This window comes from Lithobates pipiens, unplaced genomic scaffold, assembly GCF_037356315.1.
Source record: "Lithobates pipiens isolate NorthernLeopardFrog02 unplaced genomic scaffold, aLitPip1_a1.2 Scaffold_13, whole genome shotgun sequence".
Lineage (NCBI taxonomy): Eukaryota > Metazoa > Chordata > Amphibia > Anura > Ranidae > Lithobates > Lithobates pipiens.
The window spans coordinates 456139398-456255242 of NW_027507718.1; the positions used below are offsets into that span (position 1 = coordinate 456139398).

General features: G+C 44.3%; 1 protein-coding gene across 1 annotated transcript; it reads right to left on the reverse strand.

The window, feature by feature from the left end:
- Window positions 1-430: 430 nt before the first annotated feature.
- LOC143975411 (proton channel OTOP1-like) lies at window positions 431-90096 on the reverse strand. Its single transcript, XM_077477788.1, has 7 exons — window positions 89961-90096; window positions 85164-85626; window positions 68906-69042; window positions 23891-23949; window positions 10699-10829; window positions 5683-6536; window positions 431-1043 (listed from the first exon to the last, which is right to left on the reverse strand). The coding sequence occupies exons 2-7, from the start codon at window positions 85591-85593 to the stop codon at window positions 873-875; spliced, it is 1782 nt and encodes a 593-aa protein (XP_077333914.1). The 5' UTR covers window positions 85594-85626; window positions 89961-90096; the 3' UTR covers window positions 431-872.
- Window positions 90097-115845: the final 25749 nt, after the last annotated feature.

Here is a 115845-nt window from a genome sequence, read left to right on the forward strand (position 1 = left end):
TTCATGAGTAGAGCTGGCTCAATGCTTTAGGCCCCCAAACAAAGATTGGGCTTTGGGCAGGTCCCCCTTTTTCCCTGCGTTAAAGATGGTCCAGACTTTGGGTAACATTTAACACAGAAGAGACCCGACCAACAGCATTGGAGGAGAATGTGGAGGGCAATGCTAGAGCATGAAAAGAGTGAGTATTGCTTTGAACTTTTTTGTTTGTTATAAGCACTATACGTAAAATGCACCTATCAGTAAATAATAAATATAATGTTGGAATGGGAATGTTCCTTTGAATTGTAAGACATGCACTTGCCCAGTTTAAAGTGAATCTTGATTTTTTTTTTAATGGTAAAACCAAAATCCAAATATATTTTTTAAACATTATGCTCCTGCTTGGTTTATAAAGGAACACTCTAGTCAAAAAAGAAAAAAACAAATAAACTGATTTTAAATGCTTGCTATTTCAGCAGCTAATCCTTTATTTCATCAGTGTTTACTGTGTAATATGCTTACTTTAATATAATGTGTGCTATTCTCTTTTCAGGGACTAATTCACATAAATAATTTTTAACAGTTCCAAATTCTGGCTCCATACACATATAGGAATCTGGCCTGAATTTGTTCTTTGAACAAATGTCCCATGTCCCAAGAGCTCCAAAGAAGATATATTGCAGATAGGATTTGTGTCAATAACTCCCACAACCACAACTAGAAAGGTCTGGTAGTATGCATGGGATAATTGTAATTTAAAAGCAGGACGACTATAAGTAATTAAAATAAGTTTTCAAAATAACTTTTGGCAATGGACTGGATGGACATTTTTACATACACATAGAAGTCGCCTAAACTGCTGAAAGAATCCTGAGAATCTTTCTGTAGGGTGTTCATATGTTACAGTACACATCAAATAATGAATAAGCTGAATGCATTCTATAAAAAATGGAAAAGGGAAGAGCAATATCAATGATAATAATCCAGGGAATGATTCCAAACACGGTAGCTTCCAGTCCATTATCATACTGCGGGCGACAACCAAAGGCTGGCAGTATCCAGAGCTGGAAAAGAAAAGCGGTATATTACTGAGTCTTACCAATCCCCAATCTATACAACATCTATTTTAATGACCTCTGTGACAGAATATGTATAAGCTAGGTAGATGAGGAATGTCTGTGAAGACAAGGCCTCAGAGTCAGCCACTGGATTCCATTAGAGTTTGTATGCCCAAGCCAGAAGGTGACTTGGAACATTTTCAAAGTCCTATTAAGGCCCATACACACGATCAGACTTTTTGACAAGAAACATGCAAATTAGCTGTTTTAAGGCAACATCCGACCATGTGTACGATCCATTGGACAAACTTTTTCGGTTTTCATCTGACTTTTGTTGGCTGTGCGAAAGGACAAACTTTCCGGCAACAGAAGTCCGATGGAGCAAAGTCGGATCGTGTGTACAGAAAACCATAGGATTTTTGTACAAAGTACAAACACGCATGCTCAGAACCAATGCAAAAGATCAGACAACAATACAGAAGTTGACCAAAGGTGGCGGTAAAGAGCAGAAAAACCAAGTGATTTGGTGAAAGTTGGCTGAAAAGGTTCTGTCGTGTGTATGCAATACAAGCTCACAGCCGATGCCCTTTGTAAAAAAATCCACGGGAAAGTTTGTACAAAGTCCGATCGTGTGTATGAGGCTTTAGAATGACTTGACGTTAGGCAGTACAGGCCTTGTCACATTGAGTTGGGAATGGAGCTCATCTTCTTTTAGCTGTCAGTTTGTAAAAATAAATTTGGTGCAACCTACATACACTATATTGTCAAACGTATTGGGACACCTACCTTTACATGCACATGAACTTTAATGGCATCCCAGTCTTAGTCCCTAGGGTTCAATATTGAGTTGGCCCACCCACTATAACAGCTTAATTTCTTCTGAGAAGGCTGTCCACAAGGTTTAGGAATGTGTCAATTGGAATGTTTGACTATCCTTCCAGAAGCCCATTTGTGAGGTCAGGCACTGATGTTGAACAAGAAGGCCTGGCTCACAGATTTTGGTCTAATTCCTCCCAAAGGTTTTCTATCGGGTTTAGGTCAGGAGTGTGCAGGCCAGTCAAGTTCCTCCATCCCAAACTCGCTCATCCATGTCTTTAAGGACTGTGCTTTGTGCACTGGTGCACAGTCATGGAAAAAAAGTTGTGCTAAGTATACATTAATGAGTGATCATAGTCCAACAAGTGATCTGAATGACCCAATAAGATCAACAGTGAATGTTGAATTGAAGTTCAAAAACAAGTGTTATCCAACGATATCCTCCACCAAGTGACATCACCAACGTTTTGTCATGATGTACTCTTAACCCACACGATGGACCCTCTCATTATGGAAGGTCAAACTCGCTTAGGATGTATCTACTGATATCTGCACGTTACAGGAGTATGTGAAAAAGAGTGCATAGCTTTCCTGGGATCATCAGCCAAGTGCGTGAGGAACGGCTGGAGAGTTGTGGACTGCCTGCACTACATCTTTTGGAAGCCTTATCAGCAGATACAACCTATGTATAATTAGCGCAACTTTTTCTTTTTTTTCATTTATTTGTTGTGTCATATCTCACATTACATTGTTGCTGCTTATTTTATTTTATTTATTTAATTGATTGAGCGCAGTATTGCTTTTTGTTCCCTTTGGTGCGCAGTCATGTTGGAACAGGAAGGGACCATCCCCAAACTGTCCCCACAATGTTGGGAGCAATTGTCCAAAATTTCATGGTATGCTGATGCCTTAAGGGTCCTTTCACACGGGGCGGATCAGTGATGATCCGCCCCGTAGATATACGCTTCCTCAGCGGGGATCGCTCCGTAGATCCCCGCTGAGCAGGCAGAGGACAGGTCCGTCTCTGCACACTGCGCAGGGGCGGACCTGTCAGAGCGCCGCTCTCCCCTATATGACCGCAGTGTCCGTCGTTACCCGATCTGATCTGATGACGGATGGAAAAGTCGATTTTTCCTCCATCACACTTTTTCGGATCGGAGCGGGTCGGATGTCAGCGGACATGTTACCGCTGACATTCGACGCTCCATAGACCTCTATGGAGCATCCATTCAGGTCCGCCTGAAAAACTGACAGATGGACCTGAATGGAGCGGTAGTGTGAAAGAGCCCTAAGAGTTCCCTTCACTAGAACTAAGGGGTCAAGCCCAATCCCCGAATAACAATCGCACACCTTAATCCCCCCTCCACCAAATGATTTGGACAGTGCACAAGGCAAGGTCCATAAAGACATGAATGAGCGAGTATGGGGTGGAGGAACTTGACTGGCCTGCACAGAGTCCTGACCTCAACTCAATAGAACACCTTTGAGATGAATTAGTGCAGAGCCAGGCCTTATCGGCCACATCAGTGCCTGACAAATGAGCTTCTCAAAGAATGGTCAAACATTTCCACTGACACATTCCTAAACTTTGAGGACAGCCTTCCCAGAAGAATTGTAGCTGCAAAGGGTGGGCCAACTCAATATTGAACCATATGAACTAAGATTGGGATGCCATTAAAGTTCATGTGCATGTAAAGGCAGACGTCCCAATACTCTTGGTAATATAGTGTATATGTAATGTACAGTAGCGATGGTCATCTCTGTCAAGTGGCTGATGTGCACACTACTTAGCTCAATGTTATCCCACTAGAGCGTGTGCACAAGAAACCTCCAGAAACATGTGAGTGGGGCCCCAGGATTTTGAATGCCTAATAGCCTCCAGAGAGTTTAATCTGGCACTGCTAAACCCAACCCATGTTTAATAAGCTTTACCATACTATGAAAGTAAACATTTTGTATCCTCTCAACATTTCCTTAGTGGTCATAACAGCAGGTAGAACTTGAGAGACCACAAGCAAAGGAAGTATCCATGTTCAAAGAAACAATCTAAACAAGGGTTACAACTGTACATGCAGTATGCCAATGCAATGACAGTAACTTGTGGGAAAAATGGTACAGTGCAAAGTTAAATTGATAATGTGGGTCTTTTTTCTTTTTTGCTTGGGCTGTGAGCACACAGCAGTACACTTGAACAAATACACTGCAAAATGTAATTTAAGGTCTTTATAAGACTACCGCTGCAAATATTGTACAGTGCAGTGGGGGACTGGCATAAGGCTGGCTTCACACTGAGGCCTTTTCAGGCGATTTAGCGCTAGAAATAGCCTCTAAATAATGCCTGAAAACCACCTCCCATTCATTCAAGTGTGACTTTTCACACTGGGGCGGTGCGCTTGCGGGACACATCTTTGGGGCACATCTTTGGGGGCAGATTGAGAGCGCTTTACACAGCGCTCCCAAAATGCCCTGCCCATTGAAATGAATGGGCAGGGCTTCCAAAGCAACTGAAAAGCGATTCAGAAGCGATGCAACACAGATGCTTTCAACTCCTTCTTCAGCTGCTAGGGGGTTAAAAGCGCCCCACTAGCGGCTCAAAAATGCTGCTAAAGAGCTGCCCGGCCTCTGCAGTGTGAAAGTAGCCTGTAGCCTGTTTCTTTGCCCTGATCAATGATCATCTTACAGACAGGTTTTTGCTCTTTCTTGGGAACGATCCAAATGATCAAAGTATTGCTCTGGCAGATAGTATTGTACTGGCCTCGGTTTTCATATATAGTAACAAAATATTTGAATGTGGTTGTGGTAGCACCCAGATTTCAGCTCATATTTTACAACTGCAGTTTACAAAATAAGTGTCAGTGAGCCATGTTTGTTTGATTGGAAGCTCTTAAAACTACCAGCATCGCCCTCAGACCCTAAACAAAATTCTAAATAGCCATAATCCTAAAGCCAGTTTTACTTTTCATTTAAATATTTTCTTCACCATGTCAAACCTAATCTATAATATAAAAGCAAAAATGGGAGCACCATCTCATTCATGATCCAATTAGTTTCCTAATGTAATTTTTATTTCAGAAGATGGTTAATTTACTATACTGAAGGCTATTATTATTATGGGGTATTTTTATAAAAGGGGATCTAAACAAATCACCAAAAGCTAATATCAACTTTAACATATAAATGGAATTTAAAAAGTCGATTTCAATCTTTTTAAATCTGTAGTTTTCAATACAATAATAACTGGTGATCCTGCCACAAAGGTCCTTGTTAAGGCAGTTTCTATTATGGAATGACAACAGTCTGTCCCTTTCTCTGAATTGTGTTCCTGCAGTGTCCCGTCACACGTGCTCCTGTTAGCCCTTGTACACACGGCCGGAGAATCCGTCGGAATGTGTCCTATCGGACCGTGTCGTCGGATAATCCGACTGTGTGTGGTATGCATCGGACTGATTCCGTTGGAATATCCGTCGGACCCAATTTTCCAACATGTTGGAAATATTTCCCGACCAACTGGGCCAATCGGACATACTCCGATCATGTGTAGAGAATTTTGATCAGACCAAGTGCCACACATGCTCAGATCAAATTCCTACATCAAAGCTATTGGCTACTAGCCTGAATATAGTCCCATCGTAACAAAATTACGTCATCACGTTCTGAAAGATCGGATTTTTCGCCAACTTTGTCCGACCGTGTGTATGCAACAGTTTCGGCCAAGATCCGACGGACAAAATCCGACGGGCAAAATCAGACGGATTGGGTTGTAGAAATCTCCGATCGTGTGTACAGGGGCTTAGAGATCAAAAATGGGGAATCATTTTTATGTACTTACCGATATGTTACAAAGAAACAAAAAAACGGTTATATTCTTCAGCAGCGATTTCTTAAAGTTCTGAATTTTTAGGTTTGCAGGAGGCTTGTGTGTCTTGTCATTTGTAGATTGTTTATGTTGCAAAGAATCATGCTGTTTGACCTCATGTCCTTTCCAAGTTGTGAATTCTGTGCTTTCGGCAGGCACAGAGATTTGACCCATTCCTATTGGTATCTCAATATGAGTAGCCTTTAAATCGCACTGTCCACAGTGATTTATGTATGTAATTATGAAAAGATTTTGTACATATTTTTCGATTATTACCAGAATAGAATAAGGCAAGTTGTACCATGTGTATGCTGGATGACTTTCTGCAGATATTATGGCCAAGATAGAACCCCATGAGACAATCCAAGATCCAATGGCAGAACCTACAAGCATGTCAGCATCAAGTTTTACAGAAGGACTCTTCTCTTTGACTACAGGTTTTCTTTCAATTTTATATATGACAAGTCCAAGCAGGGACCCTATGCACATGAGGCTCAGAACTGTTATTGAATAAAAATAGTACACGCTTAGAGCCATTTCACTGTTGGTTTTCGAGAGACCGATGTTCAGGAGGTAAGCAACAACTACACCGACTGTTGCAGCCAAAACTATAAGTCCTAAGATGGAACTAGTAAGCACACCATTAAGTTTTAGTTTTGTTTTATGCGGTGAATGATCCGTCTTGTTCCCAATATTTTTCCATAGGACATACAGCATAGCAGATGCCAAAATCTGATATTCGATGTGGAATGGATAGATATAATAAATTCCTTTTTTAAAGTCCTTACACAGATTTGTGGTACAGTTACATTCTAAGTGTTCTATATCTGTAGAATAAAATCAGAATAGGATGAGAATGAAAGAAAAACACACACACAAACTCACATCATAGTTGGCATTAAAAGTAATGATATATAGCAAAGGCAAGCATTCAGCTAGATTTCGGGGGCCTTTAACGTATCCCTCAGTTGTTCCAAAGGGCCACATATTATCATTCTTTTTTTTTTTTTTTTTTTTTTACTAAAAGGAATTTATTGTATGAATTGTTTTATGCCAGCAGTCGCAAAAAGAACTAAAGGTGGAAAAAATGAATAGTACCCAAAGCTAATGCAGTAGCAGCACTTGTACAGCCGTACCCAAAAGTTTTGAGAATGACACAAATATTAATTTTCACAAAGCCTGCTGCCTCAGTTTTTATGATGGCAATTTGCATATACTCCAGATTGTTACCAAGAGTGATTAGATGAATTTCAATTAATTGCAAAGTCTTTCTTTGCCACGAAAATGAACTTAATCCCATAAAATAACATTTCCACTGCATTTATGAAAAAGTCTTCAGGGCGCCCAAGAAAGTCCAGCAAGCGCCAGGACCATCTCCTACAATTGATTCAGCTGTGGGATCGGGCACCACCAGTGCAGAGCTTGCTCAGGAATGGCAGCAGGAAGATGTGGAGTACATCTGCACGCACAGTAATGTGAAGACCTTTGGAGGATGGCCTGGTGTACTTGGATTGGAGTGCTGAGGAGTGAGGTAAAGTCATTTTCTCTGATGAATCCCCTTTCCGATTGTTTGGGGCGGGACTGGCCATAGGGCAGACCGGGCATTTGCCCGGTGAGCCAGGGCCGCCCGCTCCTTGGCATGTTGATGATCAAGATGCACAGCGGGAGGTAAATGGCAACCGCGACCTTGGACAGGGCCAACACAGGCCGCAGCCTCCGCTCGCCTACCGCCATGCGGCCATGCCTGTGTCTTCTCCGGCGGAACTAGTGGCTGCATGGGCTGAGCTGTGTGTCTCTCTCACACACAGGTCAGTTTCAGAGTTGAACTGACAGTTCTGCTCTCCACTCCTACGGACTGCTGCTCCTCCTCCAGCCATGGGCGTCCACACAGTGGGGTAAGGGGGGGAGAGCTGCCGGCCGCTGTCATGATGTTTCCCCCGCTTGCCCCACCAGAGAGAGAGAAGATCAGTGTCACTGGACAGTGTGGGCACAATAGGAGACAGACAGTACTAGCATTGTATGGCCACAATAGGATTGGGACACTGTAATATAAAGGGGACTGCACTGCCAGCCGACCCCGCAAATGTCTACCAACACCCCCCCTCCCCAAGTCACTGGCAAAGTTGGCTGCTTATTCTAAAATGCCCAGGCCTATTTTTTGTCCCAGTCTGGGCCTGGTTTGAGGAATCCGGAAATAACTTTGCCTGGAGACGAAAAGGTGAGCTCTATCAGTCCTGTGTCATGCCAACAGTAAAGCATCCGGAGAGCATTCATGTGTGGGGTTGCTTCTCAGTCAAGGGAGTGGACTAACTCACAATTTTGCCTAAAAACACAGCCATGAAAAAAGGAATGGTAAAAAACCTCATCTGAGAGCAACTTCTCCCAACCATCCAAGAACAGTTTGGTGACGATTAATGCCATTTTCCAGCATGATGGAGCATCTTGCCATAAGGCAAAAGTGACAACTAAGTGGCTTGGGGAACAAAACTTTTTGGGTCCATGGCCAGGAAACTCTGCCAGACATTAATCCCATTGAGAACTTGTGATCAATCCTCAAGAGGCGGGGAAAAAAAAAACACAAATTCTGACAAACTCCAAGCATTGATTATGCAAGAATGTTACCATAGTAACATCTGAAAATAAAGATCTAAAAACACAGAGGCAGCAGGCTTTGTGAAAATTTATATTTGTGTCATTCTCAAAACGTTTGGCGACTGCTGTACTTAACACTGAGAAAGATGATGCCCTATATGTGCATAATGTTATGGTAGGCTATTCTTTTAAATTGGTTGCCTAATGCACCAAAAAACATAAAAAGCTGCATGCACAATTTTTAGCAACTCAGCACACCATAGCATACAATTGCGTTACTGTAGTGCTGCCTTTCAGGTGCTCTTGGGAAGGTCCATTAAAGTGCCATTTAGAATAAATGCAGCATAACTATTTAACTCTTAGCTAATCTAATGTGTACATTTCTAATTTGCCTTATTTATGGTTCAAGTCAGTGGTTTTTCTAGGGTCCTAAAAGACCTGGACCAGTCTCTGGACACTAAGGCCCCTTTCACACGAACGATCCGTTCAGGCCCGCCTGTCAGTTTTTCAGGCGGACCTGAACAGATGCTCCATAGGGGTCTATGGAGCGTCGGATGTCAGCAGTGACAAGTCCGCTGACATCCGACCCCCTCCGATCCGAAAAAGCTATTTTTCCATCCGTCATCGGATCGGGTGACGACGGACACTGCGGTCCGTCGTCATCCGATCTCCCATAGGGGAGAGCAGCGCTGTGACAGGTCTGTCCCTGCGCAGTGTGCAGAGACGGACCCGTCATCTTCTGCTCAGTGGAGATCGCTCCGGCGATCCCCGCTGAGCAAGCGGATATCCACGGGGCGGATCAGCACTGATTCGCCCCGTGTGAAAGGGGCCTAAAACTTGTCCGTCCATTTGTAGAAATTCAGGAAGGATACATTTTTGCATGAAGGATCCAAATGTTTGCTTTAACCTGTTTGTTTAGATTGTTTGAACTGTATACATTACTTCTACATGAAGATATGTATTTGCACCTTGTTATGACTACTTATACAATGCACGCGTATTCTCTTGAAAACAATAAAAATTGAACCATAAAAATGTTGTAGAGTTTTTAGTATAAAATGATAAATGGTGGCTGACTTCCTTCTCACCAATCAGTTTAATGGTATTAAAACAATTCTCTTTTGAATAGATCTGTAATTTTGTAAATATGATGGTGGGACTGAACATAAAATGCAATAAAAAAAAGGAAAAAGAAGCAGTAAATTAACCACTCGCCACACATACATATACTGAGGCAGGGCGGCCCTTAAGTGCAAAATCACGTACCTGTATGTGATTTCTTTTATCGGCTCCGGTGCGCACGCCACCAGAGCTGTGCACCAGCTGTGATTGGACACAGTGGGAGCCAATCAGCAGGTCCGCCAGCCACCCGCGATCTTTCGCTTAAGAGACAGAACTGCGGTCTGCCTAAGTAAGAAAGCACACCCAGGGAACACAGTTAACCCTTTGATTGCCCCTGGTGTTAACCCCTATCCTGCCTGTGTCATTTATACAGTGTCCGTGCATTTTGTTTTAGTACTGATCACTGTATTGATGTCACTGGTCCCCAAAAAGTGTCACTTAGGGGAGGATTTACTAAAAGCAAATAGACTGTGCACTTTGTAAAGTGCAGTTGCTCCTTATCTCAGTAAATGAGCAGAAGCTCTGCTGACTTCCATCATCCAATAATGAGCAAGCAAAAATGCTGTTTTTTTGTTTTTCTTGAACTTGATAGGGTATTTCTTTGCAAAGTGAAGCTTTACTTCATTTACTAAGCTCTGGAGCAACTGCACTTGCAGAATGCAACCACACTTTGCAAAGTGCAAAGTCTACCTTTAGTAAATCAACCCCAAAGTGTCAGGTTTGTCCGCTGCAATGTTGCAGTCCAGCTAAAAGATCACTGATCGCCACCATTACCAGAGAAAAAAATAAAAAATATAAAAAGTCCAGAAATCTATCCCATAGATTGTAACACACTATAACTTTTGCGCAAACCAATCAATATACACTTGTTGCGATTTTTTACCAAAAATATGTAGCAGAATAGATATTGGCCTAAACTGATGAAGAAATTAGATTTTTTTTCATTTATTTATTAGATGCGTTTTAAAGCAGAAAGTAAAAAATATATATATTTTTTTCTAAATTGTTGCCTTTTTTTGGTTTATTGCGCAAAAAATAAATTGGGTACAGCATTGTATGACCGCACAATTGATTAATAACAGAGTTGAAAACAAAATTATATTCAAGAAGGGTAATGTGCATATACTACTGTATATAAAACAATATATTATTATTATTATTATTAATCAATTGCTTAGTAATACCAACACAAGCATTGTGTACAGGTAAACATAGAATCAGACCAATTTGTTCAGACTCATATTTTGATAAAAGTACATTTAACACAAAACCTACTTAAAGTGATGTTCACAAAACCAAGGGACTTCAGTCTTCCCATGTGCTCCTCCAGTTGATGCTCGGATTCTGTTGCTACCGCGCTAGCCCAGAGAAGTAAGTTTGTAAACACAGAATGGATTAAACCAAACCTAAAATAAGGTCATACAGTAGGTAATTAGTAAAATGCCACCAAGATAACGAGAAAACTAGAAGATGTTCCAATGGAGGTTAACAGAAGGCACAGGACCACCTGTCCACACACAGTCCAGTAACTAAACAAAATCTTTGTTATCAAGCTTCCATCCCACAGATGAACCACAGTGTATTAGGACAATTAGCTCTTGGTCAGATGATGGCAAAGTTCCAAATTGCCCGTTGCCCACTACAGTATGGAAGCTTACTAAATGGTACCATTTATTTTTACATTCCAGAAGGAAATGTTTATTTTTTATGTAGATCTTTTGTTTCAGACCACTTTTGTGTACCAATGTCTTTTGGATGTTGGCAATGTTTTTTTTTTGTTGGATAGAGGGAAGAGGGATTCAAACACTTGTCAGTTTTTATTGCCGTCTGTACCTCTGATAGGGAGATTCCCCCTCTCTATTTTTCCTGTGTACCATTATCACTAAAAGTGAAAGTAAAAGAAAATCCCAAATTTCGGGTTTTCCCCAAAAAAGTAGGGGAAATCTTCCAATGGGGCACTAGTTCTTGTGGCCTGGAGGTCCCCAAGGAATTTCCTTATTGCAGTGATTTCCTGTCACTTCCTGTTTGGCTATGGGATAGGAAGTGAAGGGAAATCTTTGCCTTTGTTTACAGATGGTGAAAAACAAATCTGACAGGGGTTATAACCCTTAGGCCGCGTACACACGGGCGGACTGTCTGCCCAACTTAGTGGACTTTTTCAGCGGACAGTCTGACGAACAAAGTCTTACGGAATTTCCGTAAGACAGTCCGTTCAAACTTGGTTTTGTCCGTCCAAACTTGGTTTCAGCGGACAGTCCGCTCGTGTGTAGGCAAGTTGGACGGACTAAGTATGGTGCATGCTCAGAAAGGGTTTACACGGCCGAAGGTTGCATTGCAGTGTATAGGAGGTCGTTTTTCTAGTCCCGTCGTACGTGCTGTACACATCATCACGCACGCTTTCAGCGGACTGTCTGCTCATCGTGTGTGGTCAAGTCCGTTCATGCTAATTTTGAACGGACTGTCTGTCGGATTGTCTGCCGAACTTAGTTGGGCAGACAATCCGCCCGTGTGTACGCGGCCTTACTTTATCCAAAATGAAAAAAATAAATAAAAGTTTTGCCTATAGTTCTACTTTAACCACTTCTGAACCGCGGCACACTGATATACGTCCTAACTTTGACGGGGGATATTGTTGTTATGGCAGCAGCTAGCTGCCATAAACCTGGTATCCTCGTGTTCAGCCGGGGGGTCCAGTTTCTGATTTTATCGGTGGAGGGAGAGGGCCCCTTCCCACCACGCTCCGGTGCTCTCCGCTTCTCATCGGATCCATCAGCAGCGGCGGAGGCAATCGGATCTTCACCCTGGCTGGGCATGGAGACGTTTGAGGGGAAGAGGGCCCCCACCCATCTCCATAACTATGCAGGGCGGATGCGACGTCAAAACGTCACTTCCGCCCACAGCTCTTAAAGGGACATTTTTTTATATTATTTTTATAAATTACTAATTATTTTTTTTTTTTTATTGCACTTTAATGTCTTTTTGACCCCAGATCTCATATTTAAGAGGTTCTGTCATGCTTTTTTTCAATTACAAGGGATGTTTCTTTCCTTGTAATCGCAATAAAAGTGACACATTTTTTACAGTGTAAAAAAAAAAAAAAAAAAAAAAGGTAAAATAAACAAGAATGATTTTTTTTTAAATGCACCCCATCCCGCCAAGCTCACGTGCAGAAGCGAACGCATACGTGAGTAGCGCCCACATATGAAAACGATGTTCAAACCACACATTTGCTGCAATCGGTAGAGCGAGAGCAATAATTCTAGCCATAGACCTCCTATGTACATTAAAACAACCTGTAGAATTTTTTAAACGTCGCCTATGGAGATTTGTAGGGGTAAAAGTTTGTTGCCATTCCATAAGCAGATGCAATTTTGTTTATTTATTGTTAGTATTATTTGTTTATTTTCTAATAGTCTGTGTACAGTATATTGTTTGCATGTTTTTCTTCTCTTTCAGGATTCACCAGGGAGCATCTGTCAAGTAGACATGTGCATTCGTTTTCGTCCGAATGCATTTTCGTCCGAATTTCAGGTATTTTCATTTTTGTTTTGACAAACGATAACGAAAGCACAGAATCCGAAAAACGAAAGATCCGACATAAATAAATGCTTTATTTTCGTTTTCATTGTTACAACAGTTCGATATAGAATAGGAGATTCGATGTGACTCTGACAATAATCTGTGTCTATAGAACCTGTGGTCGAATGTGCCTAACCTTACCTCTATTAGTCCAAGATTATATAGAGAAAATATTAGACAGAGAAAAAAGATTTGACAGAGAGAAAAGATTCTGCAAGTTACTGTCCTAAAAAGTGTCTGGGGACCCGGGTCCTGCCCCAGGGGACATGTATCAATGCAAAAAAAAGTTTTAAAAACGGCCGTTTTTTCGGGAGCAGTGATTTTAATAATGATTAAAGTGAAACAATAAAAGTGTAATATTCCTTTAAATTTCGTAGGGGGGCGGGGGTATGCCTGTGAAGGGGCGCATGTTTCTGGTGCTTAGAACTGTCCCCGCACAAAGTGTCATTTATGCAGGAAAAAAAATCCTTTAAAATCACTCGCAGCTATTATGAATTGTCGGCTCCGTAATACAGAGAACACTCATTGAAAGTCATTGATTAAAAAAAATAAATAAAAAAATAAATATAAAAAAAAGCGTGGGGGTCCCCCAAATTCAATTACCAGGCCCTTCAGGTCTGGTATGGATATTGAGGGGAATCCTGCGTCAAATTTAAAAAAAAATGTGACATGGGGTTCCCTCTAAATATCCATACCAGACCCTTCAGGTCTGGTATGGATATTAAGGGGAACCCCGCGTCAAATTTAAAAAAAATTTGACGTGGGGTCCCCCTAAAAATCCATACCAGACCCTTTATCCGAGCACGCAACCTGGCAGGCCGCAGGAAAAGAGGGGGGACGAGAGACCGGCCCCGCCTCCCTCCTGAACCGTACCAGGCCACATGCCCTCAACATTGGGAGGATGCTTTGGGGGTCTGTGACCCCTCAAAGCACCTTGTCCCCATGTTGATGTGGAGAAGGGTCTCATCCCCACAACCGTGGCCGGTGGTTGTGGGGGTCTGCGGGCGGAGGGCTTATCAGAATCTGGAAGCCCCCTTTAACAAGCGGACCCCCAGATCCCACCACCCCTGTTTGAAATGGTAAGGGGGTATAAAAGTACCCCTACCATTTCACAAAGAAAATGTAAAAAATAGTTAAATAAGACAAACACACTTTATGAAAAATTCCTTTCTTTATAAAAAAAAAAAAAAAAAGATTCCAGCGGTGGTAATCCACTCTTGCTATCCAGCGACGGACGATCATCTCTCCAGGGTCCAGCGATGGCTGATCTGAATCAGCGCAGCTAATCCATCCATCTTCTGTCTCCACTTTCCCCTTCCCCTTGCGTCAGAGGGGGTGGGGTCAGGTGATGGGTGGCCCCGCCCTCCGCATATAACAAACGTCAGGCCGCCGGAATCCCCACAGTGTCTCCTCCGTGGAGACAGAAGATGGATGGATTCGCTGCGCTGATTCAGATCAGCCATCGCTGGACCCCGGAGAGATGATCGTCCGTCGCTGGATAGTAAGAGTGGATTACCACCGCTGGAATCTTTTTTTTTTGTTTTGTTTTTAATAAAGGAATTTTTCAAAATTGTGTTTGTCTTATTTAACTATTTTTTACACTTTCTTTGTGAAATGGTAGGGGTACTTTTGTACCCCCTTACCATTTCAAACAGGGGGTGCGGGATCTGGGGTTCCCCATGTTAAAGGGGGCTTCCAGATTCTGATAAGCCCCCCACCCTCAGACCCCCACAACCACCGGCCACGGTTGTGAGGATGAGGCCCTTCTCCACATCAACATGGGGACAAGGTTCTTTGAGGGGTCACAGACCCCCAAAGCATCCTCCCAATGTTGAGGGCATGTGGCCTGGTACGGTTCAGGAGGGAGGGGGGCCGCTCTCTCGTCCCCCTCTCTTTTCCTGCGGCCTGCCAGGTTGCGTGCTCGGATAAAGGGTCTGGTATGGATTTTTAGGGGGACACCGCGTCAAATTTTTTTTTAATTTGATGCGGGGTTCCCCTTAATAGGTCTGGTATGGATATTTAGGGGGAACCCCACGTCTATTTTTTTTTTTTATTTGACGCAGGGTTCCCCTTAATATCCATACCAGACCTGAAGGGCCTGGTAATTGAATTTGGGGGACCCCCACACTTTTTTTATTTATTTATTTTTTTATCAATGACTTTCAATGAGTGTTCTCTGTATTACGGAGCCGACAATTCATAATAGCTGCGAGTGATTTTAAAGGACTTTTTTTCCTGCATAAATGACACTTTGTGCAGGGACAGTTCTAAGCAGCAGAAACATGCGCCCCTTCACAGGCATACTATAGACACCCCCCCCCCCCCTGTACGAAATTTAAAGGAATATTACACTTTTATTGTTTCACTTTAATCATTATTAAAATCACTGCTCCCGAAAAAACGGCCGTTTTTAAAACTTTTTTTTGCATTGATACATGTCCCCTGGGGCAGGACCCAGGTCCCCAAACACTTTTTAGGACAGTAACTTGCATATTAGCCTTTAAAATTAGTACTTTAGATTTTGAACGTTGGAGTCCCATAGACTTTAATAGGGTTCTAAAGTTCACACGAAGTATGCTGTATACTAGCTCCGTCGAGTCTTCTTTATACATTTGACAGACACCATAAGCCTTCAAAGACAGATTCAACCGTAATTCATGTGGATTTTCGGACAAATTAAATTTTTGAACAAAAAACAAAAGAAATAAAAACGAATTTTGGGAGTAACTAAATAAATTAATTTTTCGGACGAAAACGAAATTTCGAAACGAAATATTTTACTCTGCACATGTCTACTGTCAAGCTGCCGGAGAATGGGTGGTTTGGCTAGACAGGCTTGGGTGTTATTCTTTACTGTATAATAATTTTTGTGTCTAACAATGTCTTCACACAATACTGGAAAGTTTATTGTTTTCCTTTTCCTTTTCCCATTCCTACCCTTAACATTCAGGTACTCTAAGGTTTTTGGTAGAGCTAGTTGTTATCTCTGGCTTTTTTTTTTACTGGCTTTCCCAGATGATGGGGACATCGTCTGGATGGGCAGGGAGTGTGTGGCAGCGGCTCCTGAAGAGCACTCGCTATGCGTTTTTCAAAGTTAAAGTTATGCCTAAACTGCAGTTTGGTTTGGGTACAATTGTTTAAATTTAGACTTCAGCATCAGTCTGACTGGACTGTGAGATGTTCAGTCTGGCCACAGGGGACACTGTCTCTTCTGGCAGGCATGGAACTATGGTCTGGTTAGGTGTTTAAGTTATTCTCTCTCGGAGCCCGCCCAGTGGGAGTGGCACTCTCACTGTGCTTTCTGGGAGAGGGTATTTAAGATGTGAATGGCACGTGGATCGGGGTTCTGGTCCAGAATGATGTGCTGACTTCATGGTCCTCCTGACCAGCCCCCAGGAAGGCTATGGCCTGGGGTGCAGATCCACCCAATTTTGATGTCTCGGGGCTGGCTAGCCTGAGGCAGGGAAACTAAAGAAGGATTCTGAGTTGGGTGCCCTCTCCGGTTTGGGAGAGACCCAGTGACTTCAAGCATTCCAGGGGAGGACTCTTCAGAAGAAGACCATGTACGGGTTGGTTTCTTTGTAAGAGCCTGGAAGGGCTGAAGTACCTGAGAGAATCTGGTCTTGTGGATAATGCCAAGCTGGTTGAAAGATCCAGGTATCCTACGAGTGTTTCAAGCTTAGTTTCCCTACATGTTCTAAAACAACGTCTGTGGCAGAGACATTATTTTGTACGTTCTACAACAACGACTGTGGCAGAGACTTGTTCCTGAGTAAGCACCTTGTTGGCTGCTAGGCCTTGTGAGAGAGGGACTGTCCAACCTGAGTGATCATCCAGTTGCGCATGGCTATTCTCTAGATGCAGTCAAAGTAAGCAAATTCTTCAACATTTTGACTTTGACACTAAGAGTACCTGAATTTCCTTTCCAACCCTCTGATCCCAATTTAAGAGACTGTTCATTGTCTACATTTTGCAAATAAAATCCATTCAAGTGGATCTGTTGTCGGTCTCTCAAGTTACTGGGCTATTTACCACGGGACACCCCTTGACGTGCAGGGAGGAAAACAGAAGGTAACGGAAAGCCCAAATCTAACCAGCAGCTCCTTCGGGGGTTAGTGCTACATTCTCTAGAGTGTTCGGAGTGTTCGAAAAAAAATGTATAATGTTTGGGGGTTCTAAATAATTTTCTAGCAAAAAAAAATGTTTTTAATTTATAAACACCATATCTCAAAAAGAGGCTCTGTCCTTAAGTGGTTTAATGAGCTAAACACATTCTGGGTGCATCAACACAAGACATGTCAGTTTGTTTCCTATACAAAGCAGTCACAGTCAAAATACAAAAAGCCTGTCTTTTGCCAAAAAGTGTCAGAAAAGAATCCTTGCTCTAGCTGTGGAAGAGTGGTCACTGAGTTACTACTGAGTCAGAAGTAAAGCTCTTTAACATAGAGGTGTGAGGTCCATGTGGAAAAGTGTTCCTTTGCTCGGCATCAGTGGAGCTCCCGGGCCTGCCCCCGGACCTCTGTATTCCCCAGCCAGTATAGAGGGGGCGGGGCCGGGAGCTCCACTGACGCTCCCACTCCGATCACTGGCTCTCACTACAGCCGCTCTGTTCCGAGCATACAGGCTGCACGGGGGCGGGGTCAGAGCGTCAGTGGAGCTCCCAGCCCCGCCCCCTCTCAGCTGGCTAGCGCGGGAATACAGCCTCCCGTGTCCTCTGTGCACTCTGCAAAACCTTCATTGGGGCCCCAATTCACGGGTAACGGGGCCCCCTACAAAGCATCAGTGGAGCTCCTGGCTGTTGTAGTGAGATCAGAGAATGGAAGCCCCACCCACATACCTCTAAATGTATGTGGTGTGTTTGGCTGCTCAGGTATGTCCTTGCACCCATAAAATGCCTGACTGCCTAAACCCTGAGCTGTTATTCACCTGTAAAGCTGTGCATTGCTAAAAGTTCTCTGACCATCACCTGTAGCATGTACGCAGTCTCTGATTGTCTCCTGCAGTATATCCGCAGTCTCTGATTGTCTCCTGCAGTATGTCCGCAGTCTCTGATTGTCTCCTGCAGTATGTCCGCAGTCTCTTATTGTCTCCTGCAGTATGTCCGCAGTCTTTGATTGTATCCTGCAGTATGTCCGCAGTCTTTGATTGTCTCCTGTAGTATGTCCGCAGTCTCTGATTGTCTCCTGCAGTATGTCTCCAGTCTCTGATTGTCTCCTGCAGTTTGTCCGCAGTCTCTGATTGTCTCCTGCAGTTTGTCCGCAGTCTCTGATTGTCTCCTGCAGTATGTTCGCAGTCTCTGATTGTCTCCTGCAGTATGTTCGCAGTCTCTGATTGTCTCCTCTAGTATGTCCCCAGTCTCTGTCTCCCGCAGTATGCCGCCAGTCTCTAATTGTCTCCTGCAGTATATCGCCAGTCTCTGATTGTCTCCTGCAGTATGTCCGCAGTCTCTGATTGTCTCCTGCCGTATGTCCGCAGTCTCTGATTGTCTCCTGTAGTATGTCTGCAGTCTCTGATTGTCTCCTGCAGTATGTCCGCAGTCTCTGATTGTCTCCTGCAGTATGTTCGCAGTCTCTGATTGTCTCCTGCAGTATGTTCGCAGTCTCTGATTGTCTCCTGTAATATGTCCCCAGTCTCTGTCTCCTGCAGTATGTCGCCAGTCTCTGATTGCCTCCTGCAGTATGTCACCAGTCTCTGATTGTCTCCTGCCGTATGTCCGCAGTCTCTGATTTTCTCCTGTAGTATGTCCGCACTCTCCGATTGTCTCCTGCAGTATGTCCACAGTCTCTGATTGTCTCCTGCAGTATGTCCGCAGTCTCTGATTGTCTCCTGTAGTATGTCTTCAGTCTCTGAACCTCTCCTGTAGTATGTCTGCACTCTCTGACACTCTCCTGTAGTATGTGTATTAATGTGCCCCTTTACTTGCTCAATTATTTAGGATTGCTCCACTGCTCAGTAAGAGGGAATGATGTGTATTAGCCTGTAGCAACCAATCAGCGAACAGCAGTGATTTGCTTTAATCTCTAGCAGCCAATCAGTAAGTGGTAATGATGTGCATTAACCTTTAGCAACCAATCGGCAAGCAGAAATTATGTGTTGTAACCTCTAGCAACCAGCCAGCGAGCAGTAAGGATAGGCTGTAACCTCTGGCAAACAATTGCAATCACTGCGTGATCTCCTGCAGTAAACAGATTTTTAGTCTACCTGCTATTTTTTGTATGTGTCAGAATGGAGGGGGGGCCCCAAGAAAATGTTTGCCCAGGGCCCAATCAAAATTAAAGACGGCCCTGTAAAGATGAATAATTTCTTTGCTATATGTGTAGGCCATTTACATACTTTATGAAGCCTGACTAGAATACTCCCAGGACATTGCTAAATGAGGCCTTGTTGTCGCTGCTCACCTCCGCCATCACTGGAGGGGAGCAGTAAAGACTAGGCCTCACTTATCAACGTCCTGGGAGTATCCCATGCTTCATAAGGTGTGTAAATGGCCTACACCTATGGCAAGGGCATTATTCAACTTTAGTCAGGGCTGCACAATTTGTTTTTATCTATAAATGCCACCTGCATAGGCAGTTTTGTGGTCAAGGTAAACTATCCCTTTAAAGAATGTGTGTATAATGTGTAAAACAATGCTTTTCACATGTTATCAGTCTTCAGATGAAACACAGATTCTAAAAGCCAACCATACACATATAGATTTCTTTTGTCCAGCCTGCGAACTGAATGAAAATAAGCTAAAAGATTATTCCATCAGCACTAACAGTATGAATGAGCAAACCTCTTTCTGCAGTCTATAGTATTCTGACAGCCGGCTTGCTATGGGAATGCCTCAACAGTATCTGATTGGATGCAGTACAACTTTCGACTTGGCTCATTCAACCTCCTGACTTTTGTTGCCAACAGGGAAATTCCATGGAGCAAATTTCAGGTGATTCTGCACGAATGGACTGAAATTTGACGAGTATATGGCCAGCTTAAAGTGGGTTGTAAACCCACTTTAAAAAACAAACAAAAAGACTAACACCTGCAAGACAAAGGCATAATGAGCTAGTATGCATAGCATAGCATACTAGCTCATTATGTAATGCTCACCTAAGATCAAAGCCCTCGCTGCGATGCCCGTACACAGCACTGGCTGGCGACATCACTCCCAGGGGCTACTTTCAGGTATCGCGGCTCCTGCACTGTGATTGGCTGGAGCCGCAATGACATCACTCCCGCGCATGCGCACGGTAACGACCCACTCACATTAGGAAAAGGCACATACGTGCCATCGCTTCAGTTTGTGTCAGTGCACATGTGACAATTATGTCGGCACATGCAAATACAGGGGATAAGTCCTAATCCGTGCTGGTTTAGGAGATATCCTGGGTAGCTACAGGTAATCCTTATGATAGGCTTACCTGTAGAAAAAAAGTGGTCTGTAAGGGTTTACAACCACTTTAAGTATGTTATTAAGTGATAAATGGAAATGGACGGCTTTCGTATCTTTATTCTCACATATATATCCTGATTATTAAAGCAGGGAGTTAAGCTATTCACATTCCATAACAAAATACAAAAAAGAATGAATTTCTCTGCAGGTTCCTTTAAGCATTCACGTATCCCATGTATCAGTAAACACCATTCCCTTCTTTATACAGTCTTATATCAAGTTGCAATAACATTGCGTGAGTCTTTGAAAAAGTAGTTTGGGATACAAAAGTTCACATTGTGAAAGTTAATGTTCCTTTCGTCATGTTCCATCCTCATCTCTAGCCTGTATACTTTATTGCCAAGCCTTGTTCCTAGTCCCCAAAGATTGCACAAAGCACAGATTTAATTTGAGGAACCTACAATTTCTGACTTATGAGGGCTAACTGTAGGCAATTAATGACACCAAACTGTGTTGACAGAGCAACAGCAAGGAATTGCATTTATTCCCAAAAGAAGAACAGGCTTATTTACTAGCGGCTTAATGAAACAGGAGATTTTATTGTATGTGAGTATGAAATTTAACCCCTTAATGACAAATGCTGCATTTGCTATACACTGATTTTAAACCACTTCTGCACCACCCACTAGCAGATTTACTGCTACATGGCGACCCTCCTGTGCAGGATCACGTATATATAGGTGATTCTGCACTTCTGCCAACAGGGGGTGTGTGCGCTCTGCCGGCGGGCTGCTTCTCCTGTGATTAATTACCGCAGAGGCCGATCTGTGGGGGCCAGGCACGGCACCCGCCGATCGTCAGTAAAACACACACTATGGATATCTGTCTATGTAAACAAGGCAAATCTCCCTTCAGAGAGGAGAGAAGGGATGGATTTTGTGTCTTGGCAAAGCACAGAATAAAATCCATCTCTTTCCCTAGTAAAATCAGCAATCTGTGTAGGTACACAGTTAACCCTTTAATCGCCCTAGATGTTTAACCCGCTTCCCAGCCAGTGTCATTAGTACAGTGACGTGCATGTTTTTAGCATCACTGTATTAGTGTCACTGGTTCCCACAAAGTGTCAAAAGTGTCAGTTATCCACTGCAATATGACAGTCGCTGATGGCCACCATTACTACTATAAAAAAAAAAAAAAAAACATAAATATATACCATAGTTTGTAGATGCTTAATATATGCTTATTGGGATTTTTTTTACTAAAAACATGTAGCAGAATAGGTTGGCCTAAATTTATGAAGAAATTCCATTTTTTTTTTAATTTTGTTATTGGATATATTTTATAGCAGAAAGTAAAAAAATATTGGTTGGAGTCATTTTTTGTTTATAGGGCAAAAATTAAAAATGCAGAGGTGATCAAATACCACCAAAAGAAATCTCTCTTTGTGATAAAAAAGGACATAAATCTTATTTAGGTACAGTATTGCATGACCGCACAATTGTCAGTAGAAGTAACACATGTGTCATATCGCAAAAATGGTCTGGTCATAAAGGGGGGCCAAGTGGTCAATTACAGCAAATAGTTGACAAGAGATTAAATCTCATACTGTATGTGCTTAAATGTGGTTAAAATCTCAAGTGTAGTTCAGCGCTAAGATCCATTTTAACACTGCTATCATGGCCGCATTAGCGGTAAAGTGCTGCTAGTTTTAGCAGCGCTTTACTGGCACTGTGCGGGTGGGAGCGGGTGCTTTTAACCCCAAAAGGGGTTAACAAGGGGTTAAAAGCACCCACAAAGCCCCGCTGCCCACTAATTTCAATGGCAGAGGCGGTTTAGGAGCAGTGTATACACCGCTCCCGCACCACCCCAAAGACGCTGCTTGCGGAACTTTTTTTTTCAGTCCTGCAAGTGCACTCCCCAGTGTGAAAGCACTCAGGCTTTCACACTAGGGAGGCTTGAGAGGCACTTTTCAGGTGCATTACAGGTGAAAAGTGCCTTCAGTGTGAAAGGGGTCTAAAGCCCCATACACACAACCAGAATATTGTACAAAAAACACAATTTTCAAAGCGATGGTACGATAATCTGATTGTTAGTACACAGCTGTCTGAAATTTTCCAAAGGGACAAACACAAAAATCTTTCTCATAAGATACTAGATCATATGATTTTGGTTTAATCAGTACAGTTTTTGACCAAAAATAATATACGAATAAACTGCAGCACATTACATTCCGCATTTTTATTCTGTCGTACAAGAATTTACATACTTTAGTAACCTATTCGTTCTCAATATGGAGATTATCATCCAAAAAAAAAAAAACAGGCAATTATTTAGTCCGATAATCTCATTGTGTGTACCAGGCTTAAAGTGGAAGTAAACCCATCCATAAAACAGTTACCTTTCCGGCACATACCAGAAATATAACATTCCCATTGGATGTGCTCTCAACCAAACTGTCAATCCATCCAATGGCTGATGTCATAACTGATCACATGTGCAGCATCATGACAGTTGTAGATTAAACAGAGGCCAAGGTGGCAGCTTCCTTGGCTGAAAATGATAAGAGGGTTTACTTCCACTTTAAGGGAATGCAGAAAAAGAATGGCATGTGATAATTATTGGTTAGCTTTCATCTTTTAACAATTCAGAGTACTCATATGTTTGAATTGACCATAGCCTTAAAGTGGTTGTAAACTCTCCCCCACAACTTTGTCCCACGTAAATCAGCATAAAAACTCTAATGAACACTGCTTGCAGATATCTCCTTAATTGCTTAGTATTTTTGTAATCATTTTTGTTATTTAGTGATGTCACTGAGCATGCCCAGATCTCCTCTGATTTATGGCACACTCTCTATGTGCTTGTCTATCTATTTTCAGGACTTCCTATGGCACACCACTGATATCCCAGGAGGCTGCAGAATCATTCAGAGCTTCCTCCTACACACCATGGGACCATGTGACTTCACAAGCAGTGCAAATCTGGCCATTACTGCAGTCTTATCAGTTGAAGCTCAGTGTACAAATGCAGCAATTCTTGGTGTTGGAATGAATGACTTCCCATGTGCATGAGTTATGTCAATCAAGATGGCTGAAGATCCTGAACCCAGAATAAAATTGGGTGAAGATATAAACATTGGCGAGGGAGCAAGCTGTTCTGGTAAAAAACTATAACATTTTGGAAGTCTCGTCACTTTCTGTCCCAGTGGCCACCAGGACTTTAGAGAAGAAATATCTCTCCAGCAGAGAGTTTATCCAAAACTAGAAACAAAAGTTTTTGGACAAGATACCACATGACATTATGATTCTGCTCTGTACAGTATGTGTTCATCCAGCAACCAGTCAGATTACACCTATCATGTTTCTAGTGTAGGTTAAAAATGGACAGAAGCCTTCTGACTGCTATGGGCAAGTCCATTTTTTTTTGGGGGGGGGGGGGGTTTCCTCTGCAGAAAAAAGAACAGCATTGCCTTGTTTTTTTAGTACAAGGACATAACTTGATTAACTTGCTCACCTTTCAAGTTTTTTGAAAGATTTGATCACATCCTTTGAATGACACCAGAGAAAATATACCTGCAATATGTAAAACAAATCTTAGTTTTAGGATCTGATAAATATAAAATGAAATTATAAGTTCAAATTTTTACTTGTTAAATAAATCAACAAAAATACACATTAGGAAAATTATCTTTCTTGACTGAGTTAAATGATATGTACGTTTCTTGTATGTACTTGAGAAAACAATGTGTTAAAATGTGTTAAACCTGAGATCTAAAGATTTCTTGATTGTGCCCCACATATAAAAGTAAATTATAATCTTTAAATAATATCACCATTGAATTACAGTATTTAGCCTCCTCCATTACTATTTACCATGTTTTCATATAGTTGACCACCTCGCGCCCGCCCTATAGCCGAATGACGGCCATAGAGCAGGCGCTTTTGTTCGGGAGGCTGTCCCTGGACGTCCTGTTGTTTACTTCCGCAATGCGCGCCGCCGCGGGCGCGCATCGGGAAGTTCTGTGTTTGCCGTGTCCCCCGGAGACAGGCAAACACAGATCGCTGTAAACGGCCAATCACAGTGGCCGTTTACAGCGCGACCGGCGTGTCCAATGTGAGAGGATCTCATATGTAAACATATAAGATCATCTCTCAGCGCCGCTCTCCCTCCTCACACAGACAGCGTGTGAGAGGGGAGAGATGAATGGCTGCAGCAGCCGTAAGTGTAAAAAAAAAAATAAGTTAAAAAAAGTGCCATCCTCCCCCAGTGCCATCCTGCCCCAGTGCCACCCACCCCAGTGCCATCTGCCCCAGTGCCATCTGCCCCAGTGCCATCCTGCCCCAGTGCCATCCACCCCAGTGCCATCTGCCCCAGTGCCATCTGCCCCAGTGCCATCCACCCCAGTGCCATCTGCCCCAGTGCCATCCGCCCCAGTGCCATCTGCCCCAGTGCCATCCACCCCAGTGCTACCTGCCCCCAGTGCTACCTGCCCCCAGTGCCACCTGTTAGTGCTATCTGTCCCCAGTGCCACCTGTTGTCAGTGCCATTTGTCCCCAGTGCCATCTGTCATCAGTGCCGCGTATAAGTGCCATCTGTCATCAGTACCACATGTCATCAGTTCCACATAGTGCCATCTGTCATCAGTGCCGCATATTAGTGCCATCTGTCATCAGTGCCACGTATCAGTGCCATTTGTCATCAGTGCCACCTGTCAGTGTCACGTGCCATCTGTTGTCAGTGTCACGTGTCATCAATGCCACTTATCAGTGCCATCTGTCATCAGTGTCCCGCGTCATCGGTGGCACGTATTAGTGCCATCTGTCATCGGTGGCACGTATTAGTGCCACGTATTAGTGCCACGTGTCATCAGTGCCATGTATTAGTGCCACGTGTCATCAGTGCCACGTATTAGTGCCACGTGTCATCAGTGCCACGTATAAGTGCCACGTGTCATCAGTGCCACGTATAAGTGTCATCATTGCCACGTATCGGTGCAATCTGTCATCAGTGTCACGTGTCATTGTCCTGGTGCTCCAGGGCCTTCAAAAGTGTAATAAGTAGTCAACAAGTTAGATGTGTAATTTATGCTACTAGAACACGTGATGACGCTCCCTGCATGTTGGGCCTCTCTATGTGGCCAGGCTGTGAAAAAGTCCCACACAAGTGGTATGGTAATACTCAGGAGGAGTAGCAGAATTTTTTTGGGGGTGTCATTTGTGGTATACACATGCCATGTGAGAGAAATAACCTATTACAATGACAATTTTGTGGAAAAAAATAAAGAAAAATGAAAAATCTTAATTTTGCAAAGAATTGTGGGAAAAAATTACAACATCAAAAAGCTCACTATGCCTCTTACTAAATATCTTGGAATGTCTACTTACCAAAAAGGGGTGATTTGGGGGGTATTTGTACTTTCCTGACTTGTTCGGGTCACAAGAAATGAGATAGTCCACCAGTACATCAGATGTGATCAATTTTGTGCAATTCGCACCACAGCTTGGAGACTCTCTAACTTTCACAAAGACCAAATAATATCCACTAATTTGGGTTATTTTTACCAAAGACATGTAGCAGTATAAATTGTGGCCAAAATTTATGAAGAAAAATTAATAATTTGCATAATTCTGTCACAGAAACAAAGAAATATGCGTTTTTTTTCAAAATTTTCGGTCTTTTTTCATTTATAGCGCAAAAAATAAAAACCCCAGAGGTGATCAAATACCACCAAAAGAAAGCTCTATTTGTGGGAAAAAAAAGGACAAAAAATTCATATGGGTACAGTGTTGCATGACTGAGTAATTGTCATTCAAATTGTGAGAGCACCGAAAGCTGAAAATTGGTCTGGGCAGGAAGGGTGTTTAAGTGCCCAGTAAGCAAGTGGTTAAAGCAGTTATGGTACAATATAATCAGTGCAATCAAAAAAATATAGATATGTGTGCAAACAATCAACACTCTAGCTCTAGCATAGGCTTGGACTGCTGCTAGCACCTGCATAGAGAATGAGCACATAAACTATCCTTATCAATATAAAGTGAAAAATACACGTGCAGCATAGTCATATAGCGAAAAACATAACTAGAAATGAAATAATCATATGAAGATTCAAAATGCAAAGTATTGTGTATTAAAATTCAACCGCAGTGTGAACATAAAGTGATAGTTCATGTAATTTCATACTTTTTTCTTATTTGTTCAGTGCCCACCACCTTCTTATAAAGTGCCTGCTCATCTTCACTATGTGGCCCCACTACAGAGTCATCATAGCCTTAGTGTATTCCTCACTAGATGGTACTAGGACACTCCTTCCACTATCACCCCTGAATCAGGCTATTTCACTTCTTGGTTCCTGATCATCAATAAAACATGTTGTAAAATACAAATAGAGAAACCATAGTGCTCTCAGCTTTCAAACATTTATTTAAAAGCGATTAATAACACTCACATGAGTACATGTAAAACAAGCATATGATCAGTTCACCAAAAGGCAATGGGCTTCGTCCACCTATACTCGTCATGCCCACTCATGGCTTCTTCAGCAGGTGCTTTTTTTTAACTGTCTATTTTCTCCAGGGGTAGAGGATTGTGAGAGAATAGGTTATCTCCTACTTTTAATTGCCATATAAAAAAAATAGTTTTTCTTATAATTCTCTATGTCTCTTAAAAGCTTTTTTAGTTTTTCTCTTTAACCACTTAAGCCCCATACCATTTGGCTGGCCAAAGACCAGAGCACTTTTTGCGATTTGGTACTGTGTCGCTTTAACTGACACTTGCACGATCGTGCGACTTGGCTCCCAAACAAAATTGACTTCCTTTTTTCCCCACAAATAGAGCTTTCTATTGGTGGTATTTGATCACCTCTGTGGTTTTTATTTTTTGCGCTATAAACAAAAAAAGAGCGGCAATTTTGAAAAAAAAATGCTTCATTTTTTATTTTTTGCTATAATAAATAGCCCCAAAAAATATATATAAAAAAAAAACATTTTTTTCCCTCAGTTTAGACCGACACGTATTCTTCTACATATTTTTGGTTAAAAAAAAAAATCGCAATAAGCATATATTGATTGGTTTGCGCAAAAGTTAGAGAGTCTACAAAATAGGATAGTTTTATGCCATTTTTATTAATATATATTTTTTTACTAGTAATGGTGGTGATCAGCAATTTTTATCCTGACTATGACATTATGGCAGACACATTGGACAATTTTGACACATATTTGGGACCATTGGCATTAATACAGCAAACCACTGATTACTGTAAAAATGTCACTGGCAGTGAAGGGGTTAACACTAGGGGGCAGTGAAGGGGTTAAAGTGATTGTAAACCCTTACAAACCACATTGACCTACAGGTAAGCCTAGATTAAGGCTTACCTGTAGGTTCAAGAAATATCTCCTAAACCTATACGGTTTAGGAGATATTTGCCCGAAGACAGGCACCGCTGTCTACGGCGCATGCACCATAGACAGCGGTGCGCAGGCGCACTGAGCGCGGCATCGTCAATGACGAAGATGCCGCGCGTGTCGGCTCCCGTACCCATGCACGGGAGTGACGTCATCGCGGCTTCGCCGAATGACAGCGGTGGAGCTGCGAGACCCCTCCGAGAAGATGGATGCGCCAAACTACAGGGGACAGCGGTAACTTCGCTAGCTCCTGTGTCAGGTAAGTGACACATAATGGACTACTATGCGATGCATAGTAGTCCATTATGCTTTGCCTTTGCAGGGAACGAAAGAGGAAGTAAACCCATCAGGGTTTACTTCCTCTTTAAAAGTGTGTCTTAGTTTGTGTTCTAACTGAAGGGGGATGGGGACTGTGCAGGAAAGATAACAAATTGTCTGTTCATACTCTGTATTCATTTTTATGATTTTTTTTTTTTTTTTACTAGAAATGGCGGCAATCAGCGATTTTTATTGTGACTGCTACATTATGGCGGACACTACCATGTTTGACACATTTTTGGAACCATTGTCATTAATACAGCAATCAGTGCTATTTAAATGCACTGATTCCTGTGTAAATGACACTGGCAGTGAAGGGGTTAACCATTAGGAGGTGGGGAGGGGTTAAGTGTGACGTGTGTGTGTTTTTTTTTTACTGTTTGGGGGCCTGGCTTAGCATGTGACATCACTGATCGTCTTTCTCTATAACAGGGAACAGACGATCAGTGACAGCCACACTAGGAAGCACGGGAGAGGTTTGTTTACACATACCTCTCCCCGTTCTTCAGCTCTGTGACTCGATTGTGGGACACCAGCAGCGATCGGGTCCACGTATACCGCGGCCACGGTCACGGAGCTCAGGACCGGGTCACGAGCTTGTGCGACCCACAGCTGGGCACTTAAAGAGCAACGTACCTGCACGTTGATGTGCCCAGCTGTGCCATTCTGCCTACGTAAATGTGCAGGAGGCGGCTCTTAAGCGGTTAAATAAATGTTTGGAAGCAGAGAGCACTATGGTTTCTCTATTTGTATTTTACGACATGTCTTATTGATGATCGAGAACCAAGAAGTGAAGTAGCATGATTCAGGGGCAATAGTGGAAGTTACAGTGTTCCAGTACCACCTAGTGAAGAATACACTAAGGCTATTATGATGACTCTGTAGTGGGGTCAGACACTAGAGGTGAGCAGGCACTTTATAAGAAGGTGGTGGGCACTGAACAAATGAGAAGAAAAATTTATGAAATTACATGAACTGTCACTTTATGTTTACACTGCTATATATTCAAAGCAGAAATTTCATGAAAATGCAAAGTTTGCTTATTTCTTAACCCCCCCCCCCAATAAAAATCACTGATTAAAAAAAAAAAAGGAAATAATAAAATAATACAGAAAATACTTAGGCCTCTCTCTGCTCTCTTCCCACATTGACATCACTTTGCCTCGTGGCTACTTCCTATTCTATCTGAGAACTCCAAAACCCATATGAATGTGCCCTGCACTGTGCTGGATTCTACTCCCAATATTCTGACTATGAGAAAGAGGAGGAGACACAAAACAGTGGGGGCATCTACTCTATACATTGAGAGTGCAGAAGAGGTAGATTTACGGGATCTGAGTTGGTCTGCTCAATATTCCTACTCTAAAATCCCCTGTAGCAGCTGGCTAGGGATTCTTTAGTTTACACCTACGGATTTGGTGGCCATCTTTCTAACTTTTTACATACTTTCTTCCTACTGCTATATGTAAATGTCAGGGACATTTAAAAATCACATTCTCCAGCTAATGTACTTTACTGGATTTGTTCCTTTCAATAATTTATATGAATTTTCAGATTTAAATGGTTTCCATTTTATATTTTTAATACTACCTCTCATGTGCAGGAAATGCTGACTCTAAAGTGTCATGCTATAGGGCAGACAGGGAGCACAGGATAGATGTAGATAATGTTTCTTTTTAACCACTTGACCACTGGATTTATCCCCCTTCATGACCAGGGCATTTTTTGTGATACGGCACTTTGTTACTTTAACTGACAATTGTGCGGTCATGCAATGCTGTACCTAAATATAAATATTTTTTGCACTATAAACATTAAAACTATATTTTTTACGTTCTGCTATAAAACATAGCCAATTAAAAAAAATCAAATTTCTTCATAAATTTAGGCCAATATGTATTCTGCTACAAGTATTTGGTAAATAAAAAATCCCAATAAGCATAAATTGATTGGTTTACAAGAACATTATATTGTCTACAAACTATGGTATATATTTATGGATTTTTTTTTTTTACTTGTAATGGCGGCAATCAGCGACTGATAGCAGGACTGTGATATTGCAGCACACAAGTGGATACTAACTGACTTTTTGCCAGAACCAGTGACACCGTGATCAATGCAACAAATATGCACTGTCACTGTACTAATTAAACTGGCTGGGAAGGGGTTAAACATCTAGGGCCATAAAAGGATTAACTGTGTGCCTTGCCAGTGTTTTTGTGTACTGTATGTGCTGCTTTTACTACAGGAAGAGGTGGATTTTTTTCCCTGCTTTGCAGGGACACAAAATCCATCCCTTCCCCACTGTCTCTGGTCTGTGTGTTTTACTAATGATTACCAGCAACATCCAGTGCCTGGCACCTGCAGAACAGCTTCTGCTGTGATTTATCATAGCAGGAGCGGCCCACCGGCACAAGCCAGTGGTCTGAGCCAGAGATTAGGGTCCTCTGTGCTTGGGACCAGAGAAAGAGCAGACCTGTGGGCATAGAAGCTGAAAGCTTTGCTACTGCCATTTAAATTTTACCAACAGGAGGTGTTGTGCATAGCTTAGCATGCAATAGATGAGAAAGTAGGGCCCTGAGACTATAACACTCCAATAAGGGGGTAAATAGATAACTTAGGACTTTGGATCCCCAATTAGGCATGCAAACCATGCTGTAACCACAAGTCATTGTAAAAAAATGTATAGAGTAAGTTACATTGTGGATGTAAATAATCAAAGGAATGTATGATCCCCTTACTATATACATCTAAAAAGGTGGCTAAGGCCCACTGTTTTTTTTAAAAGGTTTTTAACTGAACTACAATGAGGTTTTTCCAAAGAGATAATTCCAGAGGGGTATCAGAGTATAGAGTGTTCTCCTTAGCCTCTCTCCACACTGATTGTGCCAGTGTCAAAATAGACAACTTCACTTATGGCCAACAAGAAGCTGGCCCACATGTATGATTGAGACAAGATGGACCTCTAACCCACATGGTAGATCTGGTGATACTGCTGCTGGAAAACTTTACTATAAATCCTCTCCTTGTTAACAAGATGTATTCAGCAAGACCATATGCAGTCTGGGGATGTTCAGCAGGTTTAATACTCCTTCCAGATCAGGAATTAAATCTTGAACCAAACCAAAGAGAAAAAACACTTAAAATATAAAGAGAATCTTAAAGCTGACAAAGAAGAACTGCTGTTTAATATCAATGACTTATGTTCTAATACTGTTAAGTGCATGTTTGCTCTCTCCCAACAATCTCATGAGCCATTACAACTAGAGGGCGCTATCAAGCAGTTAAATGTTGCTTATGAGAGTTATCAAAGACTGTGTGTTAAATATACTGATCTCTTAAAGTGGTACAACACTCAAGGATCATTGGAAGAATTAAAGGGATTTGAGGAGCTCAATCTTGAAAGAGACAATTTAGTGGTGAAAACAAAGACAAAGGCAGAAGTGACACTAAAACAGCTTAATGAAACCAGATCTTATCGCTCTGCATCTACTAGATGCTCCACAAGATCTTCCACATTCCTACAATCAAGATCTTCTGCACTCAGTCAACAACTCATAAAGGCCCACTACCACTGCTTTGTCCTCCTTTGGAATGAAGGGGATGAGTCACGTACCTTATAGTAGCGAGCCCGGATTGCAGAAAGAGGACTCCCTTTACAACTCCCACTACCGGTTTCCTGGTAATGTAACAGGGAACACAGGGGTAAGGAGGGGTACAGGTGCCTGGCAGGATCAACAGATGAGAGGGATGAATTGGTGAGGTTCAGTTTTGCAGACTGGAGCACAACAGCAGGGGGAAAAGTCCAGTGGAACAAGTAATCACAGCAGATGGATCAGCAGGTAACTTATAGCAAATGACACAGTTCAGTAAAGCAGGAAACTTATAGCAGGTGACACAGTTCAATGAAGCAGGTAACTTGCAGCAGATGAAACACTGCAGTGAAGCAGGGAACTTGCAGCAGATGAATCAGTTCAATAAGACAGGTAACTTGCAGCAGATGAAACAGTTCAATATAAGCAGGTTACTTGCAGCAGATGATACAGTTCAATATAGCAGGGAACTGGCAGCAGATGAAACAGTTCTATATAAGCAGGTAACGTGCAGCAGATTAAACAGTTCAATATAAGCAGGTTCACCTTAGCAGATGGATTGTCAAAGCAAGCCGGGTCAGATATCAGACTGGAAGCAAAGTACAAGGGAACAGGCAGGAGAATCGTCGGGTGCAGGCAGATAGCAGATGGGTCACAGGCAGGCCGGGTCAATCAGAAACGAATGCTACGGATCAGGTTCACAGGTATAACGCTGTAGAGCAGACAGCAGAGACCATTAGCAAGAGACAGGTTTAAATAGTCTGTTTGGCGCATGCGCACCCGTGCACGAATGCATGCGGTGACGCCCGCGATCGTAAACCAGAAGACCTGGGGGTCCGTTTTTTCATGCGATTTTCATGTCATGGTGAGAATCACTGACTGCAGCTCCTATTTGCGTGTCCATTGACATTTTATTGACGAGTCAAAAGTGACCCCGAGACGCTTGGCCTTGGTCTTTGGGGAGATGGTCTGTCCGAAGATGGTGGGTGGTGTCCAAGGGATCTTGGTTCGGGAATTTTGGTTTGCATGTAGGATAAGAAGCTCTGTTTTCGATTTGTTGAGTTTAAGGGAGTTAGTGGTCATCCTGTCGTCTATCAAAGGGAGGCAATTTTCTAGTTGCTGATGATGGTCTTTTTGTCCAGTGATACGAAAGTAGAGTTGCATGTTGTCAGCGTATGAGTGGAAGCAGAGGTCTGATATTCTGATGATTTTGAGGAGTGGACGGATGTATATGTTGAAGAGCACTGGTGACAAGGGTGATCCTTGAGGGACTCCGCAAGAGACTGTTTGAGTTTCAGAGGAGAATGCTCCTAGTTTCACTGTCTGAGAATGATTTCCTAAAAAGGATGCGAACCATTGTAGATCTGAGTCTGAGACTCCTGCTACTTCAGTGAGGCGGATGAGTAGAATATTGTGGTCCACTGTATCAAACGCTGCACTGAGGTCCAACAGTACCAGTAGACATGATTCTCTGTCATCTGCTGCTTCGAGGGCGTCGTCCCATATCTTGAGGAGTGCTGGTTCTTGTTCCATGGCCGGGTGGAAGCCTGATTGCAGCGGGTCCAGGTGTTTGTGTGTGTCCAGGTGGTGTTGTATCTGTTGTACTACTGCTTTCTCTATAATCTTGGAGATGGTGTTAAGGCTTGTTATCGGCCTGCGGTTGTTAGGGTTCTGAGGATCGAGGTTGGGTTTCTTTAGCAGGGGTTTGGCGATGCCTTGATGAAGCTTCTAAAATTCAGGCAGCTTTCACCCAAAAGAAAGCAGAAATGGAAGCTGAAGCTGCACACCAGAAAGCAGAGAAAGAAGCTGAAGCCGCATGCCAAAAAACAGAAAAAGAACCTGAAGCCACACGCCAGAAAGCAGAGAAGGAATCTGAAGCTGCACGACCAAAATAAGAAATGGAAGCTGAATCCACACGCCTGGAAGCTGAAACCGCATGCCAGAAAGCAGAAAATGGATGTTTTGGAAAAACAATGTGAGCATGCTACTGCCATGGCAAGGTTAAAGGTCTTCAAACAAGCCGCTAGTGAAAGTGAAAGAGACAACAGTTCCAGACACTCAGTTGTATCTTATGACTCACATTCTTCACACACCTCTCCAGAACGTCAACTCCATGTCACAACAACCAAAACACTCAATCAAAATCTCTTATCTGCACCTACTGTACCTCAAGACAGTTTGCCTTTATATCTTCCAGTACATCAGACTGCAGCATCTCAGCAAGCAGCAGACACTGGTATGCATATAACAAACTGTCCACCTTACTTTGGGACTAACCAAGTACCTTCTAGCAAGCACACTAATCCACAGCTACAAACCAACATGTCAGCTACAAACCAACATGTCAATGAAATTTAAGCCAGTTCCAGCATTGAATGCCTTCGTATCAACAGATGTTCCCAAGTCACTTAATGTCAATGCACCAGCCATCACAACTAACTCTGTTCCACCTGCAGTTATGCATCTAAAGTCTGAGAACACAGACATGTCACAGTTTGCTAAATATATGCTCCGCAGAGAGCTCACTAAGACAGGCCTCACCAAGTTTGATGACAAGCCTTAAAATTACAGAGGCTGTAAATCTACCTTTAAGGCCACAATAAGTGACCTAGACATCAATGTCACAGAGGAATTAGATCTGCTCATCTGATGGCTAGGTCCCCAGTCTACTGAATGCATCAAGAGGCTCAAAGCAGTTCATATTGACAACCCTGCTGCAGGCCTTAACACTGCTTGGGACAGACTTGAACGTACCTTTGGCAGCCCAGAGGCCATTGAAGATGCCTTATTCAAAAGAATGCAAAGCTTCCCAAAGATTTCTTCTAGAGACAATCTAAAGCAGGGATATAAAATTAGCGGACCTCCAGCTGTTGGCCAAACTACAAGTGCCATCATGCCTCTGCCTCTGGGTGTCATGCTTGTGGCTGTCAGAGTCTTGCTATGCCTCGTGGGACTTGTAGTTCTGCAACAGCTGGAGGGTCACTAATTGCATACCCCTGATCTAAAGTAGCAAGAACTCAGCGATGTTCTATTAGAGTTTCAAATTGCTAAGGCAGACATAAACTTACCTGGTCTCAGTTACCTTGACACCGCTCATAGCATCAACACTTTTGTTCTCAAGCTACCATATGGCATTTAAGAAAAATGGGCAGCTCTTGGCTCAAAGTATAAGAAAAATCATCAAGTTGCCTTTCCTACTTTTTTATACGTCTGTGAGTTCATCAAAAGAATTGCAGACACTAAGAATGACCCAAGTTTCTACTATGGTGACTGTAACCATCTTAATTCACCCTCTCCAGGACCTACGAACACATGTATGACACAGACCATAGAGGTCCAGTGTTAGCGAAAACTACTGATGTTCTACCTGCACTTGCTACAGTTCTCGAAAAGACTGATCAAAACAAGAAAATTAAGAACTCAGAGAACTGTTCTGGATGATCAGAGCAACAGATCTCTTGTGAGAACACAATTTTTTGAAATGTTGAACATAACAGGAGATGCTCTACCTTATACCCAAAGCACTTGTCCCGGCACTACAGAAGTTTTAGGTAGGAGAGCCAGCAGTCTTGTAGTTGCTCCCCTGAATGACAATGTGGAAATATTCTTGCCCACTATCACTGAGTGCAACCAGATTCCAAGCAACAAAGAGGAGATCCCTACTCCTCAAGCTGCCATTCACCATTCTCACTTGAAGGACATAGCGGACCAAATACCAGCCCTCAATGAAAGTGCTGGTATCTTGCTGTTACTTGGCCGAGACATTTTAAAGGGGTTGTAAGCCTCATATTTTTTCACCTTAATGCAGCCTATGCATTAAGGTGAAAAAACTCCTGGCAGTTACCGGCCCCCCAGCCCCCCATTTTACTTACCTGAGCCCCTTCATCTCTTCAGTGGGGATGCGCTCTCTTCATGGGGTCCCAGCTCTTGATTGGATAGATTGATAGCAACGCAGCCATTGGCTCCTGCTGCTGTCAATCAAATCCAATGATTCGGGCGCTGGGGGGCAGGGCCAAGTCCAGCATTTGTGTCCATGGATGCAAATGCTGGGCTCGGGAACGCGCGTAAGGTAACCCCCCCTCAGGAGAGCACTTCTCCTAAGGGTTATCTGATGCGAGGAGGAGCTGCAAGAGCCGCCAAGGGACCCCAGAAGAGGATGTTCGGTGACCACTCTGTGCAAAACGAGCTGCACAGTGGAGGTAAGTATGATATGTTTGTTATTTAAAAAAATAAAAAACGATCCTTTACAATTACTTTGAGGGTGCACAAGGTTCATCAGCAAATCAATGGTCCACGTGAAGAACCATATGCTCAGTGTCTGGATCTAGGCTGGGTCATCATAGGCAATGTCTGTTGAGACAAAGGCAGAAGGTCCTACTCGGTCTCTTCCTTTAAAACACATGTCCTGTCAAACAGACACACTACTTGTTCTGCACAACGACCACATCAATATAATGTGAAAGAAAGACTATTTGAAAAAGGTGCACTATTGCATATCATACAAGACAATATGAAAGCCCTTCATTTCTGGGATGACAACATCAGCAACAGTGTTCGAGCTAACCACTAGAGACAATGAATTGGCAGCTACCATGGCAGACAAAGGATTCTTGAAAACCATGAGTAGTGATGGCCGAACGGTTCGCCCGGCGGTCGTTTCGCGGCGAATTTCCGACTTTCGCCGTCCGCGGGTTCGAACGCCTTTTTCCGTCGTTCGCCCCGGCGGACTTACGTGTTTAATGTATACAAGAACTTTAACCTTTCGTGACACGTTTATCATGTGTTACAGGACAACCAATTGAGACATGACAGCTCATGGACACTTGGACATTCCCCCTAACCTATAAATACACCCGATCCGGTGGCCATTTTACATTCTTTCTTCTGTCACTGTAGGGAAAGGATCCTGTGTGGAGTAGGGACAGAGAAAACGCTAGCTATTTGGTACACAAAAGTTCTTTTCAGGACTGGTATAGGTGTTAGGTCAGCAGCCTGAGTTTCTTTTGTCAGTTTAGATAAAGGGACAGAGCGCTGTATGCTGCTATTTTAGGGACAGCTCAGCCAGATTAGTCTTTCTTCATCATCATCATCATCATCATCATTAGCTGTTACTATCAGGTCCACAAAAGAGCTGTTCCAGCTAATCGTTCCAGCCTACTCTTTTTTGCCAATTTGTATAGGGACAGGCAGGAAGCAGTGTGTCAGGCAGTGAGGATAATTTTAAAGACTTGCTGTTACTATTAGTTCCACAAAGGTTCTTTTCAGGACTGGTATCAGTGGTACGGTAATAGGCTTGTACACGTATAATATTCTTTCTTCCAAATATAGAAAGAATATTATACTTGACTGCTGCCCTTCTGCTGCAGTCTGCTAATCATTCACAACTCACTTGTTCCACAAAGCTCTTTATCAGGACTGGTAACTTGGTCTGTCTAGGGTGCTACGGTACATAGGCTTGGGTGCGGTACAGTCTGCTGTTCTGTAAGGACCGCTATCGGTCCACAATACATAGGGTTGCCGTGCACTACTGCTGACCGCTGCCCTATACTGCAGCAGTCCTTCATTGGTATAGGGACTGACGTACAGTCTGCTAATCACTAACACACAACCTGCTTGGTCCACAAAAGTTCTTATAAGGACTGGTAACTTGGTATAGGGTGCTACGGTACATAGGCCTGAGTGCGTTACAGTCTGCTGTTCTGTAAGGACCGCTATCGGTCCACAATACATAGGGTTGCCGTGCACTACTGCTGACCGCTGCCCTATACTGCAGCAGTCCTTCAGCGGTATAGGGACTGACGCACAGTCTGCTAAACACTAACACACAACCTGCTTGGTCCACAAAAGTTTTTATAAGGACTGGTAACTTGGTATAGGGTGCTACGGTACATAGGCCTGAGTGCAGTACAGTCTGCTGTTCTGTAAGGACCGCTATCGGTCCACAATACATAGGGTTGCCGTGCACTACTGCTGACCGCTGCCCTATACTGCAGCAGTCCTTCATTGGTATAGGGACTGACGTACAGTCTGCTAATCACTAACACACAACCTGCTTGGTCCACAAAAGTTCTTATAAGGACTGGTAACTTGGTATAGGGTGCTACGGTACATAGGCCTGAGTGCGTTACAGTCTGCTGTTCTGTAAGGACCGCTATCGGTCCACAATACATAGGGTTGCCGTGCACTACTGCTGACCGCTGCCCTATACTGCAGCAGTCCTTCATTGGTATAGGGACTGACGTACAGTCTGCTAATCACTAACACACAACCTGCTTGTTCCACAAAAGTTCTTATAAGGACTGGTAACTTGGTATAGGGTGCTACGGTACATAGGCCTGAGTGCGTTACAGTCTGCTGTTCTGTAAGGACCGCTATCGGTCCACAATACATAGGGTTGCCGTGCACTACTGCTGACCGCTGCCCTATACTGCAGCAGTCCTTCATTGGTATAGGGACTGACGTACAGTCTGCTAATCACTAACACACAACCTGCTTGGTCCACAAAAGTTCTTATAAGGACTGGTAACTTGGTATAGGGTGCTACGGTACATAGGCCTGAGTGCGTTACAGTCTGCTGTTCTGTAAGGACCGCTATCGGTCCACAATACATAGGGTTGCCGTGCACTACTGCTGACCGCTGCCCTATACTGCAGCAGTCCTTCAGCGGTATAGGGACTGACGCACAGTCTGCTAAACACTAACACACAACCTGCTTGGTCCACAAAAGTTTTTATAAGGACTGGTAACTTGGTATAGGGTGCTACGGTACATAGGCCTGAGTGCGTTACAGTCTGCTGTTCTGTAAGGACCGCTATCGGTCCACAATACATAGGGTTGCCGTGCACTACTGCTGACCGCTGCCCTATACTGCAGCAGTCCTTCATTGGTATAGGGACTGACGTACAGTCTGCTAATCACTAACACACAACCTGCTTGGTCCACAAAAGTTCTTATAAGGACTGGTAACTTGGTATAGGGTGCTACGGTACATAGGCCTGAGTGCGTTACAGTCTGCTGTTCTGTAAGGACCGCTATCGGTCCACAATACATAGGGTTGCCGTGCACTACTGCTGACCGCTGCCCTATACTGCAGCAGTCCTTCAGCGGTATAGGGACTGACGCACAGTCTGCTAAACACTAACACACAACCTGCTTGGTCCACAAAAGTTTTTATAAGGACTGGTAACTTGGTATAGGGTGCTACGGTACATAGGCCTGAGTGCAGTACAGTCTGCTGTTCTGTAAGGACCGCTATCGGTCCACAATACATAGGGTTGCCGTGCACTACTGCTGACCGCTGCCCTATACTGCAGCAGTCCTTCATTGGTATAGGGACTGACGTACAGTCTGCTAATCACTAACACACAACCTGCTTGGTCCACAAAAGTTCTTATAAGGACTGGTAACTTGGTATAGGGTGCTACGGTACATAGGCCTGAGTGCGTTACAGTCTGCTGTTCTGTAAGGACCGCTATCGGTCCACAATACATAGGGTTGCCGTGCACTACTGCTGACCGCTGCCCTATACTGCAGCAGTCCTTCATTGGTATAGGGACTGACGTACAGTCTGCTAATCACTAACACACAACCTGCTTGTTCCACAAAAGTTCTTATAAGGACTGGTAACTTGGTATAGGGTGCTACGGTACATAGGCCTGAGTGCGTTACAGTCTGCTGTTCTGTAAGGACCGCTATCGGTCCACAATACATAGGGTTGCCGTGCACTACTGCTGACCGCTGCCCTATACTGCAGCAGTCCTTCATTGGTATAGGGACTGACGTACAGTCTGCTAATCACTAACACACAACCTGCTTGGTCCACAAAAGTTCTTATAAGGACTGGTAACTTGGTATAGGGTGCTACGGTACATAGGCCTGAGTGCGTTACAGTCTGCTGTTCTGTAAGGACCGCTATCGGTCCACAATACATAGGGTTGCCGTGCACTACTGCTGACCGCTGCCCTATACTGCAGCAGTCCTTCAGCGGTATAGGGACTGACGCACAGTCTGCTAAACACTAACACACAACCTGCTTGGTCCACAAAAGTTTTTATAAGGACTGGTAACTTGGTATAGGGTGCTACGGTACATAGGCCTGAGTGCGTTACAGTCTGCTGTTCTGTAAGGACCGCTATCGGTCCACAATACATAGGGTTGCCGTGCACTACTGCTGACCGCTGCCCTATACTGCAGCAGTCCTTCATTGGTATAGGGACTGACGTACAGTCTGCTAATCACTAACACACAACCTGCTTGGTCCACAAAAGTTCTTATAAGGACTGGTAACTTGGTATAGGGTGCTACGGTACATAGGCCTGAGTGCAGTACAGTCTGCTGTTCTGTAAGGACCGCTATCGGTCCACAATACATAGGGTTGCCGTGCACTACTGCTGACCGCTGCCCTATACTGCAGCAGTCCTTCAGCGGTATAGGGACTGACGCACAGTCTGCTAAACACTAACACACAACCTGCTTGGTCCACAAAAGTTTTTATAAGGACTGGTAACTTGGTATAGGGTGCTACGGTACATAGGCCTGAGTGCAGTACAGTCTGCTGTTCTGTAAGGACCGCTATCGGTCCACAATACATAGGGTTGCCGTGCACTACTGCTGACCGCTGCCCTATACTGCAGCAGTCCTTCATTGGTATAGGGACTGACGTACAGTCTGCTAATCACTAACACACAACCTGCTTGTTCCACAAAAGTTCTTATAAGGACTGGTAACTTGGTATAGGGTGCTACGGTACATAGGCTTGAGTGCGGTACAGTCTGCTGTTCTGTAAGGACCGCTATCGGTCCACAATACATAGGGTTGCCGTGCACTACTGCTGACCGCTGCCCTATACTGCAGCAGTCCTTCATTGGTATAGGGACTGACGTACAGTCTGCTAATCACTAACACACAACCTGCTTGGTCCACAAAAGTTCTTATAAGGACTGGTAACTTGGTATAGGGTGCTACGGTACATAGGCCTGAGTGCGTTACAGTCTGCTGTTCTGTAAGGACCGCTATCGGTCCACAATACATAGGGTTGCCGTGCACTACTGCTGACCGCTGCCCTATACTGCAGCAGTCCTTCAGCGGTATAGGGACTGACGCACAGTCTGCTAAACACTAACACACAACCTGCTTGGTCCACAAAAGTTTTTATAAGGACTGGTAACTTGGTATAGGGTGCTACGGTACATAGGCCTGAGTGCAGTACAGTCTGCTGTTCTGTAAGGACCGCTATCGGTCCACAATACATAGGGTTGCCGTGCACTACTGCTGACCGCTGCCCTATACTGCAGCAGTCCTTCATTGGTATAGGGACTGACGTACAGTCTGCTAATCACTAACACACAACCTGCTTGGTCCACAAAAGTTCTTATAAGGACTGGTAACTTGGTATAGGGTGCTACGGTACATAGGCCTGAGTGCGTTACAGTCTGCTGTTCTGTAAGGACCGCTATCGGTCCACAATACATAGGGTTGCCGTGCACTACTGCTGACCGCTGCCCTATACTGCAGCAGTCCTTCATTGGTATAGGGACTGACGTACAGTCTGCTAATCACTAACACACAACCTGCTTGTTCCACAAAAGTTCTTATAAGGACTGGTAACTTGGTATAGGGTGCTACGGTACATAGGCCTGAGTGCGTTACAGTCTGCTGTTCTGTAAGGACCGCTATCGGTCCACAATACATAGGGTTGCCGTGCACTACTGCTGACCGCTGCCCTATACTGCAGCAGTCCTTCATTGGTATAGGGACTGACGTACAGTCTGCTAATCACTAACACACAACCTGCTTGGTCCACAAAAGTTCTTATAAGGACTGGTAACTTGGTATAGGGTGCTACGGTACATAGGCCTGAGTGCGTTACAGTCTGCTGTTCTGTAAGGACCGCTATCGGTCCACAATACATAGGGTTGCCGTGCACTACTGCTGACCGCTGCCCTATACTGCAGCAGTCCTTCAGCGGTATAGGGACTGACGCACAGTCTGCTAAACACTAACACACAACCTGCTTGGTCCACAAAAGTTTTTATAAGGACTGGTAACTTGGTATAGGGTGCTACGGTACATAGGCCTGAGTGCGTTACAGTCTGCTGTTCTGTAAGGACCGCTATCGGTCCACAATACATAGGGTTGCCGTGCACTACTGCTGACCGCTGCCCTATACTGCAGCAGTCCTTCATTGGTATAGGGACTGACGTACAGTCTGCTAATCACTAACACACAACCTGCTTGGTCCACAAAAGTTCTTATAAGGACTGGTAACTTGGTATAGGGTGCTACGGTACATAGGCCTGAGTGCGTTACAGTCTGCTGTTCTGTAAGGACCGCTATCGGTCCACAATACATAGGGTTGCCGTGCACTACTGCTGACCGCTGCCCTATACTGCAGCAGTCCTTCAGCGGTATAGGGACTGACGCACAGTCTGCTAAACACTAACACACAACCTGCTTGGTCCACAAAAGTTTTTATAAGGACTGGTAACTTGGTATAGGGTGCTACGGTACATAGGCCTGAGTGCAGTACAGTCTGCTGTTCTGTAAGGACCGCTATCGGTCCACAATACATAGGGTTGCCGTGCACTACTGCTGACCGCTGCCCTATACTGCAGCAGTCCTTCATTGGTATAGGGACTGACGTACAGTCTGCTAATCACTAACACACAACCTGCTTGGTCCACAAAAGTTCTTATAAGGACTGGTAACTTGGTATAGGGTGCTACGGTACATAGGCCTGAGTGCGTTACAGTCTGCTGTTCTGTAAGGACCGCTATCGGTCCACAATACATAGGGTTGCCGTGCACTACTGCTGACCGCTGCCCTATACTGCAGCAGTCCTTCATTGGTATAGGGACTGACGTACAGTCTGCTAATCACTAACACACAACCTGCTTGTTCCACAAAAGTTCTTATAAGGACTGGTAACTTGGTATAGGGTGCTACGGTACATAGGCCTGAGTGCGTTACAGTCTGCTGTTCTGTAAGGACCGCTATCGGTCCACAATACATAGGGTTGCCGTGCACTACTGCTGACCGCTGCCCTATACTGCAGCAGTCCTTCATTGGTATAGGGACTGACGTACAGTCTGCTAATCACTAACACACAACCTGCTTGGTCCACAAAAGTTCTTATAAGGACTGGTAACTTGGTATAGGGTGCTACGGTACATAGGCCTGAGTGCGTTACAGTCTGCTGTTCTGTAAGGACCGCTATCGGTCCACAATACATAGGGTTGCCGTGCACTACTGCTGACCGCTGCCCTATACTGCAGCAGTCCTTCAGCGGTATAGGGACTGACGCACAGTCTGCTAAACACTAACACACAACCTGCTTGGTCCACAAAAGTTTTTATAAGGACTGGTAACTTGGTATAGGGTGCTACGGTACATAGGCCTGAGTGCGTTACAGTCTGCTGTTCTGTAAGGACCGCTATCGGTCCACAATACATAGGGTTGCCGTGCACTACTGCTGACCGCTGCCCTATACTGCAGCAGTCCTTCATTGGTATAGGGACTGACGTACAGTCTGCTAATCACTAACACACAACCTGCTTGGTCCACAAAAGTTCTTATAAGGACTGGTAACTTGGTATAGGGTGCTACGGTACATAGGCCTGAGTGCAGTACAGTCTGCTGTTCTGTAAGGACCGCTATCGGTCCACAATACATAGGGTTGCCGTGCACTACTGCTGACCGCTGCCCTATACTGCAGCAGTCCTTCAGCGGTATAGGGACTGACGCACAGTCTGCTAAACACTAACACACAACCTGCTTGGTCCACAAAAGTTTTTATAAGGACTGGTAACTTGGTATAGGGTGCTACGGTACATAGGCCTGAGTGCGTTACAGTCTGCTGTTCTGTAAGGACCGCTATCGGTCCACAATACATAGGGTTGCCGTGCACTACTGCTGACCGCTGCCCTATACTGCAGCAGTCCTTCATTGGTATAGGGACTGACGTACAGTCTGCTAATCACTAACACACAACCTGCTTGGTCCACAAAAGTTCTTATAAGGACTGGTAACTTGGTATAGGGTGCTACGGTACATAGGCCTGAGTGCAGTACAGTCTGCTGTTCTGTAAGGACCGCTATCGGTCCACAATACATAGGGTTGCCGTGCACTACTGCTGACCGCTGCCCTATACTGCAGCAGTCCTTCAGCGGTATAGGGACTGACGCACAGTCTGCTAAACACTAACACACAACCTGCTTGGTCCACAAAAGTTTTTATAAGGACTGGTAACTTGGTATAGGGTGCTACGGTACATAGGCCTGAGTGCAGTACAGTCTGCTGTTCTGTAAGGACCGCTATCGGTCCACAATACATAGGGTTGCCGTGCACTACTGCTGACCGCTGCCCTATACTGCAGCAGTCCTTCATTGGTATAGGGACTGACGTACAGTCTGCTAATCACTAACACACAACCTGCTTGTTCCACAAAAGTTCTTATAAGGACTGGTAACTTGGTATAGGGTGCTACGGTACATAGGCTTGAGTGCGGTACAGTCTGCTGTTCTGTAAGGACCGCTATCGGTCCACAATAGATAGGGTTGACGTGCACCACTGCTGACCGCTGCCCTATACTGCAGCAGTCCTTCAGCGGTATAGGGACTGACGCACAGTCTGCTAAACACTAACACACAACCTGCTTGGTCCACAAAAGTTTTTATAAGGACTGGTAACTTGGTATAGGGTGCTACGGTACATAGGCCTGAGTGCGTTACAGTCTGCTGTTCTGTAAGGACCGCTATCGGTCCACAATACATAGGGTTGCCGTGCACTACTGCTGACCGCTGCCCTATACTGCAGCAGTCCTTCATTGGTATAGGGACTGACGTACAGTCTGCTAATCACTAACACACAACCTGCTTGGTCCACAAAAGTTCTTATAAGGACTGGTAACTTGGTATAGGGTGCTACGGTACATAGGCCTGAGTGCGTTACAGTCTGCTGTTCTGTAAGGACCGCTATCGGTCCACAATACATAGGGTTGCCGTGCACTACTGCTGACCGCTGCCCTATACTGCAGCAGTCCTTCAGCGGTATAGGGACTGACGCACAGTCTGCTAAACACTAACACACAACCTGCTTGGTCCACAAAAGTTCTTATAAGGACTGGTAACTTGGTATAGGGTGCTACGGTACATAGGCTTGAGTGCGGTACAGTCTGCTGTTCTGTAAGGACCGCTATCGGTCCACAATAGATAGGGTTGACGTGCACCACTGCTGACCGCTGCCCTATACTGCAGCAGTCCTTCAGCGGTATAGGGACTGACGTACAGTCTGCTAAACACTAATACACAACCTGCTTGGTCCACAAAAGTTCTTATAAGGACTGGTAACTTGGTATAGGGTGCTACGGTACATAGGCTTGAGTGCGGTACAGTCTGCTGTTCTGTAAGGACCGCTATAGGTCCACAATAGATAGGGTTGACGTGCACCACTGCTGACCGCTCACCTATACTGCAGCAGTCCTTCAGCGGTATAGGGACTAAGAGTTTTGTCACAGGGTCATTTAAAAAATGACATGCAGAGGAAGAGGCAGGCCCTTCCGCAGGGGTGGTAGGGGTAGGGCAGGAGCAACAGGCTTGAGCCAAAGTGGGAAGTTGCAGAAGGTGCGTTCAATTACTTTAAAGGATGCACCAGACTTGGTTGAGTGGCTCGCTCAGCCTTACTCTTCTGCACCCTCCTCATCCTCTCGATCTGCACCCTCTTCTTCACTCTCTGCTATGTGCACCCCCAAAGACACTACCACCAACAACACGACCACCACCACCACCACCACATACCTTCCGCTTGAGTCACTGGAATTATTTTCCGATCCATATCAAGAGGACATTTCTGATGCGCAGCCACTCTTGGTATTGGATCAGGAAGAGGAGGTAGCAACAAGCGCTACTCAGCAGTCTGACGCCAGTACCCAGATCAGCCCAAGGAGGAGGTTGGTCCCCGGTGTTGCTGCCTACTCTACTTATAGCGGTGGGGAAGGTGACGTTGATGATGACGTGTCTAGTGATGTCACGTGGGTGCCCACAAGAGAGGAAGAGGAGGGGAGTTCAGAGGGAGATATGGACCAGCAGATAGGGAGGAGAAGCAGCAATGACTTACATTGCACAGCAGGGACAAAGCAGACTGCAAATGTATCAGGAGCGAGTCATCGACCATGTACGGTCACATCTGGCGCTCCCAGGACACCGGCACATGGCTCCGCAGTGTGGGCTTTTTTTAACGTGTCCGCTGCTGACAATAGCGTTGCCATCTGCAATCTTTGCAGTCAACGCGTTAGTCGCGGTAAGCCCAATACTCACCTAGGGACGACCGCCTTAAGAAGGCACATGAGCAGCCATCACCGAGCCCAGTGGGAGCAACGGAACACACAAAGCCACACTGCAGGCTCTCACCGTCCAGCCTCGTCTTCTACTTCTCCTTCTCCTCTCTCCTCACAATTGTCCTCCACTCCACCTTCCATCACGCCAAGCTCACATTTTTCTGCAAAAAGGCAGGCTTCCGTGGGCCTAATGTTTGAGCGTAAAAAAATGATGACGCCGGATAACCCTCTTGCCCAACGGTTGGCGGCTGGCTTGTCAGAACTCATAGCCCGCCAACTACTGCCATATAAACTGGTGGACTCGGAGGCCTTTCGCAAATTTGTGGCCATTGGAACACCACAATGGAAGGTCCCAGGAAGGAAGTATTTCTCAGAGAAGGGCATCCCAGAGCTATATGGCCATGTTCAGCGGCAAGTGAATGTATCTCTGGCACACAGTGTCGGTGCCAAGATACATCTGACCACAGACACGTGGTCTAGCAAACACGGGCAGGGAAGGTATATCAGTTTTACTGCCCACTGGGTGAACCTTCTGACGGCCGTCAAGCATGTAACCCGTGGCACCCGTGTAGATTTGGTTTTACCGCCACGGATTGCATGCAGGCCTGACTCTTCTTCTCCTCCTCCTACTCCATCCTCCTCCCTCTCCTCCTCAGCTGCCTCCTCCTTTTCCGCTGCTAGCGTCTCTTCCACTGCACCGCCCAAGCTCCCCAGAACCTATTCCACATGCCAGGTGAGACGTTGCCATGCCGTGCTGCGTCTGTTGTGCCTGGAAGCAAAGAGCCACACTGGCCCGGCACTCCTTTCAGCTTTGCGTTCACAGGCAGATGAGTGGCTAACACCGCTCAATTTGACAGTTGGTAAAGTGGTGTGTGACAACGGTGCCAATCTGCTTAGCGCATTGAAACAGGGCAAAATCACGCACGTGCCGTGCATGGCACACGTCTTAAACTTGGTCGTGCAGCGATTCCTTGTCAAATACCCTGGGGTCCAGGACATCTTGCGGCAGGCAAGGAAAATCTCGGCCCATTTCAGAAGATCTTACACGGCCATGGCTCGCCTTGCTGACATTCAGCGGCGACACCATCTGCCGGTCAGACGTCTTATTTGCGATTGCCCGACGCGATGGAACTCAACCTTCTATATGCTTGATAGGCTGCTCCAGCAGAAACGTGCAGTTAACGTCTACCTGTATGAACTCTGCGAAAGAAACGGTTCTGGGGAGCTGGGTTTTTTTTCACCGCGCCAGTGGCTGCTCATGCGCGACACATGCAGACTTCTGCGGCCATTTGAGGAGATCACCAAACTGGTCAGTCGCAGCCATGGCGCCATCAGTGACATGGTACCTTATGCCTTCTTTCTGGAGCGTGCATTGCGTCGTGTCATTGATCAGGCTGTGGAGGAGCAGGAGCGGGAAGATGAGGAAGTCGCAATGCTGGATGAATTCCCAGGGGGGGCTACTCTATCTGAGACAAGTCAACAACAGGAGTCTGATGAGGAGTCAGAGGAGGATGGTGCCGGGGCGGATGAGCAGGAGCAAGAAGAGCATGCTTTAAACCTTTCTGGGATCCCTGTTGTGCGAGGATGGGGAGAGGAGAATGAAGAGGACGACATTATCCTGGATGATGAGCAGGAGCCAGGCCACCACACCGCTTCCACTTTAGTGCAAATGGGGGCCTTCATGCTCCAGTGTTTTAATAGGGACCCCCGTATAAAAAGCATGAGGGTCAAGGACCAGTACTGGGTGGCAACGTACTTAGACCCCCGGTACAAACACAAAATGGCGGAAATGTTACCGCCGTCGCAGAGGGCTGTCAGAATGCAGCACTTCCAGGCCTTGCTTCGAGAAATGCTGCATTCTGCTTTTGCGTGCGCTGGCAGAGGAGCAATTCCCACTCCCAGAGAAGGATTTGCGGGTACCAATCCAACAGCGCCTGCAAGAAGAGGCCGGTTTGAAGATGTGTTGGTGACTTCGGATATGAGGTCATTCTTTCAGCCGACCCATCGACAGGTGTCATCCGGATCCAGCATCAGGGAACGCCTAGACCGTCAGGTGTCCGACTACATTGGGTTAACGGCCGATGTGGACGCTCTGAGGAGTGATGAACCCCTAGACTACTGGGTGGGCAGGCTTGACCTCTGGCCAGAGCTTGCCCAATTTGCAATCGAACTGTTGGCTTGCCCCTCATCCAGTGTCCTGTCCGAAAGGACGTTCAGCGCAGCAGGGGGGATTGTGACCGATAAGCGTACTCGCCTAGCTCACCACAGTGTTAACTACCTCACATTTCTAAAAATGAATGAGGCATGGATCTCGGAGGAATTCAACACATGTGATCAGTAGACCATGTATATGTCTATAAACAATTTTTGGAATCAAGCACACAGACCTTCTTAATTCATTTGGCTCACTTCCCTGACCCAAAAAAGCACACCGTACTATATGCCCCTACCCTCCTCTTTGAAGAGGTTGAGCGGTGTCATATTTCTACTGGGGCTGCTTATTATGAGGGGTTCCCACCATCCCTGTGCTGTGCTGACTTCCTCCTGGGTGTTCTTATTATGAGGGGCTCCCACCATCCCTGTGCTGTGCTGACTTCCTCCTGGGGGTTCTTATTATGAGGGGATCACACCATCCCTGTGCTGTGCTGACTTCCTCCTGGGGCTGCTTACGGTGCTGCTGTCAGCGCTGTATGTCACGGAGCTGCTGTCAGCGCTGTATGTCACGGAGCTGCTGTCAGCGCTGTATGTCACGGAGCTGCTGTCAGCGCTGTATGTCACGGAGCTGCTGTCAGCGCTGTATGTCACGGAGCTGCTGTCAGCGCTGTATGTCACGGAGCTGCTGTCAGCGCTGTATGTCACGGAGCTGCTGTCAGCGCTGTATGTCACGGAGCTGCTGTCAGCGCTGTATGTCACGGAGCTGCTGTCAGCGCTGTATGTCACGGAGCTGCTGTCAGCGCTGTATGTCACGGTGCTGCTGTCAGCGCTGTATGTCACGGAGCTGCTGTCAGCGCTGTATGTCACGGAGCTGCTGTCAGTGCTGTATGTCACGGAGCTGCTGTCAGCGCTGTATGTCACGGAGCTGCTGTCAGCGCTGTATGTCACGGAGCTGCTGTCAGCGCTGTATGTCACGGTGCTGCTGTCAGCGCTGTATGTCACGGAGCTGCTGTCAGCGCTGTATGTCACGGAGCTGCTGTCAGCGCTGTATGTCACGGAGCTGCTGTCAGCGCTGTATGTCACGGAGCTGCTGTCAGCGCTGTATGTCACGGAGCTGCTGTCAGCGCTGTATGTCACGGTGCTGATGTCAGTGCTCTGTATTACGGTGCTGCTGTCAGTGCTCTGTATCTCCTGCACCCTCTTGTTTGCCTACCCTGGTCCCTGACCTTCCCTCTCCTCCATTGCCTTCATTAGCTCCATAGTCCTGAATTGTCAGAACAATTTCCCAAATAAAAAAAAAATGCTTGTAGTTATCGATCCCAAATTCACCTCATACATGTATTATGCTATTGTCCAGGTGGTGGGACTACGTGCTACCCCCTAATAATTACCCCGTGGCCGCAAATTCGACCTAAAGGTTTGCGAAATTCGCCTCCCATTGAAGTCAATGGAGCCCGCGGCGAACGGTCGTTTTCGCGAACGTTTGTGTCCGTTCGCGTTTCGCGTTCGCGAAACGTCCCGTCGGAAGTTCGTCCATCACTAACCATGAGTAAAGAGTTCTACCAAGATGATTCAGTTGGGTAGCACCTATACCATTTCGTACCACAAGATAGAGACTACCAAATAACAGAGTAGAATGCATTAGGAACTTCTCTACGTGTGAAAAATGGCACTATGTTCCCACTAACCTCTACCCTGCTGATCGCGGCCGTCATGCAGTACCTACTACTGCATTTCTGGACACATCATGGCTACTTCCACCAGTACTCTTGAATGATAAACTAATCTCAAGTTCTACAGATTCTAACTTTGAACTGGTTCATGCAGAATCTGATAAGGACATCAGAGCTGTTACCATTACACTCAAAACCTGTGTGGAACCAAGGATAAGGCTAGGTCATCACCGCTTTGAACGCTTTTCTAAGTGGTCCCCTGTTGTATGAGCCATTGCACATCTTATTCACGTTTCTTATCAATTTGCAAACAGCTTTAGCATTGAAAAAGAGTGTCACAAGTGGCACATCTGTAAAGCCCCCCCACAATTGAGGAAGTCTCTCAAGCAGAAAGGGTTATCATCCAATGTGTCCAACATGAAGTGTACTCACAAAAGATTGCTAACATATCAAAAGGACTCAACCTATCTAAGGATAGCCCTCTGTACAAATTAAATCCAATAATTGATCACAACAAGTTACTTTGAGTTGGTGGTTGCATTGGAAGGCTGAATTCGTTCAGTGAAGAGAAAAAATCCCTTATTATTCCAGGACATCATCGCATTACTGCCCTGGCATTTCCATGAGCAAGTTCAGCACCAAGGGTGTCACTTCACAGAAGGAGCAGTAAGGTCTGCATGTTTCTGGATTGTCGGGATTGAAAAGGTATATGTCGTCCCTATTCCACAAATGTGTCAAGTGTCAAAAACTAAGAGGAAAGCACCTACAAGAACAGATGGCAGAGTTGCCATCTGACCAATTAAGCACTGAACCTCCATTTACTAATGATGACATGGACACATTTGGCTCCTGGACTGTTACACGCAAAACTCGTGGTGGAGTCGTGATGGGCTGCGCTGTCCACTTGCTTGAGCATTCGTGCAGTGCACATCGAAGTGATAGAATCAATGGATTCTTCCTGTTTTATTGATGCTTTCAGAAGATTTGTATCAGTGCGAGTACCTGTAAAAAGTTACTTAGATCTGACTGTGGGACTAATGTTACAGGAGCAGAAAAGATTGTGAACTTCTGGAATGACAACAAGTGGAAATGGGAATTCAACCAACCTCATTCCTCTCACATGGGAGGCTCCTGGGAACGCATTGATTGGAGTAGCAAGGAAAATCCTGGACTCTATACTGCTGGACCAGAAAACTTCCCAGCTTACACATGAAATTTTAGTCACTCTTCTTGCAGAGGTGTCTGCTATAGTTAATGCAAGGCCTCTGGTCCATGTGTCCTCAGATCCAAAGTCCCCAATATTGCTCACTCCAGCCACTCTTCTTATCCCAAAAAATTGGGATAGCCACTGTTCCCACAGAGGAACTTCATTATCCTATTGTTTATAAGCATCAATGGAAACAGGTTCAACTTCTTGCTAACATGTTTTGGAACCGCTGGCAGATGGAGTACCTTTCTAACCTTCAAAGTCGCAGTAAATGACAAACTAGCAAACCCTTCCTACAAGTTATGAAAGAAGGTTCTGCACACTTTTACTTCAGGCTTATAAAGGAACTAGTACTTATTTTGCCCAAAGAAGAAGACAAGTCTCACAAGTCAAGTTTTTGGAATCTTGTGATCTCAATATTCGTAAGCATTGTTGGCTGAATGTCTGTTTCTCTGGTCTAGTTCACAATGGGTGGGTGGTGATTTATCCCCGGTACTGATATGTATATTTATTTGTTATCAGAATAAGGATCCTTTGATTGACTGAGCCATTGGATTATATGCACTTGTTACAGGGATTACCTAACCTCTGATTGAATTGTTAGTGGCTTATGACATCCAGGTGGGTCATATGTGTTTTTTACAACACAGCAGTGAGTTTGATGTGATCTTTTTTAACACATATGCATAGTGCTTTAAATATAATGTGCTCTTCTCCTTTATTCTTCCAAGGTTTGAGGGTAAATAGCATTGTATCCTCTGATGTAGCTGGGTTTCCTTTCCTGTATATTGGTGGCTGACTGGACATTTTTTTTCTTTGGACTCCCTTTAGCTTGGATGCGCCAGACAATTTTGAGGTACACTTATAGACTTTGTTTAGTGTTGTGGTGTTTTTTTGGGGGGCCTTGTTCTTTCCTCCCCCTTTTTTTTCTGTCCCAATATTCTCTTCCCCTCTTTTGTGCGGGATAGGTAGCTATATAGCTTTATGTATAACAATGAATGTTGATAATGTTTATATTTGTCTATATTTGTCTATACACAGCATAGGTGTGGAGTTATACCCTATGGAATGAAGGCCTGAGGAAGCAACCATTGCGCTGGGAAACATGTTGGAAAGCTCCATACAACACCCATTTGACATTATGCTGTGACAAGTTTTTATATTATACCATATGATGTTTTGTTACATTTGTGGTCATTTTATAGATATAGAAGTGTAGCGCCGGTACTCCTGATGAGCACGCACTATGTCTGTAAATTTAGTTTTTGCCCAAAACTATAGTTACGTTTTGGGGTTAATTGTTCTAAATTATGCTTTGGCATCAGTTTGGCTGGGCTGTATTAAGGTTCTGCCTGGCTGTGAGAGGCATTAGAACGCAGTCTGGTTGGACGCATTGGGTACCAATCTCTCTCTCTGAGCCAATCAGTGGGTGTTTGTCTTGCTGTGTATTCTGATAGAGGGTACTTAAGCTGCTGAAGTCACGTGGTTCTGGGTTCCAGTCCAGAAGTTGTTGCTGACTCCGTGGTCCTGGTCCTCCTGACCAGCCCCCAGAGGCCCTCACGGCCTGGGGTGCAGATCCATCCATTTCCGAGCCTCGGAACTGGAAGGAGGATTCTAAGGTGTCCCGGTGCCATCTCGAGTTTGGAGAGGCACAGCAACTCTACATGCAACCAGGGGAGGACTCTTCAGTAAGAGGGCTACGCACGAGGCTGGCTGCTCGGTAAGAGCCTGGAAGCTGAGCTGCCATGGACATTTATTGAATCCACATTTCTTAGCCCCTGTACACACGGTCGGAGATTTCGACAACCAAATCCGTCGGATTTTGTCCATCGGATCTTGTCCGAAACTGTTGCATACACACGGTCGGACTAAGTTGTCGAAAAATCCGATCATTCAGAACGTGATGACGTAATTTCGTTACGATGGGACTACGTTCAGGCTAGTAGCCAATAGCTTTGATGTAGGAATTTTATCTGAGCATGCGTGGCACTTGGTCCGATCGAACCAGTTGGTCGGGAAATATTTCCCGACCAACTGTTGGAAAATTGGGTCAGATGGATATTCAGACGGAATCAGTCCGATGCATAGCACACAAAGTCGGATTATCCGACAATATGGTCCGATAGGACACATTCCGACGCATTCTCCGACCGTTTGTACAAGGGCTTACGGTATTGCCGGACCGGCTGCAAGTTTCTGGTACAGTAAGAAAAGTTCCTACCTCTACCCTTCCGGTTACAAAAAAGTTTTCAACCAAGTCTGTGTGAGAGACTTTGCAAGGCTAGAATTACCTGTTGGCTGCTAGATCCAAGATCAAGGATTTATCCAACAGTTAAAGAATCCAGTTACGAGTGGCTATTCCCTGGATTATGTACAGAGAGAGACTTTATTTGAAGTCAGCAGTTCCATGCACCTGAGCTAAACTTTATCCTGATACCCTCTATTCCCAACTTAGAGACTGAGTTTGTTTGACTGTTTTATGCAAAATAAAAATCCTAACAAGTTATTCAAGTGTCGGTATCTACAGTTATTGGGTCATAAACCCTGGGAACCCCTAGACAAGGACAACGAGTTACGAGCTGGTGGAGGTAATCGGTAAGCCCAGAAAAATTCAGCCACTCCTTCGGGGTTAAGTGCTACAGAAGATTCTTTGTTAGCTCCCTATATATATTTGGATATTTATCTTCTATGTATATTTCAATAAACGTTTGTTTTTATGAATTTATGTGTATGCTATATCATCAGGGAATCACCACTTAAATGCCCACTTTCTTCCACTCTGTACTGTTTCCTTGTCAATTTTTAGGGCTGGGATTCCCTGTTACAAAACAAGCCTGATTTGAGTTTGGGGCTCTGACTATATACAGTATTCCTATAGACTTTGTTGAGTGCTGTGGTGTTTTTTTTTGGGGGCCTTGTTCTTTCCTCCCCCTTTTTTTTCTGTTCCATATTCTCTTCCCCTCTTTTGTGCGGGATAGGTAGCTATAGCACTTTACATAAACAATTTTTATTGTGGTAATATTGACGTTTATTAAGATTTACATACATTACAGGATACAGGATTCCACCATTAGACTTTACATAAACTATTAAAGTGTTATTAAACCCAGCACCCTGCATTCACTATATCTTATCTCCCACAGTACACAGAACATGGAGATGAAATTATTTTAGTAAATGTAAACTGCTAAATACCTTTTCTCATCAGCAGTTAGAGCAGTCTTGTGACTTTTATCAGTGTCCAGCCAAGCACTGGTTAAAGCTTGTCGTTTTCTTACTGACCTAGACTGCAATACCCCTGACCCTCTGGACAGTACTGATTGGCTCTGTGCGGATTACATGTACTCTCCCAAGAAAGAAAAAAACTGTCTAGCAATACACACCAAACTGAGCATGTGCAGCCTGACTCTATAGACTCTGAGTTATCAGGAAATTATCAGGGGCCAGTGGAAGGAGGGGAGGATCCAAGAAGACAGGATCAAACAGCCTTTTTACACAATACAAAGGATTAACCCCTTAGGTTTCACAGTGAGTATAACAAGCATGCTTTACTTCATATACAGACTGATTTTACTGTTGTGGGTTTAGTGACACTTTAACACTTCTATTTCTGAAAGCATTCTTGATTTACAGCATTTTTTACACCTGCCTAAAACCTTTTACACAGTACTGTATATAAATATAAAAATCTATACTTTAAACAAAATACATTCTCCTTAACAAGGGTCATTTTTTTGAAGCTGTAAGCAGGTGCCCTTTAAACATCACTTTGCTAAAGCTAAGCATTGCCCTGAGTACTCTAATTCCTATTCAGACATCTAGAATTACAGCAGTTTTCATTTTTTTCTATTCCTTCTGAAAATCTTGCCTTGAAAAGAATAAAAAAGGCTTAACAATTGTCCTTGTATTGACTCTAATATTAGAACTGGTATTCAAGATAACAAAGGTGTATGCCATCATTGTCCGCATTTTATATGAAACACGATCACTTAAGAAAGATCTGCATTGTCAGGTAAGATAACCCATCCTACACTCCCAGCACAATCTTAAGTGTCTGTATATGTAGGAGAATCACTTGTACTCTTCTACATTGTCATTAAGCTTGTGAACATTGAGCTTTGTCACAAAAGATGGTAAGCCATTTTACTTTGTAACATAAACCTACGATTTTTTATTTATTTTTTTCGTTTGATACCATTTTCAAAAAACATCCATTCATTTCAGGTCATCGTCTGGTGGGTCTACAGCAGAAAATTACTCATCTTCAAAAAGACTTCCAGTACTCGTCATCCAGGACATCAGAGCTTCACCTATCTTATGAATCATCAGTGAATATAAAATAAAAAACAAGAGCTGAACTAGATCTCTTATGTACATTATGTATGTGTCATTTTGTCAAAATAATTCATAAGTTAAAAAGAGAAATGGAAAAAAAAAAGAAAGAATTGATATGAACAGTCTTTTAGGTTTTGCTTCTTATGGACAGAAGACAGCCAAGGAACACAATTGGAGAAGCACTGGTACTAAGGCACTGTACAGATGTCTACATCTAATAATGCCATGATTGCATTTAGTTCCTTTCTTACCTATATCTTTGTACAATGCTAAACATTCTCAGAATGTATCTCCATTTATTTATCTCCCTTTTGCCTGGGTGATCTGATAAGTTCCCCCTGTTTGTTTTTCAGGCGGACCTGATCGGAATGCATTCCTATGGACTGGCGGGTGTAAAAGGACTGCTGCTTATGGGTGTAATGCTTTGCAGGCTCCTAGTAGAAAATAGAAAACACCATTTAAAATTGAGTTACTATGCTATTACGAGGTTTAACCACCCCAATACAGGGCACTTTCACCCCCTTCCTGCCCAGGCCATTTTTCAGCATTTAGCGCTGTCACACTTTTGAATGACAATTGCGTGGTCATACAACACTGTACCCAAATTAATTTTTTATAATTTTCTTCACACAAATAGAGCTTTCTTTTGATGGTATTTAATTATTGCTGGGTTTTTTATTTTTTACCAAAAAAAAGAAAAAAGAACGAAAATTTTGAAGAAAAATTTTTTTTTCTTAGTTTCTGTCAGTAAATTTTGTAAATAAGTAATTTTTCTCCTTCACTGATGTGCACTGATGAGGCTGCACTGATAGACATCGATAGGCTGCACTGATGGGCACTGATGTGGTGGCACTTATGGGCATTTATGGGGCGACATTTTTGGGCACTGATTAGGTGGCACTGATGAGGAGGCACTAATATGCCGCACTGACGGTCACTGATAGGTGGAACTGATATGTGGCACTGATAATCACTCCTGGGTGGCACTGGTGGGCACTGATAGGTGGCACACATGGGCACTGATAGGCAGCACTGGTGGGCACTGATAGGTGGCATGGATAGGCATCGCTGATGGGCATGGATAGACAGCACTGATGGGCAGCATTGATGGGCACTGATGGGAGGCACTGATGGGCAGCACTGATGAGCAGGCACTGATAGGCACTGAAAGGCAGCACTGACTGGCATTACTAATGGGCACTGATTGGTGTCACTGATGGCCACTGATTGGTGTTACTGATTGGTGTCATTTATGAGTACTGATTGGTGGCACTGAGAGGCACTGATTGGTGGCACTGGGGGGCTTTACTGTAATCATTACCTGTCCGGGTTTCCCCTGTGAGGAGATGCCACTGATCGGCTCTCCTCGCCACACATTCTGTCAGTGTGAGGTGATGAGAGCCGATTACTGGAACTCCCGTATCTACATGTGGCCGCCTGTGATTGGACACAGCCGATCACATGGTCAAAGAGCTGCGTTATTGGCTCTTCACAGAGATGGGGGTTGCGTTGTGTCCTAACAACACGGCACGGCCGTGATTGCCACAATGCACGCCCCCGTGTTCTGGAGCACTGTCATATGACGTCCTCCCAGAACAAGAGCCGTTGTCGGTGGGTGGGCGGCAAGTGGTTAATATACTAATATACTTTTTAAAAATGTGTCGAATTATAGTAATAAGTGTCCAAAGTGTGGCCTTCCTGGCACATGTTTGACACACGTTATGTGATTGCGTGAGGAAACTAATATTTTTGATCTAAGATTACTAGATACTTCAGTATAATGTTTAGAATGAATATCCCTAAAGACCCTATGGGTTTTTTCTTGTTGTTTAAAAATGATCCTGTTGGTTTCTGTTCATTATCTATTGCTAGGCCAGTTTTAATTACAGTATTAATTACAGGCAAAAAATTCACACTAACATATTGCATGAAAACCTTTCCTCTATATTGGAAGAGACATCTCATTTAATAGAACTTTTCAATACTGAACTAATATGTTTCCATAATGATTTAGTTTCCTCATGCTGGAAACCTTTCCTGAATCCTTACCTTTCCTGATTCTTTACCTGTTCTAGATTCTATTAGAGCGGTTCTAAAGTCAGAAGGTTTCTTATCTTAATGTGTTCTATGCATTAAGATAAAAAGCCTTCTGTGTACAGCAGCTTCCCTCAGCCCCTCTAATACTTATCTGAGCCCATACTGATCCAGCGATGTTGCACGAGAGTCTCGGCTGCCCGTGACTTTCTCTGTCCATTGGCTGAGACAGCAGTGGGGTGCCATTGGCTCCCATTGCTGTCAATCAAAGTCATGGAGCCAATGAAGAGAGACCGCGGCTCCATGTCTGAATGGACACACACTGAGCAGCAGCTCGGCTTGGGTGCACCCATAGCAATGCGGTTTTTCATGGGCAATTTGTCAATGCAATGGCTGGTGTCAGGATGATTGCAGTGAAATATTTCTAATATTACATTGTAATATTAAAATAAATATTTCAATGCAGAATCAGTGGGAGCCCTGAGCGTGTCACTTGCCACCATCATCTGCCACCAAATGCAGCTCATCTCTTGCCCCATCGCCTGCCACCAGATGCAGCTTGTCACTTGTAACGTCACCTGCCTTTAGATGCAGCTTGTCACTTGCCATGTCGACTCCCACCAGATGTGGATTGTCACTTGCCACGTCGCCTGCCACCAGATGCGGATTGTCATCTGCCATGTGAAATGCCACCAGATGCATCTTGTTACTTTACACGTCGCCTGCCACCAGATGCTGATTGTCACTTGCCATGTCACCTGCCACCAGATGTGGATTGTCACTTGCCACGTCACCTGCCACCAGATGAAGCTTGTCGCTTGTCACTTGTAATGTCACCTGCCTTCAGATGCAGCTTGTCACTTGCCACATCACCTGCCACCAGATGCAGATTTTCACTTGCGACGTCACCTGCCACCAGATGCAGCATGGCATTTGCCACCTTGCCTGCCACCAGATGCAGCTTGTCATTTGTCACGTCACCCACCACCAGATGCGGATTGTCACTTGCCACGTCGCCTGCCACCAGATGCTGATTGTCAATTGTCCCGTCACCTGCCAGCAGATGTAGCTTGTCACTTGCCATGTCACCTGCCCCAAATGCAGATTGTGACTTGCCACATTTCCTGCCACCAGATGTGGATTTTCACTTGCCACGTCACCTGCCACCATATGCAGCTTGTCATTTGTCACGTCACCCACCACCAGATGCGGATTGTCACTTGCCACGTTGCCTGCCACCAGATGCGGATTGTCACATCACCTGCCACCAGATGCAGCTTGTCACTTGCCACGTCGCCTGCCACCAGATGTGGATTGTCAATTGTCCCGTCACCTGCCACCAGATGCAGCTTGTCACTTGCCACGTTTCCTGCCACCAGATGCAGATTTTCACTTGCCACGTCACCTGCCACCATATGCAGCTTGTCATTTGTCACGTCACCCACCACCAGATGCAGATTGTCACTTGCCACCAGATGCGGATTGTCATGTCACCTGCCACCAGATGCAGCTTGTCACTTGCCACGTTGCCTGCCACCAGATGTGGATTGTCAATTGTTCCGTCACCTGCCACCAGATGCAGCTTGTCACTTGCCACGTTTCCTGCCACCAGATGCAGATTTTCACTTGCCATGTCACCTGCCACCATATGCAGCTTGTCATTTGTCACGTCACCCACCACCAGATGCGGATTGTCACTTGCCACGTCGCCTGCCACCAGATGCGGATTGTCACGTCACCTGCCACCAGATGCAGCTTGTCACTTGCCACGTCGCCTGCCACCAGATGTGGATTGTCAATTGTCCCGTCACCTGCCACCAGATGCAGCTTGTCACATGCCATGTCACCTGCCACCAAATGCAGATTGTGACTTGCCACGTCGCCTGCCACCAAATGTGGATTGTCACTTGCCATGTCGCCTGCCACCAGATGCGGATTGTCACTTGCCATGTCACCTGCTACCAGATACAGCTTATCACTTGCCACGTTGCCCGCCATCAGATACAGCTTGTCCCTTGCCATGTCACCTGCCACCAGATGTGGATTGTCAATATCCTGCCACCAGCTGAAGCTTCTCACTGTTGCCTGCCACCAAAAAATACCAGATGTAGCTTGTCACTTTTTAAATGTAAAGGCAATTTGGCGCATCACCTGCCACCAGATGCAGCTTGTCACTTGCCACCTTTCCTGCCACCAGATGCGGATTTTCACTTGCCACGTCACCTGCCACTATATGCAGCTTGTCATTTGTCACATCACCCACCACCAGATGCGGATTGTCATTTGCCACGTCGCCTGCCACCAGATGCGGATTGTCACTTCTCACATCACCTGCCAACAGATGCAGCTTGTTACTTTTCATGTCACCTGCCACCAGATGCAACTTGTCACTTGCCACGTCACCTGCCACCAGATGCGGATTGTCACTATCCTGCCACCAGCTGAAGCTTCCCATTATTGCCTGCCACCAAAAAATACCAGATGCAGCTTGTCACTTTTTAAATGTAAAGGCAATTTGGTAGCAGGCAACAGTGACAGCAGATCTGGCAGTCTCTCCCCAGCTTTTCAGCACATGGCTCCCAGAGTGAGGGCGGGCAGTGAGAGACGATGTAATCTCTCTGCTGCCTGCAGTGATGCAGGGCGGGATGATGTCTGCCCGACGTCTCACCCGCCCGCCGGCTTGCTCGCTAGCCTGCTGCACTTGTGGCCCAAGTGCAGGGAGGCCACGGCCTGGTGGTTGGGGACACCCGACTTACTAGATATGCAGCTTCTTTATATCTTAATCCAATCTATGTTCCTGTTATAGCTGGTGTCATGACTGCTGACCCAAGCTTCCTGTTTCAGGGTGACTCCTTTCTCTTGCAGCATCTTATGGAGCCACCCTTCCATGCAGGGACTAGAGTTGTATCTCCCTACACTGTGTACAATAGAAGCAGCATTGAAAGAAGTAAAATGCAAGTGCTGGAGTGAGAATTTTAACAAATAGTCCACTACTATTTGTATATGTCTGTACATATGTTCAAATTTCTCTTTGCTCTAAATTTAAAGTGTTACTAAGCCCACAACAGTAAAATTGGTCTGTATATGCAGTAAAGCATACTTGTTATACGCGCAATGAAATATAAGCATTGTGTAAAAAGGCTGCTTCCTGTCTTGTGTAAAAAGGCTGTTTCCTGTCTTCTCTGATCCTCCCCTTCTTCCACAGTCCCAAATCCATCTCATGATAGTAAAGAGCCTTGGAATCACTCTGCACATGCTCAGTTTGGTGTGGATTGGTAGAGAGTTTTTTTTTTCTTGGGAGGGTGCATGTGATTAGCACAGGGCCAATCAGCGCTGTCCAGACAGAGAGTCAGGGGTCATGCAGCCTCATAGGTCAATCAGAGGAGAATGAAAACTTCTCCTACAAGCTTTAACCAGACACTGATAGAAGTTATAAGACTGCAATATACTGCTGATGATAAAGGGTATTTAGCTGTTTATATTTACTAAAATAATTGTATTCTGATGTTCTGTGTACTGTGGAAGACCAGATATAGTGAATGCAGGGTCCTGGGTTTAGTAACACTCTAATTTAATTAAGAACAGTAGAATAGAACGCAATATCTGAAAGCAGCCAAGAAACATTTCCTGCTTAGGGAGTCCACAAAGCCTGGGTTTTACAAGCTGTACGCCAGATTAACACATTCATTGTCATAAATGGACCACACTTATGACTGCCCCAAGGGAAGACTTATAGGCACATGTAGCCATCAGAGGTTTTTGACATTGTAATGAGAGATTTTCCAGCTCTTTATAAGATCTCCACGTGAATGTGGAGGATCCTTCACTCTGCTAAGAACAAAAGTACCGTGTGCAGACATCATCATTGGCAAAGGCATATGCTTCCCAAATTCATTTTAACCGCATGCCGACCAGCCGCCGCAGTTGTACTGCGGCAGCATGGTTCTGCTGCGCAAATCGCCATTATGTTACGTCGGTACCAAACGGCCACTAGGGGGCGGGCATGCTGCCGCTCTCTCCCCGAGCCGATGCGAGTGCCCGCGATCGATTGGGGCACGCGGAGAACCGGCAGCTGTGTGTGTAAACAAACAGTTTCCGGTTCTCTGAGCAGTGAATTGACAGATCGTTCATACAGAGTTTGGACAGCAATCTGTTAGTTTCCCTGCACAGTCCCATCCCCCTTTCAATCAGAACACAAATAAGGATACACATTAACCCCTCCCCTGCCCCCTAGTGTTAACCCCTTCACTGCCAGTGACATTTTTACAGTAATCAATGCAATTTTAATCGCACTGATCGCTGCATTAATGCCAATGGTTCCAGAAATGTGTCAAAATTGTCCAACGTGTCCGCCATAATGTCGCGGTCACTAATAATGATCGCCACCATTGCTAGTAAAAAAAAAAATATTAATACAAATGCCCTAAATCTATCCCCTATTTTGTAGACGTTATAACTTTTGCGCAAACCAATCAATAGACGTTTATTGCGATTTTTATTTACCAAAAATATGTAGAAGAATACGTATCGGCCTAAACTGAGGAAAAAAAAAGTTTTTTTTATATATTTTTGGAGGATATTTATTATAGCAAAAAGTTAAAAATAATGCGTTTTTTTCAAAATTGACGCTCTTTTTTTGTTTATAGCGCAAAAAATAAAAACCGCAGAGGTGATCAAATACCACCAAAAAAAGGTCTATTGGTGGGAAAAAAGGACGTCAATTTTGTTTGGGAGCCATGTGGCACGACTGCGCAATTGTCAGTTAAAGCGACGAAGTGCTGAATCGCAAAAAGTGGTCTGGTCTTTGGCCAGCCAAATGGTCCAAAAGGGAATATATATATATATATATATATATATATATATATATATATATATATAAATAATCTTTTAATCTTTGTTTTAACATTAAGCAAAGATTTATTATACTGCAGCTTGCCAATTCTTAGATGTGGTGACTACAATAGTTATCTTTTTTAGGCTTTCTTTTTTTTTTTCACCTATTGATCCTGTTAAGCTGTTGTGGTAGTTAGTGGGTTGAGGCAAACCATTTACCACTGACAGGGGTGCTTACAACGATCAGCTTTATTTAATTGATGTAAATCCTTCATCTAAAGTGTTGGCAGCCTAGGGCAGGAAAGGTGGTACTGACTGGATTACCAGGTGAAAACAGAGATAAAAAAGCCTAAAAAAGTAAACGAATGCAGCCACCACCAATTCTTTGGTTTTGGTTTTAATACCACTATACGCTAAAACTACTGGCTTTTGTTTTTAATTGGAAATTTGGACTGAGCCCTAAGAAATGGAATCACCACTCTGACTCATTCCCCTGTGTATGTCAATTTCAGCTTAGGCTATTTTAAACGTGTAAACTCTGTAAATATTTCCCTTCAAGATATTCTCCGACAAGTGGATCATGCATTTGATTGGTCAGGTTCATATCTCAGTGCGATGTCCTGGTCTATATTAGTAGAGATTCTATCACGTCCTTCTTTTTCCTATAAGAGATGGTAATCACCCACTTTCCCTTAATTTTCCAAAGGCCTAGGCTTGGACTCTTTTGGTTTGTTTGTAGAAAATTGATTTAGCTGGGTCCAGGGCATATGGTCAGCTTTCGGCCTCTTCTTCTTCTAAAATGTATACTCATGGGGGTGGGACCCGTTACATTGTGAAGGGGTATGTAGCAATTATGACCACTGGGGTATAGGAAGTATGGTCATGGGTGTGTAGGAAGTATGACTGGAAATATGAATGGGAGGGTAAAGAAATATGCATGGGGGTGTGTAGGAGGTGCGACCAGGAGTGTATTGATAGTAAAGCCAGGGTGTATAAGAAGAATCAATCCGTGGATTAGAAAGTATAACTAGGGGAGTGTGAGAAGTATGTTAAGGGGAATAGGAAGTTTGACCAGGGGAAGTATGATTGTTGGTATGCAGGACTTATGGCCAGGGATATGGAGGAAGTACAACTGGTATGGGGAGTGTAGAAAGTATGTCTGGAGGGTATAAGAAGCAAGAATGGGTATGACCAGGGGTGCATAGGAAGTATAATTTGGGGTGTATGGAAAGTATTAATGGTGGTGTGTAGGAAGCATGACAGGGGTGTGTAAGACAAATGGCTATAGGTATACAGAAAGTATAAATGTCTGGGGTGTAGGAAGTATGACTAGGGGTGTATAAGGATTAAGCCCATGAACACATAGGAAGAATGAACAGAAGGAGTAGAAAGTAAGTCCTGGTATTTTGAATGTGAGATTGCTAATGTTTTTTGTCCTTTGTCTAATTTCAGAAAATTAGTAGATATAATGTACCCCTTTGTTTGCAGCAAATAAACTTCACCACAGTAGGACTAGCAAAAACAGAATATTGATTGTTGATTGAGGTTGCTACCTTGCTCACTTCTCTGTACCTTATTAAATAAACCTAACCAGCAAGAACTGGGTGGCCTACAGATAAAAGATTAGGCTAACAAAACACTTCTCATTGTCAAGGTCTCTGGGGAAAGAGCCATACAATTTGCTGAAAGGTATTCAACCTTTGTTGTTTTCCTATTTTGGGAACACGGTAACACTATTATTTCCCAAGGTCGCCTTTGACCACTTCAGGGAACTTTTTCAAAGAGTGTATCATGTAGCAAGGATCACACTGAAGACTTCTGTACAAGGGTCATGTGTTTACATGTATCAGAGTTCCTATTGGGAAGTTTTTGTTGATAGTGTTGTGATGATAGGACATACTTAGGCTGTCATGATAAATATATACAGCTACCATAAGTAAATATGATGCAATCAGCCCTACAGGGGCCATGGACCTCAGGTGAAGGCTACTCTAGTCACAATGAGTGATTATTTTATAGAGATAAGAGAAGAGCACAAATGAGACTTGTCTTAAAGGGGTTGTAAAGGATTTTTTTTTTTAAATAACAAACATGTTATACTTACCTCCACTGTGCAGCTCATTTTGCACAGAGTGGCCCCCGAAACTGGTCTTCTGGGGCCCCTTGGCGGCTGTCTCGGCTCCCTCCCGCAAGGACTCCACAACTTCATGTGAGCTCCCTCACTTGATGTGGAGTGCATGCGGGCGCGCTCCCGTAATACAGCCGCTGGCTATAGCCGCTCGGCCCCTCCCCCAGTGCGCCGCATCATTGGATGTGATTGACAGCAGTGCAAGTCAATGGCTGCGCTGCTTACAATCCATCCACTGTAACCAATCAGCAGCCAGGCTGATCGGCGAAGAGGATGTCGGGGACGAGCGTGGGAATTTCGAGGGGTCAGGTAAGTATAACGGAGGGCGGGGGGGCGGTATTGTCAGATGTTTTTTCACCTTAATGCATAGAATGCATTAAGGTGAAAAAACTTTTACCTTTACAACCCCTTTAACTGGCATCTCAAGGCAAGCAATAGTAAACATACAAAATGTTCAAAGCTGTCCATGTATAAGCCCTTGTACACACGGTCGGAGAATCCGTCGGAATGTGTCCTATCGGACCGTGACGTCGGATAATCCGACTGTGTGTGGTCTGCATCGGATTGATTGCGTCGGAATATCCATCGGACCAAATTTTCCAACATGTTGGAAATATTTCCCGACCAACTGGGCCGGTCGGACATACTCCGATCATGTGTAGAGAATTTTGATCGGACCAAGTGCCACGCATGCTCAGATCAAATTCCTACATCAAAGCTATTGGCTACTAGCCTGAATGTAGTCCCATCGTAACGAAATTACGTCATCACGTTCTGAAAGATCGGATTTTTCGCCAACTTTGTCCGACTGTGTGTATGCAACAGTTTCGGACAAGATCCGACGAACAAAATCCGATGGGCAAAATCCGACGGATTTGGTTGTGGAAATCTCCGACCGTGTGTACAGGGGCTAAGAGTCATTTGGTAGGTACTGTATAGTGTTTTGTGCTGTCACATAGGAAAACGTCATCTAATAAGAAAAATGGCCAGAACTGGCAACAGTCATCTCATATTTATGGTAATAGTTCTGGTGTAAAACATTCCAGAATTGTATCCTGCTGGCTTTTAATAAAAAATAAAATCTGTTGCTATCACAGTGTTTGGTAATTCTGCATATACAAAGTTTGAGTTGTTCTAGTGAGATCATCCTAGTTGTTTAACCCCTTTCCAGCCAGTGTCATTAGTACAGTCACAGTGAATAGTTTTAGCACCGATCATTGTATTAGTGTCACTGGTTCCCACAAAGTGTCAAACGTGTCAGTTATTATATATTATATATTTCAGTCCTGCTATAAGTTGCTGATTGAATAATAAAGTGAAACTCCGTGCCAATAAATATAATTGTGAAAAAAGATAAAATAAATATATAAATAAAATGCTGCTCCCCTTAAAGAGTGATACACTCCTAGTGGTATGTGGTAGTGGTATGTAAAAAGACAGGTGTAGGGGGCACTATAATGAGATTTTTAACTAACTGTGATATTATCTAATTGGTGATATCATTTACAAATAGTGTATTAATCAATTAGAAAAACATTACAAACAACACCAAAATTTGTATCTTAGATACAACATATATAATGTCGCCCTGAGGGTAAACAAAATAAATGTAGCAATACAGTCCCAATCAGGTTGCACTTATTAATCATAAAGTGTATAAAAGCCCATCAACAAAAATCTTCCACATGTGACGATGTGCTCCAAATAAGCTGAGTTGTGCCTTCACCATAAACTTCGAAAAACTACACCCAAAAGTGAATGGATATGCAATCTGCTTACCAGATCAATTTGACCTCTTTGCTTAAAAAGATAGTCAAATAGCGCTTGTACAGGATAGTGCCTGCTCACATGGATATGACATGTGGATTTCAAAAATAAGGTGGTGTGTGAAGTCAGCCTTGCGTCCACCCCCGTGGATAGCGTGAATTCCACTGGCCTTCACCAACAAGCCAGCAGCCCCAGTGCTGGGATAGGCACTTCCAAATGTAAGGAGCCATTTGGCTTTACTTGTTTTAACTTTTTTTACATTAAAACGGTATTACGCTATGGGTGTTTTTGCTCTTTTTGTATATCCTGCCTATGCTTATGAGGAGGAAGGTTCCTATACATCCCCATGTCATATCCATGTGAGCAGGCACTATCCTGTACAAGCGCTATTTGACTATCTTTCTAAGCAAAAAGGGCCCCCCTAGTGGTCAAAAGGCGAACTGACGTATAGTTACATTGGTTCGCCCAGGGGAGCCAACCTGCCGCAGTACAACTGGGGGGTCTGGTCAGAAAGGTGTTAGCTTAACATATTTATATATCTGAGTATATAACTAATATCCTCCTCCCCTATATGACATATCACTGTTCTTCTCCAACCTGTGTTCTAAAGCAAAAAATTCTCTTGTCTTTGTGAATTGTACGCTTTTGTCATGTACCCTCTTTTTCAATAAAATTTTATTTAAAAAATAAATAAAATATATCCTCCATTGACGTGAACATCTGATAATTAATACAATTACTAATCATTCCCATACTGTATATATATATATACTTAAAAAAATGAACATAATACTATATACTGTATATATACCCTACAATGGGTTAAAAAACAATATTTAATAAGTGTACATTTAATTAATTTATATAAACAATAACTTAAGTCCATTCATGTGAAAAAATAAAGTTGATAAATTCTTCTTCCATGCCTCACACCTAAAGACAGCAGCTCCCCCATCATTTTGACCCCCTAAATCAGAAGGTAAAACAGCACTTCAGCATCTATCCATGGGCTAACTGTTCCACTATAAGGATCACAGACAGCGCAAGCAGATCTCACAGATTGAAATCCATATAAGCACATCAAGGAGAAAGAGAACTCATAATAGCGAAATACCATCAAGATTTCTTTTTTTTAAAAAAGGTCTTTTACAATCCTATTGTCTATAGTGTTTGCTAAAACAAAATGCCATGCGCCAGTAAAGTGTTTGGGTTTGGCTTGAAGAAAAGGTGGCAACCCTAGTATCGCTACATCATAATAATTTGAAGTGCACAAAGTGACACTTCATTTATTTCAGTAATATCGTAGCATAGTGTACTACGCAGGTGTACAATGACGTGTGATCTCTCTCGGAACGCTGTGATGCAGTGAAAAAAAAATGCAGTCAGTCTGCACATTGCAGTGGGAATCGGACAGAGCCAATTGTTTTCTGTGTATCCTACCTGTGAGTGACTGGAGTTTTTTTCAGTGCCAAAAAATGCTGGTCACCGCAGTACGTGTGAAATGGCCCATAGGAGAGTTTAACAGGTTCTGCTGCAAGTAGAGTTAAAATTTCCACAGTGACAGAAGTAACTATCAATGCTAATAGTGCTGCTGTCTCCTATTTCTAAAATAGGATGATTTCTAATAACAGGCAGATTAAGTTTTTCCTGAGGCCGCGTACACACGGGCGGACTGTTCGCCCAACTTTGTCCGCTGAACAGTGTTTGGGCGGACAGTCCGCTCGTGTGTGGGCTTTCAGCGGACAGTTTCAGCGGACAGTTTGACGGACAAGGTTTTTCGGAATTTCCGAAAAACTGTCCGCTGAAACCTTGTTTCAGCGAACAGTCCGCTCGTGTGTAGGCTTGTTCGTCAAACAAAGTTGCGCGCATGCTCAGAAAGGATTTACACGCCGAAAGTTATAATGCAGTGTATAGGACCGGGACGTCGTATTTTTCGTCCCGTCGTACGTGCCGTTCACGTCATCGCGCACGGTTTCAGCAAACTGTTCGTTCGTCGTGTGTGGGCATGTCCGTCCATGCTAATTTTGAGCGGACTGTTTGCCGAAACTGTTGGACGGACAAAGTTGGGCGAACAGTCCGCGCGTGTGTACGCGGCCTTAGAGTAGTGAGGGACTGAAAAATAAAATTAGTTCAGATCAGCAACAAGAAATAAATAAGTCCAGATTTTTTCAAATATGTTGGGTTACAAATAGTTAAATCTCTGTATGTATATACCACCTCATGTATCACTTCCTGTTATGTACAATTTACACTTTTGTAGCACCCCCCTGACTTCCTCCAGATATATACTCTCTCAGCATGCTCAATGGCCTGAAACTCCTACATTAGCTTAAATAGATATGCATATTCATAACTCAGTCTCACTGCAGCTCATCACACTAATGCCAAAGGCAACAGTGCCACCTACTGACAGAAGGGAAGATCCACAGTTCAACCAGGCTTAGGAGAAAACACAAAAAATCACAAAGTCTACAAATCAGCCAGGTTAATTACCACCTAGCACAGCTAAATTTACCAAAAGCCCCTGTTTAAGACACGGGTGCTACACTTTAATTGAGTGCCGATAGTACAGTGTTAAGGTGCTCTGACAGCATTTGCAACTCTTAAAAAAATCAGAAAAAAGAAACCGAATACAACCACCACACATTTATATACACTTTGAGCATGATGGTAAATCCTCACAACTGAAACACTATAATCTGTATACCATAATTAGGAGAATCCATCTAAGAATCTTTTCTTATTGCATACCTGGAAAAAGGTGTGAATATTATGGGTGACCGGGTATATCCCTTCAATTATGGGCAAACATTCTGAATATCCAACAAAGTAGCCTAACTTCAGAGCGTGCATGACTATTGTGGTCGCTGCAAACAGGACTATGCCACCTAGGAAGACAACAAGAAAACATATGTGACAATTTTTAGGATGATCAATAATGGTGGGAGTTGACTTTACCTAATTTTTGCAATTATTTAATCCCTGCAAACTGGGTTACTACATTACTTTGTACCCATAAACTAGTTCAGGTAGGATTACAAGCACCTGGAACCCAAACGTAGAGACACTGAAGTTCTTGTAAATGAAGAGGAATAGTAATGAGTTGAACTTACTATAATAAGCAGTTTCTCAAATGTATTTAAAGTGTAATTTGCTATTGTAATTGGTGACTAGATCTGTACTTCCCAGCAAAACAAATTACACAGGAACATAATACTTTGCCTCTTGAGATGCTGTTATTACAATCTCATTCTGCCTAGGAGAATTTGTATGCGAGTTACTGAAATCGATATTACCTAGGGTATGTCTCATGAGATCAATGACAATAAGTCAATGCCAAGTATGGTGAAAGTTTTAATAGCAAATTACTGTCTGAATAATTATGTTAATTGTTTTATTTTTATAAATCTACATTGTATATCCTTTTTTTAAATATAAAATCTCTGTTTTAAAAAGAAATGCTTAATATAGCTTACATCCATCACACAAGGATTATCAGAGATTTATGAGATTTCTAAAGTGAATGCACAGAAGAAGCTGTTTGCCTTCAGACTCTCACACTATGATTCAAACTCCATACACCCCTGTCCTAATATAGCAGACAGAAATAGGGAAGGATGCATTTAACTCATTTGATTGTGCTACTGTGCTCTGTAAACAATATTTAAAAAAAAACATATCTACGGATCGATAGGTATATCTTTAAATATACTTAAAAGAGTTATAAAAGGCAGAAGGTTTTTTATCTTAATGCATTCTATGCATTAAGATAAAGAAACCATTTGTGTGTAGCAGCCTCCCCAGCACCCTTAATTACTTACCTGAGCCCCATCTCTCACCAGCGATGTCCATGAATGTCTAAGCCATCCGGGACACTCCTCCTTTTTGTTTCTTTTATCCACTTTTTGTAAATTTATATAAATTTCTATGATGAAAATTTCAATAAAAATCTCATAAAAAGATAGATGAACCTTTAAAAAATAGGCAAGAGTTCCACTAGCACAATAATCACATGTAGCACTTCATGCTACAATTCTGCTGCAGCACTGTATTACATCTACAGTCCCTCTGCACAGTCCCACTTGTTAATCCTCTCTGTCAAGTCTATCTAATGTAGCTTTCTGTGATAGTGTCACAATGATTCTGCACTGTTCCTGAGTTTAGAGCAGAGTTGCCACTTTCATGTTAGCTGTGCCTGCTTGAAGGCTGGGTTTGCACTCGTGTGAATTGGATGCAAGTTTCCCCTCATACAATTCGCACAGCAGGAGATTGTGACCATAGCTTTATGGAGCCGGTTCCCATATCTCTGCAGCAGCTCCGGTGCAATCTGCACAGGAGCCCTGTCCATCTTTTTGTCCGTTTCTGTCTGTTTTTTGTGCGTCTTTTTGTGCGGGCTGAGATTAGACGTGAAACAGTGAGCGAGGACGCACCGGACTCTTCCTGTGCGCCTCTGCATGCTCATATGTGAACCCAACCTAAATTAGGATGAAAAAATGTTGCAGGCAGACATGGCTATCAACTTTTTCACTGCAGATTCACATGCTTGTAGCTTGCCAATCGGCACCTGGCTACACCCAATCCTGCCCACTACTTTTTTTCAGTCTGGCCCACTGCTGCTTTTGCTGAAGGAATGTAAAAGAAGTTTTCTGTTTACTTGTGCATTACACAATAACTGGATTTGCCACTTATTTAGGCTGTCATACAAAAGCCGTTAGTTGTACTATAGCCACCCTAATACAACTATACAGTAAAAAAAAACAACAAAGAGGATGACATATTGGTAGCCAGTGTGCCCATGCATGGCCATGATCAAGCTGTCAAAGTTTACTGTCACAATACACAGAGCCAATCAGAATGACTCTGTATCTTGTGATCATTGTGAACCAATCACAATCATCACACGTGTAAACACTGGCAGTGTTTACAAACATGCAGCCCATTCACAACAGAGAAAGGAGAGTGTAACACATAAATGAAAAACAGAAAGGGGGCATGTAGCAGATTTAAGGTTAAATAGGGGAATTTTAAAGTGTCCCTGACTACTAATTACTTTGGGGAAGGAATGAAAAGTATATGTAAGCAATTACAAAATGTTGATGTTTTTTTCTATATAGTGATTTTTTTTAAAAAAAAGGGAGGTTATTAATTACTATCAACAGAAAGCTCTATGTAAAAAAAAATGATATAAACTTCATTTGAGTACAGTGTTGTATGCCTGAGTAACTGTCAGTCAAGCTATCACAGCACTGAACTGATAATGAAGGGGTATTACTGGCTGGCACTCCAAGTGGCTACAAAATATTACATTATGAAAAGAAGCAGCACCCACCATTGCCAGTAATGCAACACCCACCATTGCTATGAATGCAGTACTCACCATTGCTATGAATGCAGCACCCACCATTGCCAGGTATGCAGCACCCACCATTGCCAGTAATGCAGACTCACCATTGCCATCAGTGCAGCCTGATTTATGCCCATCCACCTGTAGCCTTGGAAAGGACAGGGAGAGGGCCAAACATTTACCTACAGGAAAAACTCCTGTTTATTCAGCGGCCTCTTTAATACAAAGTCCCGCCTCCTATGATGGACAGAACAATCGTCCAATGGCAGTGCAGGAGACGGGACATCCTATTACAGAGGCTGCCGTGTAAACAGGAAATTCTCCTTTGCGTACGGCACTCCTCCCTGTCCCCTCCAAGGCAGCCAGCATATATATCTTTTGTGGCCCCGGCGCTGGGAGATTGTTGGGGCAAAAAAAGATCTATATGTCCAAATAACCAGGCAGACCATTCAAAACTAGAACGCGGGCCACGATTGGCCTGCAGGTCAGACTTTGGACATGCTGTGATAGACCTACACAAAGTGGCACATAATTGTAAAGTGGAAGGAAACTGATAAATGTTCTTCATAATGTTTTACAAAAAAAAATTGAAAAGTGTGGCGTGCATTTGTATTCAGCCCCCTTAACTCTCATACCCCTAACAAAAATCTAGTGTAACCAATTGTCTTCAGAAGTCACCTAATTAGTAAATAGACTCCACCTGTGTGTAATTTATTCTCACTATAAATACAGCTATTCAGTGAAGCCCTCAGAGGTTTGTTAGAGAACCTTAGTGAACACACAGCATCATGAAGGGCAAGAAAAACACAAGACAGGTCAGGGATAAAGTTGTGGAGAAGTTCAAAGCAGGGTTAGGTTATAAAAAAAATATCCTAAGCTTTGAACATCTGACAGAGCACTGTTCAATCCATCATCCAAAAATGGAAAGAGTATGGCACAACTGCAAACCTACTAAGACATCGTCACCCACCTAAACTGACAGCCTGGGCAAGGAGAGCATTAATCCGAGAAGAAGCTAAAAGATCCACAGCTCAGGTGGGAGAATCTGTCCACAGGACAACTATTAGTCATGCACTCCACAAATCTGGCCTTTATGGAAGAGTGGCAAGAAGAAAGCCATTGGTGAAAGAAAGCAATAAGAAGTCCACTTTGCAGCTTCCGAGAAGCCACATGGTGGACACAGCAAATGTGGAAAAGGGTGCTCTAGTAGTCAGATGAGACCAAAATGTAACTTTTTGGCCTCAAAGGAAAACGCTATATGTGGCGGAAAACTAACACTGCACATCACCCTGAACACACCATTCCCACTGTGAAACATGGAGATGGCAGCATCATGTTGTGGGGATGCTTTTCTTCATCAGGAACAGGGAAGCTGGTCAGAGTTAATGGGAAGGTGGATGGAGCCAAATACAAGGCAATCTTAGCAGAAAACATGTTAGTCTGCAAAAACCTTGAAACTGGGGCAGAGGTTCACCTTCCAGCAGGACAATGACCCTAAACATACAGCCAGAGCTAAAATGGAATGGTTTAGATCAAGAGCATATTCATGTGTTAGAATAGCTCAGTCAAAGTTCAAACCTAAATCCAATTGAGAATATGTGGCAAGACTTGAAAATTGCTGTTCACAGACACTTTCCATCCAATCTGACAGAGCTTGAGATATTTTGTAAAGAAGAATGGGCAAAAATGTCACTCTCTAGATGTGCAAAGCCGGTAGAGACATCACTAAAAAGACTTGCAGCTATAATTACAGTGGAAGGTGGTTCTACAAAGTATTGACTCAGGGGGGCTGAATACAAATGCACTCCACACGTTTCACAAAGTTATTTGTAAAAAAAAATTAAAAACCATTTATAATTTTCCTTCCGCTTCACAATTATGTGCCACTTTGTGTTGGTCTTTCACATAAAATTCCAAAAAAAATACATTTACGTTTTTGTTTGTAATGTGGCAAAATGTGGAAAATGTCAAGGGGTATGAATACTTTTTCGAGGCACTGTAACTGCTGTTCTCTCAATAAAAATTTTGAACAAGGAAAAGAATATCTGTGATATGCGTGTCTGCTGCAAAAAGAACAGCATACTATAAACTAAGCTAAGTACTGTATATACATGCATGCCAGGACTCAAAACTCACATCAATTCTATCAGTCAGTGTTGTAGATTGGTAAGGTGTGGGCAGAGGGAAAGAATTTGTTTCCAGAAGTCCGTGCCCAGTTTGCAAAAAGGTGGTGATGAGCTCTGTTATGGGCTCGGGCTGCTACCTCGGTGTGCGTCCTTCCACATATATTGTAGAAGAAATAAAGGATAAAGGAGCACCCGGTGATCAAAGTGGTAATTAATTTGTTTATAGTTTATTTTAAGTTTCAGCAATAAAAAGAGGCCAACACGTTTCGGGGGACTGGAGACTCCCCCTTCATCAGGGCTAAACAGTTAGAAGTCCTCAGTGCTGGCTGTGTGTTCAGAGGCAGTAATCAGCGGCTGCTGCCTCTAAACACACAGCCAGCGCTGAGGACCTCTAACTGTCCAGCCCTGATGAAGGGGGAGTCTCTAGACCCCCGAAACGCATTGACCTCTTTTTATGTCTGAAACTTCAAATGAAATACAAATTAATTACCACTTTAATCACCGGGCGCTCCTTTATCCTTGTTTCTTCTAAGTTATAAGTCTCTGGCAGGCATATTACAGGAGTTTTTTTAAAGTACCATGCTAATTGGTTTTAATTTACATATTAATAAGCAGGTTTTCGAAAAGATAAAAGCTACAAAGGGTTTTATTGCTTGTTATTATTTATTTAGAATTGTTGGTTCTTGGCAGTCCACAAATTTGGATTTCTTTTGATAGTGTGGTATTTGCCAGTACCAGGAACTCCAGAATTAATTCTTCTGAGAAGGTTGAGTGACCATTTTATGTATATTGACTAAGGGTTAATAAATATGTTAATATGCAGTAAATATGTACATTAATGAGAAAGTCATAGCAACCAAATTCAGTATTGGACAAATACAGAATTACTATTACGTAATTTATAAAGTATAACGCATTCCATTACATGCAAATACATTATGTATTAAATAATTAAAATACATTCTTGTATTCTTTTTTTTTTCCTTGTAGGCAATCCACCATCTAACCTCCATCTTTACATGAAATGTCCCTGAACTATACATTCAGGTACTTTGTTAGATCTCAATCCTGCAGGCTATGGATTTTAGATGGGTTCCCCAAGGACGAGAGTGTTTACAGCTACTCTAAAAGACTTTGCAATCAAGGATACAGAATGTACAATGGGTTAATAAATACATACTGTATATTTGACCTTGCTGAACACATTTGTCTGGTTTATAAGAAATCATGCCAGTGATGTTTTGCATCTGAATAAATCTAAAAGTTTTATTATTTAGAAATCTCTGTAAATGATTGTTTTTCATATTGTATAATTAGCTACTGAAAATCACTGTAATCCTTCCATGTACACTGCATGGGGAATCCAATAAACCCGTATCGACCCATTTCTGGTTGTAGCTAGGTCCCTTTAAAACAGGGGTGGCCAACCAGTGGCCTGGGGGCCACATGTGGCCCGCGGAGCTCTCTGATGTGGCCCGTGACCTCCTGCTCTGGAATGGCGGGTTAGCAAGCCCAGATCACAGGTTGCCAACCCGTCATACCACAGCATCAGTGTTGTGAATGAAGCTGGTGGTAGAGGAAGAAAGTGGCTGCAGAGCAGAGCCCCATAAGTCGATGCTTCCTGTACAGCACCAGCTTTTGCCACAGGCAGAGTCTATGGCAAAGTTCAGTTAACCCACAGGATAGACACAGGTGCACTATGCTGTACCCGCGGTGTGGGTAAACCACAGCACATCAGTGTGAAAGCAGTTTATGCCCTTTTCACACGATCGGCCCTACCCAATCGGACCCTCGATTCACCTCTACAGAGCGGAAGATGTAAACAGGTTTTGTCAGTTTAATCCCGCCTGCCTCCAATCTGATCCTAAAAATCAGATAAAAAAAAAAATAGAAGGGAATTCAAACCCTTCCATCTGGGTGGATGGGATCAGAGGGCCTATAGGGTAGCTGTGACCTGTCATCCACCCGCTCCACTCATTGTGGCCCGCTACTGGTTACCAAGTTACTTAAATGGCCCTCGCTCTTAAAAAGGTTGGGCACCCCGGCTTTAAAACTACCTGGACCTCATTCCAGCAAGCCTTTGCAGTGGTTTTTGGTACTAGTAGCGACACGTGCACCATAATAAGGTAGTTATCTACTACTACCACTTTAAGATTCTGTCATGTTCAATAATAATCCATCAGTTCACAGACTTGAAAACTGGCAATAATTAAGACCAACAAGCTTCATACTAACTGATGACTCATTTCTAACCTATTCTGCTGCAAGTTGTGAGATTTCCCAGACAGCCACTGAATGTAAACAAGGGGGGAGGATACTTGATGATATTGTTACCTATGGCAATGCCCATATTTGAAGTCGCCAGTTTCATACTAACCGAAGATTCATCCTCAGCCCCATTCAACTGCTGTCTGGGAGATTTTCCTGACAGCAGCTTAATGTAAATAAAGGGGGCAGAGATATTGGATGATATCATTAACTATGGAAATGCCCATATTTGAAGTCGCCAGTTTCATACCAAGCGATGACATATCCCTTGCCCCATTCAGCAGCCTGCCAGGAGATTGCCCAGACAGCAGCTGAATGTAAATAAAGGGCCCGCGATACTGGATGACATCATTGCCTATGGCAATGGCCATGTTTGAAATCACCAGTATCATACCAACCAAGGACTTGTCCCCAACCCATTCAGCTACCTTCCCGGAGATACCCTGGCTGAAAGCTAAATGTAAACAGAAGGGCAGGATGTCATTATTACCTAAATATGGCAATGCCCATATCTGGGCAAACAAGCCACATGGGAGGGAGAGATGATGTGGAACTAGTCTCAGAGTTCTCCATCATACTCCACCCACCCAACTCCATACCCACTTACTGTCATATACTGTCGATCATAGGTAACGTGAACCTGGTGGGACAGCAGTGTTAGGGTTCCTCGTCATCAGGTTCCCCCCTCCCCACTAAAAAATGAATTCACCATGCACCTAACAATGTGATGGGTGCAGTGGACGGGGAGGGAGCCCAGTAATGCTGAGCTGCACTGAGGATTGAGTTTCCAGTATGGATATTCCAGCCTCAGTGCTAACACCTCCTAAGACAGATTCATGTATCTGCTTCTGCTTCAGACAACGAAATATATCACTGAATTTTATATTAGTGGGATGTCTCTTCTGCCTAATGATTTGTTATTCTTTCCAGACACTTATGTGATGTATACAGCACACCAAGAGGGTAAGGCCTCTTTCTCTGCCACAGTCAAGGAATACAGTAGTATCACCTCCCTCCTACAGATTGAACAGTGGAGGAGCAACAAGACACTCATAAGTATCAATTCTGCTCAATCTGCTCTCTTCTCCTTTCAGCACATGTGCATGCAGCACACCCTGATTGGCTTCTAGTGCACTCTACCAGTGTGAGTCTTGCTGTACTAGGAATGGATAAACAAAGCATAGGTTTACGTTAAAGTCATTCCCATGTACTGTTTTTTTTTTTTTGTTTACTGTTTACTAGCGTTGTACTGATACCAATACCAGTATCAGTATCGGTGTCAATACTAACCATTTGCACAAGTACTTGAACTCATGCAAATTCTCATTACTAAAACCTTCATACTTGGTTCACATATGTGTGGGCCAGTTTCAGGGCTGTCTTTAACCACTTGACCACTGGGCACTTAAACACCCTTAATAACCAGACCAATTTTCAGCTTTCGGTGCTCTCGCATTTTGAATGACAATTACTCAGTCATGCAACACTGGACCTATATGAAATTTTTGTCCTTTTTTTCACACAAATAGAGCTTTCTTTTGGTGGTATTTAATCACCGCTGGGTTTTTTTTTTTTGTGCTATAAAAGAAAAAATACCGAAAATTCTGTAAAAAAACGAATTTTTCTTTGTTTCTGTTAGAAAATTTAGCAGATTAGAAATTTTTTCTTCATACATTTTGGCCAAAATTTATACTACTACATATCTTTGGTAAAAATAAGTACAAATTGGTGGATATTATTTGGTCTTTGTGAAAGTTATAGAGTCCACAAGCTATGGTGCCAATATCTGAAAATTGATCACACCTGAAGGACTGACGGCCTATTTCAATTCTTGAGACCCTAACATGCCAGAAAAGTACAAATACCCCCCAAATGACCCCTTTTTGGAAAGAAGACATTCCAATGTATTTAGTAAGAGGCATGATGAGTTTTTTGAAGTTGTCATTTTTTCCCACAATTCTTTGCAAAATCAAGATTCTTTTTACTTTTTTTTTTTTTTTCACAAAATTGTCATATTATCAGGTTATTTCTCACACACAGCATATGCATACCACAAATTACACCCCAAAACACATTCTGCTATTACTCCCGAGTATGGTGATACCACATGTGTGAGACTTTTACACAGCGTGGCCACATACAGAGGCCCAACATGCAGGGAGCGCCATCAGGCGTTCTGGAGCACCCAGGACAATTCTGACATTTCTCTCCTACATGTAAAAATCATCATTTATTTGCTAGAAAATTACATAGAACTCCAAAACATTATATATGTTTTTTTAGCAAACACCCTGGAGAATACAATGGTGGTCTTTGCAACTTTTTATCTCGCACGGTATTTGCGCAGTAATTTTTCGAATGCTTTTTTTTGGAAAAAAAACTGTTTTGTGCTTAAAAAAAAAAAAAACACAGTAAAGTTAGCCCAATTTTTGCATAATGTGAAAGATGAAGTTACGCTGAGTAAATAGATACCTAATATGTCACTCTTCAAAATTGCACACGCTCGTGGAATGGCGGCAAACGTCGCTACTTAAAAATCCCCATAGGCGACGATTTACATTTTTTTTACTGGTTATATGTTTTGAGTTACAGAGGAGGTCTAGGGCTAGAATTATTTCTCTCGCTCTAACGTTCGCAGCGATACCTCACATGTGTGGTTTGAACACCGTTTTCATATGTGGGCGGGACTTACGCATGCGTTCGCTTCTGCATGCGAGCACATGGGGACAGGGGCGCTTTAAAAAAAACATTTTTTTTTTATTGTTCATTTTACTTTATTTATTTTAGTTTGACATTTTTTTCCCCAAAAATAATTTTTTTGATCACTTTTATTCCTATTACAAGGAATGTAAACATCCCTTGTAATAGGAATATGGCATGACAGGTCCTCTTTACAGTGAGATGTGGGGTCAATAAGACCCACATCTCACCTCTAAGCTGGGAAGCCTGAAAAAAAAAAAGATTCTGGCTTTGATCGTATTAGCGATTCGGTAGAAGCACCGGAGGGCGGAGGGCGGCGGGAGATGTCTATGGCTGGGTATTGCAGGGTATCACCGACTATGGCTGGGTATCTCAGAGCATGGTGTTGCAGAGTACTGCGTTGCAGAGCATTGCAGGGTATTGGCGGGTGTTGCAGAGCATTGCAGAGTGTTGCAGGGTATTGGCGGGTGTTGCAGAGCATTGCAGAGTGTTGCAGGGTATCGGCGGGGGTTGCAGAGCATTGCAGAGTGTTGCAGGGTATCGGCGGGGGTTGCAGAGCATTGCAGATTGTTGCAGGGTATCGGCGGGGGTTGCAGAGCATTGCAGAGTGTTGCAGGGTATTGGCGGGTGTTGCAGAGTGTTGCAGGGTATTGCAGAGCGTTGCGGAGTGTTGCAGGGCATTGCGGAGTGTTGCAGGGCATTGCAGAGTGTTGCAGGGCATTGCGGAGTGTTGCAGGGCATTGCGGAGTGTTGCAGGGCATTGCGGAGTGTTGCAGGGCATTGCGGAGTGTTGCAGGGCATTGCGGAGTGTTGCAGGGCAATGCAGAGTGTTGCAGGGCAATGCAGAGTGTTGCAGGGCAATGCAGAGTGTTGCAGGGCAATGCAGAGTGTTGCAGGGCATTGCAGAGTATTTGCAGGGAATTGCAGAGTAATGCAGAGTATTTGCAGGGAATTGCAGAGTAATGCAGAGTATTTGCAGGGAATTGCAGAGTAATGCAGAGTATTTGCAGGGAATTGCAGAGTAATGCAGAGTATTTGCAGGGAATTGCAGAGTAATGCAGAGTATTTGCAGGGAATTGCAGAGTAATGCAGAGTATTTGTAGGGAATTGCAGAGTAATGCAGAGTATTTGCAGGGATTTGAGGGGTTAATTTTCGGTGAGCAGCGATGTGGGCACTGCAGATGCAGCCCACATCGCTGCTGACACCGATCTCTTCCCCCTCCGCTGTACCGATCGGTACAGAGAGGGGGAGGGAGGAACCGGCGTCATAACATGACGCCGGCTTGTTTACAAGTGATCACTCCGTCATTTGACGGAGCGATCACGTGGTAAACGGCCGCGATGAGCGGCCGTTTACCGTGATTCGTGATGCGCCGGGTCCACTGGACCCAGCGGTCACGGATGCTCTCGTGTGCGCGCCCCAGGGGGGCGCGCGAGAGCAGAATTCTAGGAGGCCGTTAATTAACGGCCTCTTAGAGTTAAACAACCGCCCTGATGCCGTTAATCGGCAATGGGCGGTTGTTAAGTGGTTAAGGCAGGGCAAAAAGGGCAGCTTCCCTGGGCCCTGTCATTCTTGTGGGGCCCAAAACAGCTGCCTCATACTTGCCAAATATCCAGGTTTAAATTCCCTTGTCCCTTGAAGTTAATTTTATTCCTGTGCTGTGTCCCGATATCTCAGTGTGAAGCGCTGGTACTAATGCTGCCCAGCTCTGCCCTATTGTTGTGTGCAGGCGACTCACCTGCAGACCCTGTGTTTACATGTAATTAACCGGAAATTAATATGTAAATAGCGGTGACAATACTGAGTAAATATCTGCGGCTAGCAGCACTGATATGTAAATAAAGGCGGCATTCCTATGTATATCATGCTCCCCTGCTGTGAGGAGGTGATGTGCTGTAACCTCTAGCAACTAATCAGTGAGCTGTAATGTGTTCTGTAACCTCTAGCAAACAGTCAGTAAGCAGTAATGAAATGCTGTAACTGCTGGCAACCAATCGCAATTGCTGCCTGATCTGATACAGAAAACAGATTTTAAGTCAAGCTGCTATTTATTGTATGTCTCAGATTAGGTGGAGAGGAAAATTGCATGGGGGGGGGCAAGAATAATTTTGCCCAGGGTCCAATCTATATTAAAGACGGCCCTGGCCAGTTTGCAGTGTGATTTCAAAGCCTGGTCCAGTGCGATCTTGTTCAACAGTTCAGGTGCGATTCCAATGCGACTTGTAGTGTATGAGATTAGAAATTGCACCTGAACCAGAATCAAATAGAACTCTTTTTTTATTTGCACTGTGACCAGCCTGCACACACACTATATTACCAAAAGTATTGGGACACCTGCCTTTATACACACATGAACTTTAATGGCATCCCAGTCTTAGTCTGTAGTGTTCAGTATTGAGTTGGCTCGCACTTTGCCGCAATAACAGCTTCAACTCTTCTGGGAAGGCTGCCCAGTTTGTTTAGGAGTGTGTCTATGGGAATGTTTGACCATTCTTCCAGAAGTGCATTTGGTAGGTCAGGCACTTATGTTAAACAAGAAGGCCTGGATCGCAGGTTCACTCTAATGCCCTGTACACATGGTTGGACTTTGCGACAGAAAATGTGCGATCGGATTGTGTAGTCGGAAAATCCGATCATGTGTGGGCTCCATCGGACTTTTTCCTTTGGAATTTCTGACACACAAAGTTTGAGAGCTGGATCTAAAATTTTACGACAACAAAATCCGATTGTTTAAATTCCGATTGTGTGTAGACAATTCCGACCGAAGTGCCACGCATGCTCAGAATAAATAAAAAGAGGAAAGCTATTGGCTACTGACCCGTTTATAGTCCAGTCGAACGTGTTTTACGTCACCGCGTTCAGAATGATCAGATTCTCCAACAACTTTGTGCGACCGTGTGTATGCAAGACAAGTTTGGGCCAAAATACGTTGGATTTTTCTGTCGTTGGAATGTCTGACTGGGTGTACAGGGCATTATTCATCTCAAACGTGTTCTATTGGGTTGAGGTCAGGACTCTATGCAGGCCAGTCAGGCCATCACCCCAGACTCACTCATCCATGCCTTTATGGACCTTGCTTTGTGCACTGGTCCAAATCATTTGGTGCAGGAAGGATTATGGTGTGGGGTAGTTTTTCAGGGGTTGGGCTTGGCCCCTTAGTTCCAGTGAAGGGAACTTTTAAGCCGTCAGAATAAAAAACTGGCATCAGTGGTGCATCCAGTGGCAGCACCCCTCCCCCCGGTCTACCTTACCCCATCTAGGTCGCAGGCTTCCCCGAGGCAGCGGGTAGGGGCTTCCCCCTGTGTCTTCTCCTTCCTCTGCTTCATGGAGGCGTGGCCTCCACTTCCCTGTGTTTCTTTCCTCCTCCTCCTCGGCAGCCAATAGGATCCCTTCTCCTGCCGGACAATTGGGTCCCAGGACCCGCTTTCTGAGATGGGATTGGCTGTGAGGAGAATCAGGAAGACAATAGCGAATATTAATTTGCTATTGTCACAACTGGGTGGGCATGGGGTGCAGTGCTCTGGCATGGATTGGGGGACGGCGCCCCTTCCCCCCCTATTGACGAGCCGCCACTGATTGCATACCTACTGTTTACATAAAATATTATACAGCGGCGGCCCGTCCATACAGGGTGCAGGGGCGCCACCCCCCGTATTCATGCGCCCGCCCCTATTTTACATGCAGGGTGCTGGACGCATAGATTGCAATGGGAGGTTTTTTTTGCCATCCAGTTGTGTGACAATAGCAAATTAATATTCGCTGTTATCTTCCTGCTTCTCCTCCTGGTCAATCCCAACTCAGGAAGCGGGTCCTGAGACCCGATTGGCCGAGAGGAGAAATCCTAACACCTGAACACAGTTTGGCAACTTTGACCTGTGTTAGTAAAACTGTACATGTCATTGAAACTACTTAGTGTATCCAGATGAATTATGCATAATAGATATCTCCTCATTTTTTATTATCAAAGGAAAACTGGCACAAATTATTAAAAATATAATTTCTTAAAATGTTGCTGTATATTTCTTGCTAATGTCATAATCTACCACCAAAGAACAACTGAAAGTGAATTCTCCTTCTCCTCATGATTGCAGCAATATTTGTATGTTAATTGTTGTGTACCCGTAGTAGGGCCCAGAAACAATAGAGAGCATTTTGTTTTGTGTTCTGTTTTTTTTTTTTTTTTTTACCTAAAACACACTGACACTGATACTAAATAAAAAAAATGGTTGTTTTAATCCAACCTAAAATACACCCTGACTCTTGACTTTGGCCTGTGACACTGTCCATGACCTTTGACCTTGACCCAAATTCTAACCCTAATGCCACGTACACACGATTGGACTATCCGGTAGACTTAGTCCGGCAGACAAGCCGCCGAACTTTCCGAACGAGCGGACCTGCCCACACATGACTGGACTTTTCCGGCGCACTAGGTCCGGCTGATAATCCACTGGACTATGGTGGGAGTCCGCCGGACTTTTGAAATGAACAGACTTGTCCACTCACGGAGAAAAGTCCGTTCATTTTGAACACGGCTCCAGGTAGACGGGCCTAGCGGAAGAAGTCAATGTCGCCACCCCCATCGGCGAGATTGACACCTCACTAGCCCCATCACCTGGTCCCCCCAAAGTCCATAGCAGACCCTTATCCGAGCACGCAGCCCAGCCGGTCAGGAAAGGTGGTGGGGACGAGCAAGCGCCCCCCCCCCCAAGCCGTACCAGTCTGCATACCCTCAACATGGGGGGGGCTTTGGGGAAGGGGGGCCCTGCGGCCCCCCCACCCCAAAGCACCTTGTCACCATGTTGATGAGGACAAGGGCCTCTTCCCAACAACCCTGGCTGTTGGTTGTCGGGGTCTGTGGGCGGGGGGCTTATCGTAATCCAGAAGCTCCCTTTAATAAGGGGGCCCCAGATACCGGCCCCCCACCCTATGTGAATGAGTATGGGGTACGATGTACCCCTACCCATTCATATCCGTTGGTTGTCAGGGTCTGCGGGTAGGTATCTGGGGGCCCCCTTATTAAAGGGGGCTCCCGGATTCCGATAAGCCCCCCCGCCCGCAGACCCTAACAACCAATGGCAAGGGTTGTCGGGAAGAGGTCCTTGTCCTCATCAACATGGGGACAAGGTGCTTTGGGGTGGGGGGCCGCAGGGGCCCCCCTTCCCCAAAGCACCCCCCATGTTGAGGGCATGCGGCCTGGTACGGATCAGGAGGGGGGGGCGCTCGCTCGTCCCCACCCCCTTTCCTGACCGGCAGGGCAGCGTGCTCGGATAAGGGTCTGCTATGGACTTTGGCCGTTTTTTTGGCGTAGGGCTTCCCCTTTAAGTCCATACCAGGTGACGGGGCTAGAGAGGTGTCAATCTCGCCGATGGAGGCGACGACATTGACTTCCTTCGTTAGTCCCGTCTACCTGGAGCCGCGTTCAAAATTAACTGACTTTTCTCCGTGTGTGGGCAAGTCTGTTCATTTCAAAAGGCCGGCGGACTAGCACACAGACGGGTGCATTTTGAGTCAACATTTATTTCTAAGCCCGCCGGACTTTTAGGAACAAAAAGTCCGCCGGAGCCCACACATGGGCGGATTGTCACCAAGTCCACCGGATAGTCCGATCGTGTGTACGCAGCATTACACTGACTTTGACAAACTCTAATCTAGCTATTTTATCTTCTTTTTTCTTGTTTTCTTTTTTTTTGCACACACTTCTTTGTTTACATGTTTCCCTTCTAGCAAGGAGAAAAACATACAATGTATCTCTTTCTCCCTTCAAGAGGGAGCCAAGTGCGCTACAATAATGAGTGTCTGCAGGAAATAGTATAGCATGGTGGAGGTTCCTTGCACGTTTGTGGCTGCATTCCTGCAAATGGAATTGGAGCTTTGGTCAGGATCAATGGTGTCCTCAATGCTGATAAACACAGGCAGATACTTATCCATCATGCCATCCCATCAGGGAGATCTGTGATTGGCCCCAAATGTATTCTGCAGCAGGACAATGACTCTAAACATACAGCCAATGTCATTAAAAACTTTTTTCGGTGTAAAGAAGAAAAAGGCATCCTGGAAGTGATGGTTTGGCCCCCATAGAGCCCTGATCTCAAAATCATGGAGTCTGTCTGGGATTATATGAAGAGACATAAGAATCTAGGACAGTTTATTTCCACAGAAGATCTGTAGGTAGTTCTCCAAGATGTTTGGAACAAAAAATTTTCACACCTGCCTAAGACTTTTGCACAGTACTGTGTATGCGACCCCACAGGGTCAATGCAAGTCGTACCAAAGTTGGACCAAAAGTAGTTTGAGTTCTAAGTTGGAGCGACTCAAGTTGCACCGATTTGAACGGTTCCATTGCATAGAATAGGGTCCGACTTCTGATGCAACAAGTGCTCCAAAGTCAGAACGATTGTCGCATCAGTGTGTACCGGGCCTTACCTTTTAACTATAAAAAGGTTCATGTAGGGATTGAGTACATCTCTGGGTAAAGCAGAATAGGCTTTGTTGTTTTTGTTAGTATTGCACCGGTGACAATATCAGAGAGGTAGTCAGACATTGTAATAATTATTTGCTTTGACTTACATCTTAGCCATCTGGCCCCAGCATGTCCATCCTTCTCTGTGGAGGCCCATTTCTTCCTGTCGTTGACACAGATATAAAATGTCATCCATACCACCTGGATCAGCATCAGGACAACCAGGAAGGTGAGCCGATTGTTCTCAGTCAGTCTGATGATTTTTAAATAGACCGCAAGCATCAAAAAGAGTCCAACAATAAAAATATTAACTCCATACTGACTGCTGGCGACCTTGCTATTTTTATGCAGCTGGTCTTGGGCATCCTTATCCTTATTCGCATCAATAATGAGGTCATCGATCAGAGGAGGAGGTGGTATGTCTTCTAGTGCATAGATAGAAGCATGGCATGTCACATCCATTATGTCATGCAGGTTGTTATTATTTGCCCCGTTCACTGGCTCATGATGAGGGTTATTAATCATATCCACGGGCATGATGAAGATGTCTCTGTAGGGTTACCACAATTCCTGCAAGATCATATATAATATATTGGTCAAAAAAATGTTTTCCACTATTAACAGTGAGTTATTAAGTCCAACTGAACCTTTAGTTAAGACCAGCTTAAAAGTGCAAAGTGGTACACTTTGCTTATAAGAAGCAGTCACAGCTTGAGTAGCCTGCCTCCTACCAGAAGGCTGCAAGAAGGACCCTTGCTCTTTGTGTGGAAGCAATAGTCTCTCTGCAGAGGTCTGGCATGGAGTTCCTCCATGTAAAAAGGTTGAGAAAGCCTTAGATATACTAATCATTTCACTATATCTACAATAACTATGATTTCTGTAGGTTTTTTTTCTATGATGAATTATGGTAATACATGTTTACATTACCATCATAGGTAGAGCTTTTAATTATGACTACACAGTATCCAATGATTACCCGTTTGCCTTTTTTTTGATACTCAGGTTAGCGAGAGTTGGTTACTTCTCAGTCACTTTTTTTTAAATAACTGTGGGGGATGAATTGATAGGGAATGAAAGAGTAGAGTTTAGTCTGTGACTGAAACGTTGCCAATCCTATGGAAATACAGACTTTCTGAAGTTCAGAATTTGCATAAGGCTAGGCACCCCCCTTTACATCAGTGCTGGGACTTTGCCATAGACAATCTGCCACTAAGCATGACATTGCAGGAGAAAGGGAAATGTGCTTCTTCATCCCATGCCTATAAATCCACATTTTTTCTGCTGTTCAGACAGGAATTGGAGTGTCTACTGTCAGTTGTACTTTGCTTTCTCTAATGATATTACAGGTTTATTTTCAAACTGAAAACATTTTTGCTATGAATAAATATTTGAAAAAGTTAATGGAGCAAGTTTTACATTGGCGGTAAAGATTTTTGTAGCTAATGTCTAATATCACTTTCTCCATACACTTTCGCAAATGGCACTCAAATCATAGAAAAGAAAATAGCTAATATATGGATATTTCAAAGGAAACTCGTAAAACTGAATGATGAATGATGATACTAATGCCATTCCCAATGTCCTTCTACTTCCCTGGCTATTTTTCTGCGTGTCTTTACTACCTAGTGGGTTGAGTGACCTGGAGCTTCTAAGCAGGCTTAGTACCAACTTCACAGGGTACATGTTTCAGGACATTAACAGAAATGAAGTGATGTAGTGAAGTTTAAGGATCACCATGATAGCCAGGCAGTTAGCATTTCCAATAGCAATGGAAAGGAAACACAGGTATTTGTCGCCTGAAAGGCTTGATTTAAAGCAAAACTAAACCCATTAATTTAGCGATTTAAAAAAAAAAAAGTTAAATTCTCAGCATCCAGGAATGCTAACTGCATAGCTCCCAACTGTCCCTGATTTCGAGGGACTGTCCCTGATTTGGAACAATGTCCCTCTGTCCCTCTTTCCCCTCTATCTGTCCCTCATTTTGGTCTGATCCATATAGTTGTATATATAAAATTGGCTGAAATAAACCTTTCAGCCAATTTCTAAATTGCTGCATTTGTACAATTTAAAAGCCAAAATAAAGGAATAGTAGTGGTAAAAAAAAGCCCTTCTGGATTTAATTAACTATTTTTTTTGTTAATTCTCCTTTAAGGGGGTGTGACAGGGGGCGTGTCCTATGCCTACATACATTTGTTAGTAGGTGTCCCTCATTCCCATTTCAAAATGTTGGGAGGTATGTAACTGTCACATCTGCTTGTGCATTCAACCAAGCTGTCAAATCGTCAAATGGCTGGTGTCATAACTGATCACATGTGCAGCATCTTGGCAGTTGCAGATCAAGCAGAGGCTAAGATGGCAGCCTCCTTGGCTGAAAAGAATAGAAGGGTTTAGTTTTGCTTTAAAAATGATGTACCACTAAAACAAAATCAGAAGTGAGAAGTACAATCTACCAATATGGTGTAAAATGTGTCATTCTGTTGTGAATGTAAGATTATAACATGCCATTAAGGGGCCAGTCACGTCTGGTCACAATGTGCTGCAGTACATACATTTTCATGTGTTGAGGTGCATTGTGGAGCGTAGCATTAGGCAGCCCATTCAAAATGAATGGGTTGTAAAGCATCTTGATGAGTATTGATGGCCATTTTTTGCAGTGCATTGTACTGCAATGTGAATCATGTGTCGTGGTGTACTACAGTGCTTTGCAGCATAGGTGCGATTTGGTGGTGAGTTCAGGTACCATTAAAAATGATTAGCACCACAATGCGCCAATGCATTCATCCCGCACAGTTACTACCTTTTTGTTTCACTGGCCCTTCCCTATTAGATTGTAAGCTTTCAGGAGCAAGGCCCTCCTAACCCTCTTGTATTGAATTGTATTGTTGCTATATTGTCTCCCTTTATATTGTAAAGCGCTGCACAAACTGTTGGCGCTATGTAAAGCCTGTATAATAATATTGCATTGTCATGGTTTGCGGTTACGTGCACATTTCACTGCACATTACCACAATGTGCCTTTGTAAAATATTAGATATCAAAAAACTCTGTAATTGCTGTATGTTTAAAAAATACATCTGTGAAAAAAGAGATATCTGACATTGATGTGCATTCAGTTGCTCTATGTTAATGACCATTTCAAGCTTATGGAGGCTTAAAGAAAACTTGTCAGAAATATCGGATGTTCTTTTACTAATTCAACTTTAAAGGGTAACTCTACTTTTGTGTGGAAAAAAAATAGCAAATAAAGAAAAAATAATATAGCGTATACAATTGTGACCAGGGCCATCTTTAATATTGACTGGACCCTGGGCAAAACTTTTCTTGGGCCCCCATGCAGTTTTGCTCTCCACCTGCTCTGAGACATACAATAAATAGCAGATAGACTCAAAATCAGTTTACGGACTCAGATCAGACAGCTATTGTGATTGGTTGCCAGAGGTTACAGTGTATCATTACCGCTCACTGACTGGTTGCTAGAGGTTACAGCACACATTACAGCTCACTGATTAGTTACTAGAGGTTGCAGAGCATGATTTCTGCTTGTTGAAATTACTGTATAGTAATACTGCTCACTGATTCATTGCTAGAGGTTACAGCACATCATCTCCTCACTCCAGGGGTCATGCTATACATATGGATGTCGCCTTTATTTACATATCTATGCTACATATGAATGCTGGTTATTTACATGTAAACACAGGGTCTGCAGGTGAGTCATCTGTACACAACAATAGGGCAGAGCTGGGCAGCATTAGTAGCAGCACTTTACACTGAGATATCAGGACACAGCAAGAGACAAGAACATTTAAACTGGGATAGTTGGTAAGTATGAGGCAGCTGCTTTGGGCCCCACAACAATGACAGGGCCCAGGACAGCTGCCCCTTTTGCCCTGCCTTAAAAACGTCCCTGATTGTGACACAAGTCATAATGTGATTGAGTGTTATTAAACAATTACCTTTCTCTTTCAATCTGCAGCTCTGTACACAAATGCCCCCCCCCCCCCCACCCCCAACATAATTTCCTGCTTGTGTGATTGGCTCACCAATTTACACTAAGATACAAGTCAGATTTCAAGCATTCTCTGCAACAAAAATGTCATTTTTGGCAAGATACTTTCAATAGGAAATAACGTCTAAAGGGATGCTGACCCAGCAGCTTTCCTTATTAGAGCCCTGCAGATGCACCGCTGATTGATAATTATGAAACCAATCTCATTAGACTCATTTTCCCACATGGACAGAGACAAACACCCAGGGATTTCTTCAGAATAACAAAAGGTATGACTCTGCAACAAAGTTTGTTAAAATCCTTGTAATGTACAGAGATCACCCAGAGGGGAAAGTTTTTTTTTAAACAAAAGTGCAGTTACGCTTTAAAGTTTAGTCTGCATGGCTATCATCTGGATCCTGGCTTCACTATGCGTCATGAACTCGGAAAAAAAACATAGAGCCAGTTAAGTCTTAAGCATGTGAACTTCAATCCTGCATGCTGGTTCTAGTTCAGCTATGAAATCTGGAGGTGAAGTAAGGATCGGGATGACAGCACCAAAACTTGCACCTATAAAACCAAAATAGTAATGGCAGCTTCCATCTTTTTATCTGTACAGGTTCCCATTATGGGTTACAGTTAGATTTATTCTTTCATGGGAATGCTGGACAGAAATGCTGCTGTAAAAAGAAAAGATTATTAGCCACCGTCATTCCGTACGGCTTCAGTTCTGACAAGTTCTATATAATTATCCAAGAGCGTTAACAAAAACGTTTAAGTCAACCAGTTTGTAAATGTGTTGATTGTGTTGATTGTTATCCTATAAATATTCGGTTGATAAAAGAATACCAAAAAGTTTTTAAATAGTCACGAAAAGACTGCACAGAAGAAATTCAGAATGAAGCATCTTACTTACCTATTAGGTATCATGCACCATTCCCAGTGATTCATCTAAAGGAGTAGAGCTGCTTTATGTGTTCTGAGTAATTGCTGGTTTTGATCCCTTTTAAATAGGCTTCCTGGGGACGTCAGCGCTGTGACTTCGCCTACAGTAGGATAGAATTGCACGGATGTAAAATCACACATCTCTCTTAAAAGTCTAGAAGTACAACAAAACAAATGGCTCCACCTTTTCCATAATAAAATAAGACAAACCTATATAGAGAGAGAGAGAGAGAGAGAGTATCTCACAAAAGTGAGTATACCCCTTACATTTTTGTAAATATTTTATTATATCTGAATAAATTACACTATGCAACAATGTAAAGAAGTGAGTGTACAGCTTGTATGACAGTGTAAATTTGCTGCCCCCCCCCCCCCCCCCCAAATTTTGAAAGTGAAAGGAAATGTCCAAACTGGACCCAAAGTGTTAATATTTTGTGTAGCCACCATTATTTTCCAGCACTGCTTTAACCCTCTTGGGCACTGCATTCATCAGAGCTTCACAGGTTGCCACTGGAGTCCTCTTCCCTTCCTCCATGACGACATTACGGAGCTGGTAGATGTTAGAGACCTTGCGCTCCTCCAGCTTCCATTTGAAGATGCCCCACAGGTGCTTAATAGGGTTTAGGTCTGGAGACATGCTTGGCTAGTCCATCACCTTTACCCTCAGCTTCTTTAGCAAGGCAGTGGTCGTCGATGAGGTGTGTTTGGGGTCGTTATAATGTTGGAATACTGCCCTGCGGCCCAGTCTCCGAAGGGAGGGGATCATGCTCTGCTTCAGTATGTCACAGTACATGTTGGCATTCATGGTTCCCTCAATGAACTGTAGCTCCTCAGTGCCAGCAGCACTCATGCAGCCCCAGATCATGACACTCCCACCACCATACTTGACTATAGGCAAGATACACTTGTCTTTGTACTCCTCACCTGGTTGCCGCCACATTCACTTGATACCATCTGAACAAAATACGTTTATCTTGGTCTCATCAGGCCACAGGACATGGTTCAAGTAATCCATGCTCCCACCACCATGCTTGACTGTAGGCAAGACATACTTATTTTGGTTTCATTAGACCACAGGACATGGTTCCAGTAATCCATGTCCTTAGTCTGCTTGTCTTCAGCAAACTGTTTGCGGGCTTTCCTGTGCATCATCTTTACAAGAGGCTTCCTTCTGGGATGACAGCCATGCAGATCAATTTGATGCAGTGTTGAGAGTATGGTCTGAGCACTGACATGCTGACCCCCCCCCCCCACCACCACCACCACCCCCCCCTTCAACCTCTGCAGCAATGCTGACAGAACTCATACCTCTATTTCCCAAAGACAGCCTTTGGATATGACCCTGAGCAGGTGCACTCAACTTCTTTGGTCGACCATGGCGAGGCCTGTTCTGAGTGGAACCTGTCCTGTTAAACCACTGTATGGCCTTGGCCACCGTGCTGCAGCTCAGTTTCAGGGTGTTATCGCTCTCACTCTCTCATACTGGTCATGGAAGTTCAACATGGCACCTCATGGCAAAGAACTCTCTGAGGATCTGAAAAAAAGAATTGCTGCTCTACATAAAGATGACCTAGGCTACAAGAAGATTGCCAAGACCCTGACACTGAGCTGCAGAAGGGGGGTCAGCCTGGCAGTGTTCAGATCATACGCTGCATACTACATCAAATTGGTCTGCATGGCTGTCGTCCCAGAAGGAAGCCTCTTATAAAGATGATGCACAACAAAGCCCACAAACAGTTTACTGAAAACAAGCAGACTAAGCACATGGATTACTGGAACCATGTCCTGTGGTCGGATGAGGTCAAGATAAACGTATTTGGTTCAGATGATATTGATAAGATAGAATGAGTCCAGAGACGGGAAACACAAATGGTGAAAGGTCTGGGGGTTAAAACATATAAGTAGAGACTTCAGGAACATAATATGTACAGTCAGGAGGAAAGAAAGAAAAGGGGAGACATGATTGAAACCTTTAAATACATCCAGGGTGTGAATAAGTTTCAAGAGGGCAGTATTTTCAATATGACACTAAAACCAAGAACACAGGAGGAAGATTCAAAATGAAATAAAATAAGTATTGTTTAAGAGTATTTGATGTTTAAAATAGACTTCCATCAGAGGTACAAACAGTAAGTGAATTTAAACATGCTTGGAGCAAGCATAGGTTTATACCAGTGAAGGCCTGTCCATAAGGGGCGCAGGGGTGCCGTCCCCTAATGCATGCGCTCGTCCCCTAATCTACATGCAGGTCACAAGGTGCATGGATTCCAATGGGGATTTTTTTAAAGCACATGATTAGAGCCTGAGGCTCTAATTGGCTTCAAAAAAGGGTGGGCTCGGGCACAGACCACCACCCAGTTGTGTTACAATAGCAAATTAATATTCGCTATTGTCTTCCTAATTCTCCTCCTGGCCAATCAGGAAGCAGGTCCAGGGAGTTGGCAGACTCAATGGACCACTTGGCTTTTTGCTGCCTCTTCAATGTTCCTTTGTTTATAACATTACAGGGGCTGGAAGTGGAGGAAAATCTCTCCAACTGAGATATATACAGAAATAAAAACCTTACAAGAATTGTCATTTTTTCCAGTTCCATCCAAAATTTTAAAAAGTGTTTGTTTTGAGTGAGGCTTTATGCCCTACAGGGCATATCTGCAATGTCCAAGGTCTTCAAGCAGGTAAACACCAGACCAACATATAAAAACACTACTTAGTTCATTCTTCAACATTCTTTTATGGAACTATTTAACAATTTCTTTAGTGTATTTACCTCAAATCTGCCTGAGTTGTCCTATGCCAAGTAACAGTTGAAAAGATGCTTACAGTGAGAGTATCTGATCTTTATGATTGTGTTCTCTAATATTCTAAAGAGCTGACAAGATTGGACAATGATATAGAGCAAGTGTCTCTCAACCTTTATTCAGTCAATGCACCTTTTAAAATTCTGCAGTCTCAAGGCACCTCATTCTAAAATGTAGAAATCTGAACTATTGGTTGTAAATCGCAGGAGCATCCCCACACTTAAGACACCCAACATTAGAGGTGATATATTCTTTCAAAGCAAATACACTTTTGAACACTGCTAATAACTAGTATTTCAGTATTTCATCTTCCTCAATTTCTCTTCACCATGCAGCTAACATGATCCTACTGCTGATATAGAGGATCAGGGAGGTCAAACAGGGATGCTGTGCAGATGCCCAATGTCCTCCTTATCAACCAGTGACATAAGTGGTTGTTGTGATGCTGGCGGCTGGCCAGCACAGTGCCCAAGATTGTAACAAAGTAACAAAGAAGCGTGTTTGATTCTCCCGCTGGTTTTTACACAATTTTTTGGCAAATTGGGGCAATTTTTAAGCATTTTGCCAAGGCACCCCTGAAGAACCCAGAAGGTACCCTGGTTGATATAGAGTCTGTAGAATTGCACAAAAGTTACCTCTTTTGTCTATTTAGTTACATAGTACAGCAAAGTGCTCAGTAGGGATGAGCCGAACACCCCCCAGTTCGGTTTGCACCAGAACTTTCGAACGGACCGCAAATTCGTACGAACTTTAGAACCCCATTGAAGTCTATGGGACTCAAACGTTTGAAATTAAAAGTGCTAATTTTAACGGCTAATATGCAAGATGCTGTCCTAAAAAGGGTTTGGGGACCTCGCTCCTGCCCCAGGGGACATGGGTCAATGCCTAAAATGTTTTTTAAAATGGCCGTTTTGGCAGGAGCACTGATTTTAATGACGATTAAAGTGAAAAAAAAGTGAAATATTCCTTTAAATATCGTGCCTGGGGGGTGTCTATAGTATGCCTGTGAAGTGCCACGTGTTTCCCGTGTTTAGAACAGTCCCTGCACAAAATGACATTTAATGTACATAACGTCATTTCGAACTGCTTGCGGTTTTAATGTTTTTTTTTTTTAAACGACAATTTTATTGAAGAGAAATAGTAGGCACAAAAGTATAAATGCGGAAACGTACAAAGAGAGATCCCCAACAATTGGAGAGTTAAGATGTCAACAGACGTACAGATAACATATCAAATGAAACAAGCAATGAGTTTGATAAGGCTATGCATATAGAAAGACCCTAATTGAGGGGGGGTGAGTAGGCATTAAGAAGGGCATAAGAGGGGTTTGGAATTGTCCGCAACTTGAAGCTAGGAAGATAGCTGCCTTGGTCAGGTAAGGGCATCCATCTGGGGGATACAGGCTGGGCCCAAGGAGCGAGGAGGTGGATCCTTTCCAAAAAGAGTCTAGGGGTAACTGGTAGGACAAGTCAGGTAATGAGTTTCTTAGGTAGTATCGTGCGGTAGCTAGATAGAGTGGCCTGGGTAGGTTCTGCATTGGTAGAGTGTTGGGGGTTCGTGTCCGTGATATATAGCGGAAGGTGTGTGTGCCTAGGTCGAAGCATCTGGGATTAGGAGTCTTACAGGGGAGGGGGGGACCGGAGGGAGGATGTAGAAGAGAAGAGAGAGAAAGCGGTAGAAAGGAGAGGGGAGGAGAAGGAGGGCAATGGGGAGTATGGAGTAGAGGCAGATGGGGGGAGCAAAGGTACAGGGTGGATTGGAGCTGTCTGGAGTCCCCTTTCCCAAGGCCCCCCGAAGCATATAGAGTAACATGTAGAACAACTTTTTGTTTGCTTTTGTATTTCGGCGACCTCAAGGTTAGCAAGTACTAGGGTAAAGAAGTCTGAGTAGAAAGCCTGTGATGGAAAGTGCCAAATGCAAAGTGTGGAATGTAAAAAATGTGAAAAAAAAAAAAATGTAAAATGTAAAATGTAAAATGTCCCCCTCATCGCACATTCAAGTAATCGGCAGTGGTCTGGAAGTGTTTCCAACAGGCCCATTTTGTGCTAAATTTGGAAGGGGTGTCTCTGGATATATGAATCAATTCTTCCATTTCAGCTATTTTGTTGATTCTGGAGAACCACTCTTTCAGGGAGGGAATTTCGGAGGTGCCCCAGTGAATAGGTATGCACTGTTTGGCTGCGTTGAGCATGTGCATAGCTAGAGAGCCATGGTAAGTTCGTCTCGGTAGAGGCGAAAGGTGGAGAAGGCATTGGGCTGGGGTTGGGTCAATGTTATAGGTGGTAATTTGGGAAACGAGACTGCACACTTCTCTCCAGAAATTATGTATTGAGGGACAGGACCACCAAATATGAAGTGGTGTGCCCCTGTCTTGGTTGCACCTCCAGCAGGTGTCAGTGGCATTGGGGGCAAATTTGTATAGAAGAGAGGGGGTACGGTACCAACGGGATTGTATTTTATAGCCGTTTTCTTGGGTGCTAACATTCAATGATCCTTTATGAATGGTTTGAAAAATGGCGTCCCACTGTTCATCACTTATCGATAAGGCAAGGTCTTCCTCCCAACGTTTGCATGCTAAGGTGGAACCGGGACGCTCCCCATCAAAAAGCAAGTTATGGGTAAGCGCAATGAGATGCCTTTGGGGGGTGGATTGGGTGCACAGGATTTCGAACGGAGTAAGTGCCCTAGAGCATTGCGAATTTGTGTCTAGCGATCGTAGGTAATGAGCGATCAATAGGTAGGTCCAAGGAGGGATGGGTGGTCTATCCATGTTATTAGCGATGGTCGAGGCTGGGATGAGTGACCCTTTCTCAAAAAAGTGGCAAGCGTTCAACGTGTCTCTTGGCCAGTTGTCTGTCAGGAAATCTGGGGATATGCCAGGCGGAAAGTCTGGGTTGCATTTAATCGGGGATAGGGGTCCCGGAATTGACGAGACTTTCGTGTGAGTACAGATGTGTTGGAAGCATTTCAGTGTCGGGTGTATAAGGGGGTGGAGGGTGGCCGTGATGGGTACATGAGACGGTTTCATCCAAGGCAAAGAGGCGAGTGGGCGAGAGGAGAAAGAGGCCTCTAGAGAGACCCATTCTTTGTGAGGGTCGCGAACATTCCAGTCAACTATTCTAGTTAAATGGACTGCCCTATAATAGTTGAGTATGTTTGGGAAGCCCAGACCCCCAAGGAGTTTAGGGCGTGATAGGGTCCGGAGGGAAATTCTAGGCGTTCGGCCTCCCCACAAGAACTTCGAACAGATGGAGTTGTACGTTTTAAAGAACGTTTGGGGGACTTGTATAGGGACTGTTTGGAGAATATATAGTAGGCGAGGCAGGACATTCATCTTGAGGACCGCGATTCTGCCGAACCAAGAGAGAGAATGTTTGTTCCAACGTTTAAGATCGTCCGTAATAGTTTGGAGGATGGGGAGATGGTTTTTAGCATATAGGTCAGTTAACTTTCTAGTAATTTGTGTGCCCAGGTAGGTAATGGAGTCACTCTTCCAGCAGAAGGGGAAGTTCGCTTCACATTGTGCTTGGATCTCCTCAGGTAGAGAGATGTTCAGGGCGTAAGACTTGGAAAAATTGATTTTAAGGTTAGAAATGGCTTGAAATTTCTTAAACTCTGATAGAACAATTGGGAGCGTAGTAATAGGGCTCGTGAGGAACATCAATATGTCGTCTGCGAAAGCCGCATATTTACATTCTTTAAGTGGGGTAAGAATGCCCTTAATATCATTGTGTAGTGAAATGGTTTGGAGGAGGGGTTCTAGGGTTAGGATGAATAGGATCGGGGAAAGGGGACACCCTTGCCTCGTACCGTTTCCGATGGGGAAGGCGTCTGACAGAGTACCATTGACCCGGACCCTTGCAGAAGGGGTAGAATATAAAGACATGATCATGGACATCATGTGAGGACCAAGGCCCAGATTATGGAGCACTGCTTCCATGTAGTCCCATGCCACTCTGTCAAACGCCTTCTCCGCATCAAGAGACAGGAAGAAGGCCTGCTGTTCAGTTTGTGTTATCATGTGGTGGATATTAATGGATTTCAGGGTGTTGTCCCTGGCTTCGCGTCCGGGAACAAAGCCTACCTGGTCTGGGGAGATGAGGGTTGGGATGAACGGAAGGAGTCTGTTGGCTAATATTTTGGCAAAAAGTTTGACGTCTACATTGAGTAGGGAAATTAGTCTATAACTGCTCGTGGTTGTTGGGTCCTTATCTGGTTTGGGTATAACGGTGATATGAGCTTCTAAGATTCCTCGGGGGAGGGATTTGGATGTTGGGACAGAGTTGAAGGCCTTAAGAAAGGGGGACTGAAGTGTCTCGGCAAATAATTTGTAATACGCTGAAGTCAGGCCGTCGGGTCCAGGGCTCTTGCCCGGTTTCATTTGTTTGACTGCTTGAAGCCATTCCGCCGCCGAAATTGGTGCTTCCAACGACTGGAGGGCGTCAGATGGAACTTTTTGAAGAGGAAGTCTAGAAAGGTACGTATGAAAGTCGTGTAGACGTTTTTGGGGGTCTGGAGGGCGCGGGCAGTCGGAGCTAAGGTTATATAGGGAGGTATAATAGCGTTCGAATTCCCGTGCTATTTCTGCGTTCGTTTCAAGGGTGGAGCCGGTAGGAGAGTGGATACGGTGTATCGTCTGTTTGGCCTTTTTTGATTTAAGCATGCGCGCCAGTAAGCGGCCTGATTTGTTGCCATGTTCATAAAAGAACTTCTGTGAGAGGGCAAAGGATTTCCTCGTCTGGTAGCCTAATATGTCTTGGATCTGGGTGCGGGTATCTATTAGGTCGGAATGGGCGTCCTCTGCTAGGGTTCTTTTGTGTTTCGTTTCAAGGGATCTGAGTTTCGCAAATAGGGTTGTCAGTGTGGCCGCTCTCTCTTTCTTGCGGGCAGAGGCAAGGGAGATAAGTTTGCCCCTAACCACGCATTTATGTGCCTCCCATTGCGTGAGGGGGGAAACGTCTGGGGTGTCATTGTCTATGAAATAGTGGGATAGACAGTCTCTAATTTCCTTAACTCTAAGTTCGTCTGTTAGAATATTCGCATCTAGTCTCCATATAGAGGTTCGTTCAAGCCTTTCAGGAAAAGTAAATAGAGCCGTGATCGGATGATGGTCAGAAATCGTCATGGGTTCTATAGAGGCTTTGGATAGATGGTGTAAATCCTGCTGGGAGACCATGAGGTAATCGATACGTGAGTACCTGTTGTGAGGGGCAGAGTAGAAGGTGAAATCTTTATCTCTAGGATGGAGCGTTCGCCACGCGTCATGTAGTAACAGTTGATGAAGGCTTTTCCTGATCTGTTTGAGTGCACGGAACGGTAAGCTGGAGGTCCCGGAGGACGTGTCCAACAGGGGGTCTAAGGGGGCGTTAAAGTCGCCTCCAAGAATCAGCATCCCTTCAGAGAAAGAGCTAAGTTGATGCATTATATTCCGGAAAAAGGTTACTTGGGAGGTGTTAGGGCTGTATATGTTCGCTAGCGTAATCTTCCTCTTTTTAAATGTACCCTTGAGAAATAGGAATCTGCCATTCGTATCTGCTAGAGTGTCTAGAATCTGGAAGTCGAAGTGTTTGGAGAGAAGTGTAGAGACTCCCTTGCTTTTAGAAGTGGGACATGTTGCGTGAAATTCCACTGGGAAGGTGTGATTGGATAATTTAGGGGTAGATTTAGAGCAAAAATGGGTTTCCTGCAGGAAAACAACATCAGCTTTCAGTTTCTGCATCATCAATCGTGTCTGATGACGTTTCTCTGGAGTGTTTAGTCCCTTTGCGTTTAGGGAGACAAGCTTCAAGGACAAGTTTGCTATGCGTTGCGAAGAAGGGGACATTTCGTCGGAGGTCGGAGGCAAAAGTTGTGTACAATGCTTGGAAAGAGGAGGCCCTGGGAAGGGGGAGAAGCAGCGAGAGAAGGAAAAAGAGGAAAGAGAAGAGGGGGTGAAGGAAGGCGGGTAGAGACTGGTATACGGAAGAGAGGGTCAGGTATGTGGAGAGGCAGGTAGAGGGGATAGGGAATGAGACCGGTGGGTGGGTTGAACCAGTCAACCCTCGGAGTACCGATAAGGGCACCGGTTGGGTCAACACTGACTACCAGCGTCTGTTGTTCGGGGGTAGCGGACGGAGTTACACGAGTTGTAGAGGGGTCCCGTCACTGCGAAACCGAAATGAGTGAGTGGAGGCAAGTAAGGGTGGTACATGGCCTGAGTTCTAAGGTGAGCCAACAGCAATAGCTTGAAGAGATCATAATGGAAATCTGGAAAGGGTGTGGTACGGGTCGGAGATCATTGGTGTAGTCCTAGAGTCCGGGGGTTAAAATGGGAATGGCGAGTGTCTAGTCAGGGTGGCACAAGGTACATTCCGGGTAATGACAATGGCTTAGGGGGTTCGTCGTCGGATATGTTGCAGGCCTAGGGAGGGTTGCGGAGAGGGTAGCAGACATGACCTTTAAGTGAAAGGATTGAAGTAGTCCGGGTAGGGTGTCTCAGGGATATCTAGGTCCCTAGGTCTGGCTAGAGAGAGAGGAGGGCTGGATATGTCAGGAGGGTAAGCATGTGGACAAAGCATGCGGAGTCAGGTGTAGGCATAGGTCTGGTACAGGTCGAGAGGTCAGGGGCAGCGAAACAGGGTAGAGTCCGTGGAGGGAGTGCTTCAGAACATAGTATATAGGCGAAAAGCAATCTTAATCTTAAACCGTTAGACAAAAAGTGATCCAAAGCAGAAATACAAGATGGCACAATAGAATGCTTTAACATGTGAAACAGAGATGAGACTAGGCACAAAAGGTAACAGTAAATAACAGTAAATAACAGTAAATGCCATATCTGGTAGACATACTAAAGTCATACAACAACATCAGTAGGTACTTGCCACAACCGGAGCCGGGAGTGGCAGGGTAGCCAATCGAAAACTAACTAAGCAACAGGTGCAATTTGGAGGGAGGGTCCCATGTATGGGAGCAGTCCCTACTCAAGACTTTAGGGGAGGTAGGTTATCTAGTCATGCTACGGCGTTGCCGTTGTATGGGAATTCTTCCCAGATGAGAAGGTGTGACCCTTCCTCAGTCACCGCCCCCGCGCCACGGCCCCCCCTCACGAGTGACGTGAGGATGGGGCCGTGGAAGTGTGTTCCTCCCCCTCCCCCACCCCCTAATACCTATGCATATTACTAGTCCTTGATCACAGTATTTGGGAGTGATACTAGCGCTATCCCTCTATCGCGTAAAGTGCGATGCAGGCGTCTCATGCCCCAGTGTGTAACGCTGGGTACCAGGTGCAAAATAAGTAGTAATCAAATATGTGTAAATGCCCCGTGGGGCGAACGGTTGTTCTTACCCGACACCACACTCCCGACTCTGTAGTAGACAATAATGCGGCATGAATCAGGTCGTGAGCGAGCTGCAGAGTCTCTGTGCATATAAACAAAAAAGGAAAAACCAGAGAGGTAACCAAGGGAGGGAGAGGAAGAGGAGGTGGGGGGGGGGTTGAGGGGAGAGGGGCGAGGGAGGGGGGGAAAAGGGTGAGGGAGGGGGGGGAGTAGGGCGAGGGAGGGGGGGAGCTGGACGAGAAGGCTGCAACCTGGGTCAAGCATGGAATGTCTGAGGTAAATCAGGACGTGCTATGAGAGCCACACCAGGACTACAAAGGGCAAGAGAGTAAGGGAGAGAGGACCAACGTCCAAGGCGGCCCGGTGTACACCTCAGTTATACGGGACACTTTAGGAAGTTCCTGACAAGGGTTGATGTGAAGAGCCACAAGATAAAAAGTCATAAGTTAGCAATATCGGGTTCATAGAGTACGTACAAGTAGGCTTTCCTAGTCTGTGAGGAGAGAAGTTGCTGCAGGGAGGAAGTGGGCATGGCGATCTTCCCAGTGCTTAAACAAGGGCAGCAAAGGAGAGTCTCAAGTGGACTGCACGGTGTAGGGGCGGCTCCGGCTGGTGTTCGTGCTGGGTGGGTAGAATCGGCAAGTACCGTTGTCTCCAGGAAGGGGCAAGTTCTGTTTCAGCTAAGAGGCCGCCAAATGACGGCCCGCATTCGTAACAACAGGTGCCAAACAGTGTACAGAGCTAGAGAAATGTACCTTAATTATGGCGGGGCCTGCGATGAGCAGGTGAAGCCGTGGGACTGCCATTTCTCGGTGGGGTGGCGTTCCTCTGTGGAGGGCGGTGGAGAGGGGGTTGGTGCATGGGCCTGCGACGTCTGCCAAGAGCGTAGTTGCCTGCTTCATCTACACCCTCCATTGAAGTCGCCCTGTGAAGTGTAGGAAATCTGAAGTCACTGTACCAGTCTGGTAGGTCCACGTGAGGCAGGTCTAGGGCAGCACAGAAATGGTCGAGATCTTCCGGAACTCTCAAATTTTCTGTGTGACCTTGATGGGAAACAGAAAGGCAAAAGGGATACTTCCAGCGATAAGGGATGGCCCTGTTCCTCAAAATTTCCAGTAATGGTCGGAGTTCCCGTCTACGTTGGAGCGTGATGTTAGACAGGTCCTGGAATATTTTAATATTCACTCCTCTGTGTACGATTTGGTTCCTATCTCTGGCCTTGCGAAGGATTTCCTCTTTCAAGGGGAAGTCTGTCAGGCAACAGACAACATCTCTCAGGGGGTCAGTGTCGCGGCCCCTGGGGCGTAGGGCCCTGTGAATGCGCTCAAATACAATGGGATTGTCCGGGGGTCTTTCGAGTAGGTCATTAAATATATTAACTACCCGCTGGGTGAGAAGAGTAGGGTCCAGGGATTCAGGGATACCTCGCACTCGAAGGTTCCGACGTCTCCCCCGGTTGTCAAGGTCCTCCATGTGCCTGTTAATGTCTCTGAGGTGGATGGCATGAGACTCAGTGAGCTGTTGTAATTGGCAGAGGGAGGAATCATGGCGGGCCTGTGTCGCTTCAATATCCTCTACTCGCAGCGTCATAGACTGGATATCAGTCCGAAGGTCTGATATGGCTGCAGAAAGGGTATGTTTAATATCAGCTGCGACACTGCGCAGATCCTCTAGGCTGATCGGTGGTTGCTCTCTGGAGTCCGGGTCGGGCCTAGCGCGGATCGGGCTCCTGCTGTGGGATCGCGGCCTACTCGAGGCCGCGGCTCGGGTACTGCCAGTAGGCCGGGATCGGAATATCTCCGGGATTTGTCTGGCGGGGGGAGCGTCGGGCTCCGGTGGCGACCGGGAGCGTGTCGCTGACATGTTATAGTGGCGAGGGGCTCAAAAAGAGTGAATATGACCACCGCAAACTTGCCTGGTTGTCTGTAGCTGGGTCTCTTGGACGGGAGCTCCGGATTCAAGCGGCCATCTCGGAACAGCGCCAAGCCACGCCCCCGCGGTTTTAATGTTATATCTGGTTCCTGCAATATGGTTGAAAATCATTAAAAAAATGGCACGGGTAGCCCTCCCTGCCCATTACCAGCCCCTTTGGGTCTTGTACGGATATTAAGGGGAACCCCGTACCCATATTAAAAAAAGGACATACGTGTGGCCCCCAGGCCCTATATACTCAGCAGTATACAGGCGGTGCAAACAAGACAGGGACTGTGTAGATTTGTTGTGTTAAGTTGAATCTGTTTGTAATTTTCAACTGGTACATTTTTAAAGTGTAGCTCTAGTCAAAAAAACTATTTTTAAGCTTTTTGGAAAACATAGGGAAGGGTTATCACCCCTGTATAATTTGTTTTGCCGTCCGTCTTTTTTCATCTCACTTGCTGTTGTCTCCTTCCGTTTGCAGTAGGAAATATTTGTAAGTTGGATGTTTGAAAGTAGGGGCCTGCCCTATATGCTCTGCAGAAATGGCGGAACAAGGTGTTGGTTTTGCCACAACATTGTAAGCCCTCAAAGTGACTCTTGGTGGGCGCTGGAACGCCCTGCTGTGAACGATTATATCAGAATTGTAATTACATGCCATTGTTGAACAGTGGTAGAAAAATTGACCTTTGGTGGTTGTGGTGCTGGTGCCACAACACTATACGTCCTCACAGTTACTCTGGGTGGGCACAGGAACGGGCCCTCCTGTGAAATATTATATCAAGAATTGTAATTACATGTCCCTGTTAAACAGGGGCAGAACAATTGGGCCTTAGGCACTGGTGCTGGTGCCACGACACTGCACCCTCTCCCGGATACTCTAGTTTTAGTGCAGGAATTAGCCCTGCCGCAAAGTTTTGCATCAAAAATTGTAATTAAGCGCCCTGTTAAACAGGGGCAGAAAAATTGGGCCTTAGGCACTGGTGCTGGTGCCACGACACTGCAACCTCTCCCATATACTCTAGTTTTAGTGCAGGAATTAGCCCTGCTGCAAAGCATTGCATCAAAAATTGTAATTAAACGCCCCTGTTAAACAGGGGCAGAAAAATTGGGCCTTAGGCACTGGTGCTGGTGCCACGACACTGCAACCTCTCCCATATACAGTAATTAAACGCGGTGTATACTGGGTTCAGAGCATGCAGACAGCACGCACAATCTCCTACCACTGACTGCAAGCTCTATTTAAAACTAGCAAGATAGCTAGCTATATAGATGGATATAGTGGTGTATACTGGGTTCAGAGCATGCAGACAGCATGCAGAATCTCCTACCACTGACTGCAAGCTCTATTAAAAAAGAGAAATATAGCTAGCTATATAGGTGAATATAGCGGTGTATACTGCGGTCAGGGCACGCAGACAGCACGCACAATCTCCTACCACTGACTGCAAGCTCTATTAAAAAAGAGAAATATAGCTAGCTATATAGGTGAATATAGCGGTGTATACTGCGGTCAGGGCATGCAGACAACAACCACTACAGAAGAGCAAGAACGAAAAACGGCCAATAACGATCGGTGTATACTGTGTTGAAGGTACACAGAACACCCACTAACTCCTACAGACGCCAACACACTACACAAGGCCGCCGCGCTGGCGGCGTTATATGGTCTGGGGCGTGTACTACACAGCCTGAGCTATGATTGGCCACAGGCATCCTTGCCTGTGGCCAATCATGGCTCTCCTCGCTGCCAGCGCTGTGATTGGCCAAGCATGCGGGGTCACAGTGCATGCTTGGCCAATCATGAGCCAGCAATGCACTGCGATGGCGCAGTGCATTGTGGGACTTGAGCGCCACACGAATTTTGCGCGAACGGCCCATAATGTTCGGAATTCGCCGAACGGGAGAACAGCCGATGTTCGAGATGAACGTATGTTCGACTCGAACACGAAGCTCATCCCTAGTGCTCAGTATGTGGGTTATCCATCTAATTTCCATTATGTGCACTGAAAGCAAGTACCTGCTTGGACACTATTACTTTCCTCTAGTTTTTGTACATTAGGTCCACAGTCTTGGAAGATGAATCATGTACAAATTCAATGGAAACGAAATCTGCTGTAGATCACAATGTCAGCCTGTATTGTATTAAGGAAACAAGCAGTGAAAAACATGGCTGAAGGCCTTGAAATGTGACCTGTCCATTAATAGCAAGTGTGTTAGGAAAAAGCTTGGCAATAAGAAGGATGTTTCGCCATATTATTTGATGATACTTTATAATGTACAGTCTACTTGTTTTTGCAATAAAGGGGTCCAGATGGAAAAAAGGGTTTTTCACTCTTTATATTAAACAACCCTTTAAATAAAAAAGTAAATACAAATCTGATGTTTTAAGATTTGTATCAAAGGGTTCATCTACTATATTAAAAACATGACTGCAGGTCACGGAATATGACCCACTTAACAATAGGAAGCACATTCACAAGTATTTAGAGTCATTATAATTAAGAAATCTTTTCCAGATATCCCATACTGTTTTTCATGTGTGGGCTACCTTGGTTACATGTGAGTTTAATGCAACTGATAGTATCAGAGCAAGTTAAAGTGACACTAAACAATAGCTTTATTCTTCAAATACACTATTTTGCCAAAAGTATTGGGATGCCTACCTGTACACACACCTGAACTTTAATGACATCCCAGTATTTGGCTGTAGGATTCAATATTGAGTTGGCCGACCCTTAGCAGCTATAACAGCTTCAACTCTTCTGGGAAGGCTGTCCACAAGGTTTAGGAGAGTGTCTATGGAAATGTTTGAGCATTCTTCTAGAAGCACATTTGTGAGGTCAGGCACTGATGTTGACGAGAAGGAATGGCTTGCTGTCTATGCTCAAATTCATCCCAAAGCTGTTCAAACAGGTTGAGGCCAGGACTCTGTGCAGGCCAGTCAAGTTCCTCCACCCCAAACTCGCCCACCCCTACTTCCATCCTCTGTGTGTATCGGGCTGTTATAAGTTGAATCCTTTTTAAGTATAAATGTCTGGCCCCACCTCCCCGTGCAAGTCAGTCACCTTAGGCAAATTACATTCACACTGCCTGCTATGCCTCCCAGGATATAGCCTTCCCTTCAGAAAAGGAGGATGGGGAGGGCCTATTGGTGAGGAGGCCCGCCTGCTGAACCAGGAAGAGCCCACGGGATTCTTGATGATGTCAGAAAGAACATGGTGGTACAGGACAGAGCTGTGATTAGGCATGAGAGGTAGGGATGGCTGAACTGTTCACCCGGCGGTCTGTTCGCGGCAAATTTGGCGTGCTCGTGATTCGCCCGATCGGCGGACTATTGCCGCTGTTCGCCCGGTGGACATATGTGTTTACAGTGTGAAAGAACTTTGACCCATGATGACACATCCATCATGGGGTACAGGACAGCCAATTGAGACATTTCAGCACATGGACAATTGGACATTCCCCCTACCTTATAAATAGACCTGATCTGGCGGCCATTTTACATTCTGTCTTATGTCAGTTTAGGGCAAGACGCTGTGTGGAGCAGGGAGATACTGTAGTGACACAAATCGCTAGCTATTAGGTCCACAAAAGTCCTTTTAAGGACTGGTATAGGTGTAGTACAGTGTATAGGGTTCAGTGCACTGCTGTGCTGGTGATTGCAGCAGACTGTCTTTTGTCAGTGTAGGGACAGGACGCTGTGTGCAGCAAGGGCAGTCAGTTTAATCACTAGCTAGCTATTACTATTAGGTCCACAAAGGTCCTTTTAAGGACTGGTATAGGTGTACAGTATATAGGGTTCTGGTGCACTGCTGTGCTGGTGATTGCTGAGTGCACTGCTGACTGATTCTGCAGCTGTCTTTTGTCAGTGTAGGGACAGGACGCTGTGTGGAGCAGGGACAGTCAGTTTAATCACTAGCTATTACTATTAGGTACACAAAGGTCCTTTTAAGGACTGGTATAGGTGTACAGTATATAGGGTTCTGGTGCACTGCTGTGCTGGTGATTGCTGAGTGCACTGCTGACTGATTCTGCAGCTGTCTTTTGTCAGTGTAGGGACAGGACGCTGTGTGGAGCAGGGACAGTCAGTTTAATCACTAGCTATTACTATTAGGTCCACAAAGGTCCTTTTAAGGACTGGTATAGGTGTACAGTATATAGGGTTGTACACGTATAATATACTTTCTTCCAAATATAGAAAGAATATTATTCTTGACTGCTGCCCGATTCTGCAGCTGTCTTTTATCAGTGTTGGGACTGAGGGATAGTCTGCAAATTACTAGCTACTAGGTCCACAAAGGTCCTTTTAATATAGTGTATAGTGTATAATGTATAGGTGTACACTATATAGGGTGCTGGTGCAGGGCTGTGCTGCAGATTACTGCCCTAATCTGCACCAGTCTTTTATCAGTGTAGGGACTGAGGGACAGTCTGCAAATCACTAGCTACTACGTCCACAAAGGTCCTTGTAAAGACTGGTATAGGTGTACAATATATAGGGTTGTGGTGCACTGCTGCTGACTGCTGCCCTATTCTGAAGCAGTCTTTTATCAGTGTAGTGACTGAGGGACAGTCTGCAAATCACTAGCTACTAGGTCCACAAAGGTCCTTGTAAGGACTGGTATAGGTGTACAATATATAGAGTGCTGGTGCAGGGCTGTGCTACAGATTACTGCCCTATTCTGCAGCAGTCCTTTATCAGTGTAGTGACTGAGGGACAGTCTGCAAATCACTAGCTACTAGGTCCACAAAGGTCCTTTTAAGGACTGGTATAGGTGTACAATATATAGGGTTGTGGTGCACTGCTGCTGACTGCTGCCCTATTCTGCAGCAGTGTTTTATCAGTGTAGGGACTGAGGGACAGTCTGCAAATCATTAGCTACTAGGTCCACAAAGGTCCTTTTAAAGACTGGTATAGGTGTACTATTTGGTGTGCAGTATATAGGTGTGTAATACACGTATAAAATACTTTCAAATATAGAAAGCATAGTATAGTGCATTTCCACTGTGCAGAATTGTGACTGCTGAGCGGTTCTGCAGCGATACTACAAAGAGTGACACACGCAATAAAAAAAAGTATTATAAAAAAACTACAGATTGAAGCAGGTGTTATATACCTTCTTCCACATACATACTGCACTTCTCTAGAGACTTTTGTCACAGGGCCATTTAAAAAATGACAGGCAGAGGAAGAGGCAGGCCCTTCCGCAGGGGTGGTAGGGGTAGGGCAGGAGCAACAGGCTTGAGCCAAAGTGGCAAATTGCAGAAGGTGCGTGCGATTACGTCAAAGGACGCACCAGACTTGGTTGAGTGGCTCACTCAGCCTTACTCTTCTGCACCCTCCTCATCCTCTCGATCTGCACCCTCTTCTTCACTCTCTGCTATGTGCACCCCCAAAGACACTACCACCAACACCACCACCACCATATACCTTCCGCTTGAGTCACAGGAATTATTTTCCGATCCATATCAAGACATTTCCAATGCGCAGCCACTCTTGGCACTGGATCAGGAAGAGGAGGTAGCAACAACCGCCACTCAGCAGTCTGAAGACAGTACCCAGATCAGCCCAAGGAGGAGGTTGGTCCCCGCTGTTGCTGCCTACTCCGAGATCTCTAATTATAGCGGTGGGGAAGGTGACGTTGATGATGACATGTCTTGTGATGTCACGTGGGTGCCCACAAGAGAGGAAGAGGAGGGGAGTTCAGAGGGAGATATGGACCAGCAGATAGGGAGGAGAAGCAGGAAGAACTTACATTGCACAGGAGGGACAAAGCAGACTGCGAATGTATCAGGAGCGAGACATCAACCATGTATGGTCACATCTGGCGCTCCCAGGACGCCGCCACATGGCTCCGCAGTGTGGGCTTTTTTTAACATGTCCGCTGCTGACAATAATGTTGCCATCTGCAATCTTTGCAGTCAATGCATAAGTCGCGGTAAGCCCAACACTCACCTAGGGACGACCACCTTAAGAAGGCACATGAGCTGCCATCACCGAGCCCAGTGGGAGCAACGGAACCCACAAAGCCACACTCCAGGCTCTCACAGTCCAGCCTCGTCTTCTACTTCTCCTTCTCCTCTCTCCTGACAATTATCCTCCACTTCACCTTTCATCACGCCATCCTCACGTTTTTTTGCAAAAAGGCAGGCTTCCGAGGGCCAAATGTTCGAGCGTAAAAAAATTATGACGCCGGATAACCCTCTTGCCCAACGGTTGACAGCTGGCTTGTCAGAACTGATAGCCTGCCAACTACTGCCATATAAACTGGTGGACTCGGAAGCCTTTCGAAAATTTGCGGCCATTGAAACACCACAATGGAAGGTCCCAGGAAGGAAGTATTTCTCACAGAAGGGCATCCCAGAGCTATATGTTCAGCGGCAAGTGAATGTATCTCTGGCACACAGTGTCTGTGCCAAGATACCTCTGACCACAGACACGTGGTCTAGCAAACACGGGCAGGGAAGGTATATCACTTTTACTGCCCACTGGGTGAACCTTCTGACGGCCATCAAGCATGTAACCCGTGGCACCCGTGTAGATTTGGTTTTACCGCCATGGATTACATGCAGGCCTGCCTCTTCTTCTCCTCCTCCTAAGATCGCTCAATTTGACAGTTGGTAAAGTGGTGTGTGACAATGGTGCCAATCTGCTTAGTGCATTGAAACAGGGCACAATTACACATGTGCCACGCATGGCACACGTCTTAAACTTGGTTGTGCAGAGATTTGTTGTTAAATACCCTGGGGTCCAGGACATCTTGCGGCAGGCAAGGAAAATCTAGGGCCATTTCAGAAGATCTTACATGGCCATGACTCGCCTTGCTGACATTCAGCGGCGACACAATCTGCCGGTCAGATGTCTTATTTGCGATTGCCCGACGCGATGGAACTCATCCTTCTATATGCTTGATAGGCTGCTCCAGCAGAAACGTGCAGTTAACGTCTACCTGTACGAATTCTGTGGCAGAACAGGTTCTGGGAGCTGGGTTTTTTCACCGCGCCAGTGGCTGCTCATGTGCGACGCATGCAGACTTCTGCGGCCATTTGATGAGATCACCAAATTGGTCAGTCGCAACCATGGTGCCATCAGTGACATGGTACCTTATGCCTTCTTTATGGAGTGTGCATTGCATCGTGTCATTGATCAAGCCATGGAGGAGCAGGACCGGGAAGAAGAGGAAGTCGCAATGCTGGATGAATTCCCAGGGGGGGCTACTCTATCTGAGACAAGTCTGAAGAGGAGTCAGAGGAGGATGGTGCCGGGGCGGATGAGGAGGAGCAAGAAGAGCATGCTTTAAACTTTTCTGGGATCCCTGTTGTTGTGCGTGGATGGGGAGAGGAGAACGAGGAGGACGACGTTATCCTGGATGATGAGCAGGAGCCTGGCCACCACACCGCTTGCAGTTTAGTGTAAATGGGGACCTTCATGCTCCAGTGTTTTAACAGGGACCCCCGTATAAAAAGCATAAGGGTCGAGGACCAGTATTGGGTGGCAACGTACTTAGACCCCCGGTACAAACACAAAATGGCAGAAATGTTACCACCGTCACAGAGGGCTGTCAGAATGGAGCACTTCCAGGCCTTGCTTTGAGAAATGCTGCATTCTGGTTTTGCGTGCGCTGGCAGAGGAGGAATTCCCACTCCCAGAGAAAGAGTTGCGGGTACCAGTCCAACAGCGCCTGCAAGAAGAGGGCGGTTTGAAGATGTGTTAGTGACTTCTGATATGAGGTCATTCTTTCAGCCGACCCATAGACAGGTCTCATCCGGATCCAGCATCAGGGAACGCCTAGACCGACAGGTGTCCGACAACATCGGGTTAACGGCCGATGTGGACGCTCTGAGAAGTGATGAACCCCTGGACTACTGGGTGGGCAGGCTTGACCACTTTGCAATGGAACTGTTGGCTTGCCTCTCGTCCAGTGTCCTGTCCGAAAGGACGTTCAGCGCAGCAGGGGGGATCGTGACCGATAAGCGCACTCACCTAGCTCACAACAGTGTTGACTACCTCACATTTCTACAAATGAATGAGGCATGGATCTCGGAGGAATTCAACACATGTGACCAGTAGACCATGTATACAGTGGTGTGAAAAAGTGTTTGCCCCCTTCCTCATTTCCTGTTCCTTTGCATGTTTGCCACACTTAAGTGTTTCGGAACATCAAACCAATTTAAACAATAGTCAAGGACAACAAAAGTAAACACAAAATGCAATTTGTAAATGAAGGTGTTTATTATTAAAGGTGAAAAAAAATCAAAACCATCATGGCCCTGTGTGAAAAAGTGATTGCCCCCTAAACCTAATAACTGGTTGGGCCACCCTTAGCAGCAACAGCTGCAACCAAGCGTTTGCGATAAAGTGCAATGAGGCTTTTACAGCGTCCTGGAGGAATTTTGGCCCACTCATCTTTGTAGAATTGTCCTAATTCAGTTACATTAGATGGTTTTCGAGCATGAATGGCCTTTTTAAGGTCATACCACAACATCTCAATAGGATTCAGGTCAGGACTTTGGCTAGGCCACTCCAAAGTCTTCATTTTGTTTTTCTTCAGCCATTCGGTGGTGGACTTGCTGGTGTGTTTAGGATCATTGTCCTGCTGCAGAACCCAAGTTCGTTTCAGCTTGAGTACACGAACAGATGGTCGGACATTCTCCTTCAGGATCTCTTGGTAGACAGCAGAATTCATAGTTCCTTTTATCACGGCAAGTCTTCCAGGTCCTGAAGCAGCAAAACAGCCCCAGACCATCACACTACCACCACCATATTTTACTGTTGGTATAATGTTCTTTTTATGAAATGCAGTGTTCCTTCTACGCCAGATATACTTGGACACACACCTTCCAAAGAGTTCCACTTTTGTCTCAATCGGTCCACAGAATGTTGTCCCAAAAGTCTTGGGGATCATCAAGATGTGTTGTGGAGAAATTGAGACGAGCTTTGATGTTCTTTTTGCTCAGCAGTGGTTTTCTCCTTGGAACTCTGCCATGCAGGCCATTTTTGCCCAGTCTTTTCCTGATGGTGGAGGCATGAACGCTGACCTTAACTGAGGCAAGTGAGGCCTGCAGTTCCTTGGACGTTGTTGTGGGGTCTTTTGTGACCTCTTGGATGAGTCATCGCTGCGCTCTTGGGGTAATTTTGGGCGGCCGGCCACTCCTGGGAAGGTTCACCACTGTTCCATGTCTTCGCCATTTGTGGATAATGGCTCTCACTGTGGTTCGCTGGATTCCCAAAGCTTTGGAAATGGCTTTATAACCCTTTCCAGACTGATAGATCTCAATTACTTTCTTTCTCAATTGTTCCTGAATTTCTTTGGGTCTCGGCATGATGTGTAGCTTTTAAGGATCTTCTGGTGGACCTTACTGTGTCAAGCAGCTCCTATTTAAGTGATGCCTTGATTGTGAACAGGTGTGGCAATAATCAGGCCTGGGTGTGGCTAGAGAAATTGAACTCAGGTGTGGACAACCACAGTTATAGTATGTTTTAACAAGGGGGGCAATCACTTTTTCACACAGGGCCATGATGGTTTGGATTTTTTTTCACCTTTAATAATAAACACCTTCATTTACAAATTGCATTTTGTGTTTACTTGTGTTGTCCTTGACTATTGTTTAAATTGGTTTGATGTTCCGAAACACTTAAGTGTGACAAACATGCAAAGGAACAGGAAATGAGAAAGGGGGCAAACACTTTTTCACACCACTGTATCTCTATAAACGATTTATTTAATCGAGCACACAGACCTTTTTTCTACATTTGGCTCACATCCTTGTACAAAAAAAGCACACCGTATTATATGCCCGTACCCTCCTGTTTGAAGAGGTTGACCAGTTTCATATTTTTGGGGCCCAGCAGCGAGTTGCTGGTATCAGTGCTGCTGTCAGTGCTCTCTATCTTGGTGCTGGTGTCGGTTCTCTCTATCTCGGTGCTGGTGTCAGTGCACTCAATCACGGTGCTGGTGTCAGTGCACTCTATCACGGTGCTGGTGTCAGTGCACTCTATCACCGTGCTGGTGTCAGTGCACTCTATCACTGTGCTGGTGTCAGTGCACTCTATCACCGTGCTGGTGTCAGTGCACACTATCACGGTGCTGGTGTCAGTGCTCTATATCACGGTGCTGGTGTCAGTGCTTTATATCACGGTACTGGTGATCATCTCCTGCATCCTCTTCATAGCCTACCCTGACCTTTCCTCTCCTCCATTGTCTTCATGCGCTCCTGAGTCCTGAATTGTCAAAATGTCACACATAAAAAAAGAATGCTTGTAGTTGTCGATCCCAGATTCACTTCATACATGTGTTATGTCAGTGGCCCTGTTGTGGGACTATGTGTGCACAGCTAGTAAGTATTTTGTGGCTGAAAATAAGACCTGTAGGTTTTTAAAGTTCGCCTGCCATTGAAGTCAATGGGGCCCGCTGCAAACTTTGCGGTTCGCAAACTTTTGGCCGTGTTCGTGGTTCGCGTTCGCGAAACGTCCCGTCGGAAGTTCGTCCATCTCTAATGAGAGGACCTCATCATGACATTGCTGGATCTGCTGGATGGGTGAGTATCTGATACCAACCTAAGGTAAGCGGGGTGAAAGTGGTCACAGATTAAAGTGCTGCTCCTTTTAGAGCAGGTGTATAGTGTTACTGTTTTCCAATTTTGGATCATTTGTAGGTGCCCAGCACCCTTTCATCAAAAGCACAGTGTTCTCTCTATTTTTTACAAGGCTTCCTTTAACTGGCTGAGGTGGAGATGTTGGCAGATGATGTCATCCACTTCGATTTGGTCACATGATCCTGCAGCTCCAGCTCCCCCCGTGTCAGTGGAGGAACAATGGCTGAGTGTCACTTCTTCTGGAATTCACAACCCTTGTTGAGAGCTGCTTTACACATGGTAGCCAAAGCTGCAGGACAGGCCCTAATTGCATTAAAAATAGTAAATACACAGATTTCGTTTATACAGGGTATGCAGGATAGGTAGGAGGAGGGTGGAAGGAATGTTTTGAATAACAGTTAGTGTTAGTAGAAAGAAAGAATGGTACTAAGGTGCCAAGAAAATACAACATAAGTATATATTAAAAAAAATCTAAATATATTTAAACATGGTTACAATCATAGTATCATCATGCAATATACATGTGATTAAAGGAAAAGCAGTAACTCCTTGCCTTAAAGCGTTTGTTAAGCCAAAAAATATATATATATTGATCCTGTTTATGTAAAGCATTTTACAGTACTTGTGCTGTGTAATTTGGCCCCCTGTAACACCTGTAATACCTGGTTCATCCTGCCAGTTTCTGCCCTCCTCTATGTAAACTGACCATGGTGTATCATGGCTGCTGATCCCTGACACTGGTCAGTTTACATGTCTCCATCATCCACAGCCTGATATCTGCAGCTCTCCTCTCTGCTCCTGTGTCCTCCTCCCCCTCCCCTCTCTGCCTGTCAGCTCTGTGTGTGAGCCTCCCATCCCCTTCTATCACCATTCTGAGCAGCTCACACATTACTGCTTCCAATCACTGCCAGCCCCTCTGCTAGGATTATATGATGTATATACCATATGCCATTCTCTAATATTCTTCTTATAAGTACTGTTCTTTTTATCCCCGATTAGCCACCATGTGACCACTCAGCACTTTCTTCCTCCAATGTTTGTATTACAGAGGGAGGTCACGTAACCGCCCATCAGCCGTGAGAGGGAGAGCTCAGCCCCTCCCTCTGGAATACATACAGCAGAGAAATGCAGCGCCGGGCAGTCACATGACCGATGATCGGGGATAAGAAAAACTATATTTATAATAAGAATTTTAGAAAATGGCAAATAGTATACACATCATGTAATCCTAGCAGAGGGGCTGGCCGTGGCTGTGTGCACTGCCTTAATCACCACTTTAATATATTAGTTGTTTATTTCACTAATGTGTTGTTCTCAATTCATAGTGATTATGCATGCAGTACTCATCAAAGGTCTTCTGAAGAAGCCATCGTATGGCGAAACATGTAGAGCAAGAAGTTACTGCTTTTCCTTTAATCACATGGATATTGTACGATGATACTATGATGATTTTAACCATGCTTAAATACATTTTGATATTTTTTTATTTACCTATGTTGTATTTTTTTGGCATCTTAAAAGTCCCATCCTTTCTTTCTACTAAATTCTTGTTAATTTAGGGATGTGGTGCCATTGGCTTTCTAACATCTAGCAATCAATAATATATTGAACAGTTAGTGTTAGGCTTTACTACCGCTTTAAATTGTGCATTGTTTTTTATAACTGTTTTTTTAATTCAACTAGAGCGACCACCAGCAGGAGGAAGGAGGTCCTAATTCTCCTATATACTGTAGATCTTATTTAGATATCATTTAGAATACAGGGTCCAGTTCTAAAGACCTTACCTACATAAAGATATTGATAAGATAGAATAAGTCCAGAGACGGGTAATAGAAATGGTGAAAGATCTGGGGGATAAAACATATCAGTAGTGACTTCAGGAATTTAATATGTACAGTCAGGAGGAAAGAAAGGAAAGGGGAGACATGATTGAAACCTTTAAATACATCCAGGGTGTGAATAAGGTTCAAGAGGGCAGTATATTCAATATGACACCAAAACAAAGAACATAGGAGGAAAATTCAAAACTAAACAAAAGAAGTATTATTTAAGGGTAGTTGATGCTTAAAATAGACTTTCATCAGAGGCAGAAAAAGTAAGTGAATTTAAACATGCTTGAGACAAACATAGATCTGAAATCAGATAGGAAAAACACACTAGGCTTTTTGTTGCCTGTTCAATGTTCCCTTGTTTATGACATCACAGGAAAGTGGAGAAAAATCTCTCCAACTAAGATATATACAGAAATAAAAACCTTACAAAAATTGCAATTCTTCCCAGTCCCATCCATAATGAAAAAAGTGTTTGTTTTAAGTGAGGCGTACCTCAAATCTGCCTGAGTTGTCCTGTGCCAAGAAATAGTGGAAAAGATGCTTGCAGTCAGAGTATCTGCTCTTTATGATGGTGTTCTCTAATATTCCAAAGAGCTGACAAGAAAAGGAAAATGATATAGAACATATAGAAACAGAATGTGACCTGACATAACCACAGTGGCACGCCTCCATCCCTAATTACATGTAATGCAGAGAGAAATTGGTCATGGGACTTTGAATAAAGGGGTGTCACAAATGAAAATGTAAATTGTATTTAGTTTCAAGTTGAAACATTTCATTATCTCAAGGTACAAAATACAATTGGTATAAGAAATGATCCCAAAAAGGCCATTCTAAGCTGACACATGACAAATAACAAATAAAGCTTAATTCATAGAGATAAATACATGATGCTGTTTGCAACCATAGGTACATGATGAGTGTTCCTTGCGGAAACTGAGAGGTTCTGGACATGATGTGACCTCCACGCACGTTTCGTGGATTTGTCCACTCGTCAGGAGTACAATGCCACAAATAGATATAGACCTAAATGAAAAATATTGTATTTGTAAAAAGTTTCCTTGGTTTAGACAAAAAAAAAGTATATTTATATTGATGAATAAATTAATTCTTTTAAAAAGGTCAAGGAATCCCATACTCACATGCCAGCTCAGAGAGCCAGCCCAGCCACTGATAGGGGAAACGGAGGATGCCGGATACAATGCAAGGTCCAAGGCTGAGGCGAGGGCCCCCCACCCAAAGCAAGGGTGCAGCGATGAAACAAACCAGATAACCATTAAGTAATAATGTGAGGGGAAGGTGGGAGGACACACTTGATCCCCACTGAATCTGAAAGTATAAATGTACACGTGCAAAAAAGTGTAATGAGTACATGTGACAAAGTGCTTGTATCTGAA

Excerpts from the sequence above, each read along its gene's own strand:
- LOC143975411 (XM_077477788.1), bottom strand. The coding sequence starts at position 85,593 with ATGCCCGTGGATATGATTAATAACCCTCATCATGAGCCAGTGAACGGG. Across the intron at positions 69,043-85,163 it reads TGGGGCCAGATGGCTAAGAT|GTGGCATAGTCCTGTTTGCA; the intron begins GTAAGTCAAAGC and ends TTGTCTTCCTAG. Across the intron at positions 6,537-10,698 it reads TTTTGTGAACATCACTTTAA|ATATAGAACACTTAGAATGT; the intron begins GTAGGTTTTGTG and ends TTTATTCTACAG.